We start from the raw sequence: 144,179 nt of genomic DNA, 5'->3' as shown, positions 1-144,179 counted from the left end.
TATGTCACCAGAACCCAGTTTCTCTGTCTTCATCTCTGAGCTCAGCTTCATCTCTGAGCTCAATTCAGGAAAAGAGAAGTCTGTTTCTCTGATATTTCACACAAACATCCTGGAAATCGAGTTTCTTTGGCTCTAATTGTCCTGACTTGGCTCTTGTGCCCATTCCTGAACAATTCGCTGTTGTCAAGGAAATGTTCTGTATGAACTGGCACAGACCTGAGTCACATATTCACCTCTGGACCTGGGGCAAGGTCAGCATCACCATAGGTCACAAATCTTCTGCAACAGATTAATTCAGCCCTATCCCTGGAGTTTTCACATGTGTGACTCAATAAATTTCCTCTTTGTTGGATTGGGTGGTTAGCTCAGTTGCTTAGAGTGCAGTGCTATTAACAACAAGGTTGCCAGTTTGATCCCCACATGGGCCTCTGTGAGCTGTGCCCTCCACAACTAGATTGAAACAACTACTTGACTTGGAGCTGATGGGTCTTGGAAAAACACACTTAAAATAAATAAAAGTTAAAAAAAAAATTTCTCTTTGTTTAAGTTAGTCTCGAGCTTCCTGTAACTTGAAACTAAAAGTCTCTATCAGATTGTATTTCCCAGAGATGGGTTCCAGAGATGGGTTTGGATCAATATATTTATCCCATTGCACATGTTCTTTTGCAATGTGACTGATACTTCTCCCACCAAGGAGTGAGGTTTACATCAGGAGTTTATATTTCTTACATCACAAAAAATCTGGAGTCATGTAGCTAGTTATGTACATCCAGCGATTCAATGATTCAGGGCTGGTAGACCTGTAATTCTCTTGATCTTTTTACTTTTTCTCACGATGGATGCCCCAGTTCTAGTCATCATGTCTATGCAGAATTTATGTCTTCTTTGTGCCATATATCACATTGTCACTGCTTGCTGCAAAGTGATTGGGAAAGTGGGTACAGGTGAAGCAAGCAATGGAGCAGAGGGCTGGGAATGTTGTTACCTAGAGTATGTTATCCAACTCACAATCTGCCACATCAACACCTGGACGTGGAAATGGCATCTGCTTCACCTGAACCACATAGCTGAAAATAAGAAGCGATGTCTCTTTCATAGCAAAATTAGAGTGCACTTATTATTATTATTTTAAATGTTGTATTCCTTATTTTTTTCTCTATTATAAAAGTGAGCTAACATTTTTATATTTCTCTTTTTTTATTAAAGTTTATTGGGGTGACAATTGTTAGGAAAGTTACATAGGTTTCAGGTGTACAATTCTGTATTACATCATCTATATATTGTATTGTATGTTCACCACCCAGAGTCAGTTCTCCTTCCATCACCATATATTTGATCCCTTTTACCCTCATCTACCACCCCCCTCCCTAGAGTACACTTATTATAAAAGGCTAAAGAGAAAGCCAGACAGCAAACATAAGAAATGACAACTACCTCAAAGTTCTTTATTTTAATTCTGCAAAAGTCTTTCCTTTCTGTGGGAAGCTCAAAAAAACCTCTAGTGACCTCTTACTGGTAATTGCCAAATTCTGTAGAAATTTAAGGAATTTTTGTATGGAGCCTCTGTTTTGCATTTGATGCTGTTGATTATTCCCTCCTTTCTGCAACTCATGACTTCATTAAAACTTTGTTTTCCCCATCTTTTGGTTGTCCTTGAACTTCTCTGGCTATATGATTTCGGTGTTTGAGAGGCCCTTCTTCCTCACCCTGTCCCACGCCTGTGGACCTGACTGCAGCCAAACAACTTTCTTATTCGGTCTGCTCCCTTCTCTTTGCTGTGTTTCTTTATTTCACTGTCCAGTTCAGGCATTTTCATTCTTTTTTTTTTTTTAAAGATTTTATTGGGGAAGGAGAACAGGACTTTATTGGGGAACAGTGTGTACTTCCAGGACTTTTTTCCAAGTCAAGTTGTTGTCCTTTCAGTCTTAGTTGTGGAGGGCGCAGCTCAGCTCCAGGTCCAGTTGCCGTTGCTAGTTACAGGGGGTGCAGCCCACCATTCCTTGCAGGACTCGAGGAATTGAACCGGCAACCTTGTGGTTGAGAGGACGCGCTCCAACCAACTGAGCCATCCAGGAGCTCAGCGGCAGCTCAGCTCAAGGTGCCGTGTTCAATCTTAGTTGCAGGGGGCAGAGCCCACCATCCCTTGTGGGAGTCGAGGAATCTAACGGACAACCTTGTGGCTGAGAGCCCACTGGCCCATGTGGGAATCAAACCGGCAGCCTTCGGAGTTAGGAGCACGCAGCTCCAACCGCCTGAGCCACCAGGTGGGCCCCTCATCCTTATTTTTATAACAAGGAAATTTAAGGTTGTTAATCTTCTTGTAAGTAGAGATTTGGCCTATTCCCATAAGCTTTATTATGTAGTGCTCTCCCTTTGGTAAATAGCTAAATAGATTTTGCTTTCCTTGAATTTATTTTATGATATGAATAATACATATTCTCCTTTCTTTTTGTTTGCACTTGCCTGTTGTCTTTTCCTAAAGGTTGTGTTCAATGTTGCTATCATTCATATGTTGCACACAATTGATTTAAATACACACACTTGACTTCTATCAACTACACATATGGACCCTCTTTGCTCATCATGTTTATTAGTTTAAATGCCAGTGGCTGCACACCCAGGGAAGCTTCTGGACTGCAGAATTCTGCTGAAGGTCATTTGGGCACCTCCCTCCTCCCAGAAGCCAGCGAGGGATGACTGCTCTGAGCCTGAAATTCCCACTCGTTTTTGCTGAGCTCATTACAATTGTTGGGGAGTGATGTATTGGGGAGGCAGAGTGGTGGAAGGGGGAAAGGCATTATCTGGATTTCACTGATTTACATCCATTTGTGTCCCAATCTCTATATTCCTAATGTACTTTATACATTCCTTTATTAAGTCTTAACCCACCCTAGTCTAAATTATAAGAACTCTTTTCTGGGATATTTGACAATGAATGAAAATTTCTATAATTTCTCAGGAATCATCCTGTAAAAACTAATAATTGAGATAAGGATAAAAGAAAAGAACATTAAATATAAGTATTTACAATCACTTCTGGCTACTCTTTTTACCCTCTCACAGGAGAATAACAGAAGCTGAGAGTCAGCCAGACTACTTTTCAAGAGAAAGACTGGAATTAGGAAAGGAAGGGAGAGGAGAGAAATCGGCAGGGGTTGGAGATGGGAAAAGAGGCAGGAAATGAAATGTGCTGTCACCTGAAGAGTGTTAACCTGAAGAATCAACCTGAAGGGTACTCTGGGGACAGAGCTTTGTAATGAGGATTTTCATTAGATAAGGATGTGTTTTGTGATATAATTCCCCTTTTGTTTTCAAGGGCATTCGGTTAAGATTTATGTTGCTTTTCAGTGCTTTTTAAGAATCCCATTTGTGTTTCTCTTGAATGCATCACTGACCTAATTTTGTCCTCAAAATGACAAGACATATCCCAGTTAAGTAATAATAATTTTAATACTAGTACTACGAATAGCAACTACTCTTTATTGAGTGCCTATAATAGGCCAGGTCCAGACACTTTTGTAATCTCATTCACGGCGTTCAAATGTTTTCTGACTGCAAATAATTTTGTTTGATTGCTGATGCACAGACAATGGCATTTAAAATCTATTCCTGAAATTATAAACTCATTTGTCTATGAGGATCAGGCTCTAGTGAGGTGGACGGGGATTCACAGTATAAAACTGAGGCTGAGCATGGCGGGGTCAGGTGATACAAGGGAGGCATAGAGATGGGTCAACTGGAGAGTCCATGCCCCAAAGAGGCAGTTGCTACTTAGCCCCAGCCAATTTTTGCCCTGAGGAAATGTGGTCTCATTGTTACTGGACCTTCTGTAATTTTTCCCAGAGAAGTCAGACACGTCTTTCCACATATGTCTAATTTTTACTTTATATTCTCTTGGAAAAAAAATAAATATAAATCTTTAGGGTAACTAGCTTGTGGCCTCTTTCTATTAAAATGGGCAAATGGGCCAAAGAAAATAAAATGAATGTCATTTGGTCAGAACAGCTTAAGCCATTTGGTTCTTGGGGGGGGGGGGAAGAGAGTGGGGAAGGGACAAGAACAAGGTCAGGGTTTGTTTCAGGATTTTTGTAGGAACTCGATTTCTTTATTACCCAGTTTGCACACCTTGAGGTCTGTATTTCTGTAACTCAACTACTGGCTTTCCCTAAAGGAAGTTGGGTACTGCATGGGAATGACACAATGAAATCGAATTTAAAAGACAGGCTGTGCTCCAGCTACGGTGAGGCAACCAGATCTCCTCTGGGCTTCTTCCCTACATTTCCAGCTGTAGTGATTTTGGGGCTGGCTTCTACTGGGGGTTCCGAGGAGAAGTCTATTTCTTACAATCCTCCCACCTATATGGTGCACTCTTGCTGAGTTCTGCGTTCTAAGGCCAGAGAGAGGGTAGGGATGGAGGAAGGAACGGGAGTGGGGAAAAGAGAAGAAGGTTTAGACTCTCAGGCTCAAACAATGTAAGAACAGGGAGGGGCCTTAGAGAGCCTTCTAGTCCATTTTTAAAAAATCCTTTATTTCTTGACATTACAAAATTAAGATATACTTGTGGTACAGATTGCTATAAATAGAAAATAGACATTCCTTCCTCTCCTGCCTTCGTTTACAGATGGGGAAACATTCTCATAGAAGGAAGTGACTGTGCAATGTGATCTAGTTAGAATGCAGGGCAAGTTTTCACGGAGACAGACACTGGGATTGGACAGAATTGTTTCCCATAGAAAGGGAAGAGGCTGGAATGTTGAGGAGACGCTTTATTCAATTATCTCTTTTTATATCTGAGAAGACACTGGGAAGAAAAACAAAAAGGCTAGAGCTGTCTTTTTAAAAAATCTATTGAGGGCTTATGGTAGTACTGTGCTCAGTTTCATATGCTTTTTTACTTAAGCCTTACTACCCTCCTGAGAGGGAGGTATAGTTATTCTCACATTAGAAAAGAGGAAACTGGGGATTAGAGGGCTAATTAATTTACCCACTGTCACACTGCTAGGAAAGTGGCATACCCGGAACCCAGGTCTTTGACCCTCAAGTTTCAATCCCATATGTCACCTGCATAAATCAAAAACAGCTGCCTCTGCCTCTGGACCCATGAAGCCCTGCACCAGGACTCATGGACATGGGGGTACATTCTGCTCCCAGCTTACGTCCCTTAAACACTATGCAATGTGGTTTATCAAAAGAATGATGATATTTTCATTATGATAAGTCTACTAACTCTGCATATTCTCTTTTTCAATTTTTATTCTGAAATGAGAGAATGGGGAATGGAGATACAGTACCTGCTGGGATATTATAAGACTCAGGTAAAAGAAAAGGGAAGCGAGTCATATTGCTCGGACACAATGGCACCATATCTTGGGCAGCAGTGGAGAACCCTGGAGATCTGGGTTCTAGGGCTCTCTTTCACCATTATCTAGCTGCTTGGCTTGGGTTTTGGTTTTCTCATTTGTAGAGTAGTACGACAAAGTGATTGGACCAAACGAATTCTGGGGTTCCTTTCAGCTCTGAAGTCTATGGTTCCAGGAATGGATAGAGGTGCCCAGTGGGGAGATGTTTTAAAATCAGTCAGAAACCTAACAAGAAAATGAGGAGGAACTCATATGAAGAGTAGAAGCCAGGCAGGCCACAGAGATCATCTAATCCAGTATCTGAAACTTTGAAAAGTGGTATCCAGTCTCTGTTGAAATGAGCCCTTGCCCCCTTGAGATAGGGCATGGCATTATTAGGCAGTTACGATGGTTAGAATCCCTTATAGTGAGTCAAGACTTGCTTTCTTAGTCCTGGCTGTGCCACGGGGACCATATAGACCTTTCCAAATACACTTCACCAAGACAGTTCTTCAAATATTAGAAAACAGCCAGTATATCCCGCCAGGGTTATCTCTTCTCCAGCCTAAATATCCTCTGAACTGCCATTCATCCCTCAAAGGACAGGCTTCAGGTCCCTTGAGCCAAGTTTATTCATTCAACAAACAAATTAAACATATGACCTGTGCTAGATTCTGTGGGAGTAACTGGGAATACAGAAGGTGAAGAAGGCACAGTCTCAACACTCAAGGGGTTTATTATCTAATGGGAATGACAAACAGAAGCTCCTAAACCATTACACCAACCCTAGCAGAAGGTGTGTAAGTACGAGGGAGTCCAAGGCAGTCAATTTCACCCAGGAGGTCAGTAAGGCTTCTTAAAGAGGGCGAGAATTTTTTCTCCATAGGTCCATGCATAAATCAATTTATCTTCCTTTTTATCCAAGGACTTTACCTCTTTCTGCCTTCTTTTCTTGGCATTTAACACATCCTGTTGGAGTGTTATGTTTCAGAAAAGTTTTTAAAAATATATTCATCTGCCACCTTAGAAATGTTTTTATAAGAAGAAAATCTAGCAGCTTGTGACAAGAATGACTATTTCAGCACATAAAGTCGGAGATAATTTCACCAACTCCCGTTCTTACAGTCCCTCCAACCTGGCTTCCTCTCTTTCATCATCCTTCTCTTCTTCCTCCTCTCTCTTGCAGTCTTTCTCTCATTCTCCCTTTCAAAGCATTTTTACATTCTCGTAGTTATTCCTCACAACACAGCTTTCTGATACACTCAAAGGAGTTAAATGACCTGGCAGAGGGCATAAGCTGGAAAGTGTCAGAGTCAGAATTTGAATCTAGCTCTTCTGATAAATATTCACATTCGATTACAGGAAAAGAGGTTACAGGGTTTCTTTTAGCTACCCTTTACTTATCCGAGAGCACATATTTGAAAGTATAATAATTTCCATGACTTGTCAGGCCTAACTCTTCCACCTAGTTGCCCTCTATCCTTCCTGAATAAAATGTCCTCTCCTAACAACTTTCAACCTGTGTCTGCTAAATGTACATATATCCAACTATTCCATCATCACTTTCACATTAAACAAGTATCTTCTCATAATGCCCTGAGTAGCTAAATCTGTCAAAGTCCTTTAGCTTATCTTGGAGGGATGCAGCAAGATACAATAAACTTCAGTAATTTACATACCACTTATAAGATTTTTACTACGTTCTTGTACTAGTTATACTACGTTCTAAAAATATTTTTTTAATTAAAGTTTATTAGGGTGACAATGGTTAGTAAAGTTACATAGGTTTCAGGTGTACAATTCTGTAATACTTCATCTATATATCACATTGTGTGTTTACCACCCAAAGTCAGTTCTCTTTCTATCACCATATATTTGATCCCGTTTACCCTCGACTTTCTAAAAATATTTTAATTTTAATTCATTCATCTTTTTTAACTTAAATTTTAAAGTAAACTTTTGATCACTATGTGATATCCCTATCCATAAAAATCAAAGTTTGATGTGCTTTTTATATGTTTTCCTAAACATTAAAATAAATGCATAATTACTACTATCTTTTTTTTATTGGGGAACATTGGGGAACAGTGTGTTTTCCCAGGGCCCATCAGCTCCAAGTTGTTGTCCTTCAGCTCCAAGTCCAGTCACCGTTTTCAATCTTAGTTGTAGTGGGGGGGCACAGAATCGAACTAGCAACCTTGTTGTTAAGAGCTCACGCTCTAACCAACTGAGCCATCCGGCCGCTCCAATTACTAGTGTCTTTAAAGTTTGTCTTGCACTACTTGTAAGAATCTCAGGAGCACATTGGTGAAACCAGAGTGACTGCATGCAAAACGCTAAGGGCACCATTTGCATCAAGCTCACGTCAGAGTTGTTCAGGGCAGAGCCTGTGTTTGTATACATTAGCACTGAGCAAGCCCTGGGAACTTTAAGAAATAGTGGAAAATACAAAGAATACTTAGTGGGAGGTTGTAAACCTGTGTCTGGGCCCTGGCACTGCCACTGACTTGCTGTGACCATAGACAGGTCCTTCTACCTCTCTGGACCCTAACTTCCAGACCTGAAAAATGAGGGGGTTAGACTGGAAAATCTATACAGGCGCTTTCCATTGTTATAATCCTTCTTTTGAGGAGCTCTAGTCATTTTGGATATCATTCTGAGGCTTTCTCTAGCTTCTAATCTCAGAGGAAAGCCTTGTGTTATTGTAGTCCAGCCAGATACAACGGGTACTTACAGACTGAGAAAAAGAATTTTCTTTGCTCCTGTGCTCTGTCAGGAGATAAGGTCAGCCAAGTCGTCCAAGATGGGGTTCATGTGGGACAAGAGGGCAGCTCTGGGCAAAACTGTGGCTTGGATGTTATTGTACAAAGTTAGATGTTATCACTATGATTATAGATCTTGCTATTTGTGCACTTTTTTTGTCTTGACTAGAGAGTAAACTCTTTGAAGGCAGGGGCTGAAATCCTCATTGTATATTAATACAGTAGGATATCCGTAAATGGGAACAGAAGGGGAAAGAGAAGAAGGAGAAGGGAGAAAAGGGAAGAAAGGGAAGGAAGGGAAAGAGATGGGCCTGGAGGGCTTACCCTTCTATTCCTTAGAATAAGCGAAATCATTTTGATTCGTTACAGGAGTGACACCTAGGTGTGAAGGGGGGTTATTTCACTATTTCTGTCTTATTTTTCAAGAGTGCATTGTTTCACAAAGTAGAAATGGCATGTAGAATGGTTTTCTAATCCTTTCACCACAGTTAAGACTATTTTGAGATTTCCTTTGATCTATTATTCATAAATGTACCTATTTAAATGATATAAATGAAATACTAATTATTATACATTTCCATTAATTAATTTATTTATTCTAAAAATACTTTTGAGCCCCTACTATGTGTCAGGAACCATGCTAGGTATTGTTGAAAATATAATAATAAATAGATAAAGTTCATGACTTCAAAGTTTTCATGGGCTATTTTGGGAGACTGACAGGTAAATTAGAATAGACTCTTGACATTTGTGAATTACTATTCATTGTTTCAGCTATTCAATTAACAGACTCAAAGATCCATGACATGAATTTAATTGTAATGAGAATAATTTTACTGATATTGTTGAGAGGATTAACTGAGATGATGCATTTTTAAACATCTAGCATGAATTTGAATCAAGAGCACAGGAGAGATTCACTCGGCTAGCCAAGCCAAACGTAGAGTGAGCACCTGGGATGGGTCGCAAGGAGGAGAGATATATGGATAGAATGTCCCATTCTCCAAATTTGGGGAAGGGAAAACATTTTCTGTAACCAATAAAAATATGGTAGACCATGAACAAAAGACATGAAATTAGCTGTACGAATTGAAAAACATAAGTCACAATCCAAGTTCTTGTGTGGCACTATTTCTTTGAAAAATCACAAAATATTTATTAAGATTGAAAAGAAGAAGTGTGAGCAAATTGGTGTAAATCCAGTGACAATCACTCCTCCTGCCATCACTACCTGGATGACATTCTGGTTCTCTGCCTGCATAAATATAGTTGTTCCTATCAATACTTGCACAGATGTGCATCACTTAGAACACAAATTTATGACTCGTCTTTAGCTGTCAATCGTTGTTAGCCGAGAACATTATTTGAAATTGTCAAAACTTTTTGTGTTCTTTTTTCATTTTTACTCCCGGGCCTCCTTTCAGTGGCGATGCTCTGAGCAGCCTCTGGTCTCTGTTAGTTTGTCTCTCTTGTCAGCTCTTACTGTTTTCTCCTGCCATGGTCTCTTCCTTGCCTCAACAGAATTGTTTGGTGAGGTTGGTCAGGTGGAATTAGTGGCTCAGAAACTGAAGAAAACAACCGTGTCTCGGCGTTTGGAGGTTCAGAACCTTGGACAGCAACAAGGGTGCCCTCCCCATCTAAACACGCTCATTAGGCTACGTGTATGCAGCCAGGAGTGAACTGTAATCATAATGTGCTTGTTGGGGACCTGCCATGAGACTCAATTTGATGCGTTATCCTAGCAGAATAAACAAAGTTCTGTAGGAGATCCAAGGAGAAGAGATTGAATCTTCCCAAAGAATCTGGGGAAGTTTCATATAGAAGGGGACACCATGCTAGGACCTCAGGGAATAATAGTCATGGTATTCAGCTGTTTGAGTTAACAAGGACTTCAGTTGTCATTTTACACAATTTAAGTTTGAAGAATGGTTTGCTTAGTGTGTCAGGGTTAGGATTGGCTACATATAACAGAAAACCTAAATAAATAACTTAAAAAACAAGGTAAAGGTTTGTTTCATGTAAAAGAAGCCCAGAGACATCAATATAGAGCTGATATGGTGACTTTCCAGTCATTAAAAACCCCAGATCCTTATGTCTTTATCTTCCACTATCCTTAGGGGGTTCCATTCCAAAGGGCAGCTCATGGCCCAAAATGGCACCTCAAATTTTAGTCATTACATCTATATTCTAGGCAGAAATTTTTTAAAAAGGGTCACTACTAGTACCTCAATTATCTAAGTCAGCCTCTTTTAAGGAGATGTCCTGGAAGTCCCACCCTGTAGTTTCCATTCACATCTCACTGGGCATCCCTTGCTACAAGAGAGATTGAGCAACATAATATGTTAGCTGGATACATTACAGTCACATTACAAAATCAGGATTTTGTCAGTAAGAAAGAGGAGGAGAATAAATATTAGATAGGCAGCCTGTGGTCTCTGCTACACTTAATAAGCTCTGTAAGGGAACTTTTGGGTCTCTGTATGTATCACATTCTCTGCATTTCAGAGCCTAGCTGGGCAAATGAAAGCATGCATGAATAAACTACATTTTGGGAAAATTGCAGTGTCTCTGATTCCTTATGAAAGAGTCTCTTCATTGCACCTCTGTTTCCTACAACTTCCACTCACTGGTCCTTGTTCCTCTCTGAAATCACCCTGAGCAAGTCTAGCTTTTTCTTACATGGCAAACCTTAAGATCTCTGGAGACATATATTGTGTGCTATCCTCTTCCTCTTCCCCTAAATCTTTGCTTCTCTAGGGCCATGACCTCCATCCTCTTAGCCATTTCTCAAAAGACATGACTCCTGGATTCTGCCTTTCAATTGGGTTTTATGACAGAAGTTTTGTCCTAGCCTGAAGCCAAGAATGAATGAATCCATTTGATCATGAGTAGAGCCTAATTTCAGGTGCTGTCTGGGCTCCCAACTGACTAAAATAAGGCCTTACAAATTATTTTGTTAAATTCCCCTGCAGTTAAACTTCTTACAGAATAGAGGAGGAAAAAAGAGAGACATGGGAAAAATAAAATGCCATTCCAAATGTTGATATTCACAAAATATTATCTGTTTTGTGTTTTATATTAATAGCCCCTGGCATAGTGAGGTTTGTCTTTTAGTTGCAGCCCTATGCTCTGCTTTTGTGCTTCCCTTGGGAGTTGAAAATTCAGGTCCTGTATCCCTATTTCTCTTCTCAAAGCCTTTGATCTCTCTGGTTGAAACACTATTCACACACCGTATCATGAGGTTCTTACTCTCTATCCTAGAGTCAGTCGGAGCTTTTCTAGAAGACACAGCCGGCAGCCCAAGGCCTCAAATTTACCTGATCTCCCATTTAGTAAGTAACCCACCCAAACTTGGGTCCAGCCTATATTTCTGGATTCTCTGATTAACTCTGCCTTCACATATTTTATGAATATATATGCCACCCATGTAACCACCACACAGATCCAGGTATACAATATTTATAGCTCCCTACAAGACTCCTTTGTACCTCCTTCCAGTCAAAACCCACCCTTCAACAATAGTCATCATTCTAGTTAGCTTTGCCTCTTTGTGAACTTCAGATAAGTGAAGTTATCCTGTATGTACTCTTTTGTGAATGGCTTCTTTCCTTCTCCATTATGTCAGAGAGATTCATCCATGTTGTGTGTAGCAGTGTTTTTTCTTTTCCATTTCTATGTCCATTGTGGCAAGTGATTCTAATATCATTTCAGTTTGAGTCCAATGTGTGGCAAAGATTGAGAACCATGGCTCTAGAGTCAGAAAACAGCAGAGTTGGAATCCTATCTTTAAAATTACTTGACCTGGATTTGTTCCTAAAATGTCCACCAGCAGGTGGTCTTTGGGCTCAACTAGACATTTAGCCTCACTCAACGTCCAAAGGCCTCACTTGGCATCAGATTAACTCACAAGGGTCCAAAATAAGAAACAGCATGCCGGCAGGACAGCATCTGGTACTTCTTGTCAGCAGGAGTTCCTGCAGTAATCCAGTGATTAGTTTTCTTTGGCCCTTCAGGTGACAGCTCAGGTACAAAGAGACAAGATCACAACAGTGAATGTGGTGACAATCTTAGTTTAGAAATGCCCCATCCCAGACAGGAATCAATACCTTGTGTCCCCTAGGCATGGCTTTCATGTTCCCTAAGGGAGATGAGCCGAGTTACAAGAGTCACTGCACTTACAGAGGCCCAAAGCCATGGCTTCCCACCAAATATTTATATATCCTGGCCCAGGTGAACTTTACAAATCAGGGGTTATTTTTACTATAAGCAATGCTGCCTAATACCATAGCTGACTTTGCAACTTTAGTAGACTTCCAGGGGCACAGAGCTATAAAGTAACCCAAATTTGTCCTAAGAGAAGGAGAAAAGAAAACTATTCATACCTCCTTCAGCTGACACGCTGACCTTTATAAAGTCGTTAACCAACAAAATTAGGTTTGAAAATGTCCCTGTTCCTTGAGTCAAAAACAGTATTTGGCACATGAAGATGCTTAAAAAATGTTTGTCAGTGAGCAAATTAATAATAAATAACAACATTAAAGGGATGCATTCAACTAAAACAAAACAAAACACAGGTGTTAAAAAAACTGTGTTACCTTGGGCAAGTCTTAATTTCTCTAAATCACTGCTAGCGTTTTTGTGAAATGGGAATAATAAGTGTCCATCTCATGGGGATTGTTTTAAGGATAAATGACGTAATGTATGTAAAAGATATTACCCTGTTTCCCCAAAAATAAGACCTAGCCGGACAATCAGCTCTAATGCGTCTTTCGGAGCAAAAATTAATAGAAGACCCGGTATAATATTTTATTATATTATATTACATTATATTATATTACATTATATTATATTATATTATACTATATTATATTATATAAGATCAGGTCTTATATGATAGTAAAATAAGACTGGGTCTTGTATACATTTTTGCTCCAAAACTGCATTAGAGCTGATTGTCCGGCTAGGTCTTATTTTTGGGGAAACACGGTACAAACAGCTACACTTAAATTTTATTATTATAGATGGAAAGAGGAAGCTTAGAGAGGAAGAGATTTGTACCAGGTCATATGTGGTGGCAGAGCTGCCCAGGTCTTCTGACACCAGCCCAGTTCCTGTCCTTAATACCATATGGCTCTTTCATACAAGTTATCTTACCCAGTTAATGTTTAGGAAATCAGAAACCTCAAACCAATGAACGTTTTTGTCCAGGAAAGAAAACTTCTGTGAAGGTCCACTTTGAAAAGTAGACTCCTCACCCATCCTTCACAGGACAGAGCTCATTAAGGCACACTTCTCTTAGTGTTAAGGGTGAAATCAAGATTTTTCTCAAGGGCACAGGAAAAAGAGAAAATTATGTTCTCAGCTTGCTGCTGATTAGCAGAGGAAGGGCAAACAGCACCTCTATGCATTCGTTCTTGAAGGTTCTGTTTCCTTTTTCTTTTCCAATAGCCACTGCTCGGAGGGGGGATGTGAAAAGCAATATGATCAGAATGTAACGAGAGAACAAATCTCGCTGGAAGTCAAATACCATTGTTAAAAAACAGGCACCATGGGCAGAAGCCCAACAATCAGAGGCTTTCCCCAGTGTTCTTTGAATCCATTTTTTTTTAAAGGTGTTAAAAAAAACACCCTTAAAATAAACCTGCCATCTTGTGAGGACAGGAGGAAGGTTACCCATCTTTGCACCGCCATCTGCAGGGCTAGCTCAGATTTAGGCTTCCTTGAGCCACACTCCCCCGCCTCCAGCCTGTTCTTTACAACATATCAGGGTGGGGTTGATTATAGTCTCTTAACTTAGCAAAATTCAGTTACACTTAAAATTTGAAGTGACCTGAGGAGAGATAGTAGTTTGCTTCACTATGCATTTTATTCTTTCAATTTCACATTCTCTAATAATTTCTAACATTGTGGTTGGCCCAGTTTTATTTATTGGTCTGAGTTACAATCAGGTCAGTTTATGAGTAGGGTCAGGATTCAGCCTATACTAGGATTAGAGCTCAGTTTACTACTGGAGTCATGGCTCAGACAGTGGTTGGGATCACGGTTCACACTGTAGTTGTGATTGGGGCTGTGATTTACATTCAATTTTACATTATTTTTTTAAAATATTGCATGTGTAGATACACAAAGCAATGGTTACCATTTGATGATTGGAGTTTCACAATGATCCTGTAATTTTTTAAACTATGTAAATCACAAGCATCATAATAACATTTGAGATCAAAATCAAGATTTGAAAGCATATCAGTTTGTGTTGGGCTATGAGAATAGTCTGTGATTATGGAAGAGATCCATCTGTGATTAGCATTAGGGCTCAGTCTGTGCTGGAATCAGGTCTCAGCCTACAGCAGAGATCAGATTTGTTTGGGGGGAGCACTAGGATTCAATCTGGGGCTGAGGTCAGAGAGCAGGATAGCGTTCTATTCCAGGAAAGAAATGAAGGAAGCATTGGTCAAGAGTCCGAAGAGTCCATCGAGGGGCTGTTAGACCAGAGGACTGAACAGATGGGGAACAAGAGAACCAAGGAGGGGTCAAAACAGAGTTGGTGACCCCCGTCAAAATGGCATACATTAAAAGGATTGACAATATCAAGTGTAGGTAAGGATGTGGAGCACCTGGAACTTTCTTATATTGCTGGTAGGAGGATAAATTGTATAACTACATTAGACAACTTTTTGGCAGTATATTTAAAGGTAAGAATATATACACCCTGTGGTTTAGTACTTCCACTCCAAGGAATGAACTGCTATACACGGTATGGATAAATCATGAAACAGTGTTAAGCAAAAGAAGCCAGACACCAAAGAGTAGATACTTTATGATTCCATTAATATGAAGTTCAAAAACAGGCAAACTTTATGATAATAGGAGTCAGAATAGGAGTTATATTTAGGGGGTGGTATGGACTGGAGGGGCCATGAAGGAGCCTTCCAGAAAGATGGTATGGTCTATAATTTGAACTGGATGGTGGTTACACAGGTGAATATATGCAAAAATTCACTGAGATGAACATTTCATATTTGTGCACTTTACCACAGGTAACTTGTATCTCAATGAGAAAAACAAAGAAAGTAGGTGAAACAATATAGAAGAGTGGGTGGCTAAAGATTGGTTAGGGAGTTTATTCCACAGTCATGACTTTTCTGCCATGACAGTTGTGATGTTATTGCCATGGCTTATTGAGCCTGGGGAATGGGCCTGAGGGGTGTTGAGGGTGGGTGGGTGCAGCCATTGAAGCAACCACACTGGGCAATGATGTAGTATCAAAAGCCACAGACGTGGAGTCAGAAGTCCTGAGTTTGGATCTCAGCACTGTGCTTAGTGTTTATCCAGTGGGAAGCACTGGTATGTTGTGATTGGTCATGAGGTAAATTACAAATTATTCATTGATAATTATAAATCACGGAAGCTTTTAATAATTTTCTCTTAATTCGTTTGAATTCATAACACATGTGTTTGGTTAAAAACAAATCAAATCGTATAAAAGTGTATACAGTGAAAAGTTCCTTTTCCTCCCATCCTTGACTCCAAACCCCAGTGCCCCAGTCTCTCTTGAGAGGCAACAACTGTCATCAGCTTCTTAAATACACTTCCAGGGATAGCCTATGCATATTCATGAATGATTTTCTTGTAGAAAATCAGAGCAGATTCAAGGTATGCCTATAATAATTGCTTGCATACTAAATGCTCTATTTCAAAAATAGAATTAAGTTTTCATTATCAAAATAATACATGCTTATTTAAAAATTGTATACGTAAAAGTGAAATCTCTTTCCACCCACTCAACCACCTCTCACTGCTCAGTTCCAGAGTTAACCACTGGTAACAGTTTCCTATGTGGCCTTTCTGACAACTTTACCCCTGTGTTAACATATTATACATAGAGTATTACTACAAATAGTAAATTTGCAATCTGATTTTTTTCATCAATAATGTATCAGAGATATCTTTTCACATCATTTACATATAGCCCTGTTACCCTTCTTAATGACTACATAGCATCAAGTACTTTTCAGTGGGAGAGAAAGGGATGAAGCTATGGCAGGAATTACACACGGGAGTGTGTCCACCTGAAGGCATCTTGTGTCATATGTGTCCTAGGAGAAAACAATGTTGAAAGCAGCTGATTTAACCCATCTGGGTCTCTGTTTCTCATCTATAAACTGGAGACAATAATGAAAGCCCTGACACCTCACAAGATAATTGTGATGATTACATAGAGAGAAGGAAAATGGGTAACAGAATACTTTGAAAACTGGAAAGTGCCGTGCAAATGTGAGAGACTTATTCCTGGAGAGAAGGGAGGGGCACTACTTCCAGGGTCTAAAGTCTAACAATCAACACTAATAATAATTGTTTTTCATGTGTTTCTTAGCCAAATGAACTATGCATCTTTGCACAATAATTGTGAACATTTGTTTTTACTTGGGCAGATAGTCTTCTAAAATATATATATGTATAATCTTCATTTAATCCCTCCACCAGCTCTATGAGATAGGTACTCTGATTATTTTCATTTGACATAAGGCAACTGAGACTGACACAATTGGCAAGTACAGGTCTTACTTCTAAACTGCACCAAACTCTATGCTATTTATTTTGGAGGTTTTTGCCATGCTGGAGCTATGTGGCTGGCCTGTGACTTAAACAGTCAGCTAGAGAGTAAGCATTGGAGAAAGAAGCAGCTCATTCCACTGGTACTGAAAAATAAAAAGCAACCAATGACAAAAAACACTTAGTCTCACAGGTAATCACAGGTACTCACTGCTGCCTGCTCCACGGCCCTGCATGACTCCCCTCTGCTTAATCAAAGCCCAGGACTAAGGCTTTCCTTAGTCCTGTCCAATAACTTTTCCAGACCTTTAAACTACGGGAATTTCTAAAACCATCTTCCCCATCATTTCATATCTATCTGGGAGCCTGTCCTAGGTTAAGTTACGTCCCCTAAAAAAAGATATGCTGACTGTTACCTGCTTGGAAATAGGGTCATTGCAGATGTAATTAGTTATGATGAAGCCATACTGGAGTGGGGTGGACCCCTAATCCAATATGACCTGTTTCCTTATAAGATGGCCACATGAAGAGACAAACGGGGAGAACGCCATGTGATCACTAAGACGGAGATTGGATTTATGCAGCTGCAAGCCAAGGAAGGCCAAAGAGTGCCAGCAAACCACCAGGGGCTATCAGGAGGTAAAGAAGGATTTCCCTACAGGTATTGGAGAGAGGGGGGCCCTGCTGACACCTTAATTTGGGACTTCTAGTCTCCAGAACTGTGAGACAATAAATTTCTGTTATTTTAAGCCACCTAGTTGGTAATACTTTGTCACTACAGTCCCAGGAAACTGACACAGAGCCTCAGCTATTTAACTAGTCACTACAGATCTTAGCCCAAGAGGCATCAGGCCTTCTTTCTCCTGTCCCATTCCTGTTCTCTGAGCTGGCCCTATTATCCTCACTGGTTTGCTGTTACAACATTCAGACAATCATACCCATGACATTCCCTCTCTTCTGCCAGGCAGCACACCAGTGGTCTGTTTACTTCCCTATATACCCTGCACTGGGTGGGTCAGATCTCCTGCCCCCTGCCTTTTCCTGGCTCAGGGCCAGCACAGCCCCTCTGGGGAGACAGTAGATTGAAGCCCCCTTCTGGGTTGCCAAGGCAACAGTGCTGTCTGAGTGCCCTGGAGCCAGGCAGCTGTGGCTGCAGGGAAGGGAGGAACCAAGGGAAGGGGGGAGGCTGCCGGGGAGACTAGGAGAAAGACCCTAGGAGAGTCCTTAAAAGTGCAAACCCAGAAGGTGAAATTAAAACCGCAGCCTCACCACGACCACTATTACAAAGCAACATGCAAGACTTGAGATCGAGAGGAAAGACTTTACTCAGGATTCTATATGGAACTCAGCACTGTGTGTCTTTGAGTCCGAATCCCATTCAAACCTGCTTTGAGGTCTTTTGACAGCAGGAGAGATCAAAAGATAACAAAATTCAGGCAAATGGGGACTGGCATTTTGCACACCAAGGGCAAGTCTCTTATAAACTGCCTTAAAATGCACAGTAAATGAAGAGAAAGAAGCTCACGAATTTTAGTTCACAATTAGCAATGCCTCCTGTGTGCAGGGAAACTTACAGGATACTGGGGTACTGGGGGGGGGGACGCTGAGAGTACAGGGAGGAACAAGATGTTATAGTTGCCCTCAAGCCTCTCAGAGTCTTTCTTTCAATCATTACCGCAGGACTGGACTTATGTAATAGCATGCTGGAATAGTCTTAGACAATTCTTCTCAGTCCATGGGGTTAGGGCTTCAGGGGGGCTTCAGGGGGGCATGGGACTCAGTCCTAATCAATCAGGTCACCATATAGCCCTGGCCTCAGAGGTGGGCACATCCTCAATCTTAGCCAATGAAAGTAGTGAGTCTTTTGCTAGGATTGCTGACAGGGATACATGTTTTCTCTTCTGTGCTAGGAGCTGCCATTACCATCTTGCCACCACATGGAATGTCATATGAAGTCAGCACAGCTGAGAGATGAAGGAAGATCAGGAGCCAAAGATATCATTTGAGCCCCTGAATCAAGCCATGCTGGATCCACCCTAGACTTTAGGTTGCAGGTGCCAATAAATTGTGTCTTAAAGTGGCTTATGTTACTTCCAATTCAAAAGATTCAATAAAAGATATATTAGAAACTCTTTTAACTGATTAACCAAAGCTTTCCATTTCCTATGTAAAATACACCTATTTATACCTTCATATACTGAACACTCACAGCCAATAGGCTGTTTTCTGGTGCTTTGTCCCTAACTTGTTTATGTTTGTTGTATTTATTACTACAATCATGTTATTTAATTAAATATTAAGTAAACTGCAGAAACACAAGTGCAAAAGGGAAGTAGATCCTGGTTCTATGAAAACTAAGTTAAATGCTTTCAAAAGACTTGATAAAAAGCGAGTATTTCAAATTGCTTTTGGGTTAGATATGGATATACACATAGTTAAAAATGAAGCAATAAAAAGATGGATGGGATTTACACTTAGCTTTGGAAGGGTCTTTAGGTTCTTTTTCCCCTTGAAAGAAAAGAATGCTAGAAAGAGTGGATGATGCATATTGGGTGAGAAAGAAACCATTAATTGTCTCATAAGAAGCCTTATAGCTTCTACCTGGGACACCTGGAACATTTGCTCTGGGGGATACCTGGCACTATGTAAGAAGTCTATTTATCCTGAGACTACCAGGCTGTTAGGAAGCTCAAGATGGCCACATTGAGAGAAGGAGAGATGTACTCCTAATACCCAGCTATTCCAGCCATCTCAGCTTAAATACCAGACAAGTGAGTGAGGAAGCCACCTTGGATATCCAGCCCAGTTGAGCTTTCACAGGACTCCAGCCACCACCTGACTGTAGTCTTACAAGAGATTCTGTGTGAGAACCACCCAACTGAGCCCAGTCTACCCACAGAACTATGAGAAATAATAATAAATTATTGATTTAAGCCACTTAATATTAGCCTGGTTTATTATACAGAAATATACAACAGAAAATCAGTCTTTTGTAGACAAAAAGAGAGTTCAAGGAAAGGGAGGTGGTTGCTAATGTCAAATCCTATAAAGAGATCATGGAGGATGAGAAAAAGCCATTGTATTTTGCAACTGAGAAGTCACCATTGTCCCCTAAGCATTGCAGTTTCAATAGAATGGTGGAAGCAGAAGGCAAATTGGAAGTGTTCATAGGGCAAGTGAGTGGTAGGGAATAGATACAATGGTAGATTGGTCCTTTTTTCTTCCTTTTTAAATAATTTAACATTCAGTGATAATCCTTGCCTGAATCAATTATCTCATTGGAGATTGTAAAATGGTGATTTTCTATCAGTCCTACAGTTACTAGCTGACATTCTTCCGTAAAGAAAAGTTTCCCCTTATCAATTGGGGATGGACCTAATTTCTTCCTAAAATGGCAGGTTAAATGCTTCATTCTTTGTCTTTAATAACCAATTTCCTGACAAAGGAGTTAGTGTCATAATATTTCCATTGGTGGCAAATGAGATTTTTTTTTTTTCTCCTTTTTTCTTTGAATATCATTATGGACTGGTGTGTGGACTCATGTATCACCTTTATTCAATGTGTTACAATCAATAATAGGCTAAATTAGTCTTTAAAGACGCAATGGAGGACAGGCTAAGGATGTGATCAGATAATTCCTGGAAGAATACAATGGTTAAAGAAATACACACACGCACACACTTATCCTTATCAGTAATCAAAAAATGAAAATCAAAACTATATAAAAGAGAAAATAACTACAAAACATCTAATTCTGCTACTGGATATATAACCCAAATTTGTCTCGCTCAGGTCCCATAAGGGACGTGTTTGAAGACATTCACAGCAGTGTTGTTTTTGGTTGTGGGAGTTGGAGATAATTTGGGTGTCCATAATTGAAGACATCCTTAGGCAAAATGTGGTGAATGAAGTACTACACAGTAGTTAGAAACAATAGACCAAATCTTTAAAATATGTTGTTGTAAACAAGAAAAAAAAATTATACACCTTACAATACTATTTACATAAGAAAAAAATACATGCATCTAAAACAATAACACACATTTTAAATGGATACCTACAAACGAAATGATATACACTAAACACACCAAAATGATTTCCTGTGGTGAGAAAGGGGAATGAGATTGGAGAATGTGAATAAGAGAGAATAATAAGTAAACAAACAAATAAATAAATAAAACCAATGCAAGAGGCTTTGTAAGTGGGGAATAGGATCAAGTCAATCCGATATATTTAAGTAAAAATAAATACATAATTAAATAAATAAATTGCTACAATCTTTCTGAAAGTAAAACCTTTACAAACATTGACCTAGCACTCCTACTTTTAGGAATCTAGCCTAAGGAAATAGAAACTCATGTTTATTAGCATTATAACAGTGAGAAAAATGGTCAGCATGTGTTCTTTTGCCCTCGCTCACACCCTGTAATATACACCCCAGTTGTTTCAGGGAAACCTCAGAGGGGTTTCACAGGAATTTACGATGTGCTTGTGAGCAAGTGTAGTCATGTGACATTGGTGGTTAAATTCATCATCTGCTGCTCCAGCCCCTTCCATTTGGCATTGCTATTTCCATGGCCTTTGCTGGGCATGGTTACAGCTGTCGTTGAGTTCCACCTCATCTGGAGCCCTTCAGTTGCTAAGGCTGCCGTTGTTAATCTGTGGCATAGCCAAGACTACCTGCTCTTTTTTTTGGTTTTATATACTATTAGAAGACTATCTTTGTGTTAAAATTTTTCAGGAAATAGCTGTTTCAGCATTTTTTTAATAATCTCTCTCCTCTACTCTCCATCACTCCCCACCCCCCCCCCCAAAAAAGTTGCAAACCAAACTGGAAGACAAAAACAAGTAATAGATATGCTGTCCCCCAATAAAGTCCTGTTCCCCTTCCCCAATAAAATCTTAAAAAAAAAAAAATCTTTGTACCTATTAAATAATAACTCTCCCATTATTTCCACCCTTCCTCCCCTAGTACTTGTATTCTACTTTCTGTCTCTACGAATTTCCCTATTATAGGTACCTCATACAAATGGAATCATACAATGTTTGTTGTTTGTCCTTTTGTGTCTGGCTTATCTCACTCAGCATAATGTTTTCAAGGTTTAACCATGTTGTAGCATGTATCCGAATTTCATTCCTTTTTAAAGCTGACTAACACTCCATTGCATGTGTATACCACATTTTGGTTGCCCATCCATCTGTCAATGGATTTTTATGTCACTCTCACCTTTTGGCTATTACGTATAACACTGCTGTGAACAGTGACGTGCAAGTGGCTGAGTCCCTGCTTTCAATTCTTTTGAATTCCACCTACGAGTGGAATTGCTGCATCATATGGTAATTCTGTGCTTAACTTTTACAGGAACCACCAAACAGTTTTCCATAGTGGCTGCACCATTTTACATTCCCACTAGCAAAGCACAAGATTTCCAATATCTCCACATCCTCATCAACTTATTTTCTTTTTCTTTTTCTTTTTTTAATGTTAGCCATCCTGATAGGTGTGAATAGTATTGCATTGCGGTTTTTTATTTGCATTTCCCATTTCACTTTCAAGCCTTTTTTTTTTCCAAGTCAAGTTTTTGTCCTTCCAATCTTAGTTATGGAGGGTGCCGTTCAGCTTCAAGTTGTTGTCCTTTCAGTATTAGTTGTGGAGGGCGCAGCTCAGCTTCAGGTCCAGTTGCCATTTTCTAGTTGCAGGGAGCACAGCCCACCATCCCTTGCGGGACTCGAGGAGTTGAACTGGCAACCTTGTGGTTGAGAGCCCACTGGGCCATGTGGGAATCAAACTGGCAGCCTTCGGAGTTAGGAGCATGGAGCTCTAACCGCCTGAGCCACCGGGCTGGCCCCCAGGTACAGAGTTTTTGTTTGGGATGATGAAAAAGTTCTGGAAATAAATGGTGGTGATGATTGAATAACACTGTAAATGTAGTTGTATTGAATTGCACCCCCCCCCCCAATTCATAGGTTGATGTCATAACCCCCAATGTAATAATATTTGGAGACGGAGCCTTTGGGGGATAATTAGGTTTTGAGGTCATGAAGGTAAGGTCCTCAAGATGAGATTAGTGCCCTTATAAGAAGAGACACAAGAAAGTTTGCTCTGTCTCTCTCCCTACGCAGTGAGAAATCAGCCTTCTATAAGCCAGAAAGCGAGCTCGCACCAGAAACAAACTATGTTGGCACCTTGATCTTGGACTTTTTAGCCTCCAGAACCGTGAGAAAATAAATTTTTAAGCCACCGCCCTATGGTATTTTGTTATGGCAGCCTGAGCTAAGACAGTAGTTAATGTCACTGAACTATATGGTTGCAAATGGTAAAAATGATAAGATTATGTATATTTTACCATGACAAAAAAAAAAAAAGGAAACAAAATGTGAAATTGGAAATTCTGCTACCTTGTCCCCCCTTTGCAAATCTCTGGATGCCAGTCTCAGAAGGACATTAGTAACTGTATAGTACTGATTCTACTCCAACTCCCTCTGCCTTTCTGCCTTATATGGATAAGGAGAGTGATGATCAGAACTGAACCGATTTAACCAGGGTCATAGTTCTCTGCTCTTCATCCTGGATTCCCTATCTTCAGGAATGGCACCACTATCACCCAGCTGCCCTAGCCGAAAACGTTTGTCATCCTTGATTCTCTCTCATCTTGCTCAACAGCTATATGCCTTGGTGGGAAAGGGGAATGAAATTGGCATTAGATATTTTGGGTTAGATATGGATAGAGAGTTAAAAATTAAGCACTAAAAACATGGGTCTCTCTCTGTTCCTACCATCTCTGCCTGTTTGGGTCACTTTCATCCTTTGTATTATAGCTTTTTAGCCGGTTTTATTTCTTTTCTCCTTGTTCCCACTCAATCCATTTTGATTGAAATGGGGAACACAACAGCCGGAGTCTTTCCAAAATCCAATCTGATCATGTCATTCTCTCACTAAAACCTTCAATATCTCCCTTTAGTGACTCCGGTTAAGTTTAAATGCCTCAACATGGTATTCAAGACTCTTCAAGGTCTTCTGGTCTCCTTTCAGCTCTCCCATTTTATCTCTTCTTTCCACTCATCACAAAGGCTGCACTCCAGCTCCAGTAAACTTGTGGTTTCCTAAACACATCCTGGTCATCTCTTTTCCTGATGATTGTTGGAAGATGGAAATTTTCAGAGATAAAGGTCACAGAATACACGGATGTGGTCTTTCTTTAGTACCCCTTAACTGGAGGCCCAGGGCTTGGCCTCTTGTTTCTTCCTGGCCTGCAAGGCAGCCTCAGTGGGCTTCTTTGGTCACTGGATTAAACTGAATGTCTGCCCCTTTTCTTCTAGGGCTGGTGAGCAAGGCATCCCACCAAAATTGGAGTAAGAGCTGAAACTGGTGGTTGGGCTTTGGGGTAGAAATAGAACCAATTTTGTTCAAGGCTGCTGAGATCTATCAAAGGAGAGAAAAATGCCATAGTTTATGGGCATTCTACAGTGGGCACTGGGATCAAAACCCCAGCTAGTACTATGATGTTACCTTCTTCCTTTGTGACCAGAAAGTCAAGGCTGGCTGTTGGGAAATACTAGGTACCTTGGCCAATCATAATCTTAATGTCTTATCAATCCACTTTCCCCCAACCTGTTCTACCTGGTAAAGTCTTACTCATCCTTAAGTTCTTAACTTCTAAGAATGTAGCTCACCATCCTCCAAGGAGATTGTAAATTCTTTTAAGGACTGGACTATATGTTCATCATTGTATTCCCAGTGCCTAGCATTGCTGATGTCTATGTGAGTGAAAGATCATGCACTTAAGAAGTGTCAGGGTGGAATTTGAAATGTCTGTTGCCAAAGATTCATCCACACTTCTCTCTCATGGGGCCAGCCTACCATGTAGCACTGTGCCTTATCAACTTGTAGCTTCTCTCTCCCTGCTCAGTCCCCAGCTGGTGGCTGCATGTAGGGAAAGGCTGAGGATAATACTTTATTGAAATGATCTAGTCAGCAGTTTAGCTGCACCCTCACACACGTGGCTGTACTTAGGGGCACTCCTAACACATGGTTGAGTTGTTTTTTTTCTCTCCTCTAGGGCTTTGATATGAGAGTCAGAGAAACATGAAAAGGAAACGGGTTCAGTGACCAACATCACATCCAAGGAGAGGAGGGCGGCCAAGGGCGTCATGAATCTGCATAATTCTTTCATAGGAAAACTGTCAGCACAGCTCAAGAGCCTTTCCTCACCCCACAGCCTCTCCCTCATTTGAGACTAGGCCCAGCTGAGCTGCATGGTTTCCTGTAAGTCTTTTAACAAGGGCGTTTAAAGTAAGAAAGAGGAAGAGAAAGTTAGAGAAAGGGGCAAGCGGCCAGGGTTGAGCTAGGTTGGCCTCTGTCATAATTCAGGAGGGGTCTCTAGACTCAGAGAAAGCAGGGCATTTCCATCCGTTGCATTCTGCCTCTGCTATCCTCTCTGGGTCCGCAGGGACTGATTTACCACTGAGACACAGCCTAAGAGGGAAGAGAGTTTCTCTTCTAAGAGTCTGAAAGGGAAAAACTTTTAAGGAAACAGCTAAGAGACAGAGAGGAGACTGTAGCTATAGTGTCGGGGAGAGGAGGAGGAGGAGGAGGAGGAGGAGGCCGAGGCGGCGCAATCCATGGAATGGGAGGCCCGCGGGCGGGCGCGCGGCGAGCATCAACTACCCGGGCCGAGCCCCTGGCAAATCGCAGCGCGATCACTGGTGTTGGGACAGCCGCTCAACGGAGTCCTAGGCTCAGCCGGGCCTGGGTCGCGTGATGCGTGGCTGGGGAGGCCTGCGGCCACGACCCGGGGGATGGACCGGGGGCGGAGCAGCCCTGGGAGCCGGGCTCTCCCAGCTGGGGGCCTTCAGCCTCCCCGCCTCCGCGAGCGGTCGCAGCAAGGATGCCCCACGGCGCCGCCCGCCGGGCCTGGGAGACACCGCCGAGCAGCCCGCCGCCTATTGGCGGCGGCGGCGCGGCGTCCCCGCCCCCTCCGTGTCCCCGCCCCCTCCGCCGCCGCCGCCGCTTCCCGGCTCCGCCTCCTCCTCCTCCGGGACCCGCCTCCGCCGCCGCCACCGTCGCTGCTGCCGCCGGCCCGGGCCCAGCCAGCGCCCGCCGCGCCGGAGTCGAGTCGCAGCCGGAGCCGCTGCCCGCGGCCCCGCCATGAGCGGAAGCGCCGCCGCCGCTGTCGCCGCCGCCGCTGCCTCAGCAGCCGCGGCCGCCGCGCACTTCCAGCCTCAGTCGTCGTCTCCCAGGCCGGGCCCCGCGGATCTCGGGCCCCCGCGCCGCCCGCGCCCCCCACCGCCGCCTCCCCGGCCCGAGCCCGCCGCCGCTGGCCGCCTCAGCCCTCCGGGCCACGGGCCTCTCCGGGCGGGCGCACACGGTGGCGGCGCCTGCGGCCGAGCACCGGGAGCAGGTATGGGGTCTAGGAGCGGGCCATGCGGGGAGGGGCGTGGGTTGGTCCCTGGGGTGAGGGGCTCAAAGGCGTGTGGTCCAGCCCGCCGGCTCTGCGGAGTGGGTGGAGCGTGGTCCGGGTCAGCTTTGTCCGGCCCCTGAGCCCCAGGGAGCCCTGCGTCCCTGCCGCACGGTGCAGCTCACAAAGCGTTTTCCCTCCCAGTGTGGGGCCCCCACCCCTGGGATGGCCAGGGCAGGACCTTTCTAGGTCTCCGCTTGGCGGAGGAGGAAACTGAGGCTCACAGAGGGAAGTGACTTGCCCAAGGTCACATAGCCGCTGAGAGTCGTAGCCTGGCTGAGACCCAGGGCGCGGGGCCCTGAGCAGTGGGGTGGGGGTTGGGGGGAGGAAGAGCCCCCAGCTTCCAAGAACCGAGAGAGATTGATCCGGGAGGAGGGGGCGCTAGGCCCTGGTCCCAGGCACGCCCACCCAACGCTTTTTGGGTTTCCTTAGGAGAAAGGATCTCTTGCTGGGTGGGACGGAGGAGCAGGGACCGTTTTGGGGGCTTGGTGGTGCCCTCCGGAGCCGCTTTGGGGAGCAGCAAGGGGAGAAACTTCATGGAGGGTGTGTGCTCTCGGAGAAGAGGGCTCCTTGAGTGAGTAGGTCAGAGCTTCGGAAACTTCTTATCGCGGGGACCGTTTGGTCTTTGCCAGGCCACCTTCTCCACCACAGCACGGACTAAACCAATCCAGCTGGAATTAATAGGAGGGAGGCCTGCCTACTTTTGTGGACATTCCCGTAAGGGGTCTTTTCCACGTAATGACCCGAGTTTCGCTCATGCCCCAAGCAGAAGTGCATATATGGCCCTAGTAAAGGCATTCGTGCTACCGAAGGCCGAATGAGTTTTTCCCCGGTGGTCTAGATCTGTCAAACTTGGAGAATCCCTTGAGAGAACAGCTATCCCAGGCCTGAAGGGGAGGAGAAAGCTGGGAGGATTGGGACAACTCACCCCCTTGCCTGGCAGGTAACGCAGGGCCGTGCACTACAGCGGGACTCCCGTTTTATTCTTTGGGGTGATTGAGTTGGTTGTTTTTACTGTGGATGCATCTTGGAAAGGGAAGGAGAGGACTTGGAGTTCTGGAGGAGAGGGAGAGAGAGCGCGCTACGTGTTATATATAGGCAATGAAGAGGGTCCTGTGGAGCTAGAAAATAGAAGCTGTGGAATGGGGCAAAAGAAAACGATAGTTAGACATTGTGGGGGAAGGGAGATGAAAGGGTTGCTGAGGGGAGGGGACAGTGTCTAGTCTAGAGAAAAAGATTGGGATGTTTCAAAGAGGGAGCCAAACGTGATGAATTTGAAAGGTGTTCTGTTCGAGGTGGATGATATCTACAAGGTCGAGTAATAGGTATTGGTCTGCAATCATTTCATTTTCTTTGAGTAAAGACAGTTGTAGTACTTTTTTATATAAATGTTTTGGCTATTGCACTCCCCACCCCCATTCTCTCTCCTGATTTAAGGCCGCTGGCCCATAGTGGTTAGTGTCTAGGAAGTAAGGCTTGACAAAAGAGGGAATGGAAGACTAATTAGCAAATGCATTAATTAGGGCCCTTTGTCCAAGATGATTCCTTGTTTAAGTCAGCTGTTTTCTTGCTGCCCTCCTGCACCTCAGCTTTCCAGCTGTGGTCGCTGTTGGCAGGGTGCTTTGGGAAGAACTGCCCCGATTTAGACAAGATGAATTAGATTTTTCTAAAAACCTGTGAGAAACACATATTTGACAGATACTTATGAAAGCATGAAAATTTACTTGTCAGAGACTTATAATCTGGGAAATGCAAATTGAAACAACAGTGAGATGCCATTTCCCAGCCATATCAGATTGGGAAAAATTAAATGCTGTGATAACTAAGTGTTAGTAAGGTTGTGGGGAAATCAACTTTTAATACTGCTAGTGGGGATGTGTTAAGTTGGTGCAAAAATAATCGCGGTTTAAAAGGTTAAAAATAATGGCAAAAACCGCAATTACTTTTGCACCAACAAATATATACAGCTACCTTGGAGCGTAGTAGTGTAGTGACGTCTAGTTGAAGGAGGGCAAACATACTTATTTACCCAAAATGTCCATTTCTAAAAAATCCTTGCACACTTGTCCAAGAAAATAAGTACGAAAGAAGTACATGAATGCCCATTGTAGCTTAAATATCCACCAACAGGGGAACACATACATTTTTAGATTGTCCCACACAGCTGAATATTAATGGCACTGAAAAATAAATTATAGCCACATGCATTAAAATGGTTGAATCTCATAAACATAATATGGGACGGGGGAGCAAGTAACAGAAGAATTTTTACAGAATGGTTCTACTTGCATATAGTCTGAAAACATGCAAAGTAATATTGTTTGTGGCTGTGTACAAATGTAGTAAAAGTATAAAAACATGCATGGTAACAACTAACACCAAATTCAGAGTAGTGCTTCTTTCTGGGAAGAGAAGATGAGGAATGGAATGGGACAGGGGTACACAGAGAGCTTTAGATCTATAATATTCTATTACTAAAAAAAAAAATCTGAATCAGATAATTGCAAATTAAGATTTGCTTATCTTGAGTGTAGGGTACAGAAATATTCATTGTATTATTTTAAATATTTTCAGATGTTTGAAATATTTCTCACATGCAAAAAATGTTCTTATTTATAGAGCACAGGGTTTTTATCATGTAATAAGGAAACTAGCTACAGGCTCCAGCCCTGCATGGCTTATTAGGATGCAGGCAGGTGATCCTTTTCTCGCCCTTTTTCGACCTGTAAAGCCTAGTTTTGCGATGGATGGCTTTTATTTTGGAACTACTGATAGGCGTGGAGGATTTCCCAATGTTTCTAAACTGTCTAGTGGACATAGGTCAAGCAGTTTGAGCTTTGTCAAAATATAAGTGCTCCAGGACATTTTGACTTATCAGATGTAGGGGGAGCTGGCAGAAATCTGATTCTAAAAAAGTTCCCCAGTAGATTCCGATGCCCGCTACAGTTTGAGAGCCACTGCCTTAGGCTCCTTTTGATTCTGGGTTGTAACTCCCTCTCAGCTTCGCCCCATCCTAGCCCCCAGGCTGCCTTCTGTTGCTCCTCCTGCAGGACGGACTAATTTGGACTCATGTGATACTCAGCTTTTTTTGTAGGGCATAAAAGAATGATATGGTTGGAAGCCATTGAATGTTAAACTCTGCATAATCCAGGTTGTCTGTTCCTCTTATTTTCACGCAGGTAGCCAAGGGGCCCACCACCCACCAGGGCTATTTAGTAGGTTTTACAAATTTTAATCACGTATGTCACAATAATGGGGTTTATAATTAGGATAGGAGCAAAAAAGGGTCTAACAGAGAAGGAAAACTAGCAGATCTGGCAAAATTAAATCCCCAAAGGTAAATGTACGTGATCATGACTTTCTTAGCAGATGACAGTGATGGTTTGAGTGTTTTAGTTTATGACATGCACTTGAAGTTTAGCTATTTGAACGTGTAGTCAAAGATTAGGGGCTTTAGGAAACAACTGATTATCCCTCAAGATGGAAGTTTCCTTTCTCCCAAATTTGCTAGATTTGCTTCTCTGCTAGATCTTTTTTGCTCGTGTCCTAATATGTTTAGAAATTAATTTCTTTAATGAATGTGAGTATTTCTGGTAATGAAATTTGTGAAATGCCTGTTTGTCTTTGGTGAGGTTCTTCTTTCTGGAAAGTTACTTTGGAGGTGCAGTGTTGCTCCTGGTCCTTTTGCAAGGCTGCTGTGCAGGGTTGTGCCGTCTGTGTCCAGCACGAGGGCACCTAGTTTAGGTGACAAGTGAGAGCGAAATTTATTCTGTGCTACAGTTACCAATATGAGCACCTTGTGTGGAGCTGTGTCCTCTCAGAGAGGGAGCACACGCACCCTTTTCTAAATCGCACAAAGGTGCCTTCTGATCTAGCATACCCCTGCCTTTCTGGAACTGTTGGTCCAGCTGTAACAATTGTGCCTTCCGTAGTCATCATGGGCTCTGTGAAGGGGGCTGGTTGGTGCTGGGCCTGAGGCTCCAAAAGAGTTTTCTCTACGTGAACTTTTCATGGGAAGGAACCCACTCCTGGCTTTTCATCACCGTGCTCAGTGGAACCAAAGAGTTCAGCTTAACTTTGTAAAATTTGTTTGGGGCTGGAAAAATATGTACAGAATAAACTATTTAGAAAATACCATCATTTTATAGATAGAATGAGAGAAATCATTAAAAAGACAAGCGTCGGGTAAGTGAAGGAAAGTAGCTAGCTATGGACCACATTTGCTCTTGCTTCTAACAGTGCTCACTTTGAGGGGGAAATACAATTTTATTTTTATTTTCCTATTTCCCCCTACACTAGCATTCCTGAATTTCTTAAGACCTGAGGCTTTTTAGCCAATTTTGAAAATATTTACCCATTAGTATTTTCCATTAAGTGGTTGTTTATGCTTCCTGCTGTTTCATTTTTTTCTTGGAGAGAGAGCAAGGGGGAGTGCTGAACCAAGGACAAGACTGGACTTCCTACTGCTTTTGCAAATAATGGCAGTGTGTTTTTTAGAATAGTTGTCATGGAAGAGTGCTGTTCTGCAGGCTTAAGGGAGAGGTACATTTGAAGTGGTTTCTGTTGTCTTTTTTATTATTTTTAAACATGGTTGAGGGTGATGGATCGAGAGTTCCATTGTGCTTTTTCTTCTGTCTTGACGGGATTTTTTTTTTTTTTAAAGAAAATATATGTAAACAAAAAAAAAGGTTTAACAAAAATAGTCTCATGCCTACACAAGGGAAATAAACAGTTCTCACCTGCAGGCCTTCCCTAAAGCAGTTTCAGTTTTCTTCTGTCTTGCTTAAATGGATATTAGCACAATTATAGGGACTGTTTAGAGTCGTTACTGGAGTGATGTGGGCAGGTGGTGGAGGAGGATGATGGGATTATACTAGGGTTTATCAGGAGTTCACTGCAGCCATGATATGGAAAGCTACCACTGCTTTGTCTGCTTTTGTGATAAAATATGTGTAGAAATAAGGGAGAGATTGTGAGTTTTGATAAATATTAATACATATAATCATTTGATTCTGTTGAAAGAAGAAAAAAAAGAGAGGGAAGAAGTAGTGAGAGGAAGAAAATATATAAGAGAGCAATTAAGTAGCAGATGTTTTGTAATGCTTTTGAGATCTTCCTTGAGTTGAAAGTTACCTGTCTGTATCCGTTCTGCTTCAGCACCTTTGATTTCAGTGTCCGCAGATGGTGCTCACTGGTCTTCAGTTGAACCCTGTTTCATTGTCACAGCTAGAAAGTGCGCAGTTTTGAAGACTAGACTAGAGTAGTAGTGTAGGCAAAGTAGAACAAGTATTTATTTCATAATTGCTTTTACAAATAGGAGTTGGGACTCATTAACAAAAAGGTGTGTTTTTTTCCATTTGGCTTTGAGGCTATCTTATTTAAAAATTTTTTAAATTGAATTATCTTCCTATATATAGATTTTTGTTGCTACCCGAACATATTTGAGCACCTACTGGGTGCCAGTGACACCTGTACAGACCACTGATTCACTGGGTTGATAGATTTCATTGTCAGGGACTTCATTACCCGAGGTACTGAGAACAGTACAGAGGTGTGAGCTTCAGCTGTTGCTTTCTCTCCCTTTTTTCATGCTTCCTTCTGCTCCCTGGCTTTCTGCGTTTGATGATGATCTAGCTACCCATCTGTCGGGACAGGCCCCATCCCCTTCTCCCCGCATGGGAGGAATACAGAGGTTTCAAAAAACCTTTTGACTGGGCAGCCACAAGTAAAATCCCTCAAACGATATTGAGCCAGACCTGAGGGCCACCATAAGTGGTTCCAGCTTCTCTTCCTTCGTTGCTGCCTGTGTTGCTACCACCCACCCTTTGCTGCGGAGCCTGGAAGGCGCCCCACTCACCCCCAATCATACAAAGAGGCTTTGTGTTCTGAGGATGTTCTAAAGGCGGGATCACTGTAATTATAATTCCCTAAGCACAACCAAGTAATAGGGGCAGGCAGGGTAAAGATGGTATCCAAGTACTCGTTGGTAGGGAGAAGTCAGGCGGGGATTAAAAATCATCTGGAGACAGTACCAAAATGGATAATGGAGCGTTGTTGGTAATGCTGATGGGAATGTGTTTAAGTGAATACATTTCAGGATTTTAAATTCTAATACTTCCAAGATACTTGAAGCTTTAAAAAGCACAAGACAACGCAAATGTTTTTCTTTTTTTTCAGTCTAAAATTGTACGGTTACTTCCAAAAGTACTTTAGAAGAAGGTATGTGGAAATCTGGGCCTACTTTGCTTTATGTTTGTGTTGCCAGAATGATTGATTACCTAAGAAAGCCACGTACAAAACTTGCTTATTATCCAGAGGTGCTCTTACTAATCCTTTTTTTTTTTTTTTTTTCTTCAAGTTTCTAAAAGTAAGCACTAACTGACACTTGGGGGAAGCTGATTTCCCCCTGCCACCACCAGAAAAAAAATCAATCGGAGATACGTTCTTAATAAACTCTTACATCAATCATCCTATGTCATAATGTGTTTCCAAGCTCTGATGGAAATCTTTTTTTAAGTTTTTTTTTTTTTTTTTTTATTGGGGAAGGGGAACAGGACTTTATTGGGGAACCGTGTGTACTTCCAGGATTTTTTCCAAGTCGTTGTCCTTTCAATCGTAGTTGTGGAGGGTGCTGTTCAGCTCCAGGTCCAGTTGCTGTTGTTAGTTGCAGGGGCGCTGCCCATCATCCCTTGCAGGAGTCGAACCGGCAACCTTATGGTTGAGAGCCCACTGGCCCATGTGGGAATCCAACCGGCAGCCTTCAGCGTTAGGAGCATGGAGCTCCAACCGCCTGAGCCACCCGGCCGGCCCTGATGGCAGTCTTTTAGTGAACACTTTTTGTCTTACTATGTTAAAGTTAACTATTAGTGTATTACTTTTACTAGTGTCTCAAACAAACTTTTTTTTTTTTTAAAGAATGCATCAAACAATTGACTGCAAAAGTTATCCTTATATGGTAGTAGACTTCAGTTGTCCTTAAGATGAGAGGGTAAAGAGGTCCTTTTTGTTGTAATTAGCACTGACGTCTGTGGTGAGTGAAGCAGCCAGGTAGATAGTATGTAACCTGGAAACCTGCAGCTACTGTGAGCTGGCCCTTCGTCTCATTACTTGTTGGAGTCACGTCAGGAGTTGGACTTTTATTTTTACTGTCCAGCATGATTTTGAGAAAATCTACCTTTTTATAGACAAATAAAATTGTATATATTTAAAGTGATGATTTGATACATGTATACATTGTGAAATGATTACCGCAATCTGGTTAATACATCCATTACCTCACAATTACCTTTGTTTTGGTGAGAATGTTTAAGATCTGTTCTGTTAGGAAACTTCAAGTATATGATGCAGTATTATTAACTGTAGTCACATGTTGTACATTATTAGATCTTCGAAACTTATTCATTTTACAGCCGAGGGCTTGTGTCCTTTGACCAACATCTCCCCGTTTCCTCCATTCCCCAACCCTTGTTGTATTCTCTGTGTCTGTAAGTTTGACTTTAAAAAGAAAAACATTTTTTTTTTTTAGATGCTACATATAAGTGAGATCATACAGTATTTATCTTTCTTTGTTTGGCTTATTTCAAGTAGCATTATATCCTCCAATTTCATCCATGTTGTCGCAAATGGCAGGATTTTCCTTCTCATGGCTGAATAATACTTCATTGTATGTATATAGTACCACACCTTCTTCATGCATTCATCTGTTAGACACTTAGGTTGTTTTCCTATATTACCTATTATGAATAATACTGCAATGAACATAAGAGTGCAGATATCTTGAGAAAATCTACCTTAAATTTATCTTCACATAAGACTACTGGGCAGTCCATTGCAAAGATACTACCCAAATAATCCTTTGAAAAGACTACCAATTTGACAGCTAATTTTTATGAGATTTCAAAATACACAAGGATCCATTTTATCTGCTTTTAATAAAAAGCAAGGTTGATCCCCACCCACCCCACTCAACCCCCCCTCACTGTTTTAGGCCAGTATATTGATCAGCAGTGACTTATATTTTAGCTCAATTATAAACTGTTATTTGGCTACTTCATTTGTTTCATTTATAATACATATTTCCTTTGGGGATTTACCTCTGACTGTTTACTTCACTGCTCTCTGGTGGCCATTAAAAGAAAAAACATTTATTGAGTGCCTACTATGTACCAGGCACAGTGAGGATTACAGATCGGATTCAGATATGCAACAGTTCTGGGATAGATTCTGACTGTGTTAGCAGAACAAATGCACCTTTGGGCCTGCTAACCCTTATATACAAGGGCAGAGGATGTCAAAATTGGCATTAATAGTAGTGATTAATAGTAGTAATTAATAGATATGATTTAACCTTGATACTTAACATTGGTAAAGCACAGATCTAATCAGATCAAAAATTTAAGTGGCTGCCTTCTAAATAAGAGAAATATTAATATTATTTGGTCTGGCATTTAAGGCCTGCACAATTGGGTCTTCATTATTCCAATCCCGACTCTTCTTCCTCTTGAATATTATTCTCCAGGGAAATAGAATGTCCCGTTCATCTGTGTATCACTTTTTCATCTCTGTTCCTTTGTTTGTTAATTCAGCTTAGAATGCCTATCCTTCAGTTTTTCCAAATCCTACTTATTTTTTTAATATCTCGATTCATAGTGGTCACTCGTGTGCAAGGTTCTGTTCTGTGTGCTTTACCTGGATTAATTCATTTAATTTTCACCGCAGTCATCTGAGGTTAATGCTATTATTATTCTTAATGTGCCTATGAGGAAACTGGAGCACAGAGAGGTAAAATAACTTGCTAGAGATGATGCAGCTATTAAGAGTGTTATCTGGGATATGAACCCAAGCCGTCTTGTTCCAGAATCTGTATTTTTAGCCATCCTGCTTTACTGCATCTCACTATAGATAGCCTAAGCAAACTTAGCAGTTAGTTTTGGTAACAAAAGACTGAACATAAACAAAGGTGATCACTGTTTTAGCAGCTAAGGAGAATATTCATTCTTTAGTTTTACCTTTGCTCCTCCTGAGAAATATGCTCCCCCTTTTTATTGTGTTAGGATTATTTGATTTTTTTTTTAAGTCATTCATTTTTCACAAAAGGTGTAGGTGTACCTATTTGAAGTGGGTTCACTTTAGATCAGGCATATTTAATTTGCTTCTTGGAAAATCTCCCATGTTCTGTGATTCTGAACATTAGGGTCTTAATTGAGTCCTTGTTTGGGCATTTAAATAGACAGAAAACTTTGGAAAAATTTGACCCTACTCAGAGGAACTTCTGAATCCCACCTTTTTGTGGATATGGGTATCCCTGCCAAAAAAAAAATATTTAAAAAATCTGCATAAGAATGGATGTTGGACTTCTTTTTAGCCTTAATTTCCATAGTAAACTCTGATTTGTCACAAGCTAAAGCATAAACATATCCCTTTATCCAGTGGTACAGAATATGAACAGGCACAGTTGGAGAGTTTCGTGTTGGGTTGATGCTGTCTGAGGCAGTGGATTATTTGAGGAAGATAATGTAGCATAGTGGTTCCCACATGAACTGCGTCAAAATTGGTTGGAATGCGTGTTAAAAATTCTCTATCTTTAGGTGGCCTAAAGTTGGAATCATGAGATTGAGTAAATTTTCCCAAAAGCAATTACACATGGTGTTTCTAATATTATTTCATCTATATTGTGGCTTTCATAGGCATTGGTGGGCCATCAATTTAGAAAATGTTTTATGGCAAAATGGGATTCTAAGGTCAAAACAGTATTTATTGACTTTTGGAACATGGCCTGTTTTTGACTTGAGCCTGCCAATTCACTCTTTTTCTCTTACTTTGCTTATGGATACCTAGAAAGGAAAAAAGAATTCGATGCCTTTCAAATTACTAAACAATATGGAATTAATTCATAGGAGGTAGATATTCTTTATATTCAGGCAAAGTAAAAGCTGATTAATTTAGATAATTGAGGAATTTTCTGCCCATTTACTGGTTTAAGTTTCTTTAAGAATCTTAGTCTCAGAACATATCTAGAGTTATAATATATTTTGGGGCTGTAATGAAAGACATTGTATGATATATATATATTGATATATATCATTGCTATATATCAAGAATATGAGTCATGAACTCCTTTGATCTAATTATTTAATGTTTCTATTGAAAAGTGGGCACATATTGTTGAAAACAAATTATTACCATTTCATGACATTTTTGAGCTTTAACTTTAAAAAAGAGCTACCATTGTGTGCTTAAAAAATTAACCCCAAAAACCAACAAAGGTAACAAATTAAAAGATTTGCCTTCTTAAAGTGAATTTGTGTGCAGCTCATAGAGTTAATGTCTATGTTAAGATCAAAACTAAATCAGAATTTGACTCTAGAAGGTTTAGATAATACCGTACATATTTCGAGTCTAACTTTTGGTAGAACAAAATCTTTAAAAAAAAAGAACTGTCTCAACTGACAAATGATTTTAACATAAACAATTCTGTGAAGGTGGGGATAGAAATCAAACGAGCTTTTACCATACCAAAATCTTTTTATAGCACATTTGAGATGCAGACATACTTCCTTTCAAAATAAACTTTTGATAGAATAGTTTTATTTTTCCTGATGCTATGTAATTAAAAACCCAGGACACAAATTTATTTTAAGACTTGATTAAAACTTTGTTTCTATGGAAGAAAAGTTATCAAATTGAAAAGGGGCTTTAGAAATTTTGATTCCAAGATTGCTTTAAGAAAGGAGAAGCAAGTGAAATTGGGTATGAGCCCCACAGACTTGACTGTGCTACTTCCTGGGTCTGAAAAGCTCAGAGAGGGGAGCTGAGTTGCATTGGGGCGGGGCATAAGCCTGGTAGGAACTAGAAGTGAAACTGGAAGTGCCTTTAAAAAAGCAGATCATTGTGTTAGGCTGAGTCAGACTGGATTGAGCAGTGAGACTATATGGTTCTCAGGCACAAATGTGTATATTGTTCCAGGGATAGATTTCCTGAGAAAGTCAACCAGTTTGCCGTTGACTCAGGACAGACCTGAGACTCACTGGAGGAACCTGAGAGAAAAGCAACAGGGAGAGGCGAGGCAGGTGCCTTAGGGTGCAGGTTTTAAACGAACATTTCTGAGCCTTTGAGGGGGGGAGCAGGAAGTTAAAGGTGAAATTCTGGGGTCCCCCACCCCCCCACACACAAGCTGTGTGGAGGTGGAGACTGCACAGCGTGCAAGTGGAGGGTAGATACACTTGTAGATGTTGGTAAAGGTATCTTTGTTAGAACAGAAAAGGTACATCCAGGTATATCCCTGTGGTTTGTTTTAAAATGATGGGTTCTCACTACAATATAAAGGTTAGCGATGTAAAGGTTAACTAGTCATTGGTAATTTTATTATCCCTGGGGTTATAATTGAAATTCACTATTTTAAAAGAAAAATGAGAACTTACGATATAACATTGACACCTAAAAGCAATACATTTCCAGGGTGGTTTCATGGTCTTTATGTGCAATCTGTCACGCACAAAAGATGATACTGTTAGCATACTCTGCCTAACCAGGGCGTGCAGTTTTTCCCACAGGAGTGATAGATTTAAAGTCAAAGAGATTAAAAACCACTGGTCTTTCTGCTGGCCTCCTCCCTTTGCAGCACCGGAAACCACTCAGTTACTGTGTGCTGAGGGGTGTGGGTAACATGGATTGAGGTTAAGTTTATGGCCCTGAGGTAGACCAGCCTGCTCACACTTTAATTTGCTTACGCATCCCCTGGAGAGCTTGTTAAAATGCAGATTTCTAGCCAGGGCCCTGGTGTCGGGGAGTGGCTCTCAGAACCCTCAGTCTTGAGGGCTGCCTTAAAGGAAGATTACTGGGCCCCACCTCCTGAGCTTTTGGTTCACCTCACTAGGGTGAGGCCTGATATTTTGTATTTTAAACAAATTCCTAGATGATGCTAATGCAGCTGAGGGTGGGGGTGGGGGGGGAATATTTTGAGAGTCACTGAAATGCGATGTAAATGACCCTGAGGAGAATCAAACTATCCGTCTTGGCTTCTTGAGCATTATTTTATAACTGAACTGAAAAGGTTGAAAGTTTGCAGAAAGTAATAGAGTAATTAATGCTGTTCATGTTAAGCAAATAGCATCTCATAGACCAATTCTAGGTATTTTATTATGAGTATGTGTGTCTCTGTCTAGAAAAAAATCAACAAACCCCACCAAAATGATGATTATGAGGGTGGGATTTTAGTTTTCTCTGTAAAGGTTTAATTTTTAATGAAGAGATTGTACTTCTATTTATGTAATCAATTTTATAGAAAGGTCAAAGAAATCTGGGTCAGATATCCTCCATTTACTTCTCCACATCTGTCCTCCAATCCTTTCCACCTGGCTCTTTGCTCCCTGGAAAGTGCTCCCAGGTCCTCTGGCTTAGTGTTGTGTTCAGCCTTAAAGAGGAGATTGAAGGGAAGGCTGAGAATGAGGTCAGAATGTTTATCCCCCCTCCTCTCAGGGGAGCCTACATTCTGGTAATCTGTCTCCTGTCTTTTTTTTGAGGGCTAGAGTGAGAATTGTTCTGCTATTGCTAGTTCTAGTTTCTTTTCCATCCCCTGTGGTATCCATAGACCTCACCTCCCAACTTCGTAATTATTTCTTTTATGAATAAACCTCCTTTAGATTATTCTAATTTGAGTTTACCATCTCTTCACTATTGGGACCCTGACTGATGGACTCCATTCTTATTCCTCTTTGTTATCCCAGAGGTAGTGACAGTTCTATTCTGGTATGGTACGTCCTTCCAGACATTTTTTTTAAAAAGATTTTATTGGAGAAGGGGAACAGGACTTTATTGGGGAACAGTGTGTACTTCCGGGACTTTTCCAAGTCAAGTTGTTGTCCCTTCAATCTTAGTTGTGGAGGGCGCAGCTCAGCTTGAGGTGCCGTGTTCAATTTTAGTTGCAGGGAGTGCTGCCCACCATCCCTTGCAGGACTCGAGGAATTAAACTGGCAACCTTGTGGTTGAGAGCCCACTGGCCCATGTGGGAATCGAACCAGCAGCCTTCGGAGTTAGGAGCATGGAGCTCTAACCGCCTGAGCCACCAGGCTGTCCTGACATTTTCTATACATAGAGTGGCTCTCAATTAAATGTATATATTTAACATACAAGGGATCATATTATACTTCCTATTCTATAATTTTTGTTTTACACAATACTATATTGTGACCACCTTCCTACATCAGTATAATTTACCTTATTCTTAATTGTTGTGCTTGATGAGAAGGGGATTGTAATGGTGGCACTAAATCTTCTATTTTGACATTTGGATCTCTGGTATATTTCAGATTAGTGCAGTATTCCATTGTATTTGATATGGATATACCACAATTGAACCAATTCCTTACATATTTAACATGGCATTTTAAATTATGTACCGAATTTCCATTAATACTTAGATCTGTTGCTGCACTCTTTTCTGTTCTATTGATCTGTCTCTATTCTGGCACCAACATTACACATTTTACTTATTGTAGTTTATTACAGGTAAATGCTTAGTAGGGCAAATCCTTGTATTTATTCTTATTTTGAAAAATACTTTTGGCTTTTATTACATACTTTTTTCCCTTCTAGATATATTTTTTAAAAGTTTTTGTCAGGGTTGCCAAAAAAAAGATCGTATTGATACACTGATTGGAAATGCATTGTTTGTTAAGTTGGAAATAATTGATCGCTTCACACTGAGTCTTTTCAGGTACTAACATGATTTTTTTCTCCTTAATTCTCTTTTCACGTGCCGTAGTATGTGCCTTTGTGAAGTTTTTGTGGTTTAAATCATGTTTGTCGATTCCATAGCACTTTACGTTCTCTTAATTTTGATAATGGCGTGTGTTTTTTGTTTTTTTAAATTATACTAAGTTTTGCGGATGTTAGACAAAGCTGTTGACTTATATATTTATTTACAAACCTGCCTATTTCCTAAGCTCTTTTAGTCAATTTAATAATTTTTCATAGATTTCTTGGGTATTCTAATTGGACAATTTTATTATTGGCAAATTTTGCTGATTTAGACTCCTTTTCAGTATTTTCCTCTGTTATTTTTCTTTTTATTTCATTGGCTAGACTATCACATCTAGAAAAATGTCACACACTCGGCTTTAGTCTAGTGAGGCTGCCTCAGGTATGCTTCACTGTTCATTGCAGGGTTGACAGTGGGTCTGAAACCTAACAAGTTAAAGTATTTTATTAAGCGTTTTCTTAGAAAGAATAGGTTTGTCAAATGCCTTCCAACCTGGTTATCTATCTTTAGAGATTATGTTTCTTTTGACCTATTAGTGTGCCGAATTATATTAATCAATTTTCAGTATGGAATTATCCCTAAATTTCTGGAACAAACCTCAGAGCACTGTATTGATTTGTTAGTATTTAGGGCTTTGGTACATATTCACAAGAGAGAAAGCCTGTAGGTTTACTTCTTTTTGTCATCCTTGATATCAGGAATTTGGTAGTATGGAAAAACAATCTTTTGGGGAGGAGGCGCAGTAACCATTTCTATTTTGTTTTTTAGTTTATTCCATTTGGTTTTCTTTTTTCTTTTTTTGTGGGAAGGGGCGAGTAGTCAATTTTGGTGAATTAGATTTTTTTTAAAAATTATGTGTCTACTACCTTGTTTCTCCGAAAATAAGACCTAACCGGAAAATAAGCCCTAAGCATGGTTTTTCAGGCAGACATCCCCTGAACATAAGCCCTAATGCGTCTTTTGGAGCAAAACTTAATATAAGACCCGGTCTTATTTTCGGGGAAACACGGTACTACATAGTAAGCAATCCAATGATAGTTACTGTAATTTTTTTTAAATGATTGTCTTTTATTCTTGGATTAATTATTTCTCTATTTTTGTATACTAATTCAGGAATTTCTTTTCTCATCTTTATTCTTTCTTATGACCTCAAAGTTTTTTAAAAATGTGTACAATTATTGTATTCTCGTTGCAAAAATACACATTGCAAAAAATTCAAACATTACAGAAATATATACCAGAGAAAATAAAAGTCCCTTTATTTGAATTCGTAAGAGATCAGTGAGAACAAGTTGTTCTGTATACGCATATGTGTTTCTTTTTTACTATGCACATACATATATGTGTATATAAATTTCATAAATTTATGCACATACTATATATTGTTTTGAAACTTGCTTTTTTTCCACTTTATATCTTGGATCTCTTTCCAATCAGTATTTACAGATCTAGTTATTCTTTTTTAAACCTTCCTTTGGCATATGATATATGTATAGAAGCGTGCACATCTTGTAAGCTTGCAGCTCAGTGAATCATCACAATGTGAACATACTTGTGTAACCAACAGTCAAGTCAGGAAATAGAATATTACAAGTGCCCCAAAGCTGCCCATGGTGACCCTACCTCATTCTTTTAAAAAATTTAACAGCTTTGTTGAGAAATAACTCAAATCTCATACACATTTCACGCGTACAGAGTATACAGTTCAAAGGCTTTTAGTATTTTCGTATATTCACAGTTGTGCAGCCATCACAACTATCTATTTCCAGAATCTTTAACCCCCCCAAAAGAAACCCTGTACCCACTGGTAGTCACTCTTCATTTCCTTCCACCCAACCGTAGGCAACAATGATTTACTTTATGTCACTATTGATTTGCCTATTCTGGACCATTTATGTAAGTAGAATCATATAATATACAGTCTTTTACAGCTGGTTCCTTTCACTTAGCCTAATGTTTCCAGGTTCATCCATGTTGTAATACACATTAGTACTTCATTCCTGTTTATGGTCAAATAATACTCATTGTATGGATATACTACATTTTATTTATCCATCCTTCAATTAATGGACATTTGTGTTGCATCCACTTTTGGGCTATTATGAATAATGCTGCTATGAACATTTGTGTACTAGATTTTGCATGGACATATATTTATATTTCTTTTAGACACATACACACACACACGTGGAATTATTGAGGAACTGCCAAACTGTTTTCTAAGGTGGTTGCACCATTTCATTTTACATTTCCATCAATGTAGGAGAATCCTGATTTACATTTTCACTGATATTTGTTATCCGTCTTTTTTTTCCCTCTTTATTATTATCTGTCTTTTCTATTATAACCATCCTACTGGGAGTGCATTGGTAATTTTTTTTTTTAATTGAAGTTTATTGGGGTGACAGTTGTTAGTAAAGTTACATAGATTTCAGGTGTACAATTCTGTAATACATCATCTATAAATCCCATTGTGTGTTCACCACCCAGAGTCAGTTCTCCTTCCATCACCGTATATTGGATCCTGCATTGGTAATTCATTGTGGTTTTAATGTGCATTTCCCTAGTGGCTAATGATATTGAGCATCTTTTCATGTGTTATCATTGATCCATGTAGATATTTATTTATTTATTTATTTATTTATTTATTTGATGTCTGATATTATTTATTTGTTACTCTTAGAAAATCTCATTTTTGACTGGACTCCGGTAGAAGCTCGCAGAGAGAAACTTTTGGCAGTCTGTTCCTGGCGTTTTGCTTTGGCCTCCCTTCATTTTCTTGGCCAAAAGTTGACCATATTCCGTGGCCTCTTCATTGTTTTTCTTAATATGCCATTTCTTCAGAGCAATACAGTGACGTTTGTATTGCAAGATGCGTGGAGTAAAAAGATGCTGAATCTTGGGTGCTTTGGTCTTATTAGGTTTCTTACCTTCTTTGTTTCGGGGATTTCTCACAACATACTGGTGCACATCATCATCTTTAGAGAGATTGAAAAGTTAGTTTGTGGGGCCGGCCTGGTGGCTCAGGCGGTTGGAGCTCTGTGCTCCTAATGCCGAAAGCTGCCTGCCGGTTCGATTCCCACATGGGCCAGTGGGCTCTCAACCACAAGGTTGCCAGTTCAACTCCTCGAGTTCCGCAAGGGATGGTGGGCTGCGCCCCCTGCAACTAACAATGGCAACTGGACCTGGAGCTGAGCTGTGCCCTCCACAACTAAGATTGAAGGGACAACAACTTGACTTGGAAAAGTCCCGGAAATACACACTGTTCCCCAATAAAGTCCTGTTCCCCTTCCCCAATAAAATCTTTAAAAAAAAAAAAAGAGAGAAAAGTTAGTTTGTGGATATAACAGGCATGCCCCTTACTCAGTAACAGGTGGACATAGCCATGGGTCAAGCCACTCTGCATCATGGGGAAACCTTTTTTGTCGTTCCCACCACCAACTGGAACCACATAACATTTCCATTCTTCATGCAGCGCGTCAGCAGGAACTTCTGTGGTCATACGCTTCTCATAAAAGGTACAAAGTTTGCATTCATCGTCCACTTCAGTGAGTTTCTGGCAGCTAGTGGCTGGGAAAGAGATATTCAGCTTTATCCTAAAGCAGCCGACCACTTCCAAGGCACCACGAAAAAGAGCAGTCCATGTAGATTTTAAAAGGACTTTTATTAAAGATTTTCTAATCGTCAGAGGCGGAGCTAAGTAGTATCTTTTGTGTCATTATAATTTTTAGACAAGCATTTGAGTACACCTATACTTCTCCATTTTCCTTACTTTTTTCTTCGTAAGTATAATCTGGAGTTTTATTTATGTTATTTTTATATATTACATATTTTAAAAATGATTTTTTAAAATGTCATGCAGTTATGCAGCCAGATTTACAACAGTTATGTAGATTTATTTTTATTTTAAATTGTTTTGCTGTTGTCTTCCATTCTTAGCTATATAGTAAATGTAAATCAATGCATTGGGTGAGTACTGCAGTTCCCAGGATCCATGTTTTCACAGGTTCTGTGTAGGAACACATGAGTAGATGATCTATATGACTGATAAACCTGACTCAGACGTTTCAAAGGTATGATTAAGGTTTGCGTTTCATTGACATAATCAGGAGCTCTGTTTGCTCTTAACTCATCAGGCGTTTCAAGGTAATATTTTTCAGTCAGTTACCCTTCCAGGGAGAACAGCCTGAGGTAGGGAGTTTGCAGAGAAAAATGATGTAGTCTGTTTCTTGGTGATCAGAGAGATGAATAGAAGAACCAGATGGACAGACTGGAGAGCATGATTCCATTGTTTGTAAGAATCACTTAACCCTAGAGCATTGTACCTGCTTGCCTTTGTTCACATACTATAGGTACATGTCTTCATGTTTGCGTGAGTCATCAGTACCACTGTTCCCTCCATGACTCCTCCTCTTGAGTTATTACTAATAATTTTTGTCCAGTGTACTTTGCTTTACCTAAAGGATAAGCAGTTCATGAATGGAAATACTCTCTGGGAGTCTACAGCGGATGGCCCACAGGATATTATTGTGAGTTTTCCAAGCCTAGCACTTAATTTCATGGAGCCCGGAAACAACTTTTCTTGCGTGTCTACAGGTGATCAGACTAACACTGTCTAAAAAACAGAAGACTTGTATGCAAACTGAAAGTACCAGTTTAGTAATTTATAATGTGAAAGGGCCATTTTAATGACTTAAATGCAACAAATAAATATGAGTGTCTTCTGTGTACCAGGCCTGCTTACTGGACATACAATAGTAACAATAACAGGTAGAACCTCTGCCCTTAGGAAGTTTCCATTCTGGTGATGTGAGACAGACAAGATGACATAGACTATGTCATAAAGATGGTAAGTGCTAAGAAGATAAATAGAGTAGGTTAAGGAAAGAGAAGCAAAGAATGAAAGAAGTGGGTGCTATTTAAGTCCATTGGCCAAAGAAGACCTTTTTGGTGTGACATTTAAGCTGTGAGACCTGAAAGGGCGTGCAAGTACAGAAAGCCCCAAAGCTGAAGTGTGCTGTACTCAAGGAGCAGGAGAACATCTGCAGTGGCCAGCGAGGCGGAGTAGAGGCAGGAAGTAGGATGGTGACCTTCTAGGCCATTAGAAAGACTTTCTATTTGACTGTTGCTCTGAGATGAGATCACGGAGCAGAGGAGTGGTGATATGATGTGGCTTCCCTTCCCACAGCAGAATCACTGTGGCTGGTGCTGAGAATGGGCCGTAGGAGGGTAGGGGGTGATGTAGGCAAAGCAGTTAGGAGGCTCTTCTGGTAGAGCAGGAGATGAGGTGAGAAGAAAAGGTCAGAAGCTAAGTCAGAAACGGGCTGCTTGGTGCACAGTCACCCATCAGCCCTGGTCAACTCGACCCTTCTACTTCCTGAGACTGCTCTTGTCAAGGTCATCAGTGCTGGTGAGTTGCCAAACTAGTGGACGCTCAGGTCACATTTTACTGCATGTCTCACCAGAATTCTCCATAGAAATCACCCTTTATTGAATCTTTGTCTCTTGGCTTCTGGAATGTCATAATCCTGGTTGTCTTCTCACCTTTGTGTGTATGTTTCGTTTGTTAGCCCTTTCCTCCTCATCACTACAGGTTTCCGTGGCTCAGGGTGTGGCCCTGTACCCATGTCTCTTCTGTGTTCTCTGTCTTGACTATATCATTTGTTCCCAAGGATTTTAAATATCAGATGCTGAGAATTCCCAAATTTATATCTTACAATAAGCTCATATTTTACATATCAAAAACTAAAATTATTATCCAGCCAAAACTGGATAATGTCCAGTTTTTGGAAAAATGTCCCCCATTTTCCCCATCAGATAATGATACCCAATTGCTTAATCTGGGAACCTGGAAGTCACCTTTGGCACCATTGTTTTTACTCATTGCGCCCCCCCGCCCCAAATCCTTCACCCCGTCCTTTCCAACTTAGCTCCAAAATTTATCTTGTATTCTCCCATTCCATTTCTTTCAATTGAAGTCATCTCATCTCTTCCCCAGGACTATCACTATAACCTTTCAGCTGGTCCTCACACTTCTCTGGCTTCCCACCCATTTTCTCTGTGTAGCATAGCAGCAAGCAAGTTTTTAAAAGAATGGGTCACATGGCTGCTTAAAACCATTCATTGGCTTCCTGTGGCTCTTGAACTTAGCTCATTTTTCCTTTTCCTCTTGAAAGCTGTTTTCTCTGCACAGACGACTCGTTCTGCCCTTGTGTGCTCAACCCTACTCACTCATTAGCTTTCAGCTTTCCTCTGAGGCGTCCTTGGCTACCCGTCTAAAGGAGTTTCTGACTCCGCTCTCTCATTGCACCCTGTTTTTTCCTTTGTAGCGCTTACCACAATTTACAGTTACTCATTCATGGATTTACATATGTGGCCCAGACACTTGTCCCTCTAGGTCTGGAAGGACATGAGTCTATCCTTTGCCAGAAAAGTTTGGTCTGATTGTAACTGATCACAAAGAAAGTGCATTCAGACGAGGCTGCAAATAATTTTTCACTTTGTCTTGGGTGAGTTCCCAGAAGCCCATTCTCTTTTGATCTTCCTTCTTCCTTTTCTTTATCCCTTCCCTTTCTATTTTGATAACCTTACTTTTGCCCAAGACTCGAAAGATCTTTGACAGCATGTCTTCAAGCCTGGGTTGACTTGTTCCTGGCTTCATCCAGTAAGGCAGTTTTAGATATTCTTCAAAACAACATTTACAAGACATACCAAAACCTCTCTCTTATTTGGACATCTTTCCTGATATAACTGATACTATTCTCATGTACTTCCATTTGACCAAGAGTTTGGCATTGGGAAGAACAGAGGGAATGAAGGGGGTTAGCGTCCCCCTGTCCCGCCCCCCGCTTCCTTTTAAATTGTCTTCTCTACTAGACTCCAAGCATCATGAGGCAATAATCTGTTTCCTGTTCACCATCAGGATTTACCCAGTGCTTATATAGTGCCTGGCACTTAGTAGCTGCTTAGCACATATGCACAGAATGGAATTGGAGCAAAAGCAGGTAGCACACCTGAGAATTTCACCTACGCGATGGTGGGGGCGGGGCTTGATGAAAAGTCTTTCTTTCAGCAGTAAATGCCTCTGGTATCCAGCATATTTGTGTGTCTAACCTCCCACCCTCACTGCACTGCCTCTCCTCTGGGCAGAGCTAGACATGACCAGAGTTCGGCTTCAGCACCTGTTCCTCATTGCTGATCGCCTCCTTCACGTGCCGCTTTGTTTCTTTATATGTGCTCATGTCACTGAAGAGCTATTCCTTCTCCCAGTCCAGTGAGTGTTCCTGGGCCGAGGAAAAGCCCGTTTCCTACCACTGTGTTTAGATTCACTGCACCCTCTGGGTCAACCCTGTTCTTGGGGTGGGAGGCGCCGGCGTGGGGCAGGCATTTGCACACACACATTGTTGTCACTCCATTTACTCCAATATGTATGTGTGTATAATAACGTCGCTGGCCAATATAGGTAACAGGTGTTTTTTTCACCTGTTTGGTTGCTTAAATTTTGGAATTTGTTAATTTTTTCCTTTTTACGGTCACCTACAAACTGAAAACAACCTATTTTTAATACTCTACTACCTTTTTTTGTTTGCTAGACACCTGTGTGGAGTTGTGAAGAAGGTGTGTGGGTCATTAACTCTGTGTGCTTATATCAGACAATTATTCTGTGCCTATAAATGGGAGAATTGGAATGTCTTGTATATTTCTTGGTTGTCACTGTTTTTAATCTTCAGCATCATCTTGCAGGCATTTGATAATGATTTTGAGAAACCACAAGAAAAATGTTTTTTTAATTATATTTGTGGTCTTTAATTGGAAGCACTGATTTTGGCCCTGACTATAGTTTTCAGATATTAAGAGGCATGCTTTTAGTGAATGGATTTAATTCTCTGCCTTTTAAGAGAAAGTCAAATTTTTTTTTCATTAGGTTCGGAATATTCCCCTGAAGTGTTGGATAGCAGTAGCCTAAATGTACACAGGTGTAAAGCAGAACATTAGTACCGACCGATGTTACCGGCCACTGTGGAGAATCTGTGTCCACAGATTTCCTGACTAAATAATCCTTTCCGTTTTCTTCTGGAAAACGCTAAAATCAGTTAAAATTCATTCTTAGTATTGTACATGGTAGTAGAAGATGAATATGAATAAATATTTCTAAAACGCAAAAACCTCTGAAGTAAACAGTTAATAGTATTTAGTGCTGGTGGAAGGAAAGAGGAATTTCTGTGTAAGCAACATACAGTATCTAATGTTTTATGTGATCTGTATGTGAAGGGGTACACACACACACACTCACGCTCACTCACTCACATTCTTTTTCTCGCTGTCGTGCATCCAGGGTGTTTAATATAAAACTATTCTTTTTTCTCAGAAAACACTAAGGGGATTTGTGATCAGAGTTTATAAAGTCAAGATAACGGACTTATTCTCAAAATACTAAATACTTAAAGTACCAAAAGGAGAGCAATACCAAATCCCTGATGTTTGACAGAGAGGTTTTCTTTTGGGGCAAATAAAAGAAGTTAATACCTTAACACAGGTTAGTAAATTTAACCTTAAGAAGCGGTAGTACTATCTGAGTTAAAGAAATTTCAGGGAGGATTTTTGCTAGTTCATGGATGCTGGAAGGCGCTTGACCTTGGGGACTACTGCCCCATCATCCCCCACGCCCCATCTTTTCAGTGTGTGGCCATGGAGAGCCGTCTTACTTTCTTATAAAAAATCTTGATGCTCTATGGTTAGGAGACCAAAGTGGAGAAACGTTGGTTGGAAGGTATAGTGGACTTAGTATATATTGTGGACTTGTCTCCCAGTCTTACGATCGGGGAACTTCTGGTGTTTCAGGATTTTACTACTATATTGAGGTTTTGCATTCCAGAGAGTTGGTGTGTGTGTGTGGAGAGAACACACGCATGACCTTTGTTGTTAAGCATGCTGCAGCCAGCAATGAGCTTCCTTGCCTCCACAGCTTGAAAACTGTTTTCCTGAAAGCAGAGATTCTGATCTCCTCTCTGACACATGCATGTATGCATATACATGCAGAAGTTTGCGTAGTTTTAGTGAATTCACAGACTTCCTAAAGTTCCCTGATAAACTTTCTTAGGGTGTGTGGACTTCAGTTTGAGAACCTGTGCCTTACAGATTGACATCAACAAGGCTTATCATGAAATTTGTGCCTAAGGATTTTAAAGTTATTCTGAACAAAGACTTTTAAAAAAACTATTGAGATAAATATTAATGTCTGTGCCCACTTGCAGGCTTTCAAAATCTCATGGTGTGAGCAGGGCTCTTCTGAAAGGACAGATGCATGCCATTCTCTTAAGACTCAGTAGAAAAGAGTTAAAAATTACTAATCAATTGCCAATTTAAATGGTTTAAGTTCAGTCAGAGAGAGTCTGTTTAAAGCAGGGGTGTCCAAACTGCGGCCCGCAATCCATTTTTAATTGGCCCGCAGCAAATTCCAAAAATATGTTTAGTTTACTTAAATAAACCAGGAGAGACAATACATACTTCACCTCGAGTGAGTGGCCCGGCTGTTTGTGTATTTTACCACGTATGGCCCTTGGTGAAAAACGTTGACAAAAGTTTGGACCCCCCTGGTTTAAAGCATGTCCTCCTCTAACCTGTTACCTGTATGCTATGTGTGGTTCTGCAGGATAATTTTATCTTATGTTTGGTATAAGCGCGATTGATTCCTATGAGTTTAGTGCCCCCATGTTCTGGAAGAAAGCAAGCAAAGCACCAGTGATAAGGCTAGTCCTACCTTCACACAAATTCATATAGCAGGAATCAGATTTGAGGGTTTCATTGTCTTATTCCTGGAAGGACTAGTGTCCATGAATTTAAAGAATTTGGGTGAAATTTAGCTCCCTTAATGGTTTTATGAGCTTGTACCTTACTGTATGATAAACTGGCAGGATGTGAGTGTTGATGTGAGTAGTGCAAAAAACATTTGGACTAGAACCCAGCCGTTCTGACTATTATATCTTTTCTGCCACTAAATAACCCTGTGATCCCGAATGGGTCACTTAATCTTCCTGGGCTACTCATCTATAAAACAGGGAAGTTGAACTCGCACTAGGGTTCTCATATCTTATAATTCTACAACACCCACCATTAAATGGATCAGCCCAGTGCTGGAACACCCAGGAGGTGGGGCATATGAGCTAGCTAGACGCTGTGGGCATTCATTAAAATCAAAGTCCAGGAGGCTGAGAGCTGAATTGCAGGAACGGGCCAAGAGAAACCCTCAGCCCGGGAGGGGAGGCAATTTCACTTGCAAAGTCAGAGCCTAGGGTAGATCATTGAAGACAAAAACCAAGGACCTGGCAGTCAGGAAAACAAATGTCTGTCTCTCCCTTGATTCTGTAACAGCAAGCATCAGAGTTGGATATGGGGTGTTAATGATGATTATCCTGAAAAATTTTAAATTATTTTGGGTTTCATGTTTCATAAAGCAGAGGAATGCATATTATATTGTGGAATAATATCAGTAGCGATAGTTGAAATAAAAATCATTTGTTGGATCAGCTGTTATCAAGAAACTTCATCCATGTGGAGCTCCTACTCCTTACTGATTCTAGGAAAATAAAAATTACTGTGCTGACTTTTCTGTAATCTGGTCAAATGGCGATTTATGAGAGAAAAAAATGGGTTGAGGAAAACGAGGGCTATTTTAAACCTCCTTATTTGCTCCTTACCTTCCTTCTATTGGAGATGCTTGGGAGTTGAGTCCTTTGTATAGTTGTGCTTACTATTAAAGAAACAAAACCTTAATTGAGGTAAAGTACAATACTACATTTGCAGTTACTGTATGAATTCATTTCTGCATACATGTGGGAGTTGAGTGCTGATAAATTTGATTTTTCATATGTGTAGCTAATGAGGTTTTGTTGGATACAGCACAACATTTTGTTAACTAGCATAAATATGTAATGTTGAAAATATAGTTACAGGATTTAAAATCAATATACAGAGGATGCCAGAAAAATGTACGACTATACACATTTAAGAAAGGAAAAACTGTATTAAAATTGTAATATATATCGATAACAAAAGATGGATACAAGTCATGTGTATACATTTTTTGGCACCCCCGGTATGATACTTTTATTAGGCTTAAAATATTTTCTCAGATTCTAAAAAATACCCGAAGAAATACAATATTTGCACAGTATTGATATATGGACTATAACATGTATATTTTGTTTTCTAGGGTTTAAAAATATATGAAATCTATATTACAGTATTTTTAACTAAAAGCATGGGAGGGGGTGATATTGAAACCTACATACAGGTCTACAGCTCTGGATGGCAGTGCTGAAAGGAACATGTAAAGCCCAGCAAATCTACCTGTCAGTTTACACGAACGTGAAACTGAGGTCCACAGACAGGAAGTGACTTGCCCCAGGGCATACAGACAGTTAATGGCAGAACCTGGGCCGAACTGGTCTTAAGGCCAAGGCCAGTGATCTAGATTTGTAGGCACACTTTTCATATTTGTTATGGAAAATTTCAAACATGTACAGATTTCAGAGAGAGTAATATAGTCAACTCCTGTGTCACATCACCTAGGTACACCAGTTACCAGACTGTGGCAATTTTTATTTCCCCCATACCGACCTTGGATTATTTTGAAACAATTCCCAGTCTTGGGTAGTCATGACACTCTCTTGCCACCTGGTGGCAGCATACCATAGTTTGAAAGTTATTAAGACCTTTGGAGAATTATGAAAAAATGAAGGATGGGGATGAATGGGGAGTTATTGCTTAATGGTTACAGGGTTTCTGTTTGGGATAATGAAAATGCTTTAGAAAGTAGTCGTGATGGTTGCACAACATTGTGAATATAATTAATGCTACTGAATTATACACCTAAAATAGTTAAAATGGTAGGTTTTATGTCGTCTATATTTTACTAAAATAGTAAAATACACACAAAATAAAGGACAACCTCATGACAGTACAGGAGGAGATTTAGTAGTATGGTTCTTGGGGAAAGAACTAATATGTGTTTGTCATAACTGTCTTTTTTGGGGAGTGGGGGTGGGAAGAAAGACCTAGACCAGCCTTTATATCAGTGAGCTTCTAAAATTATTTTGAACAACAAAACCATGATAAATAAAATGTTAAATTGGAACTCCTTGGATGTAGCGAGGGGTCTAGAAAGCTTCTTCCATCTAGTCGACCCTCCCCTACCTCCACCCCTTTGTAGGGCCCCTAAATGTTTTAAACCATGACAAATCTCTGAGCAATTACTTGATAAGCCAAAAGGCCGTTATTCATCAGCATTTACAAGTAATTTTAGAGGAGATCCATGTATCAGTTGGGTGTTATAACTGGTTTATCATTCAGTTCTGTTTCAACCTGAGATAACCATATACTGAGAATTTTTTGAGGGGTAATGTCAGCACTTTCTGGAGAACATTGCAAATTAATAAGTAAACATGCTTAATGTTCTAGATGCTCTGAGTTTCAGCGCTGGAAGAGCTCTTACATTGTTTAGTTCAACATCTTTTCAAAAATGTGAAAACTGAGGTCCAGAGAGATTGGCTTGAATGATGCCACGTAGCTAGTCAGTCGGTGGTAGGGCTGGGCTCACTGTATGATACCACCGCTACTTTGTGGCAAAGATCTGTCAAAAAGAAAATGGCTCTCTGCGAATGTCTACGGACAGGACGAGTCCTCATTCTTTTCCCTCTCTCGTGTCCTTTTACCTGGTAATTAATTGTGAGGTTCAGTTATCAAAACCAATTTTTGGTAATAAGAAAATTAAGTCAAGTAGAGTACGCAGTTCTGAGAAATGTGCTTTAGGAAGGTTTTGCTATATTTCATGTTTTCAATTTGCATTTGTACTTGCATAGTACGTAGTTTGATACAGTTTATCACAATGAACACAAATCTAGTCGCTGCCGGAGATGGTCTGGGGTAGCAGGTCACTGACCTTGGCCTTAAGACCGGTTCAGCCCAGGTTCTGCCCTTAACTTTCTGTATGCCTGGGGCAAGTCACTTCCTGTCTGTGGACCTCAGTTTTATGCTCGTGTGAACTGACGGAGGTAGATTTGCTGGGCTTTAGATGTTCCTTTCAGCACTGCCATCCAGACCTGTAGACCTGTATGTAGGCTTCCATATCACCCACTCCTGTGCTTACAGTGAAAAAGAATTCGCTGGGTAGAAGCTGCTGCTCTTGGTTGCCCGTGACAACAGTTATGCACATAAGAGAAAACAAACCCAATTGTGAAGTTCACGTGAGTGAATTTTTATTTAGGTCTCTTAATATAGTTAATAAATTTTTTGAATGTTGAAATCTCAAGCTTCCTCTTGGCCTGGGTCCTAAGGTCATTAGATTTGAAAAGAAAATAGAAGAGAAAAGCAAATGGTAGTTGGCAAGACCATTTCCTTTCTGTGTTTGTTACTTATTCAATAGTTTTTTTGAATACTAACTGTGCTAAGAGGGCTCAAGAATTCAGAGTCTATAAAATAACCTGTATTTCCTTTGCTTCTTTGGGGGCTTATTCCTTTCCAATCTTTCCATCGTTACCTCTTGTAGCAGGTCATTTGTTACTAATCATTTACTAACATCATATTATCAAATGTCCAGACGTCTAGGGCTTGAGGAGCATAGCTGTTCAGTTAATATGGAATCCTTCATTGCTATCAGGGTTTTACTTAGAAATTTGTCTCCTGACTCCATCATGAGCCTCCTGCCTTTCCATTCAGAGCTATTTATTTAACAGCTTCTATGTGCCCAGTGCTGTGCTGGGCTTAGGAAACATGTTAAGTCATGGCTTCTACTCTCCAGCAGCACTTGGTCTAGAAGGAGAAGCAAAGCATTGTGTGTGTGACATGTTACCCAGAGGGCTGGGAGCACTGAGGAGGTGTGCGTAAATCGTGCTGTTCAGTCACAATTTCTAGCCACACTTGATCACAAGAGCTTAATCAGTCTAACTAACTTCATGTGTATGGAAACTAAATAAACATTTCGTTTTTAGATTTCATTTTTAACACAAAGAAAGAAACAGTTGTTTCCACACCATTTCCTTATCCCAAGTTTTCTTTCCACAAAGCACAGGGGAGAAAAAAAGCATTTCATGTAAAACTGTTGTATTGAATTCATATTGTCCTCAACTCTTAGAGATTGTCAGGGAAAGCATCACTGTGTATATGAGCCCTTTATATTAACTCCTTGCCCTTGACCTCCAGGGACAGAAAATACCTTCCATGTGATAAAAATCAGTGTAACATTGCCAGAGTCTGTACGTGAAGGGCCAGAAGTCCTGCCTGGAGGGCTGTTAGTTAGGATTTTGGCAGGGCTGTCCCTCAAACTCCCTGACGTGAGCAGAGCTCCAGTGGTGCATGTGGGCCACGCAGGGCAGCAGGAGAGTTTGTAGTGCACCTCAAAGCTGGTAGGCTTTCCCGTACAAGAGCCAAAACTTTGGGGGAACAGGAAGAAGGAAGACGAGGACTAGACTAGAGCAGAATTCAAGTCCTAAATGTTGTCCTGTGTGGGCTGGTTCTCATGTTCCACTTCAAGGTGAAGTGTTTCAAGCCTGGATCAGAGTTGAAAGGGGGAAGAATTTCAATACATCTTTTTCTAAGCTGTCATTTCAGGTGACATGTTGAAGCTGTGAATTGTTTTTGTAAAGGAAAATGTTCTCTGGTGTTTTGTTGTTTTTGACACTCCCTGAGATCGGCTGACACTCTGAAGTACTAAACTGGATTAAGGAGTTGTAGGCTGGCTTTCAGAGAGCCACGCTGGTTCAGGAGAGCCTTTCACCAGCTAGCTCTCTCTCCCTCTCCCTCTCTCTCTCCCGGTCCTTCTGGGCCATGGTTTGACTCCCTTGTTTTAGCATCGACTGTCTGCTTACACTGCTTCTCATCCCAACTCCATAATTTACTTGTAAGCATTTCTATACCAGTGTTGGAGGTTCCATTGTTTTGATACAAATGGCAACCAGTTGTCCAATCTCTAAGTGTCTTCAAGACCTGACAAAGGATTTTTTATTTTTTTTTTAAAGATTTTATTGGGGAAGGGGAACAGGACTTTATTGGGGAACAGTGTGTACTTCCAGGCCTTTTTTCCTAGTTAAGTGGTTGTCCTTTCAGTCTTAGTTGTGGAGGGTGCCGTTCAGCTTCAAGTTGTTGTCCTTTCAGTCTTAGTTGTGGAGGACGCAGCTCAGCTCCAGGTCCAGTTGCTGTTTTCTAGTTGCAGGGGGCACAGCCCACCATCCCTTGCGGGAGTCGAACCGGCAACCTTGTGGTTGAGAGGACGTGCTCCAACCAACTGAGCCATCCGGGAGGCAGCTCAGCTCAAGGTGCCATGTTCAATCTTAGTTGCAGGGGGTGCTGCCCACCATCCCTTGTGGGACTCGAGGAATTGAACTGGCAACTTTGTAGTTGAGAGCCCACTGGCCCATGTGGGAATCGAACCGGCAGCCTTCGCAGTCAGGAGCACGGAGCTCTAACCGCCTAAGCCACCGGGCCGGCCCAGGATTTTTTTAAAACTATTAATATGAAAAAGAATGGAGCAAATGATAATTAAGTGTGTTTAATTATACAATTAACAAATAACCATTATTAAAAAGAAAAAAATTACACGAAAACCTACTGTCTCAAAACTGGAGACACCCGGCCATTAAATCTGCTTTGAATGTCTATTATCTATTTCCCTAACCATGTTCAGTTTCTCTACCATGCTCAGATTTTCTCAGAAAGCATTTCATGATTAACTTCTTCCCACCAGCATTTTTTTCTGTTCTTTCTTTCTACGCAGTACTTGATGTTTCTTGTTGATAAGTTGTCTTAAGTGTTCATTAAGTCATATCATTTGTGTGTACACTCTTTGTCATTCTAGGGTGGAAGCATGTCATGACATGCTGTCCATGGTAAGAAAGAAGGAGGTGGTCCACTCTTGTGGATGCTGAATCCTAGTGGGGCACCATGTGTCCTGGGTCGGCTAGTGGATGCAGGATTTCCTGGGGCCTCTGATAATGGATTAACCAGAGTGTATCATAAATGATCTCCAGAGATGGCTGTGAAGAGAAAGGAGAATGGTTCTAAAGCTGCAGTGTGAAGTTATGCTAAGTTTTAAGTTTTCAAGTTCATAAAGAGCACTAACAGCATTGGTGGGGGAGTATTCCTTTGTTTATTCAGATTTTACTCTTTTTTTTGTCTTCTGAAAAGCTCAACTATAGTTGTAGTATTTGTAAAGCCAGGGTCTGTTTGATTTTAACCAGGGGTATATAGATAATTTTGTTAGTTTTGCAAGATTTTCTACGGATTCCCTGAGTTCTCAGAAATGGCAGTGTACCTACGCATTTTACTACAAAGAAGTTGTCTGCTTACTGTCCCTTCTAGGCCTTTATTCCATCAATGAATTTCTAGTGAATCAAATTCTTTGGGCACTTTTCAGTCTTGATTTTTAGTTAAACTTCCTGTTTATCACTGTTCTTGAAATTCTTCGCCCTTGGCTTCAGTAAACTGTCCTGCCTCGATCATTCACTATTCTTTTTTGTATTCCTTTTCAGGAATTGCTTTGTTCATGTCTCAAATCAGCAATGGCAAACTGGCAATCTGTGTGTCAAATCTGGTTTGCTGACATGTTTTCATTGGCCCTCAAAGTGTTTTGAAAATGTTTACAGTAGCTGCCAATAAAAAAAACACCCCAAAACCATGTTGAGAGTCTGAATGTATGGCTCTGGGGGCATTCAGGAAATGACCTGGCTGCACTGGGTGGCTGTCCCCCTGTGGCAGGGCCCCTCAGAACTGAACCTCTGGGACACACGTGCCGGCTGCCGTTGGCCTGGTGCCACCCGGTGCACTTCACTCAGTTGTTCATCACCCAGGCTCTGTAGGTTTGGGTCTGTAATCCGCGCCTCCTCCAGCTTCCCTGGGATCTCTTCTTTTCTCTGCACATGCTCCCTCGTTGCACCTCTGCCCCCATCAGTCGTGGACGCCAGATGGATGAGTCTGTTTGCCGTCTGAAGGGATTCTTTTGCAGTTCAATAGTCATGCCTGCCTTTCAGTGTTTGAGTTCATTTCTTGTTTGCATTTTAATCACATTCTTTTTGTTGCTTTCTGGTCTGTAAGGTTTGATAGCTTGAAATAATTTTCCAGCAATGTATGTTAATTAAGACTTTTAATCTGCTTGTAGTGATTCCTAATTGTTATTTGAGCCTTCTGTGTCTCAACAACTGAATGGTTGTTGTATTGTGTGTTTAAGTGATAGAAAGATTGAATTGCGTTGTTTTTACTTTTTAATGTAAATATGTAATAGCACTGGCCGTTTTCTCACTTTTGTACCTTTGCTTTATCACCTTTGTGTAAAAACTTGTCTTTGAGGTTTATGAGTAAACTATACTACCCTTTCCCCTCTGTTTGTAGTCATCTAAAACTTACGGCGCAGACATTTCTCTCATCCTGCTCCCCTTCATTTATGAGAGATTTTGTCATCTGCTTCATAGTGTTGCTATCCTCACTCTTAAGTCCGGCCATCACAGTGGACAAGCCACTTAATGTGCCACCCTCTAGGAGCTGGAAATGTACTTGGAGATAACAAGCATAGTAAGTGAAAACCGTAAAAGACATCAATGGAAGGAACATTTTACGGCATCTATAGAAGTGGCCTTGGCCTATGTTTGATACATTGCTAATCAAATTACATAAGTAGCTATTGAAGGGTGGTAACCTCTTTTAGCCTAGATTCGTGTTTCCATGTAGAGGCACATCACTCTGTGTAATTCATTCCCTTGGCCTCTCTTTGTCCCAGGAGAGGATTGACTGATCTTATTAAAGAATTTGGGCAAGGAAGTTGTCAGGGCCTAGCTCTCAGTCCCTTTCCTCTTTCCGTGTCCTGGGGGAGCCAGCCACCTCTAGCCTGGTTCTCCAAGCTGCAGGTTTTCCAAAAACAGACCTCCATGTGGGGAGACCTGTGGTGTTTCGGCTGTGACTGATTGGGTGGGTGAATTGGCTCAGCTCTGGGGTGCAGTTTTAGGAAGCCCATTGTTGCTATGCTTTTAAGTTACACTTTAAAAATGTGGGCTTTATCTGTAATAAAGCCAACAGTTTGATCTCTGTTTGACTTTTTTGGCTTATTTCTGAATTATCCCAGAAGTTGGGCGAGTAGGTAGATGGAAGGCTGGGATTTCATATAATGATCCCCTAAACCCCAGTAGTAATCACTGCTGAAAAAATTCATAGGGAAGGTGATTCTTTCTAGCTTTATTGAGGTTTGAGTTGAGGTGGCAGAACTCAGCTAGGATATTAAAGGTGTGTTGACTTGAGAAAACCTAGGCAGATAAGGTGAGTTCACAGAACAGGAAGTTGATAGCTGGCCTAGGCTTTGGGAGGATGTTGAGTCTAGGAAGGCTGACCAGGGCATGTTACGTAGGTCTGTGAATAGCTGGTTGACAAATCTGACTTGTTTATCTTGCAAGTAGTAGAAAGCAATGACGGTTCCTGTGTAGGAGCATGACAATGTTAAAATGATGTATTAGGAAAGAGTTTTATGAATTGATGTTTTAATATAATAAATACATAAAAGAATATGTTGTCATTAGTGTCTAAGAACAGACTAATATTTAGTGGTAACAGCCAATAGGCTACAATCTAATGTTCACTGTAAGTCAGTTTGCAAGTACGATTGATTTAATATACTGGGAAATAATTTGTTTTTTCTAATGGTATTGGCCTCCCAGTTGATTCTTTTTTTTTTTATTGGGGAATATTGGGGAACAGTGTGTTTCTCCAGGGCCCATCAGCTCCACCTTGTCCTTCAATCTACTTGTGGAGGGCGCAGCTCAGCACCAAGTTCCAGTCGCCGTTTGCAATCTTAGTTGCAGGGGGCGCAGCCCACTTGAACCAACAGCCTTGTTGCGAGCTTGTGCTCTAACTGACTGAGCCATCCGGCCACCCCCGGAAATAATCTTTCTTCTTTTTTTTTTTTTTGTGATCCTTGTATTCTTTTTTAATTTATTTTTTTATTCATTTAAATTTATTGGGGTGGCAATTGTTAGTAAAATTACATAGATTTCAGGTGTACAATTCTGTATTACATCATCTATAAATCCCATGGAAATAATCTTTCTTGAAGGCACTCATTCCTTACTTAAGTAGCCGTGATGTCTTTGAAAAGAAGTCTGCTTCTCGGGCTAATTTACAGGGACTTGAAGTCATCCTTGAGCATGAGTATTAACTTCCCAAAGCAAGTGTTTTTGAAGGAGATGTACAAGGTTTTTAATCGAAGAATGTGTTTATAAATGTATGTTAGACATTTTGTAGTATCTGATAAAATGAAATGAGAAGCGAAAAACAGTTTTGGAATCCATCCTAGGTGATATAATTCAATATTAAGAAAGATTTGGCAGAGTAATTTAGTAACCCTGAACAGGTAAAAAGCCTGCAAAATGAAATTACATAAATTATATTTTTACTTATCAGCTTACATTCATGGAGAGGTTGGCTGTATCGCATGCAGATGGCTGAGGCACAGTAGGCGCCCATCAGAAGGGGCAAAGACTATTTTGTAACCCCAGCGATACAGTACAAAATGGAGAAGGGTGCTCGTCCTACATTGAGCTTTTTCTTTCTCGTCTTTTCTTCTACCACCTTCTCCCCTCCTCACGCCAGCACTCTGCTCCCCCACCCCCCAGCCACTATCTTGGTGAAAGGAGCCATGCCCAGCTTTGCCTTGGCTGTGTTAGATTGGCTGGCAGATGGAACCAAAAATAAGTCTGCTCGTGGGTTTTCAAGACTGTCAGGCCATGAGCTACTTCAGAAAAACACACACACAAAACTGGATATGAAGGTTAAATCGGTATCTGATATCTAAGTGCTTTCTGTGAGTAATTTTCATTTTAATTGTACCAGTAATTCCTTTTTACTTGTGTTATTAGTTTTTAATCATACACATAATGCTTGTAATTATGGAAGATGCAAACAATACAAAATACATAAACATACCCCCAGTGCCATTGTCCTTCTCAAAGATAATTACTGTTAACAGTATATTTCCAGATAAACTGGACCTTACTATATTTATTTATTGTTGAGCGGCTTGCTTTTTTTCACTTAACTATGTGCGTTAGTAGCCTTCCCATGTCGGTAATTTACAGTAGGGCTGTATAATAAGTAGATCATAGGAAGGAGTAACAATAGTTTATTCAGCCACTTTCCTATTGAGGGATACTGATAAGATTGTCCCAGTTATAGACTTTGCCAGACAATTTTTGGAGGTCTGGAGAAAGGAGGTTGGTACTGGTAACTTTTGCTTTTTAAAAACATTTTTCAATTTTCAGTTGACATTCAATATTAGTTTCAAGTGTACAGCATAGTGATTAGATATTCATATAACTTACAAAGTGATCCCTGCAATAAGTCTGGTACCCACCTGATACCTTGCATAGATATTACAGTATTATTGACTGTACTCCCTATGCTGTACTGTTAATTTTTTCTATTGTCACATAAGAATAAGCACTAATTAGCCCCTTTTGTGCTAGCCAGTGCTAAATTCTTTGCATACTTCTTTACATAACTTGGCAACAACCTGTGGCATAGGTGTTATACCCCTTCCCAGGGAAGGAAGAAACTGAGGCTCAATTACCTGGTCCCACAGCTCACTAATGGAAGAACAAGGATTAAAACCCATGCCTGCATCATTGCAAAATCTTGTTTCTTTTCCACTTCTTATTTCTAGGTCTATGTTATTAGCAGGTAATTTATTTTTTCTGCCAGTGATGTTGTTAGAGTTAGCTTGAATATAATTTCCGTGTTCTGTTTAAAATGCATTCCTTGTTGAATTGTAGTCTGTAGTTGTTGGTCCCCGGCCACTCCCCTCTTTTCATACATAGTTCTTTTCTGCACAGATTTGAAATACGGCAATATAAAGTGGCCCCTGTGGCTCATTTTACCTATTTCTTCTAGTTTGTGGGTTAGGGAATATTTGATATAAATGTCTGTGTAGCTGTATCGAAGGCTGAGAGAAATGTCCACTAATGATCCTTAAGCTTCTAACGGCGGTGTTGTAAAACTTTGTACCCCAGGTATTGCTTTGCCTTCCCCCCAGGCCTATGGCACTCTAAGGTAGTGAGAGCAGGAGAGAGGGCATCTCTACCAAGCAGGGGAAGATGCCAGGCTTCTTACCTAGCCAGCTGGGTGAGAGGGAGATGTTTTGTTTTCTTCCACTCGAGAGTGGCATTGGCAACATGAGTTGCTTTCCTGCCTCTAGGCCTGTTGCTCAGCTCAGTGAAAGCTCTCCTCTGCACTGAACCTCTTCCTGAATGTCCCGAAAATCTCCCTGCTTGTAAGTGTGTATTGGCATGAGGTGTGGAGGGAGGGCTCTTGAACACTTTGTTTTAGAGTAGTGAATTTTAACTTTTGGGGATTCCTGGACTACTTTGAGGATCTGTTAAAAACCATTCCCCTGGAGTGCCTTTGCACTTAAGAGTCTGAAGTAAACCATCTTGACAAGATGTTTTAGGATTGTTCGCCCATATTTAGGCTTTGTTTCCTTCCTAGGTAGAAAGCTGCCTGAAGGTAGGGACCACGTTTTTGCTGCTTTTGTCCTCCTTCCAGCACCTAGCTCAATCTGTCAGCTAGTAGTAGTTGATTGGCTGGTCATTCATCAGGTGAGAAGTGAACACCATTTTTTTTTGAGTGTGGCCCTTAGAAAGATTTGACCTCAGGTGAAAGGATTACTTACCTAGATGGAGGATAAACATTTTACTGTCAAGGCTGTGTGAATTTTAGGCAAGATACCATCACAGTAACTGACCAAGCTTAGGTAGATTTTCCTGAGTTGATTTTACTTACAGGTATTTATATGGGGGTTCATTTGCATCATCATAGATAACCAAGAGTTGATAAAAGAAGGTATTTTAATGGTAAGACTTGTTGGAAACAAAGCATATAGGATAAATATATATATATATGATCCATCTGATGCTGGGTGAGGAGTGGCACATACAGTCTCACTATTCTTGCCCTGCTCAGCTGAAGTGCCAGGAGAGGGACGGAAGGGTGGCCACCTGCCGCTGCCCCCGGAGTGGCCTTGCTATGCAGCCACTCCTATCCTATTTGCTTCCTCAAATGTTTATCTGCTTAGGGGCAGCAGTAAGAGGAAAAGGGAAGGGCCTGACCTTTTGCTTCTCTGGTGGTAGAAAACTGCTTTCTCAGAACTAACAAGTCAGGAAACAAACTTCAAAGATTATTGGCCCAGGTTGCCATGGCAAGGCTAAGAGATGGATAATTATCCATATTATATTATTCTTATGTTCCCATTCTTTAGTGCTAATCTTATTATGACTGTTTCCTGCTATTGATATGCTTCTGTAAATTAGAATATTTTCCACACATAATAGAAGGAAAAAATGGATGTAAATGAATCTAATACAATACAGAATTTATTATATGTGTACCGTTGCTAGTTTAATAATGGGCAGTCATCTTTCAGAAAAGGAGCTGAGTGTTTTAGCTCTTTCCAAACTGTATTGCGATCTCTTTTCTTTTGGATTATCTGTTTAATGTCAGCTTTCCCTGTGAGATCATTTGGCTTTCGCAGGTGCTGGACAGTGCACTTTCCCAATATTTTACTTTTCTACTCTTTACATTTTTGGGACCTCCCTCTTAAAAACAAAACAAAACACCCTGCTACCACTGAGGAGTGATAAAAGCCTAATTTCAGTGGAAGACTCAGCTACAAAACTTGATTACACAAGTATGAATATACGCGCGGAGGCTATCCTTAGCATTAGGAGCTGACAGCATCATGTGGGAAGCTTAACATTTAAGTGAATTGTTTTGCCATTTTAAAACAGGTGGTAGTTTTTAGGAGATAAAAATCTATGATTCTCGGTAATTAAGAAAACACAGAAAAAAAAAAAGAAAGAAAACACAGAATTGCAAAGAACTAGATTATATTTGCTGCCTCGAAAACCCTATTCAATAAAGCCACGGCATCACCAGTTGTCCTCGAACATTTAAGAACCAGAACTGAGCATTAACTGTTGTTTATTTTTCAAATTCAATTTCTCCTAAATGATAGTCTGTTATCCAGGCAGCAACTATATGGACGTCACAGAATATTATAAATTATTAGAGAAATTTTATTCCACTTACTTTTTACTTTTGTTTTGGAAAGCAAATAATTCTTAGGTGCAAGTCACGTCTCACTTAAAAATTACAACTTTGGTGTTTGCCTTGCATTGTCAACTTGCTAACCTCAAGTATGTTTAAGAATCTGCCTCATTTTACAACCACTGTTTTTTAGAGCATTACTGATCTCTTTCTAAAATTTATTTTTTTGAATAGGTAATATATTCATATTGTTTAAAATTCAAAAACTATAAAAAAGCATATAGTGAGAAGACTTTCTTTGACACCTGGCCTTCAGCCCCCGGTTCCCCCTATACCTAGAGACCGTGTAATCAGTTTCTACACACCTGTACCACCAGCCCCATCATTTTTATACAGTGGTCACCCACTGTGCTGTTTCAAACATTGAGTTCTTCCCTGAGCAGTATACAGTGGAGTTCATTCTTTATCAGTACACAAAGAACTTCCTCTTTTCTTCCCCTTACAGTTGCAGAATGTTCCCTTATTGATGGACATTTAAACTCTTAAATGAAATGTTGGCTATTAACCAACTATTTATCGAACACCTGCTGTATGCCAAGCACTATTCTTTGCACTTGGGATAACAATGTATAAAGCTGGGAGAATTTCCTACCTTTATGGAGCCAATTCTAATCTTGGGGGATATGTAATAAACTATGATGCATAATTTGTCCATATATCAATTTGCCTGAGTACCAGTATGCTTGTAAAATGAACTCATATTGGAATATCTGGATTAAAGGGTATGTGATTTTTCACTGGGGTAGTTAACTGCCAAATTGCTCTTCTTAGATCTCCTAGTTTACATATCTACTACTAAGTGTTTGAATGCCTGTTTTTTTCATACCTTTTCCAACACAATGTGTTACCAAATTTTTTTATTTTTACCAATCTGATAGGAAAAGATTACTATTTGTGTGTTTTGTTTTGTAGTTAACTTTTTTTTGTAGCAGTAACTTAACCATTTATCATTTACGGAAGATGTTAGAGATTTTAAGTGCTTTAGCCCAAAGATTTGAATTTATAAGAACTAAAGTGTAAAATAAGTGTGTTGTGTTGCTATGTTTGGTTATTATAAATAGTAGTTAGGTGGTCACTCATGCCTAGCATATATGTGTACCTGACATTTTCAATTGTGTGGCTGAAATAGTATTTGTCAGATTTTATCTTTATTCTTTGTAAAACGGGAAGTAATTAATGAACAAGAAAGTCAAAGCTTAGATTAATTTAAAGCTGAGGGGGAGAACACCTAGAAATCACCAATTAGGGTCCTTATTTTATAACACAAGGAATGGGTCACGTTCAGATCCTATTTCTGTTTGGATATACAATTTCTGCATTCTCTTTATCTCCCCTCACAAAGAATAAGGAGATGCTCTGGAAATTGACCCCCATCTGACGTCCTCATATTTCCACTCAAAAAAAGAAAAGTAAAAATTGGAGCTATTCTCTTTACTACTATCCTCTAGCCTCTTATTAACACTCAGGAAAATCGATCAGATCAGTCACTTCCTTCTTGCTCCTCCCATAGTCCCCAAACATATTACCTTGTCTTTATATTTTCTTATGTCTCCTCCTCTTCCTTTATCTCCTTTATTAACTACTTCCCTCCATCCCCTAAAACTAAAATTCAAAACATTTTAGTTCGTGGCCATCGCTTTTCTCTGGCTATAACTTCTCCTTAGGAGATCTTATTTGTTTCTGAAATTTCGATGACCGTCACTTTGATACAAACACAAAATGTGACATAATTATGTTGGAGGACTAGATGAGAGGGAAAGTAGAATAGGAGGGATGGGAGAGGTTAGTCCTCTGATAAGTAGCATGGCAGAAATCCAGTAAATCATAAAATTTGATACCCAAGGAATAGTTATTATATATAAGCATATTACTTAGAAAAAATGAGGTCTATACTGGAGGAAATGCCTGGAAGATTTGAGGATACTTGCCTCTGGGAAGGTAGACTGGGGACTAGGGAGGGGGGTAGTCAAATTCTTTTTTCATCATAAACCAGTTCACGCTTTCTTACTTTTTAAATGTGTATACATGTGTTACTAGTATATTTTGGTATTTTACAGAATTGTTGACTGGGAAATGCATCTTTATAGAGTTGATTAAAATAGAAGATAAATGAAGGGCAGAGAACTTGTCTGATTTATTTATTCCCATGTCCCCAGTGCTTAGGATAGACCTGATAGTGGGGATTTGTTAAGTATTTAATGAATGGAGCAATTGCGGAGGTCAAATTTATGGAGTAGGAATGAGATTAGAACCTTCGGGATAGAAGTCAAATTGTTCTTTACTGAGCTGTAAGCTCCATAGAGCAAGGAGCCATGCTTGCATTTTGCTGTGTCTTGTACAGAGGTGTCTGGTACAGATTAGGTATCCAGTAAATGCTCAGGGCTCTCTTTAGATTGGACCATTCAAGAATTACATCCCTGAGTGTGAGAAGAGAGGATACGTCCTCCAGCTTGTGTCTTGTTGCATCTATCCAGTTGTAGTACGTTCCTTGCCTCACTTCGTTGATTTCTTTGTCAGGCATAAACTCAGTTACTCAATTGCACAAAGTCTATATATTCGGTACACTTTTTTAGTAGGGTCTTCTGTGAACGAAACTTAGCATTCGGCTCTATAGGGGTTATAAAGATGAAGAAGGCTCAGTCTCTGACTCCAAAGAAAATGTCCAGCGGGGTAAGTGGAATCTGTCTGTTTTTATTATACGCAAGACATTGAGGCGTAAGCAGCTTGTGTGGGAGAAAGGAGGATGTGTAATTAAATCTAACAGGGTGGGAGGGTGGAAGGACTGCTTGAAGTGCAGAGCAGAGAAGAAAGGGCAGGAATCAGGAAGTCTTTCCCCCTTCCTCTCTTTCACTCTTACTTCCTTTCTGCCTTCCTTTGTTTCTGCATTTACTTAGTGCCTGCCATGAGCCAAGAAATGTGTTCCATGCTAGAATATGAAAAGATAAATGAAGGAGCTGTGGTCTGGTTGGAGAGCGCTGCTGGTGGGGAGTTAAGGAGTTAGGCGTGTCTCACAGGCAAATCAGCAGCCTTGGTCTGAATACAAGTGTTAATTATAATACCATTTCTTGCATTGCTATGTGCCAGTCACGGTGCTGTGAGCATTTTCATACATTTAATCTTAATAATAACACTCAGAACGACTATGAAGTGATGTAAGTAGATACTATATTCCCATTTTACAGATGAGGAAGGCATATGATTTGTTACATGACTTGCCTAAGATCACATATTCAGTAAATGAACTGTATCTAGGTCTGATGCCGAGGTCCATTCTACTCAAAAAACTACCAGAGAAATCCTTATATACTGCCGGTAGAATTGTGAAATGATGCAGCCACTTTGGAAAACACTTTGGCAGTTCCTTAAAAGGATGAATAGAGGTACCACATGACCCAGTAATTCCACCTCAAGAGAAATGAAAACAAATATTCACACGAAACTTATATTTGAATGTCATAACAGTGTTATTCAGAATAGTTCTAAAGTGAAAATAACCCAAATCACCATCATTTGATGAATGCCTAAATAAAAGGTGGTTATCCATACACTGGAATCTTAGTCATAAAAAGGCATGAATTGATACATGCTGAAACATGGATGAACCTTGCAAACATCATACTAGGTGAAAGAAGTTAGTTACAAAGGCCACATATTTTGATTACATTTATCTGAAGTATCCAGAATAGGCATATACACAAATTAGATTAGAGCCTGTCAGGGGCTTGTAGAAGGGGAAAATGCGGTAATATCTTTGGGGTTTCTTTTTAGGGTGATGAAAGTGTTCTAAAATTAATTGTGATGATGGTTACACAACTTTGAGGATATACTTTTTAAAAATTTAATTTTACACTTTAAATGGATGAATGGTATATGGTATGTGAATTGTATTTCACTAAAGTTGTTTAAAACAAAACAAAACAACCCAAGACTCAAATTGAATTTTCTGCTCTACTCAGATCATTAAGAGCTATTTAACAGTAAATAAGCAGCTGATCCTCGCTTGTAGAGTAAGATTGCTTTTTTGTCACATGTTATTTATCAACATTTACCTAATATTAATAATGTCTCCAAGTGTATTACCTAATAAAGCCTGTAGCTTATCTTGTAAATTTTAAGTAAAATTTCTAAAAGTAGTGCAGTCTATTTTGTTATAAATTCATTTGGAGAAAGCATAAAACATGGAGATTAGGTGGGTAAATAAAGTTGGGTTTTACCAGTTAAGTGGTGCTTGAATCTTTGGAGCAGAAATATGGAAACTGTTAGTTGGTTTTTAAGACTCAGAACCATCTCAGCACATTGCCGTGCAGCCATGCCGTAGGCTCTGGTGTCCGGGTAGCAGATGTGAAGGCTACTTCTGCGAGTGATGTGTTAAAACCCAGAGAGATCATGTTGGAGAATTTAGCAACCTCTAGGTCAAGTATTGGGAAAGGCTCTCAATATGTTTTCATGTCCTGCTATAAAGTCAGGTACTTCAAAAAGACTTCATGCTAGAGTGAAAGGAGTAGAGTTCTGAAATACCAGTAATGGGAGCAGAACCAAAAAATTAGATTTAAATGCTGAGTATCTGTCTTAGATAATAATTGCAGTGACTGTTACTTAAAAAGTACAGGGCAAGTTTCCTGGGGCTGGATTAAAAAAAAAGAGATCCTACCTGTTGCTGTTAGTGTAGAATGAACAAAAATGTATCTGTTTAGGTTTGTTTTTTTTTTTTAAATATCGTTGATTTAGTTCAAATGCTTTTTAGTGTTTACATCAATTATTCTTTTATACCTGCTTTTTTAAGTTAACATTTCATTTTAGTAAATTTTCATCTCATATAATTTTACCACATTCAAATTTCTCTAATTCTCTCCCAAATATCCTTTTCAACTGGCTTATTTAAACTAATATACAACCTGGTATGCACATTGTATTTGATTTATTTTAATTAAATTTGTTGGAGTAAATTGGTTAATAACATTATATAAGATGTATCTAATTATTTTCCTTAAGTCTCTTTTAATCTAGCATAGTTTCTATCTTTTCTCTTTCCATTTAAAATACTAACACCACTGACTTAGTGAGAACCCGAGCCAGTTATTCTGCAGAACAACATTTGGACGAGGTGATTGCTTCCCTATGATGTCATTTGTTCATCTATCTCCTGTATTTCCTGTAAACTGGAAATCATATCCAGTAATTTGATAGATTCAAGTGAAGTATTTTTTGCTTGAATGCCAAACAGGTTATGTCTGAATTTCATAGTGTATCACATCAGAAATCATATCTGGACCATTGGTAATAATGCTAAGATTGTCCATTGGATTAAGATGACGGGAGTATAGATTGTATGGTTAGGTTTTCCCTGCAATGTACAAATAACCTGCGTAGTGTTACTTTGGCACTTTACAAATCACCGTCAGCCATTCGCCTAATGGTTTTAACCTAATTGATAACCGTGCCTGAATCAACAGTTTTACGGGGTTTGCAGAATGATGTTTTCTAACTCTACATGTATTAGCATTCTTCTGTCATGAAGAACTTAGGTAGGACTAGGGCTATTTGGTTACTCTAAAAGGTAGGATAAATGCATAATATTTCAGTTTTATTTACACATTTTTTGAAGAAGCTGTTTTAATAGATACCTCAAGAGGTGATAGTTTGAGGTTTTATGTCCCTCCCCCCTTTTTTGAGTACTATTCGGGGCTCAGGGATTTTCATTGATAGCCTGTGTTTTGGTCAGCTACAGTGTTTTTGTTGTTTTTAATGCTTAAATTGGTAAAACTTTGACCAGTGGGAACTGCTTCTTCTGTCTTATAGAAGAGGTCTTAGAGAGCATGTGTTGCTTAGGTTGTGTTCCTGCTCTCCCCATTGTCACATTTTGTAGTTAAAACCCTTCACTTTTAAACCCTCAAATCTTTGTTTCTGAGTTGACAGGCAGCTGGCTATTGAGTCCAGGAAATTCTTAAGAGGGACCCACTTCATATTTCTAGATTAACATATTATGACAGTGCAGACTCCCATCTCAGATGTGCACACTGAGGAATAATTCTAACAGCGCTCAAAATACCACACTTTTATGACAATTAAAGAGCGAACCACCTTTAAAGATATGTGCACACTGCCCACCTCTCTGCAGTTCAGTTTCATGGTTTAATGCCTCTTGTTTTTATACTCAGAGGGAATATGCATATGTCTCAACAATGTTTTTCTGCTGATGTTTGTATAAGAAGATTGTATGCTATGTTTCACAAACTCAATACGACATTTTTCTTTTTTTAAAAAGTAGTGTGTGGAAGAGTCTCAGTTACATTTCAACTATCCTTGATAGAACATGTCATTTGGAAAGTCACGCTGCGTGTCAGCAAAGGGGAATGTGAGTTCTGGATGGGCCTGGCACTAAGAGGCCATGTTATTGCATACAAAGGGTATTGTTTGGCATTGTTTTAAATACATTACATACTAACTAGCATGATAATTTGCTATGAGTGTGTTTACTGTGTTTTCGTTTCTTTTAGGAAAGGAGAAGTGGCAGGAGATATTGGTCAGAAAGGTCTGGGATAGATAGCCAGGTCATGTGAGACCTTGTGAGACCAAGGTCTAAGGACTTCGGATTTTATTTTGAGTGAGAGAAGGAACCAAGGTTTTCAGAGAAGTGACATCCATCTGAATCTTTAAAAAGGTCATTGATGCTACAATGTGGAGAACAGACTAGGGAGGAGATAGGGAAAATGTACAGGGAAACAGTGGAACTAAAAAGACCAGTTAGGAAACAGCTGCATTAGTTCAGGCTTTGATTTAGGCAGTAGTGGTGAAGATGATGCTACAAAGTTAAATTTCAGGCATATTTTCAAAGTGGGGCAACAGCAGTTTGCCAACTCATCAAATGTAGGATGTGAGTGAAAGAGAGGAGTTAAGGATGATGCCAGGGGTTTCGGCGAGAGCAGCTGCTGAATGGTTCTGCCATTTACTGAAACTGGAGGAGGTGTATTTGGAGGGGAAGATCAAGAGCTCAGGTGTGGACATGTTAGGTTTGAGATGCTGGTTAGATATCTGTGTGCTGTTCAGTATGTAGAGGACATAGAAATACAGATTTCCGTAGGGTGGGAGGTGAGGAGTCCCGGCTGGGAGATGCACATTTTGGAGTCATCAGCCATGGGACTAGTTGGGGTCACAAAAGCAGTGGGTGTAGAGAAGAGAGGTATGAGGATTGCTCCTTGGGACATTACAACCTTTAGACATTGGGGAGATGAGGAGTATCCAGCCAAGGGGCCGGAGAAGTTTGCAGTCAGTGATGTAGGAAGTTTCCCTGAGGCCAAGTAAAGGGTTTCAAGGAGAGAGGAGTCAGCTGGGGCAAATGCTGCCAATTGATGAAGAAAGAGGCGGATTCAGTATTGACTATTGGGTTTTGCAGTGCAGTGGGTCTCTCAGAACATGACAAATAGTGTCTCTGCTTTACATCACTACCTGCCCCTGTGGACCAAAAACACTAGCTGATATTCCTGGCAGTTGCTCTGCAACTTCTCCCACATCCCACCACTGTTCAGCCACGGCCTCTTTGTATTCCCTCGTTAGTTTTAAACCTTGGGCTCCGTATCCTGATTTGTCCTCACTTCTGTTCTCTTCCCTCAATTTCTCACGTTTTTCTGACTCTTCCCAGGATGTTGTGCATCTCTTTCCCCTTACAATGCTTCCGATCTAGTTTGTTCCCCTGGTCCCAGCATCTTCTGCCAGCTAAAAAGTGGGTTTGTAACCAGTTTTGGAATGTATCATGGACTCTATTGGTACTCAGATGATAGTATAGGCCCCTTTCCTGGAAGAAGAATATTTTTAATTGCATAAAATAAAATACATGAGATTACAAAGGAAACCAGTTATACGGGAATGTAGTTATCAAAACATTAAAAACTAATTTGGGTGGCCGGATGGCTCAATGGTTAGAGCGTGAGCTCTGAACAAGAGGGTTGCCGTTTCGATTCCCGCATGCACCAGTGAGCTGTGCCCTCCACAACTAGATTGAAGGACAATGACTTGGAGCTGATGGGCCCTGGAGAAACACACTGTTCCCCAATATTCCCCAATAAAATAAAAAATACCCACTAATTTATGATTGGCATATATTTGCATCTTTATTAATGTATTAAATGACACATTCTAGCAGTGGACCTGATAGCTATTGTAAATTCATAGTAGTGATAAGTGTAAATGGTATTTCAGTATTCCTACAGCAGCTGTATTATGTGAAAATATATGGTTTTAATTAGTGACAAAGTCACAGGTACTATCAATACTAATATGGTTTGTTGCTTTATTCATAATAGAGTGAATTTTTACATTTCAGTTTCAAGTTAATGGAAATAAACATAGTTTTATTCCCATGGAAGTCTTGGGTCCCAGGTAAAGAGCCTAGAGTGAGAACTGTAATGCTGGTGTGAACAGACCACTGAACAGGTCACCAGGTGGACGATCAGGCCTCGTCTGCATGGACACGTACTGCCACTTTGGCCCCTGGTACCTGCCAGGCCACACTCATCGTGGGGAGAGGATTCAGACATGAACTTTATGCCTTCAATAGAGCACCGGTTTACTGATTCTTGAACAGTAATAGTAACTTTATAAAATGTATTTGGGGCAAAAAAAAATCAGAGAACTCATGGTAAACACTGTCATTTAATGTAATATGTTTGGCTGTTCTCTATGATAGTATAGGCCCCTTTCCCGGAAGAAGAATATTTTTAATTGCATAAAATAAAATATATGAGATTACAAAGGAAACCAGTTATACAGGAATGTAGTTATCAAAACATTAAAAACTAATTTGGGTGGCCGGATGGCTCAATGGTTAGAGCGCGAGCGCTGAACAAGAGGGTTGCCGTTTCGATTCCTGCATGCACCAGTGAAAAATCTACTAGATTTTTTTCAAGTTTCAAAAATTAGCCCCGTAGTCTAGTATAGACAGTTTCTTCTTTTGCTGCTGGGTACTTCATTCTCTGAATAGCTTCTCCCCAAAGCTGCCTTTAGACCTGTGTTTCATTCTTCAGCAGTTCAGTGTGAGCCATCTGTCTGCATCCTTTGTTTTCTGGGGCGGGGACCGCTGGAGAGGGAGGCTGGTGCTGCTGTGCGTTTATTCACCTCTAGGATGTTTTGCGTTGTTTTCTAGCAAAGGGCCCTTCCCTTAGCAGTAACGGACTGAGTTCTGATACTCAGGGCAGAAGGTCAAAGAGAAACCCTGCCCATTTTTAAATTGGATTGTATGTTTTCTTTCTGTTGAGTTTTAAGAGTTCTTTGAATACTTTTGGATAACAGTCCTTTATCAAATACGCATTTTGCAGGTATTTTCTACCAGTCTGTAACTTTGTCTTTTCATTCTCTTAACAGTGTCTTTCACAGAGCAGAAGCTTTAAATTTTAATGAAGTCCATCTTTCCCATTTTTTTCTTGTATGGATTACCATGTTTCCCCGCAAATAAGACCTAGCCGGACCATCAGCTCTAATGTGTCTTTTGGAGCAAAAATTAATATAAGACCCATTAGAGCTGATGGTCCGGCTAGGCCTTATTTTGGGGAAACATAGCATGCTTTTGGTGTTGCATAATCTATTGTCAAACCCAAGGTCACTTAGATTTCTTCTATGTTATCTAAGTTTTGTAGGTTTGCATTTTACATTGAGGTCTATGATCCATTTTGAGTAAATTTTTGTGAAAACTGTAAGGGCAGTGTCTAGGTTCAGTTTTTGTACGTGGATGTCTTTTCATTTAATTTTAATACTCTCTTTCAGAAGAGGTTTTTAAGTTACTAAATAATGTATCTCAACCTTCATCTTTCTAGCTCTATGGAGTCTTAAATTTTGGCGGTGATCCCAAGTAATGTTCCCCCACCACAGTCATTAGATGGTATGATGTGAACTGTTAGCAGCACAGTTTCATGTTTCTTAAACTGTGTCCAATAGGAACACAAAAGACATGATACGTTAAATATGTGGGTTTTGCATAAGAATGAAATGTCTGTTTTGCTACCTCTTTAAAGATACCTAATGTATACTTATAATCGTCTGTTCTTAGGATTCTTTTCACCAGTATAACTTGAGTATTACATGATACTAGGTTAATAGGAGAACAAAGTATAAGTTTTACTAACTCCTCCTTGGATCACATTTACCATATATTTGACACAATAGTTTATGTTGTGATTTGATTTGTCATTCTTGTGTCCTAGAAGATTTTAATATTTGGGGACATTGTTATATATTCTTTTTTCCAAATCATGGCTTTGGAATAATATGTTAAATGTTAACTGAAATCAGTAACAGAAGGAACTCTCTGATTTATATTATTATTATTCATAACTGCATGTACCTTTTTGGCAATTGTACCTCCCCCCACCACATCCTTCCCAGAATTGTCATCCAGTGGCAAAAACTTGTTAAACTTCTTAATAAGGTTGTTTCTGAAAAATAGAAATTGATAATAAATGTTAAATGTTTTTTCAACGTCTTTTGATGGGGTCAAACTTTAAAACATCGTTTTGTACCTTAATTCTTTGTTGATAAATTTTCTTTTATTGAATCAGGCTTTCCTTAGGTAAACATGAGTAGATTATGGTGACACATTATATTGTATATGTTGTCACTATGCTACATATACATTGTATGCTGCAATTTTATTTAGTATTTTTATTCCTGTGTTTGAGATTAATTTGTTTTCTTATTGTAATCCTTTTTGTATTTTATAATCGATGTCAGTATAAAATGAGTTGTGGGACAACTTATACTGAGTAAGTTAGGAATAGTCACTGTCACTCGGGATTATTGAATCTGTACTTTTTAAAGAAATTAACTGGTAAATCTATCTAATAAGGAATTTTTTTATCTTTTTTAGTTCCTAAATAATTTTCTCTGCTATTGCCAGTGTACTTTTCTCATTTTCTTTTATGAATGTATAAAAATGATATATGATAAAAATCAACCTTTACAGAAGTTCTAACAGTTATTAAAGTAAGTGTGAAATAAAAATTTTTAGTATTAAGACAGGTGTCAAATTTAGTTGGTAGCGTTCTTTGTCAATGGCATATGAATGGACATCAGAATTGATGGTATCGTAAATTTACAAAATAAGGTATTTGTCAGTGTGATGTCCACAGAGCTGGTGATGGAATGTTCTTAGGTTCATATAAACATTTACCCATTCAGACTGCTAAAGCCATCATAGGTTTCACTCGTCACCACTTTATTCAGAGGTGTATGGCGCAGAAACTATAACTTGTCAGTATTACAGTGGGAGTCCTTGCAGCAGACCATGTAGCAGTTCATACTTTCTGGAACACTCTTCCCATAGCTCAGATTGAAAGAAATGATACCCACGTTGGGTGGTGGCTAGAACTTCATCGGCATAGTTTCTAGGATCCTCTGCAAGGGATGTGCCTAATTAGCACGTAACCATGCTCAAAAACATGGTTTTCTACCAAGTGTCTATTGTACTTCCAGTCCAGATGCAGTTGACTAATTTGGTAATTTCTATCATAAGCAGTATTGCCAAGTAGCATAGTGGCGTGCTGTCTTAATCAGGTTAACGGATTAATCCAAATTCTCATACATAAGGAGAAAGGGTTTTACTCATCTTTCGGTCCACAGTCATGGGTGCTGACTTTTCATTTATGGCCTCTTGTTTTAGTATCTTCTTTCATGTTGTTCTTACTCCAAGATTATTTTTAAAAGTCAACATTAAAAACAACAACACTGGTTTCATTTTTTACATTTGCATAGAACTTTGAGCCACAATTTTTCTGTATGATGTGAAATAGGAATGGAAACTTTTTTCAAATGACTAGTCAATTCCAATCATTTGTTTTCCTATTAATTAAAAATATTGTTATAGAGCAGTGGTTATTAAGAGATAGTTCTTCAAATTAACAAATGGTTGGGTGTGTTAAAAATGTTTACACTTAAAGTAATAAAACCTTTTTATAATCTTATTATTTTGTATTGTGTTATTTCTATGGTGAGAATTTATAGGGTCAATTGTTTTCTCAAAGAAAGCATGTGTAGTCTGAAAAGTAGTATACCTTTTCTTCTAAAAAGAAGTTTGCCTTATTGGGGGCTGTTGTGCTTATTTAGGTGGCCTTACTTTGAAAGCGAACCACTCAATATAGTGGTAAGAGGTGGATTAGGGGTTTGAATAACAGGGTTCTAGATTTAGACCCGCTATTTCACTGACTGCTACTTTACGCAAGTCAGCTTCTCAGTGTTTTGTTTTGCACATTAAACTGCAAGAATAATAATCCCTATCCTGTCTACTTCCGAGTATTGTTGAAGATTAGATGGGATAGTGGATTTAAAAGCACTTTTAATTGGAAAAGTAGTATAAATGTAAGGAATTATTGCATCTTAACTTTTCCTCCCTTTCTCTTGTAGGTAGTATTGGTGCTTCTTTTCAGTGCCAGTCCATCCATCACGACCACATTTGTCATGATGACACTGACAAGGTGAGGTCCGTGTTGCTGTTTGCCCTGGTGAAATGCATGCTGCCCTTATGTGACTGGACTCACTCGTATACCTCTGGGCGTAGGGCCAGGAGAGTGGGACTTGCGGGCCACAATGTTGAGACGCAAAGCCTTGCTGGTTTCTGTGTCAGATTATTAGACTCTTCCAGAAAACGAGGGCCAATTCCCAGGAGGTGGGCTAGACTCTTAGTAAACCCTCCATGTCCTTACCCCCATCCCTGTCCCCCTCACCATGCTTCCTCTTTTCTTGCACAGCCTGAATAGATTATCTTATTATATTAACAAGAGCTCCCAAAGCTGATAACTGTCTAATCAATTTGTATGTTTCCAATTTGAAATATCTTAGACATTCCAGTTTGGTTAATTTTTATAGTTGATCGTGTTTGATTATGGTTTCTTTTCATACTTAGTTTTTTGCGGACTCTGTTTCCAAAGCCCAATTTACATGTTGAAAAATGAGAATGGAACCTGTCCAATTCATGCAAAAGAAACCTGCTTTGGGCCTGGTTTTGTTTCTTTGTTTTAAATCAGGTCCAAACTCTTGGTGGTTTTGTTTCATTTTGGTGCTTTGCTTCTGTTCTTTTTATCTCTAAAGAAAGTCGGTCTTTGGGGGTTTTCCAGTGCTTATCAGCACCCTTGATGGCCGAGCCCTTGCCGTAGATACTAATGTGGGCTTGGTGTTTGGAACATCTGGCCACTGATGTTGGGTGGGCTTAGCTTTAGTATTTTCTACCATTAGTTTCTGGCGGCTTCCTTCCCATTTCCTGTGTCTTGTGTGCAGGAATGTATCACTCCCATGGTAGTTTCCGCAGGCAGACCAATCCAAGCGATCTTTTTCTCTGCTGTTTTAATCAAGATCCTCCTCCCCTCATCCTGTTGGACCTAGATCAAGAAGTTGGTGGATCGTTGGGATTTTCCAAATGGTTTTCTTTGTTCTGTGTTGCTCTCTGTCTCTGTGAGCTTTGCTCTGACAGATTTCATTCTGTTGACAGTGAGAGTGGTATGCTGTTAGCATTCCAGAGTCTCTTTTATTATTATAGTAATCCAGAGCGTGGGTTTAACTTTTAACTTCTTTTAGAAGCAAGCCACTGAATGAGCCTTTTGGACAATATGTGGTTTTCTCCATAAACTTGACTATATCACAGATTTTAGAAATGAGCATTTGAAAATAAGAATGATGGTAGAGAGGAAAGACAAAATTACTGTAGGTCAGTAATACTGTAACAGTTGTGTTTCCTAATTGTGAAGATATTTTGAGGTTAAATTTTCTTTCCCCTGCTTTGTATAATATGCCTCTCTGCATTTGTTCATTTACAGTGGAAAAGGCAGACTGTGCCCTGTTCTGTCTCCTGGTTTACAGCCTGGAGATGAGATTTCTGTCTGTCTCTGCCAGATACTTTCCATCTATTTTAAAATGGTTTTCCTCTTAATTTCTGAATCTTTGTATGATTGATTTTGTGCTTTTAGGAGATGGGATTGTTCCTGAAATACATGGGGAGGGGGTAGAGAAGTTGAAGGGATTTTGTAACCTAGTTAGTATATCAAAGAACTTTCAGAAACTGCTCTTTTCTCTCTCCCGCCTACCACGTGTATATTTATGATGGTTTCCCAGGGGGAAATGGAGCAAATTGATTAAGATCTCTTGACTATATTTATAATTTATTCATCTGATTCAGTCAGTAAATAATATTTATTGATTGGCAGTTATGTGTCTAGGCACTTAGCGAATGCATCAAGATCCAAAACAAATGAAGATTGCTGTTTTTTTCATGAGTGTACAGTCTAACTGGGGGAGGCAGACAATAAAAATAAACATAATACATAAATTATATAGTATGTTAGAATAAGCACAGTGGATTAAAGAAAAGGTAGAGCAGAAAAAGTGGGACAAGGACCACTGAGTTGGATGGTACAGGTTGCTTTGAATAGGATCATCAGGCATTGTTCTGGGGAAGAGAGTGGTGGGTGGAATGTTTAACAATCACATCTCTATATTTGCAACAGCTTCCGACTTACTTCTTTCTGTAACAAATGTGTATTGGTTTTGCAAAAACAAAATGAACTTGCTGCCTAATACATATTGCTTGGATGTGTTCGTTCTCTCTCTCTCTCTCTCTCTCTCAATGGAAGGGATTATAGAGCACACCTAATCCAACCCTCTTTTAAAAATAAAATTGGAAGCTGTGACCCAAGTGGGAGAAACGAGTTGTTCAGGAGTCACCCTACAGTGCTACGGCTAAGTGCAGATCTACCTCTGATGCAAATCCTGTAAAATAATTCCTGCGCTCTTCTGCATACATTGTCAGAACACACTGATGCTTTGCTTAGTATCCTCACTTCATTTTCAGGCATAGTCCATTTCTCAGATGTGGGACTGAAAGATGATTTTTCTTAAAAGTTAAACTAATCCATGTGTGACCAGGAGTGGAACCAGGGGTCAGGAAGGAGAAAGTGGGCCAGTCCATTTGTTGGGCCTCCTTTGTATAGCCTTGGAAGTGGTGGCAAGTCCCCAAATTTTATTGGCTTGGCCTGTTTTCCAACTTAAGTTTCTCTGCTGACATACATCGGCTTGTATCCTATAGTACTGGAAGGAACTGATTCCAGCTCTGAGGTTTACTATTAAATACTGCAAACTCCCATATTCATCAGTTTATATTGGGCACAGCAGTTCACACAACAGCAAAAAATTAAACACACAGTACATTGTTTTACAGGCAGTTTCTTAGGAACACAAGTATGTACTTAAGTCCCTCCGTTATTCTATGGTAGAGAAAAGGGGGTAGAGAAAGATCCTCTAGCTTAAGATAGGAATTAGAATTTTTAACAAATGAGCATTATTTATCCACTTAAAAAGTAGTAGGAGTGGGACTAATTCATAAAATTGTTTTATTCTTGGTATTTATGTTTAGTAGTAGTGGAAAACAACTAAGGTGTATAATTTTAAAAGAAGAAAAATAAAGGAGTATAAAACTTGATTTATTAATGAAAAAGAAAGGTTTTAAAGGAAATGAGTAAGGCTAAACAACAAAATAATATGACAAAATTAATCAGTTATAATAAATGTGAATTTCTGTTTGGCTATTAAATGATAGACTGGGTGAAAAAGCAAAATGTCACCTATATATACTTTATATAAGAGACATACCTAAAAACAAAATGATATAGAAAAGTGAAAGTAAAAGATAAGCAAAGATAGTATCAAGCATATGCAAATAGGAAGAAAGCAGGAGTGACGTTTTAAATAGAATTCAAAGCAAAGGTTATTAATCTGGTAGAACAGTCATGAACCATCACACTATAAATGTTTAAGCCAAAGCTCATAGAAGTACAATAAAAAATTGACAAAATCACAACCGTGGAGTGTACAGATGCCATGGAAGTAGGAATACCAGGTAAGAGGTTAGTGTGTTGACAGTAGATGTATTGATTTTCTATTGCTATGTAACAAATTACCATAAATGTAGCAGCTTACAACACACATTTATTATCCATAGCTTTCGCGAGTCACCAGTTGAGGCAAGGCTGAGCTGGGTTCTCTGCTCAGGGTCTCACAAGACTGCAATCAAGGTGTCTCCTGGGCCTTACTCTTTCTTATCTGGAGTTCTCAACTAGGAAAGGATCTGCTCCCTCCAAGTTCATTCAGGTTGTTGGCAGAATTCATTTCTGTGAGGCTGTATGACTGAGGACCAGCTTCTTACTGTCTATTGACTGGAAGTCAACCACAGGTCCTAGAGGCTGTCCACAGTTCCCTGCCATGTGGTCCTGTCCATGTACACTTAACAGCAGGTCTGTTTGCTTCTTCTAGACGAGATAGAGAATCTTTCCAGTTGGCTGAAATGATGTCTTACATAATGAAACAATCACAGGTGACATCCCATCACCTTTGCCATATTCTTTAGTTTAGAAGCAAGTCTCAGGTTTTGACTCCATCAGTGGGAGGGGGTTATACAAGGGCATGACTAACGGTCACCTTAAGATTTGTCCATCACAGTAGGCAAAACAATAAGGATAATTTGAATAACATAATTAGCAAGCTGATTTAATAGTTCCTATAACATCAGAAAACATGCTTTAAAGTTTTTGCTCGTAAAAAAATTTAAATAACAGCTTTATTGAGCTATAAGTCACATATCATAAAATTCACTGCTTTAAAGTGGTTTATTTCAGTGGTTTTAATATATTCAGAGTTGAACAACTATCCCTACCATCTAATTTTAGAACATTTTTATCCCCTCAAAAACCACTACCAATTAGCAGGCACTCCCCATTATTCTCCTCCTCCACCTCAAGCTCCTGGCCATCACGAATCTGTCTCTATAGATTTGCCTATTCTGCACATTTCTTATAAGTGGAGTCATACAATATGTGGCCTTTTGTGTCTGGCTTTTCTCACTTAGCATGATTTCAAGGCTCATCAGTGTTGTAGCATGAATCAGTACGTCGTTCCTTTTTATGGGTGAATAGTATTCCATTGTATGGATGTAACACATTTTGTTTATTTATTCACTAGTAGATAGATATTTGTTTACATATTTTGATTATTATGAACAATGCTGCTGTGAACTTTTGCGTGAAAGTATGTTTTTGTTTAGTTGGTCACAGGACAGATTTTTGTTTAACATTTTGAGGAACTGTTCAACTTTTTTTCCAAAAGTGGCTGCACCATTTTGCATTCCAGCAAATACCTGAGGGTTCCAGTTTCTTCAGATCCTTGCCGACACTTTTTGACTCTCTTTTAAATGATAGCCATTGTAGTGAGTGTGAAGTGGCATCTCATTGTGGTTTTATTTGCATTTCTCTAATGATTAATGATGCTGAGCATCTTTTTATATGCTTTTTGTATATTCCTAAATCTTCCATGGTTAGTTAAATAAAAGTCAGTTATGGATCTTTTATTCTTGCCACTTTGTCCTTAAAAAAAACAAACCAAAAAAACCCCATTAAATCTCCCCATTCTCCCAATTTTGTAGTTCTTAGGTTGGTGCAAAGGTAATTGCGGTTTTTGCAATTATTTTTAACCTTTTAAACCGCAATTACTTTTGCACCAACCTAATACTTGTGTCCATTATGGAAATCTAGGGAAATACATAGAAATAGACTATGTCATAAGCCAACTCACCATTTTTCTTTTTTTTAAAATTTATTTTTTAAATTTATTGGGGTGACAATTGTTAGCAAAATTACATAGATTTCAGGTGTACAATTCTGTATTACATCATCTATAAATCCCATTGACCATTTTTCAATAAATTACTCTTAACATAGCATTTTTCCTTCAAGTATTTCTCTGCATGGTTAAAATAAAGCTAAAGTGTTCTAAGTATCTGTGACAGTGATTACCCTAAAACTCAGTGGTGCAAAACATATTTTTAGTATCTTTCATGGTTTTGGGGTTTCCTATGCTTAGCTAGGTGGCTCTTGTGTGGAGTTTCTCATGCAGTTGTAGTCAAATGGTGGCTCAGGCTGGAGTCATCTTGAAGTCCTTACTTACGTGTCTGAAGGTTGATGCTGGGGCTTCAACTGGGGTTAGCGACCTGAGCACCTATATCTATCCTGGGCTTCTTCACAGCATGGCGGCTTGATTCCAAGAGTGACTATCCCAAGGGGACCAGGCAGATGCTGTATGACCTTTTATGACCTAACTTTGCAGGTCGCAAAGCATTATTTCCACTTCGGTCACAGGCCTGCCCAAATTCAAGAGGAGGAAACATCAACCCCACCGCTGAGGAGGAATGTCAACATAATGTTATCAGAAGAGCATGAAAGGCAGGAGAACTTACGATGGCCATCTTGGAAAATATAATCTGCACACTATATATACTTGAAACATCAGTTAAAATGGCTGTATAAGGTTCTATCCTAAGGCTCCATGGGAATTCACTTAATGTGTCTTTAATTATGGAGTGTTAGGTCATTTAAAAAGAAAACTGTTATACATTATTCATTCAGCACATATTTATTAAGTGCCTACTATGTGCCGGGCACTGTTGAGTCACCAGGATACATTGGTGAAAAAACTGACAAGGAAGATCCTGGTTTTTCTGGTGCTTATATTTTTGTGGAAGGGGCAGAAAGTGAACTGTATATATAAACCAGTAAATGATCAGATACTCGCAAGTGCTGTGCAAGTAATTGAGCAGCTGGCTCCTTTAGATTAGGTGCTAGGGAAGGCCCTTAAGAAGGTGACACTTAGGCTAAGAGCTGAATGATAAGAAGGAACAAGTTCCAGGGCGGGGAAACAGCTGTGAAAAGGCCCTAAGGCTAGAAAGGTTGTGTAAACAGAAGGAAGGCTGCTGTGCACCAGCGAGGTGGATGAGGGTGGCAGTGGTAGGAGATGAAGTTCAAGAGGTAAGCACAGGCCAGCTCATGTAGATCTTGGTAAGTCAGGGAAAGAACTTCAAGATTTTATTCTGCTGGTTATGGAAACCCTTGGAAGGTTTTAAGCAAAGGAGGGACATGATCTGGCTTATATTTTATAAACACCCCTTTTGCTGCTGTGATGAGATTTTCTTGTTGTGGTAATAAAATACGCCTAACATAAGATTTATCATCTTAACCATTTTTAAGTGTACAGTTCAGTAGTGGTAAGTACATTCACATTGTTGTGCAATGAATCTCCAGAACTCTCTTCATCTTTTAAAACGGAAACTCCATGTCCATTAAACAATAACTCCTCATCCTCCTCTCCTCCCAGCCCCTGGCAACCACCATTCTACTTTCTGTCTCTCTGAATTTGAGTGCTCCGTGTACCTCACATAAGTGGAATCATGCAGTATTTGTCTTCTTGTGACTGGCTTATTCCACTTAGCATCATGTTGTGAAGATGCATCTACGTTGTAGCATTCCTTCTTTTTCAAGGCTGAAGAATATTCCATTGTATGTATACAGCATTTTATTTACTCATTCATCCATGAATGGACACTTGGGTTGTTTCCACATTTTGGCTATTGTGAATAATGCTGCTAGGAACATGGGTGTACGAATATCTCAGTGAGACCCTGCTTTCAATTCTTTTGAGTATATACTCAGAAGTGGAATGGCTGGATCATTTTTATTTTTAATGTTTTGAAAAACTGCTATGCTGTTTTCCATAGCAGGTGCATCATTTTACATTCCCACAAGCAAATGCATAGGGATTCCAGTTTTTCCACATCCTTGTCAACACTTATTTTCCGTTTTTGGTGGGTTTTTTTTGGGAGGGAGAGGGGAACAGGACTTTATTGGGGAACAGTGTGTACTTCCAGGCCTTTTTTCCAAGTCAAGTTGTTGTCCTTTCAGTCTTAGTTGTGGAGGGTGCAGCTCAGCTCCAGGTCCAATTGTTGTTGCCAGTTGCAGGGGCGCAGCCCACCATCCCTTGTGGGAGTCGAACCAGCAACCTTGTGGTTGAGAGGATGCGCTCTAACCAACTGAGCCATCGGGGAGCTCAGTGGCAGCACACAGCTTAGCTCAGTGGCAGCCTTCGGAGTTAGGAGCATGGAGCTCTAACTGCCTGAGTCACCGGGCCGGCCCCAAATAGGATCTCTTTTTGCCTTATTGTGAAATAGTTGAGGTGATTAGACATACCATGAAATGATAGGTGTTTTGAGATTATTGTTAATTTGGCATTCTTTTTTTTTTTGGCCTTTGAAATATCATTACCTGCTAAGTTTATTTTGTTTTTATTTATAAGACACTGTTATAACAGGAACAGGCAAACAAAGGCAGGGGGGATAGATTGGCTTCCTGTGGGAGCTTAAATTTTATATTTGCTTTACAAAGAGTTGTCTTGCTTTAGGGTTTTTATTTAAGGTTGTCATTCTGTTTTGTGGTGTAAATTGGAATTCTGCCTACGTTACACACTTCCTTCTTTAACGTAGGTAAAGTCTGGAAAGGCCTGTTGAATGTGGCATCAGCAGGAGGATACAGGGTTTGTTGGGATGTGCCCATGTGTCACAGTGTCTGTGCAAAACCGCTCAGGCAGGGTTCTAAAAGTGTGTCATCAGTGGAAGCCACCAGGAGAACACTGGCCGTTTCAGTGAGCTGGTCACATTTCAAGAATGCTAGATGTTAGATTTCTATAGCAGGGGGAACATCCAGAGCAAGTTATCAGCTATGAGGTTATATAAGATCCACCAGGATTCCCTAGAGGAAAGCCTGTTCCTCATCAAACATGGTGGAAGTTATAAGATGTTCATGTGGTCTGATCCACTTAGAGAATATTCTCGTGTTTCTTGCATCTCAGATATTTTAAGATCCCCTCTCATTCCCATGTCCCTTTTCAACACTGCTTTTTCATTTTTTTCCCCAAAGTGAAGGAGCTAGTTGTCTGTGCTTCTGTTTCTTAATCAGTGCTTATACCATCAATTATTCATTTTCTTGAAGTCCTTATATAAGTATAGCCCATTTCACTGGCTTTTCAAGTCATAGTTTCCATTAGTGCCTAATTCTTAATGATTAGAGTCACTCTCCTCTTAACTGTACTTGACCAGTGTAGCTGGCTTTCCTCCCCAACTGTTTCTGGGACTCCCTGACAGAGTGCTTTTTAAGTGCTGCTGTTTTCACTGGTGTCATTTTGGCTCCAGTTTGGGCCAGGTTCCCTAGGCTATTGCATTTAATAAGACCATAGTAAAGGCCCAGTGATTTAACAGGATGGAATTATAAGAAAGAACTTAAAGCTGCATATGAAATATGGCTGCACTCAGTACCTTGGCCCAAGTTTTGTTTTTAGGGCTTCTCTCTCCCTAGTCCTTGACCTACTGCTATAGATGATGGGGTCAGCCTATCTCCCCTCAGGAAATGCCCTTAAATGCTGCTGTTTCCTCTCCAGAGTCGACCCCCGACTATTTGCATTCACTATTGGATGGAGTAAAAATTGGTGCAACTTTTTAGGAGGCAACTTAGCAATATTTCTCAAAATTTAAAAAGGCGCATACCCTTTGAACCAGCAATTGCATTGTTAGAAAGTTACCTTTTATGAATATATTTTCCAATGCAGGCCAACCTATATGTATGCTCAAGAATATTCATTATATCTTTATAATATCAAAACACTGAAGAAACCTATGTAAGACATGATTTTAAAAATAATAAATGGTTTATCCCAAATAATGAAATAATAGGCTTTGTTGAAAAGAATAACCTAGGTCTGTATGTGGTTAACTCTTTTCTTTGCCTCTGGCTGTCTAGTGGACTTGGTAAAACTATAGTATCAGAGTGTGATTTGTCCTGAGATTAATCTGTTGGAGCAATTTCGAGTGAGAGTCATAACAACTAGAATTGTTCCTAAGATGTGCCCTGTTCACCAGAACAGAACAGGGAACCTTTTAAATTTCTGCTTCAAGGGTACCGTTAAGGCAGATCATGCCTCAGAAGTCAGCTCTTTCCCACTTACCCTGCTCCAGAGATGGAATATGATGTACAGCGCATGCTTTATTTGCACTCGTGCCTCTCCATTTCTGGTTTGGTGTAAGTCTCTTTATTTTTCTGTCTTCTGACTCTGCTTATCCAAGGCCCTCAGGTTTATTCACTCGTCTCTCTTGAACTCCTTCCTGGCTGATGACTTTTCACCCTGGGTCTGCCTAGCTTCTTCCCACCTTCACTGCCCTAAGTGCTTTCCTTTTGTCTTCTCCTCTGCCCACAGTTCAGTGTCTGGCAAGTCTCACCTGCACTGTGGGAACAGATATTTGACCACTCACCCATCCCAAAGCCTATGTGGCTATTTTATGGGAGGCTTTTGGTGGATTTGGATTTGGGTGCACCTTTGCTGCCCCTTTCTGGTCTTTAGCTATAGCTGGCAGCTGCTGGTAATTAACCTTTCCATTCTGTCAGGGGGTAACATGGGTGAAAGTGCTTATACTGCTTGTTTTGTATTAGATCAGGTCTTGTCTTGCGTGTAGATACTGCACAGCCTGAATAGTGCTAGGCTCCCCCGTGCACCTTCATCTTATTAGGTCCTTTAGCTGGTTTTTGTGGAAGGAGGGCACCTTTTAGGAAGGAGGGTGAACAGAGCTAGCTTCAGGAAATTTTGAAATTTATTTTTTGTGTCCTTGTTCCTCTCTTTCACTACTCTTCTGTTTCTGTGCCCCATTTCTCCCTGGGAATTTACCTATTGAGAAAAACATTAGAAATACCATTGCCGTGAAATATTTACATATTATTAATTGAACTGTTTATTAAGCGCTTGCCATGTGCTAGACCAGAATCAGTGAGACTTAGTCCATAACTTCAAGGAGTTGACTGGCTGATGAGCAAAAGAGTAAAGTTAAGTATATATTTGCAAGGCAGGATGCTATGTTAGAGCACAGAGCAGAGGCCACCAACTCAGCAGTAGTGGGTGGCATTGGACTGAGGGTATAGACAGGAGACTTGGCAGTGGCTCTGATGGCAGCACAGCCCTACTTCTGATAGTGTTAACAGTGGGAAACTGTCTCCTCATTATAGAGATCACAGATTTCTAGCAGGAAGGCCATTCTTTACCCCAGCACCTTCTTTGGTGGGGCTTAAAAGTGTGTAGTTTTTTCCCCCCCTGATACTTACCCTCCATGTGCATGGTTCTTTGGCATCTGGACAAGTAATTCTTTATCTGTAGCTCTTCAATCTTGCCTTTCAATATATTAAAATAGGAGATGCCCCTTCTTCCTTTTTGTGTATTCTCAATCAGCCAACATTCTTCCAATATGGACGTCAGTAATACACAGACAAAGGAGAAATGGGACCTGCCCCAGAGGGGGCTTATTACTGTTTAATAGGGGGAAACAGATATTTAATAAATACCGTAAGATTTGTGATAGAAGAGTGTAGAAAGACAACAAAGCCTATAACCTCATAGTCACCTCTCTTGTATTAAGACCCTTCAGATAACCATTATTTAGATAGTCTTTGATGTCTAGAAATGCAAAATTGAGCACAAAACCAAATTTTATATTTACTGTCTAGCAGACTATTAGCTATCACTTATGTAAAATTTGTTTATGCTTATTTATACAGTGTACTTGAAAATATATTTCCAGCAATAATACTCTTCAAATTCACAAGATTGTGAGTTAGTTTTCTAGGAGATTGTGAGTTTCAGAGTGAGATCTTCCTTATATATGTTCACAGATTATAGTTGGTTTTCCTTTGTTAGAAATAAGGAAAAGAAAGAAAATCTAACAAATCTGTAACTACTAAAGAAATTTAATTCCAAATTCAGTTGGCTAACCAGCAAATACTACCAAACATTTAAAGAAAGCCTAACACCAATCTTACAGAAACTCTTCTAAAGATTAGAAAAAGTGTGTGTGTTTTTTTCTATTTTCACTGATTTCATTTTCTGAGGCTGGCGTAATCTTTGAAACAAAACTTGACAAGGATGTTACAAAATGTAAAATAGCAGTTAATCTTACTCCAGAACACAGATGTAAAAATCCTAAACAAAACACTAGCAAACCATATCCAACAATACAAAAAAGAGGTAATACGTAAGACATGGTTTTATTAGGTATGTCAGTTTACTTTAACATCTAAAAACAAAAACCAATAATGTAATTCACACATGAACAGAAAAAAATCATACGAGTATCTCATAGATGCAAAAACATTTGATAAAATTAAACATCCGTTAATGATAATCTTTAAACAAGGTAGAAATAAAACGCCCTTAATTTGCTAAAGGGATCTACAAAAAAAACCGTACTGCAAACACCATACTTACTGGTGAAATGTTGCAAGTTTTCCAGGTTTAAAATAAGACAGAAATGTGTACTCTCACCATATCTGTTTAGCACTATACTAGAGGTCCTAGCCAGTGCAGTAAGACAAGACATAGAAAAGGAAAATGTGTTGGAAAGAAAGAAAGAAATTGAACAGTTATTATTTAATGCCAACAGGATTGTATGTATAGAAAACTCAAAAGAATTAATATAAACTATTAGAATTAATAGTTATATATAAAACCTAGAATAAACCTAAGCACAAAATGTACAATACCTCTACAGAAAACTGTTAAGCATACTGAAAAAATTAACAACTCAAGCAATATAAGGATACATTTGCTCATAGATTAGAGTCAATATTGTAAAGATATCAGCACCCCTTAATTTATCAAGATGCAATGCAGCCCAATCAAAATCTCAGCTGTTATTCCCACATTTTAGAATGGTAGACATTCCCAATGACCAGAGGACACACTTGAAGGAACTACAATATTGTCCTATTTGGTAAGCAGTATATTGGTATACAGGTTTCCCCTGGTATCCAAAAGTAGAGCATTCCTTCGAAACCTTCCGTAAGCCAAAATGGCGTAAAGTGAAGAAGCAACTACCTAAGGGCACATCTTGCTAATGGATGCACAAGACAAACTGAGTTAAAGCACAGATGCTCACAACGTTCAGAGCTCTGGCAGCTTGATGCTGAGATGCTGAGTGTAGTTCTGGGGAAGGAGCTTGGCGGCCAGTCCCGCTGCTAGGGGTATGCACTGTCCCTATAAGGCTGCTACAAAACAAATGCTGAATGCCATTTTTGCTTTTCTCTGTTTTTTTCCTAAAAGTGAAAATCACCTTTGGATTTCTTTCAGTTAGCGAAAACAGGTACTACATAATGTAGGTCTTTCATAAAAGTGAAGTACTTGTAAAGCAGACTTTTGAAAAGCAGAGGATACCAGTATTTTTATTTTAAAAGTGAGGGGACTTAAATGACATGGCTATCTCAGAAAGAAGTTTTTAGTAGTCATTGACGGATTATTTCACTTCTGCTGTGAAAACCAATTTGAAAGGGCAGGCAGTCTTTGAGTCAGAATTCTGGAGAAGTTCTTGTCACAAGCAACTACTCCTGCAAGTTCTGTGCTGTCCCCTAGCCACATATGACTATTTAAACTGATCCTGGTCAATTCATTAGTTGCACTAGACCGATTCCACATACTCAGTAGCCACAGGTAGCTTGTGGCTACCTTTTGGATGGTGCAAATGTCAAACATTTCCATCATTGCCGGAAGGAAGTTTATTGGACGCCTCTCCAACAAGGCTTCCCATTTTTTTGAACGGACACCAAATAAAATTAGAAGTGGACTGGAGTTGAGCAACTGCTCTGGTATAATTGGCCCCCCTTAAAGCTTATCCTTGGGTGTTTATTAGCAAGGCACCAGATTTTCTGGTTAAGAAAATCAATTAGAAAAGAGATTACAGGACAAATTTCAAACTATCCAACCCAAAGGTGTGGGAACATTGTTTACATCTTAACCATTTGAGAAGGGTTCTGAAGGAGTTTGCCTCACAAAGGATTGGCTGAAGCCCTGGGGCATTCACGTAAACTTAAGAGTTAGGAACCCTAGAGGACTGTAGATTTTTGCTGCTGAGATTTAGCACTTGAGGAATCTAACTCTTATGACTGGACAACTCCCCAAATGGTAATTTCCCTTCCCTTTCTCTGTCCTCCCCACCCCTACCACCCTACCCCACCCCACCCCTTTTTACCCTTTGATCATATAGATATCCTAGTATACAGGAAAAGCAGCTTCAGGGTAGTCTGTATTACCCTGTTTCCCTGAAAATAAGACCTAGTCGGACAATCAGCTCTAATGAGTCTTTTGGAGCAAAAATTAATATAAGACCTGGTCTTATATTATAGTAAAATAAGATCGGGTCTTATTAATTTTTGCTCCAAAAGACTCATTAGAGCTGATCGTCGGGTGTGGCTGAGATTCTGCTGGAAGATCTGTAATGCTAAGCCAGTCCATAGCAGTAGAGAGAGTTGTGAGGGATTCAGAGGTTAGAAAGGGATAATGTATATTGTATGCATCTAAAGGTGTGACTCTACCATGAAATGGAAAATTAAAAAAAGTAAGTATTTGGAGACTGGCAGAGCGGGCTTTGGGGGAAGAGTCAGCTATATAACTGGGCTACATAACGGGGGTGTGGGGCTGGGGAAGGGGTTGTGTTCATAGGAGCCTGTTATGTCACTTTAGATTTTCTTTGTCTGAGAATTGTAAAAGCCTGTGATGTTTTTGCTGGAACTTTGATTCAGCAGTTGCTAAGCACCTGCTGTTGTGTTTCAGTCTGTAGGTTTGAACTTTGGGATTAGAGTCAAAACAGTTCCAGTGTTCAGTCTGAAAAAAGGGAGACAAATAATCACCATATAATATTCTTCATACATAGAGGTTCAGAGGGTCCTAAAACATCATTTTAGTCTGATTCCCTAATTTTCTACTGGAAGCAGCTGAGGCCTAGAGTGGAAAGGAGACTAGTTTAAGTAATGCCAAAGGAACCTGGGTTTTTTGCTGATTGGACCATTGTAAAATCTCATCACCATCCTTGAAGACAATCTAATTCTTATCTGCTTAAAGCCCACTTCTTCCATAATGTACCCCTCACTGACCTCCTTTCCTCCGATACCACTTAACTATCTTTTCCTTGTATTTATTGTGCTTTTACGGAAGGTCTTACTTCCTCTTCTAGACCTTGAACGTGATCAGGCCACCAAGCAGGTTTCGGTCTTCGTTCCTATCTCATTCTCTTCCTCAGTATGGTCTGAATAACTGTCACTTTTAATTTAGCCTTACAGTCAGACAAGATGGGTTCGAACCAGCTTGCTGGGACTAATCACCTCCCTCTACCTCAATAAAAATTCCTCGGTCCACATGAATACATATTGTGAATTTGAGTGAGGTCAGTTACTGTTTGAGTGCGGAGTTTTGGAGGTGGGAGGCACAGACCAACAGCAACAATTTTGGGAGAGAAGCGCAGAAACTGGGAAACGCGGCCCTTCCCACTGTCCGGTGGTGTCTGGGCGCCAGACGTGGTCTGGGGCGGGGCTGCGTAGCGGCTCCGCGTGACGGGTTGTGTTGCCGGAACTAGTCTGTCTGAGTCGCGCTGGGACTCGCGCAGCCCCGCCCCGCCCCCTGTCCGGCGGGGTGGAAACAAAGGGGGCTCGGCTAGGAGCCGAACCTAGTGGGAAAGAGGTGGAGCATCTGGCGGTCTCTCGCGTTGTGTTCTTTAGGTTTGTTCGGGCGAGGGGGCGGAGCGAGCGCAACCCCGAACCAAGAAGTGGGAGGGCCGCGTGTTCGTGCATCTTGCGGCCTAGTGGGGAGGGGCGTCGCCTGCGCGCGCAGCAGAGGATAGTGCGCCGGCGCGTGGTCCGCGGGCACCGAGGTGGGGTGCAACGGGGCGGGGTCCCGCGTGCAGCGGTGCAGGGCAGGGTAGCGACCTGGCGGTTAGAGCACGGGGGCAGAGAGGATGGAGCCCCCGAGGCGTTAGCCGACTGTGTCAGCTCTGGGCTTGCAGCGGTCATTTCCTGGCGCGGCCCGTGTGATGGTGCCGGAAAGAAGGAAGCGCCGTGACAGCGCCTCGGTCGGAGCCCGGGTTCTGGGGGTGAGGAGGCCCGGGTACAAGGGATCTGGCGAGCTGGCCGTTGGCTGGGAGAGCGGTGGTCACAATAGGAGGCGGCGGCCCAGCGAGGAGCTGCGGGAGCAGCCCCGCTGGGCGGAACCTTCCCTTGCAGGTACTGGTAGCTGGGCCGTTGGTTCCCGCGCGAGGGCGGGATGGGCCGAGCTGCAGGCCGTTGGGAGCCTCCCAGGCCGCTCCCGGCGACCGAGCAGAGGTGTAGTTGTCCGGTGCTCGGTGGGGTGCGGCCCAGTCGCCCCGCCGCTCTTTGTTCCCGGGACTGCAGTGAGGAGGTGAGGGCGCAGCCAGCAGGAGCGTCGACCCGCTGCTCCTAGCAGATGGCCTTGCTCTCTGGCTCCCTCCCTTTTTGCGAGGCGCAGGTGAAGTGATGTCACCCAGGAGAACGCGGAACCAGGTCGGGAGGGTCCTGACTTATATCCGCGCGTTTCTAGACAGGCTGCATTTTGTTCTCAGGGCATGGACGCTCTTCCTTTCGGGGCTGAAGAAGGAGCGAGGATGGTTTTGAGACGGGAGTTTTTCAAATTATTGAGGGCCAAAGAATAAAGTTTTCATTTTCATGTGTAGGACTTGTAAGGGACCTCGCCTTTTCTTTGTGCTGCAAAAATGATTCATGTTACTCAGTAAAAGTTGGGTATGCTGGGGTCCGCCGGTTCGCCCAGTTTGTTAGAGTGCAGTGCTGGTAACAACAAGGTTGCGGGTTTGATCCCCCACATGGGCCACTGTGAGCTGCGCCCTCCACAACTAGATTGAAACAACTATTTGACTTGGAGCTGATGGGTCCTGGAAAATACACTTAAATAAACAAAAGTTAAAAAAAAAGTTGGGTATGCTAATTCTTCCATCATAAATAGAGACACGAATACTTACATGTCATTGTTGGCATCATATGAGAATTGCTTTTTCATTTTTCTTAAAGAGGTGCACTTAACCTATGAAAATTTAAGTGTATGTAACTAATACACACTCGTTTGTTACCTTAGAAGTGTAGGCATTTTTAGGTCCTATTTGACCTTGATTGCAGTGACTATTAACCCATGTACCATAAAATTCCTCTAAATAACAAGCAGCCTTGGTAACTAGGCTTTAAAAAAAATCTATTCATACCGTTTTTATGAAATCAAAACAGTAAGGATCTAGGGACAGTTGGAATCAAACTGAAATTGTTCCTGTCTTTGGAGAACATGGTCTAATGGAAGAAATTGGACTTCTATAGAAGTAACAATACAAGACTAATTATAGGTATCAGATCAGTTGCAGTGAAGCTGGGATGTACTTGAAATCAAAAGATGAAATTATTAACTGGATTTTCAAGTGAGCATTGTATCATTTCATGTACTCCTTTCTCTAGTTCTTGCTGGCTTATAAATTTATTGGCATAATATATTTCACTTTTTGAAAACCTATTAAGTTATACAGGGGTTCGATTTTAAGTTTATTTCTATAATTTTCTGTAAGACTAACTTGTAAGAGAATTGGTAGCCTTTTAGAGGCCATACTTGAATAAGTTGTGCCATAAACTAGCCATGTGGGCTTCAGGTCCTCATCTGTAAAATATGAGAGTTGGGTTTAAATGATCGCTCTGGTGTCTCCACCTCTGATACTTGCTGTGATTCCAGAACGTAGTTTGTGTTTCTGTACTTGTTGAGGTTTGTATACCCATCCTGCTTTTATAGCTAAACTTTAAGTTGGCAAGTATTAACCTGAGTAAATATTGGGAATTTACTGGAGCAGCCTGATTTTGTTATGAAAGGTGGGCAGAGGATGGTATTGTCAGACATAACTGAATCTGTTAGCATCATAATGTAGAGTGTAGATCTATTGTCTATGCCAACAGCTTTGGATGAGGCTTTTAGTTACGCCACCAGACTTGTTTTTATTTGTGCTCATTTTTCACTTTTTTTCAAGGCTGTGGGTGAGAAAACATTGGTGAGAAGTCCTTAGATAAAAATCTCTGAAATGATTGATTAGTATAGAAAGATTATTGGTCAAAATTATCTTTGTCTTCTACTTCCAGTTCGTTCCATCTATTTCTCGGCTTGTGCTGCCCCAGTTTTGTTTAGGCCACCACCATTTTGTAATTCATTTTGCTGGAAAGGTAGTTATTGATTAGTCCTGTGATTGTTCTGTAGTGTCTGGGTCTACTTACTAGTTTTCTGGTTGTTTTCCTGTTAATCACATATGTGAGACATTCGTTTTCACTTCCACTTGGGTTATCTCATGGCTTGCTCTATTTTTCTCTGGAGAGAACATACAGATTGTAAACACATTTGAACCCTATGATTCTAGTCTAGTTCATTCATTCAGTAAATGTTAAATTTAAATTCCTAATGTGACATTGTCTATCTGGAGGAGATCAAGCAAATATTTGAACTCGCTAGTAAATTAATGAGTGAGAAATTTGAGCATATAGATCAAGAGGGGCCATGCACACAGTATCATTCCCCCCACACACACACACACACTCTTATCTTTTCATGTTCCTTTTTTAGGACTTGAACATTTTCTCCCTTCTGAACACCTTACCTCCAATCTCTTCTGTGGCGGTAGTGTCTTCATTTAGTTCTTGTTGAATTGCCCGTCACTAGACTGAATCTCTTTGAGGGCAAGGACTATTTTTTTCCCATTGTATTCACAACATCTAGCACATGGTAAACATGCAATAAATATTTGAATCAATTATGCTTTTTACCTAATAAGAATTATAAAGAGTTCAGTCACACTATCTTTTCAAACACACACACACACACACACACACACACACACACACTTTTTGTATTGACTTGGACTGGTCATGGTCTTGATAGTTTCCAAATCCATGTAGTTCTTAGAGATAAGTCTTGAAGAGATGCTTTAGAGCAATGTACTAAGAGGTTCCCAGGCTAAGTAAATGATTTTAGATATACTTCCTTGAGAGAATAATCCTTGAATAGGCAAATCTGGATTGGGGAAGGGAAGGGAAGAAACAATTTACTAAAAGAATGTGTAACTCTTATTTTTCCTAACCTTTATGCCCACCTTCTCAATACGTGTAATGGTTACATGTGTGCCTCTCTTCCCCCTTATAATTTATGGGACTGTGAGGTGGGGAACGTGTGGAGCCTTTCAGCAATTTACACCAACCCTGGCTTTGTGCTGCTCCTAGGAAGATATGGGCCCTTAACTCAAGAATGAGAATAATAGTTTGTTTTAAAAAATGATTGCCCCAGTGCTGGACAGTAATGATCTTCCCCCAGTAGGTAGTACCAGTCCTTGAATGGTGTAGCAACTGCATGGATACCAAGCATGGATACCATAATCTTACTTAGCAAATACTTAACTTGTTCAACATTTAGGTTACTTCTAGTTCCCTTTTAAATTGTTGCTATTAATGTGTTGTGATGAACATACCAGGGATGCCAAAAAAAATGTATACACATGGCTTGTATTCATCTTTTGTTATCGGTATATATTATAATTTTAATGCAGTTTTTCCTTTCTTAAAATGTGTATACATTTTTTTTGGTACCCTCTGTATTTGTACATGTGACTTTTCCTATTATTTTGGAGTATAACCTGAGAATTTATCAGAAGAAAGATTACTGATTCACACTTTTTAATTGTTAATAAAATCTACCTGATTACTTTGCAAGTGATTAATGTTTGCCGTCATGGAAGCAGTGAGTCTTTGGATTTTTAGATAATTTGGATTTAACCTTTTCATTTTTAGGTACCTAGACGTGGACCTAGAGGAGTAAGGGACTTGTTGGAGTCAACAAACATTAAGCATCTGACCCATCTTTTGTTTTATTTTGTTTTTCCCTTCTGTTAGGCTGTTGACCAATTGGTATTGCTAGCAAGTAATAGTGAACAATTTTTTTTCTGGAGAATAATGTTGCTATTTTGGGGAAGGCTGTTTGGGCCTTTCAATAACTTATTTTGTAGAAAGTACATTATTTAATACTGGCCTTGATGTCATACACCTGCACATACTCTGCCTCACCTTTATGAAAAAAATGTAAATGAATGAAGAAGGAAGCTGATCAGAAACGATTTGAGAGGAAGCAAGTTCTGGCACAATATCTGGACCTAAGTCCTATGTTATTTTTAGCACAATAACTGATAATTACTACACTCTCCAAGACAAAGGTTAAATTCTTGGTTATGTTATCGTTACCAGGGCAGGAAAAGGCCACATTAAACAAAAGATGTCCTAAAATAGTAACGTGTTGGTGCTTAAAAGGTTAAAACTGTTTTCTGTAACTTTAGTTTTGTGAAACAGTGCTATTCTCAGTTATACTGGGTGGATTAGTCATACAGTTATATGTAAATAAACATTAAAAATGAGAAATGTGTGAGTTGCAGATTTAATTCCGTCTCAGGGATGTTTTCTTGGCATGACTTTAAATATAAGTTGCATTTTGAGAGAAGGCTGAAGTTACCACGTGTAATGCTCAACAGTTTGCCAGGTTAGAGAAAAATAGAATTGTGTCAGTTTCCACATACAGTATAACCTCAGTAATTTTCACTGAGGGAGAATTAGGGAAGTAGTGGAAATTTATGTCAGAAACAATTTAAAAGGAAACAAATTTATTTTAAAATATTTAAAATAGCTTTAAATAGGCCTTGTGGAATAGTTGTTAGTTACTAATCCAACTAAATTATAAAGGAGAATGTTACTTTTTAAATTCTTAAACTACAAGGTCGTTTAGTGGGCTGAGTATGAACCTTACAGCCAGATAGACTGGGCTTGAAATTATGGTTCTGGTATTTACAAGATGTGTGAATTTAAGTTTACCCTGACTTGCAGTGTAAAGATTAGAGAGCCCAGTTCATTTCCTGGCATGAAGTTAGCTATTATCAGATGGAGGTTTTTAAAAACTGCTGTATTGCTTAGATTAAAATCTCTTAATTTCTTTCATCATCAAATTAATATAGCTAAAATTCTGGAGGAAAAAACTTTTCCTTTGAGTGTGGTACAACAACTTTTTATTCTATTACATACATATACATTGTGTTAGTTTTCTGTTGTGTATAACAAATTACCACAAATTTGATAGTTTAAAACACAAATCTGTTATCTTACAGCTTCCACGGATCAGGATGCTGGTATGGGTGAGCTGTAGGGTTCTCTGTTCAAGGCCTTTCTTCCCTGATGGAAGCTGTGATTTCATCAGAGACTTGACCTTTTCCACGTTCGCTGGATGTTGGTATAACATGGTTCTTGTGATTGTAAGACTGAGGGTCCCCCATTTTCTTGTTAGCTGTCAACTGGTGAGCACTCTCAGCTCCTAGAGAATGCCATCAGTCTCCCACATAGTCCCTTCGTATGCCTTCTCACATAGCTTCCTCTGCAGTTGACAGGAGAGGCTCTTCCGGAAGGGCTCAGCGTTCCTCTTGAGAGCTTTCTGTGCTTAAGTCAGGCTCACCCTGGATAACCCCCTTTGATTAACTTAAAACCAACTGACTTGGAATTTTAACTACATCTGAAAATCCCTCCAATATAATTTAACCTAATCTTGGGAGTAAAATTCACTGTATTTACTATAGTCCTCCCCACACACCAGGGAGGGAGGGATTATAGAGGAGATGTACAGGAGATTCCCGAGGTGAGAATCTTGGAGGCATCTTAGAATTCACCCGTACACACACAATGATTGCATATGATTTTATCTTATCCACGGGGGCATCTGGTTTGATCAAACCCATTTATCATTTTGTCCCAGATCTGTATTAACTACAGGGTTTAAATATAGCTTTTCTCCATTGTCTTGTTTGTCCTCCCTTTTTATAGGCAAATGGAGCGTCTGACCCAAGGAAATTTGGGGTAGGAGAGGAATATGCTTCAAAATTATTAACTTGAGGCCACAGGGGCCAGAGTTTACCAGTTTTTTACTTATATATTACTGAAATCTTAACTTTTCAAAGGAACAAAGAATTAAGGAGAGGAAACCTAACCCTCTGGTTCTGTTTTCCCATCTTGCTACTTGTACTAGTAGTTTGTAAGCGTGCTACTAATGCAGACTGCTTCAGGTATGATAGTTGAAGGCAGGTGGCCTTATTAAAACTCTTCAGAGGTATTTACTGTGCAAATTATAAGCTTAAGATTGCAAAAGGAATATGAAACCTACGGAAAGGAACAGACCGTTTTGAGAGAGAATTGCTTAAGTGGTAAAAGCACTCTAGATTGAGTGAGAAGTCAGAAATATATGAAATACACTTTTTCCTATGAAATTTTTTTGTAAAACTCTTACCATCAGATAAATCCAAGGTTCCTACGGCTACTTTAATTTATACCTGTATTATGGCATTTAAAACGTTATCCTATAGTTGGCTACTTGACTTTCTTTTTTTAATTAGACTAAGCTTTTTGAGGGCAGGATCCATGTTTTCTCTTCTTTCCTAACATAACTCTTTGCTTATAGGAGGCAGTCAGCAAGTATTCCTTAATTCAGCAATTCATACTTTATCATAGTGGTAAAAAGGATATTAGCATGTTCATATTTATGTTTGTAGTAGAGATACAAGCTTTAGTTCATATCCAGAACATTTTGTATAGCAGTACTAATGAATTGTAAAGTTACTGCCCTCAAGTGTTTTGCTTTTACTCCTAGGAAGGTCTTTTTGGAAGTAATTTTAATCTTAGCAGCAAACATGGTTATCTGTTTACCAGGCTCATTAACGAACCAGAAGCAAAAATTTATTAAAGGGGCTAAAGAAGTTTATTATAGCAGGATTATTAATATAAACAACATGCCACTTCATGATTTGTTTCTGCCTTTCTCTCTGGCTACTTCCTTACTGACCAGCCACATTGAATGTTGTGCACATTGAACTGACTAGTCAGACCGCTGTCTCTTGCCAGTTACCTATCCATAGCACCCAGTACCTACCATTATCGTAGAAAGATGATGCCCTTTATATTGTACAGTGATTTGCTTTTGCTTCTTTTTTTTTCATATAGCATACACTTCTTGAAGGTAGGAAACCATGCTTATCTTTTTGGTTTAGTGTTCGTTACAGAATAGATGAGATTGAATGAGGCAGTGAAACTCTAAAAACAGCCTGAAAGCACGAGGTCTTCAGTTATAGGGACAAGCAGATTCACAAACCTTAACCCCCAAGGGCAGTTCACTTCACAGCACTGTGGAGCAGGGGATGTTTGTCATTTAAAATGCCACAGATTAAGTATTAATATATTTACATGTGTGTTTAAAGGGATTAAACCACAATCAAGTCATGCATTTAAAATTTGCAGTCATTTACTTTGGTCTTGTGATCTTGTCTTGTATTCCTTAGGAAGGTTGCTAGGTTTTTGTTGAATAGAGCTGAGATTTTCAGTCTTGTTTTTTATACCTGTGATCTCTATAGAAGTTTTACACAAATGTTCTGAAACCTCTCATCTTCCTTTGCACAATCGCTTGGAAGGTTAACTAAAAAAATAGAAGAAAAAGATACTAATTTTAATCCAGGCAGACACTTATCTTTCAGTACTTGAGATAATGTATTTCTACCTCAGGTTTTCTTAGCCTGAAGTCTTGTCTATATCCTTTAGGATTTCAGAATTAATAACAGAAAAAGATATCAGTAGATACTATATGAGAAACACAGGAAAGCGTTTGCATTCTTGAATAGTGATGTTTTGCCTTTTGTAAGAGAGATCCATTGCCAGAGGCAACTTTTGCCATCCTTACATTTGTTTTATGTTTAAGATTAATTTTTAATTTCTTTCCAGTTTCTGCTAACAAAATCAAATACCTAGAAAATCCGGACTGTCCTTCATAGGCATGATTCTCCACATTGGTGCGGCTAGCCATGAACTATCCTTTTCTTCTCCCTCTTTTTCCCAGATATCTCCCGGGGCCAATTCAGCACCTCTGCCTGGCCATCCTAACAAGGTGATTTGTGAAAGGGTGAGACTTCAGAGCCTGTTCCCTCTCCTCCCAAGTGATCAGAACACTACCGTTCAAGAGGATGCTCACTTCAAAGCTTTCTTCCAGGTTCTTATATATTTACCCTTTCCCTACATAGGCCTGAGAGTCACAGATACAGTCGAGGTTGTTTCTAGGGAGGCTTGAAACAAAATTCTCTCAGTATCATCATCTTCTTTTCTGTTGTATGTGGGAATAAGTATTCTTCTTAGAGGACTTCTTTAATATAACTTTCTCAGCCAGCTTTTCTAAAGAATGTTTGTCTTCTCTTGAGGCTGCTGTTTATTATTTGACCACTTAATATTTTTGTTTTTTGATCTGTACGCTAAAAGGGTGGATTTTACTGTATGTTAATTATTATATACCTTAATATTAAATTTTTTAAAAAATTACAGGAGGCACTTTGATTCTCATTTTAAATATGGCTTTTTTTTGTTTTTATAGAGATACAAATACTCCACTTTTGTAAGAAACCACTGGACAATAAATTCACAAAGCCATCACTTTTACATGAAGCATTAAAATACCAACTAAATGTACATCAGGAAACATACAAGAATATTCATGGCAGAACTGCTTGAAATGCCAGTGAAAAACTGGAAACTACCCAAATGTCCATCAAAAAGAGGGGATAAACTACAGTATATTCATATAATGGAATACTAAAAGAAGGAAAATGAATCATCTACACAGCCACATATATCAGTAAAGATAAATCTCAAAATGATAAAAATACACTGAGTCTGATACCATTTATATTAAATTCAGGAACTAGACAGTGTAGTATTGAGAGATACTGTATGTGGTAAGACCATATAGAAAAGCAAAGGGATACTAAACGCAAAATTCAGTCACGTTTTAACCAAGGCACAGGTATGGGACAGCAGGTAGGTGTGACATAAGGCCATGTGGGGCTTCAGAAATACTGGTAGTACTTGATTCCTATGCTGCGTGGTGGGTTTTTAAAAATTATACATGTGTCTGCCTGATAGTTTATAACTTGCATATATGAAATATTTCATAATTTAAAAAATGAAAAGCTTGCAAGATTTTGGCTAGGAGTAATACGATGTAAAACAAGTAAAAAAAAAGCAAAGTGCAAAAGTTTAATAAACAAGGGCAGTGACAAAATTGATAAATAGTGGAGATGAATGACAAAAAGAGATCAAAAACAGGATGAACTTTTTATTCAAAGAAGACTGGTGTTTGGAAACATGGATCTAGAAGAATATCAACACTTCTCTGACCATCCACTTATTTCTAGATGTTTATATTAGGATTTTCACATTCAGTCCATGATTTTGTCACAATACAAATCTTTAGTTACTTCATATCAGAGTTTACAATACTCGTTCTGTTCTGTAACTGCAGTAGTGATCTTTCATGCCTTGTCGATTTTAATTAAAAAACAATTCCTCATAGTGTTAGGAATACCTGTATAGTCGTTGTAAAACCAAGTAGCGTGTTTAGCCTATGGAATAGTAGCTGTAATCTTCTCACTACCTTATTCAACTCAAACAATGTTTAGGTGACAAAATGATGTGTATTTGTTATTGTCTTGGTTTTTCCTGGACTCTGTGATTGCCTTTTATATTTCTTAAGAGAGTTATGTGCTTAAATTTTACTAAGAACTTCCAAGTTGTCAGTCATGGTCTTCAATGCACATTATTTAGGGTATTTTTCTCAGAGACCTCTGACTTCTTGTTCTAATTTGGAATGCTTACATTTCAGACCTGCTGTGCTGCCATCATCTTGGCATTTCTTTACATTGCATTTCTGGGATTTCTTCTACTCTTTATTGAATCCTGTATTTATACACAGAGGGTACCAAAAAAATGTATACACATTTTAAGAAAGGAAAAAAACCGTATTAAAATTATAATACTCAATATATACTGCTAACAAAAGATGAGTACAAGTCATGTGTATACTTTTTTTTTGGCACCCCCGTATAACTCCTCAAGTGAAAGAGAAAAAGAGCACGCTCACACAGTATAAAATCTACCAAGTAACTTCCTCTGAATAGATATGTGAGAAGCAGCTTTGACTCTTCATACATCTCTAGCAAAGTCTTTGTTTTTGCCCTCACACTAGATTAATAGTTTGGTTGGAGTATAAACTCTAGGTTCAGTATTATTTTCCCTCAGAGCACTTTTAGCTTCTTTTGTTTTCTGTGAGAAGTCTAATAGCTCATCTAATTCTTGTTTCTTTATAAATCACTCCCTCTTCCTTTCGTTGGAAACTGAGGATTTTTTTGGAGTTCAGTTAGGGTGCTAAAATTGATGAGAAATGTATGAAACTAGGTTGCATATAGTAAAACTAACTTGAATACTTACCTCTTTAAGTGTCCATTGTAGTTTCCCTATTACTTTGAGTAAAAAAGTAAGACTTATTACTATGCCATAGTATTAATGAAGAGTTCACTTTCCTTCACCTATTGTCTCTCCTTTTATTCACTAATGTGAACCTATAACAGCACATAGAGACGAGATGGGGAACTTAACCGTATTTCCTCAAAAATAAGACCTAACCGGAAAATAAGCCCTAGCATGATTTTTCAGGATGATATCCCCTGAACATAAGCCCTAATGCATCTTTTGGAGCAAAAATTAATATAAGACCCGGTCTTATTTTCGGGGAAACACGGTATTTGGTCACCTTTCCTTATCTCTTAAATGCATTTGTTGTAAAAATAATAGTGTTAACCCACAATTTGAACATCACTGAAAATATGTAGAGAATTATAGCCTAAGTGTTTTTTCAGGTCTTTTTTTGTGGCTTTATAGCATTCCTCCTCCATTTTGGGCAGTGAATTTTTAGAATTCAAAGTTCCATATTTTAGCTTGCATCAAGCTTTGTAGTATAGTACATGCATATGAAAGCTAATGATCACATTTGGGTTACTAGCATTTTATACTTTAAAAAAAAGTCCTTAGTAAAAATCTGTTTTATGAACTGTGGAGATCACTTCTAGTGCTTCTGTGTAGTTTCACGTATGAGTTTGTCAGATCTTGGTCATTAAGCCATTTTGTATTTTAAATCAGAATATCTAAATATGAGATAGTATCAGGTTATTTTCCATTTTTAAGTTTTAGGATTATCAGAACATAACTGATTTTCTTATTAAAATCAAGGTAAAAATTATACTTATAATAGCACCATTAAATCTAGGGAGAAATTAAGAGTGTGGTAAAGAGAGTTTGCAAAAGCATTTGTATATGGTTCTGAAAACTATTTTCTATTTTAGTTGTAATGACGAATTTGAATTATAATAATATGCTTAAATATAGAAAGAAAATAACATGGTTTTTGTAATACCTCTTAAATAGGAATGATCAAAAGTCACCTTTTAGCAGTTTGCTTCTTTCCTATCCATTTAGTCAGTTCTGTTCTATGTTATCTCTTAAAATCAAATGTTGTAGTATGTAGCCCCATATACTCTTCAGCTTATATTATAACATGGTTTTTGTGCTAGTAGCAGGTACCAATTATTTTGCAAGCAGAAGTGCTGTAATACCTGAATAATTAGAACTTGCCAGGGGTAGATTGGAGATAGGAGAGATTCTCTTAGAAAACACATAGCCCTTGTCAGACTGAGTTTGTAATTTTGACACTTTTGGTGAGACTCCATTGTGGAATTGGGTTGTGTAGGGACTCCTGGAGGGCTAATAATTCAATTAAATGGTTCATACCAGTTTTATAGCTGGTAAGCAATGCTGTGACCCTTGAAAATTTGAGACTATGCCTCAGCATGTAACAGGCACAAGTTTTGATTTATCCACCATTACCATCATCTACGTGCAACTCAATGTCTTTCCCCAAATGCTGTGACTTTCTAGTTAAGAAATGATCTAGATCAGTTGACTATTTCTTTTTATCTTTTTCATGTAAATTTTATTTTATCCAGGTAACTTTCATTAAAAAAAAATTAATGTAATAAATAGCCTTAAACAACTGGAATAAGAATGCAGAGGAGTGTGATTTAGAATCAAATCAAGGACTACTTAAATTTTACCATCTCCTAAATTGATTTCAGCTGTGAATCGATGCTTAAAAGAGTTAACTGATGGGAAAGCACAGTGGATTTCTCAGTTGAGTTGGGATTTTAAAGCGATTTGGTCAAATGTCATAAAATTGCTTCTTTCCCTGTTGTGTACTGTGTATGTTGTTGTTACCTGATAAATTTTTTGATGATTTTTCAGAAACAGAGTTCGCTTTTCATTTGATAGTATTTGCTGTGCATCTCCCTTCTACCTGTGCCCCCAGCACCGTTTTCTTTGAAGGTGTTTAATTTGGGTTGGTAGCATTTTTTTCCCTCCTTTACACTTTAGGGTAAATATATCTAAACACCTATGCATAAATAGTAATGTAAATGATTTTTGTTGCATTGGCAGAGTGAAGATAGTCCAAGTCCCAAGAGACAGCGCCTCTCTCATTCAGTCTTTGATTACACATCAGCATCACCAGCTCCCTCACCACCAATGCGACCATGGGAGATGACATCAAATAGGCAGCCCCCTTCAGTGCGACCAAGCCAACACCACTTCTCAGGGGAACGATGCAACACACCCGCACGCAACAGAAGAAGGTTAGTTGATTACAGTTTATTTCTTCAGTTTTCTTCCATTGGTAGATTTGTGAGTTTTGTTTTTTAACATCAGTATTTTTTCTGTAGGCATTTTATAAACACCAACACATATGTATTCAGATACTCACACACAAAAAACATTACAAGTTGTTTAGATTCCTACACTTGATCATGACTGTTCATTTAGCTTGTGATTGACAGATGAAGAAATTGAAAGAGGCTAAAGTGATTTACCTAAAACCAATCCATACCATTATATATGAATTCAACTTCCTTATGGTTTATGACTTTGTGGGCTAGCCTACAATTCTGATTATGGAAAAATGCATTTTATAGTTCACAACAATAAGGAAATAAGGAGATCCTGGAAATGAGCTACCTATTCTCCACTCTATTTCTGTTCTTTCTGTGTCCTGTAAGTTAATTGGGAGCTTACTTGGGTTTCTTATAAAACTGTCGAGTCTGCGGTATGAAGAGTGATTGAGGTTTAGTTCAACGCTCAGTCTTCTCTTCCATGGGACTTGGTCTTTGCCTTCCCTTCCCAAGGGAATACATTTCTTCCTGAGCTGCTTCGCCTTTGGTTATCTGAGGTTATAGATTTCTTCCGGGGAAATAGTGCATCTTTGAGCTGAGACAACTGTTTGCATGTGCAGGTTGTTGATAATCTAAGAAATACTGATAATCTTTAGTTAGGAGGGTTTTGTAGACTGAGTGTTTGTGTCTCCTTAAAATCCCTATCTTGAAGCCCTAGCCTCCAACGTGGCTGTATTTGGAAATGAGGCCTCTAAGGAAGTAATAAAGGTTGAAAGAAGTCGTGGGAATGGGTCTCTGATCCAAGAGGATTGGTATTTTTATAAGAAGAGACACCAGAGGGCTCCCTCTCTCTGCCATGTGGGGGCACAGCGAGAAAGTAGCCATTTGCAAGCCAGAAAGAGAGACCTCTTGCCACAAACCAACCATGCTGGCACCTTAACCTTGGACTTTTAGTCTTTAGAACTGTGAGACAATACATTTCTGTTGTTTAAGCCTGTGGTATTTTGTTATGGTAACCCTGGGAAACTTAATACTGAAGGGATCTTAAAGCCACCTTTCCTTGTTCCAAACGAGACAAAATAAACCTGTTTCTGAGCTATGTTCTGTTGAGACGCTAAGATTTTTACATTACCTGGTGTGTTATTTACCCAGTTGTGTTTAAGTAAAACAATGTTAAGTCAACCAGGTGAAACATTTTATAGCTTTTAAATATAAGTGTGAGGAAATATGGTTGGTTGTTTCAAGGTTATAGCTTGAGTACCTGCTGTAATCTTTCCTTTTGTTCTTTAGTGAAACATGTCATATAATTAAGAAGAACATGTAAAACAAGTATACACTTAAAAGGACCACACACAAGTGTACCCAACACCTAGGTTAAAATAGAACATTGTTAGTACCTTAAAAAGCCCCCCTTCTTTTTTTCTAGAGAATAAACCCTGTCCTGTGATTTGTCGTCATGCCCTTGTTACACTTTTTAATACGTTTAAATGTATTCTTCAGCTTTGTTTAGTAGATATTCTGTTTTTAATGTGGATAGCAGTAGTTCATTTGTTTTACTGTGATACAATCTTTTATATTAATGTACTATAATTTTGTACCCATCTACTGTTGGGGACAAGCCTCAGGCTCTACATTCATGGTAACACAAAGGAGGGATGGGGGAGCACTCACCTAGAAAACTAGCTACAGTCTTATTCTGCCTGGCACTGTGTGTTATTCTCCTTACTCCATTCTCCCTTTCATATTTTATTATAGCCTAACTATAAGCTTAGCTGCCCGATTTTCTTACAGAAGCAGCTGTACAAACAGATGCAACATTAAAAAACAGTCTAGCATAATTTCAAATATAAAGATGAGCACACAACCAGGAAATTACCAGACATTTGAGGAAGACCAACAAAGTGAAAAAAGGGCACTAAACTCAATAAAACAAAGAACTTGAAGAAATAGAAGAAAACAAAATAGAATTTTAGAATAAGTGTAACATGAGAGAGATGCAAGAGGAGATTGATTATATCAATAAAAATCAACTAGAAATCTTAGCTGGTAAAATTAAAAACTCAATACATGGGCAGAAAAAGGGCCTCCATTTCTGGAAGATCAAGTAGAGGAATTTTCCCAGAATGTAGTATAAAAGGATAAAATGGAAAGTGTGGAAAAGAAAGTTTTAATATAGACACAGATCCAGCAGTTCTAAATATGTCTAGTATTATCAGATGGAGACAGAAGGAAGAAATTTTTTTTTAAATCATCTTCCAGAATTGAAGAAAGACTGTGTGTTGAGCAAGATCTTGGTGAAATTTCAGAACATACACCAATGATAAACAAAAATTCACAAATATCCTAAGACAGAGAACTTTGATTTCTACCAGTTGATTAATCATTTAAGTGTAAAGCCAAAATATAAAAGCATTTCAAACAGAGACAAAATTGACCAGTAAGATCCTCCGTGAAAGAATTATTAAATGCTGTATTCTATCCAGGAAGCAGAAGAATAAATGCAAGAAATAGAATTCAAGACCATTGTTTAAAAAAGGGAAAGAAAAGTGGAAAAGATCTGAACAGGAGATGGGGACAGAGCAGAGAAGTAAAAGTGTATTGTTTCATTTTCCCCCCTACTAATGCTGAGAAAACCTAGATATTTTTAGAAAAGTGCAAGTATGTGTTTAAGGGTAATCACTAGAAGAATAGAACTAGACTATGTAACTTCCATGTAATGAAACAGATAAACTACATGTAGCAACCTTAATCCAACAAAAGGCAGCTGAGGCCAGGAGGGAATACCTTTGTGCTATTTACAAGTGGTAACAACTAAAACAAAATAACAAAGTACATGTCTATCACTGGTGTAAAATCAACTGAAATAAATATTTGTATATCTGTTACTACTATTTCTTATTTCTAAATGTTCTACCACAGAGGCACACGTAGCAGAGATTTAATGAGAGGCAATACAGGAAAGATAGTGACCAAAATTGTAAGGGGACATACATGTCAGCGCGAGGACTTGGATGTTAATTTGTGTTTAGTTCGAAAGCTATTTAAATTATTTTTGAGTAGGAAAGGGAGAGCAATTGACAACAACAGAACAAAACAAGTTTAAAAGGGTCCCTTAAACTTTGTGGAAACAGTCCTTTAAAATAATGGTACAGGGAGTGTCCCCTTCTAGTGGCTACATGGGATGCTGCCAGATACATGAATTGCTTAATTAAAGCCAATTAGGTACTTAAAAAGAAATAAACTAAAATAAAATACTTGCACAGATACAAAGATATGTTAACATGAGTTAGTATATATAGATAAATTTTCTTGTTCCATTCTCTCAGAGACTAGAAACAGTGACTCCCATGTAACAACAGTGAGCACACCTGACTTCTAAATAACATTCTACAGTTAAAGGATCCAGGGCTCTTTGTAGAACTTATTAATCCCAGAATTGGTGTAGGGAAAATACAAGATGAGCCTACAGCATATTGTGGTGTCAGATATTAAGGAAGTGCTCAAAAGGAGAGGGACAGGGTGGAGGGCACAGGAGTCAAACACAGTGCTCCTATTGGACACAGTTGGAATAACTTGAACAACACTGTAGGTTATAACCCAAGGAATAAAGTAAATATCCATCAGCGCAGCCTGGTTATAAATAACTGAGGAAACAAATGGGCGAGGAGCGACCGTTCTTCCTCATAGAATTCCAACTAATATATGGCAGAAGAAATCAGGGGAATAGGAAATCACCATTAGCATACTATAATAGTGATTGCTGAAGATCCATTCATGCATGCTGAAATTTTTGGCAAAACTTTCAATAGAAGCAGAATATTTGCATGGTCTCAAAGTATCTACCCCAGATATTTGGTAATTACAAAGGGAAGTATGGTGGTTTTGTAGTACAGGGTGTTGGCAGATAGCAGTTAGTCAAGTGATCAATGATACATAAGTAACGTACCCGTGATGCATATCAGTGTCCTGTACCCCTTGGTGGATGCATTGAAAGGGCATATTACCTCTGTATCCTTTCCATTAATGCATAACCTCAGGCAGATCATGAGAAAACATTAGACAAACCCAGGTTGAAGGACATTCTGCAGAGTAATTGTCTATGTCTTCAGAGGTATCATCAAAGTCATGGAAAACAAGGAGGGACTGGGGAACTCACATATCGGAGAAGATTAAGGAGACATGACAATTTGCAGTCATGGGATCTTGCATTGGATTCTGAGACAGGGAGGGGACATTGGTGGAAAAACTGGTGAAGTCTTAATGCTTTCTGTTTAATTGATAGTATGATACGAAGGTTTGTTTATTAATTTTGATAATTTTTCTATGCTAATAGATGATAGTAGCGTGAAGGAAAGCTGGGTGTGAGGGGTATGCAAAAAGCACACTGAAATTTTCTCAAAAGGTTAAAAAAGTGAGTTCAAGGTGGATAGCCTCTTAAATTCAATGAATATGTAGATTTTTTAAGCAAAAATGCAAAAAGATACACTAAAAATAAAGATGGAGGAAGCAGTTAATGAAGGAAGAATTTGGGAGATGGTATCAAGTTCACGGTGAAGAGTTAATTCACAAAGGAATGTCCCTTGTTCTCTTTAAGATTGAGCAGTTGGTAGTGAGAAGAAACAGATTTAGAGGTGCAAAGTGGGACCATTGAAAGAAAGGTGACCCGACCTCAGTAAAGATTGCTAAGGTGGCTGTGTGCAACTGTGGTCTGGAAGGGAGCTGTTTAGCCTCTTTTGCCCAACGTAGAGTGCATTTTAATAAGGCCTGCTGCTTTTCGAATTGCATTGGTGCTGAGCCACGGCAAAAAGCAGTGGAAATGAATTGTGGAATAGTAGGAAAGTAGAAAATGGAAGTCTACTTAAAATAACAACTTACTGAAATTTTTGTTAAACTACATAGATGATTAGTGCACGGGGAGTAAAAGTTTCCATCAATTATCAGATTCTAACTGAAAATTCTGTGTATTAATGGAATATTTATGCTGACATTACCTCTCAATCATTTCTATTCTCAGCATTTTCTTAGTTACTGTTATGTTTGCAGTTGTCAATAAATCAAATGTTTAGTTACTTCATGTATTTTCTACTCATTTTTAAAAATTGTCATTTTGGGCATATAGAAAGTTTGTCTTTATGTTTTAGCTAAATAGACAAACACATAATTAATACCCATTAGGCATATGTGAAATACTGGTAATATATATGCAGATTAAATTTTGTTTTATATTATTTATAAAATAAAAGGAGAAAAACAATATGTTAAACCATATGAAATTGCTGACATTTGACTATTTTTTGCCTGTAAAAAGGGCAATTTCATACAATTAAACCAAAAAAGACTGGTTGACTACTGATTTCTAAATTCTTTCAGAGCTGAATACCAATTTTGTTTTCTTTTGTTTTTTAAAAAACATATACATTCTAATGTATTTGTGATGTAATACAACAAACTGATGGTTGCCAGAGGGGAAGGGAGTAGGATGAAGAGTGAAAAAGGTGAAGGGGGGAGTAAGAGGTACAGATTTCCAGTTATAAAATCATCAAGTCATGGGGGCATAATGTCCTCGTTCAGCAATAGGGAGTAGTATCGTAAGAACCTTATATGGTGTCGGATGGTTACTAGACTTAATCCTGGTAATCACTTCATTGGGTATTTAAATGTTGAGTAACTGTTGTACACCTGAATCTAGTATAGTATTATACATTAACTATATTTTAATTAAAAAACATATTCTATTTAAATATGTAAGCTTTTAGAGCTGATGGGGGACTAGACAGTTAATACTCAAGCTTACCTTAGCATAAACTACTGATGGATTGCAAAGAGAGACAATACAGAATTCTGATGCATCACAACAGTAAATGTTATGACCTTTTTGACATTTGCTATGTTACAGTCCTCCTGTCAGGCGCCAGAGAGGAAGAAGGGATCGTCTGTCTCGACATAATTCCATTAGTCAAGATGAAAACTATCACCATCTCCCTTATGCACAGCAGCAAGCAATAGAGGAACCTCGAGCCTTCCACCCTCCGAATGTATCTCCCCGTCTGTTACACCCTGCTGCTCACCCAACCCAGCAGAATGCAGTAATGGTTGACATACACGATCAGGTATAGTAACAATGTCCAAGAAAAACAGATGCTAAAAGTTGGTGACAGTTTATTCAGGTTGTTTTTCGTTGTAAATTACTTTTAATTTTACCTAAAAGGAAACCATTTTACCTAATATGAAGCAATTTTAGGTAAGTTCATCATTCTTCATAAGGATTGAAATGTAAATTCTGCACAGAAGGTTGAACTTTGAAAAATTAGGATAATGTTATGAAAGCTCAGAATGACTTCATGTAGTAGTTGGTTTGAAATAACTGGTGTAGGATTAATAGGACATATTTAGCTGGTGGTTTGAATACATATCCTTGTTTCCCTCTTCCTTCCAGTTTCTTCTGGAATAATTCAGTAGGCAATTGTAAGCAAGGATACATCTTGGCTTACAAGTTTCCATAGGTCTCCAAGGAGGTGACAGGTATAAAGCTTCCTTTCTGCCTGGAACTGAAGGACTAGCTGAGGAGAGGGCCTGCCAGTCTTTAGAGCCTGAGGGGGAAGACCAAATTGTCTGATTTTTTTTTTTCCTGTGGAGTTTTCTGAGGTCAAAAGAGACACAAATGTAGACAATCTTACAAAGTTGGTGAATTTTAAGGACCAGGAAAAAAATCTTGCAAGTTTAGGGATAGGGAAAATTATAAAGGAAGACGACAGACCAGCATCCAATTTTTCATCTGCACTGGATGATAAAAACAATGAAACTGCTGTATACTGACAGTTGAAAGAAAATATGATCTCTCCCAGGCGCCATTTTTCTGTCAGACATGTTCTCCTATTATGTTCACAAACACTTTAAAAAATTGATTTTCTAGACCACATTCTTTATGGTCATAAGTTTTAAAAATTTATTGAAAAAAAATGACACTGAAATATTTGAAGCAAGAGTATAATTAAAGGGGAAAATCTTCATAGCAAAGTCAGTGGGACACACCTAAAGCTGTCCTCTGAGAAACTTTCGTGAACCTTTATTATTTATTTTAAAAACTAAAAAATGTAAATTTCAACTAATTGTTTGAGTAATTAGGGGAAAAAATAGCAGAATAAGCAAAAATAAAGAATGAATTACTAGGAAAAACAACTAAAGTTAATGATAAGGAAATCTATTTTTAAGAGAAGTAGTTCAAAGAAACCCCAGTGCTTTGAAAAATTGATAAGAATGGCACACCTCTTGTGACCTTGATTAAGGAGAAAAGGACAAATATAAAGAAGAGTAGAAATGATGAAAAAAAAAAACCACACCATATCCACTCATAGGGGAAACATTCAAAAAATTGTCTTCAGTTGTAAAATGAAAATAGCACTTGTTAGGGATGTTGGGAGAATTGAGAGTTAATCCATTTTGAGCACTTAAACTAGTACAAACGGTAACTGCTCAAGTAAATTATTTCATTATTAACTATTATAATGAAATTCTATATATAACCCTAGGGAGACAAAAAGAAAATTTAAAGGAAGTTCAAAAATTGACCCAAGAATAATAGAAAATTATGAATTACCACATAAGTGTGAAAGCTAATTAGAGATTTACCATTGAAAGGGCACAATGACCAGATGGCCTCACAGCTGTTTTTTCTAACCTTCAAGAAATATTCATTTTAATAATATACAAAAGATTCCAGACTTTTTTTTCTTGGCAAATTTTCTAGTTATTTTATGAAGCCAGCATAATTTTAATACCTATAAACAAATAAAGATGGTAATCTCCAAAAAACTGTAGGAAAAAAACTCTCAAAAACGTAGAATTTCTAAATAGATGTTTTGAAGATACAATCTAGCAATGTATCAAAAGAATAACCTATGACCACATAAGATTTATTCTAAATAAGAGGATAGTTTAATATGGAAGTACTCATTTCATAAATAATAGAAGGAAAAACATATTATATCAAAGGATGTTAAAAAGTCAGTTAAAATTAAATAAAATACAACAAGAAGGAAATTAACTTACAATAAGTAAAACCAACAACAAGTATCCTAATTGGTGAGAGAGAAATTAGCAACTAGAGAGATGCTTAACTTACTCTGTGCAATATTATGTTAGCAGTTCTACCAAATGCAATAAGATAATGTAGTAATGGATATAAAAAATTGAAGGAAATAATTGTATTTTCTCCCCCTCCTTATATAGTAAAAGAAAACAGATTGTGGTTTAAAAGAGCTTGATATGGTGCCTAAATGCAAATTAAATGTATAGAAAACAATAACTTAGGTCAGTTAACTGATGGATAGCTACAATAAGGTATATGCATGCAATAGAATATTACCCAAAAAATAATGAAGTACTGATTCTTGCTGCATCATGGATTAATCTTGAAAACATACTAAGTAAAAGAAGCCAATCAGTGAAGGCCACGATTGTATGATTCCATGTATATGAAATGTATAGAATAAGCAAATTTATAGAAACGGAAAGTAGGAATAAATAGTGATTGCTTATCATCAGTAGAATAAATTATACCTTTATATCCTGGGATGTTACTGTTACAAAGAATTAGAATTATGTCAGGAATGTGAGCAATATCTGCAAGATGTTGTTGAGCAAGAAAAGCAAAATTGAAAGTGTATGTCCCATTTTGTAAAGCATGACAAATATATGTATATACATTGAACTATATGAACACAAGAGAAAAATGCGGAGAAACATACACTAGGCTTGGGAGTTGTACGCTAAAGTGAAGGGAAGGAGACGGTGCTTAAGGATGGAACCAAAGAAAGAAAAGAGACTACATTTCAGAAAAGGTGAGATCTCATTTAAATAAAATTATGTGTTGGGTCTACATATTGAGAAATGAAATAATTACGTATGTAAATTCAGGACAATCCAAGACATAGAAAACCTGAACAGACCAATAGCCATGGCAGAAATTGAAGGCATAATAAAAAACCTGTGTTTAGAAATTACATCTGAATTGTCTCATCTCTAAAGAACTGATAATTCCAATTTAAAGTATTCCAGAGTATAGTAAAAGAAAGCCTCCAAGCATATTTTATGAAGCTTGCATAACCATAATAATGAAATCTCAGACAGTTAAACAAAATTATCAACTAGTTTCCCTTTTGAATACAGATGCAGATGTTTTAAATAATAAATCATAGGTAGTGATGCAGTGAAAGGATCTGTTGTTGAAAAAATTACTGTTAAGAGTTTATTCTGGAAATGCAGGATAAATTCAAAATTAGGAACTCTCTCAAGATGATTAATTCCAGTATAGAGCAGGGGGAAGCAAACTTCTGCTGGCTGTTTTTTGTAGAGGTTTTTAAATTTATTTTTTTTAATTATATTGGGGAACTGTGTGTTTTCCAGGGCCCATCAGCTCTAAGTCATTGTCCTTCAGTCTAGTTGTGGAGGGCGCAGCTCAGCTCCAAGTCCAGTCACCGTTTTCAGTCTTTAGTTGCAGGGGGCGCAGCTCACCATCCCCTGCGGGAATTGAACCTGCAACCTTGTTGAGAGCTTGCGCTCTAACCAGCTGAGCCATCCGGCGGCAGCTCGTTGTCTTCAGACTAGTTGTGGAGGGCGCAGCTCACTGGCCCATGTGGGAATCAAACTGGCAACCCTGTTGTTCAGAGCTCGGGCTCTAACCAACTGAGCAACCTGGCCGCTTCTGTAGAGGGTTTTTTGGAATACAACTATGTTTTTCTTATCTATAGTCGATGGCTGCTTTGTGCAGAGACTAGAATGGCCTAGAAGCCTAAAATAATTACTTGATGTTCCTTTGTGAAATAGTTGGCCAAGTGACATTCACTCTGGTCTAGAGTCTCTAAGACCAAGTGGTTCTCAGAGTATGTCCTGATCAGCAGCAGCAGCACCTAGAATTTTGTTAGAAATGCAGATTCTCACACTATACACTAGACTTACTGAATCAGAAACTCGGGGTGTTTTAACTCGGGTGATTCTGATGCACGCTGCAATTGAGAGGATCACTGGTCTACAATCCTGAAGAACAACAAGGTGGGCAAGAGTGGCTCTTCCAATTATTAGGACTTCTTATAAAGCTATAGATGAAGGCATTTATGCCAGAATAATTAAATAATAAATGAAATAAAACCCCAGAAATAAGCCAACGCATTTATGAAAACTTTATATATGATATGTGACTGTAGATGAGTTGGGAGAAGACAGCATTTCTTTCTAATAAAATGACTGTGGGACAATTGGGTATCCAAATGAAAACATGCAACTGGATCCTTTATCTCATTCTATTAACAAAGGTCAATCCAGGTGGATCAAAGATGAAAATATTGTTGGCAAAACTATAAGTTTTTAAGGAAGTGACATGGGAAGAGCTTCAAGACCGTAAGTAGGGAAGGCTTTCTTAAATATGACAGGAAAAGCACTAACTATACAGAGAACTGTTGATAAACTTAAAGAGCTGCGTTTCAGGATACCAGTGAGTTTTGAAACTGGATAAAATTATTTTAGTTTTTTCCAGACAATTTTTGGTTTTTACATGTATTTTTAATTTTTCACTTACAGTTGACATTCAATATTATATTAGTTTCAGGTTACGGTATAGTTAGACATTTATATAATTTACAAAGTGATCCCTCAGTAAGTCTAGCTCCCATGTGACACCATACAGTTATTACAATATTATTGACTATATTCTCTGTGCTGTACTTTACATCCCAGTGACTGTTTTGTAACTGCCAGTTTGTACTTCTTAATCCCTTCACCTTTTTCACCCAGCTCCCAACCCCCCTCCCATTTAGCAGTCATCAGTTCTCTGTATTATGAGTTTATTTACATAAGAATAAATGTGTGAAGACGGCAAAAAATAAAATGATAAGAAAGTAGGATAATAAGAAGACTTTGTCTACTAAAGATTAACTTTTCTAGTAAAACACTGTACATTAATTGAAATAGCATGAATTTGGCACGAAATAGATACAGGTGTATGTGGGATGTTATTGAATGGAAAAAAGATGATATTTCAGTTTAGAGGAAAAAGGATGGTTTAATAGATGGAGCAAGTATAATCTCAAGAAAAAATTAGAGCCCTACTTCATACTGTAAACAAACAAACCAACAAAAAAACCCAGGTTTTAGTTGGAGTATAAATTAAATACAAAAATTAAAAAGTATTAAGAAAGTTTAGGAGCATATTTGTGTAACTTCATAAAAGAAACTACAAAAGCTCCACTTTTGACTACATTCAAGAAATACAAGATAGTGAAAGAAATTTTTCCATTAAAGCATTTATCAAAAGATAAAACGTAGACTAGGAAAATATTTTTGTTAAACATGACAAGCAATATGTGCTTTTTTCTAATTAAAAAACAAAGCTATACATAAACATGACAGACAGCTTATTAGAAAATGGGCAGTGAGCAAAGGATATGGATTATTTGCAGAATAATCTAAATGGTCAATAAACATATTAAAAAATGTTCGACCTCGCTAATTAGAAAGATGCAAATTTAAAGCAAGCCTGTTGATACGGTTGTTTTCATCCTTTAGGTGGGTAAGCATGCTTATAACCCAAGCATATCTACCTTGAGTGGGGGTGCTGGGAAATGAGCCCTGTTGTTACTGTTGGAATTGTGACTTACTCCACTCAACCTTTTGCAGAAGTGAAAAATACATTTATCCTTTTACCCAGTAATACCTCTGAAATAAATAAAACTACTAATAAATGAGGATATATGTTCAATGAAATTTTTTTCAGTTGTGTATGAATTGGCAAAAGGCTGACAACTTGAATGTCCATTAGTATATGAATGATAGTGAGTGTGTTAAGTGAGTGTATTGAAATATCTGGGTAGGATCAAAAAGAATAATTACCTTTAACTCACTTGAAGAGATATCTATAATGTTTACATTAATTGGAAAAAGTAAGTTGCAAGGTAATATCTCGTTTCTGTTAGGAAAACAAAAACAAACAAACATGATAATGTGAGGGTAACCATGCTTACATATGTTTGTATACTCAGGAAAAAGATGTGGAAGGATAAGTCATCAACATTGTTTGTCTCAGGATATGGAGGATAGGAATAAGACTCTCCAAAAGAGCAGGAAATTATTTACCTTTTTAAAATACCGCTTTACATTGTTTCACTAGTGGCAAAGAATTTTTTTCCTGTTGGATGTAGCCAGGTAGTAGAAGGTACAAGCTGTCCTTTTCCCAAGTTTTCACTTTAGAAAAGTTTTATGCTTTATAAAGCAGGCTAGAAGACTTAATAGAGCAATTCATTATTTTCCTAGACTTTACAAGAAGTCTTTTTGGGGAACGAGTTTAGTCCTGCTTCTGTGGGCATCATATATTACTTTGAAAAAGTCAGCTTTCCTTTACAATGATAAAGTATTCTGATTGAAACTATTGGAGAAGTACATTGTGAAAATCTGTGTAGCTGAGAGGAGAATCAACAAATGCCCAGATTTTCATTTTTAATAGTTGATGTTTCATCCAGAGTTCTAATGTTTTGTTCTTCTTTCCTAATAGCTTCATCAGGGCACCGTCCCAGTTTCTTACACAGTAACAACAGTGGCACCGCATGGGATTCCACTCTGCACAGGCCAGCACATCCCTGCGTGCAGTACACAGCAGGTCCCGGGATGCTCTGTGGTTTTCAGTGGACAGCACCTCCCTGTCTGTAGTGTGCCTCCTCCGGTAAGTCTGTGCACCCCCTCTTCAGAATGACTCAGTGCAGTATGTAAGCAAACCAAAGTTAAGAGACTGCCTTCTGTAGCTTTGCACTTACTTCCAAGTAAAAAAGTCAGTTTTATTGCAGTGGAAATCTCAACAGCTTCCTTATAGCAATAGTTTAATAAAACTTTGCTTTTAAACTTGATAGATTTTAACATTAATTAAATTATACATGCACTTTATGATTAAATTTTGATAAAGGTTGGCCTTGGAGTGTTAATAAGAATATTGCACTAGTTAGTAGTAAAGTCTTACAAAGTTCAGTGATCAACAGTAATAGTCTCGTGCCCGCCCGGAGGCTCAGGCGATTGGAGCTCCATGCTCCTAACTCCGAAGGCTGCCAGTTCGATTCCCACATGGGCCAGTGGGCTCTCAACTACAAGGATGCTCGTTCGACTCCTTGAATCCCACAAAGGATGCTGGGCTCCGCCCCCTGCAACAAAGATTGAACATGGCACCTTGAGCTGAGCTGCCTCCCTGATGGCTCAGTTGGTTGGAGCGCGGGCTCTCAGCCACAAGGTTGCCGGTTCGATTCCTCAAGTCCTACAAGGGATGGTAGGCTCCGCCCCCTGCAACAAAGATTGAACATGGCACCTTGAGCTGAGCTGCCTCCTGGATGACTCGGTTGGAGCACAGGCTGTCAACCACAAGGTTGCCAGTTCCACTCCCACAAGGGATGGTGGGCTGCGCCCCGTGCAACTAGCAATAGCAACTGGACTTGGAGTTGGGCTGCGCCCTCCACAACTATGACTGAAAGGACAACAACTTGACTTGGAAAAAAACCAAACAAACCAGTAATAGTCTCAGCACTTACTGAGTTTTAACAGGTACTTTGAGTGTTTGGTCTATTTATTCTTCACTATAGAAAGCCTGTGATGAAAATGGTATACCATTTCTAGATGATGAAATGAAAATTACTTGCTTAATGTCATAGAGACGATTAGGATGAGAGAGCAGCATTCACAACCTCTTTTTTCTGCCTCTTAAACTTAGGCTTTATCCTTTAATCTACCAATCCCCAGTCCAGCCTCCTTATTTCACAAATAAGGTTGCTGAAATTCAGAGGATTTAAATGACTTGTCTAAGGTCAATAATGTCTCCAAAGTTAAATACTTCACTAAATCTAAATATAGTCTGAATGTGACATTAAAAGGAGCACACGTGCAAATTCCAACTCATTTTAATAGATGAATTTACCTAAGCTTGGTTTCTCTGTAATAGATTATAGAACCAGCGTGCTAAGTCAGTGGACTTAAAATATTGAGACCATTAGGCACTTAGTTGTGAGCAGGACATTTAATATAAAAATCATTTAATATAAAAATTCTAGAAATAAAATTTTTTAACAAGATTGAAAAAGAGCTTTGGCAAGCAGTATACCTGCTACATCTGAAACCAAGTAAAGAGAGATTCCTCTTCTGTGCAGCACTTTCCTCCCATTTCATAGGTGTTCAACAGTCTTAAAGTAAGAGGAGGGTTTTGACTGATTTGTAAGAACTATATAAACTGCGGAATAATTACTAGTTACTGGTACAACATTTTGGTATGACTTTCAGGATAAGGCATTGACATTTCAGTCTCACTGTGTAGTTTTTTAAATTAATTATGTATTCTCATACTTTTAACAAAAAATAAATTTCTCTTACAGATGCTGCAAGCATGTTCAGTTCAGCACTTACCAGTACCATATGCTGCATTCCCGCCTCTTATTTCTAGTGATCCATTCCTTTTACATCCACCTCACCTCTCTCCGCATCATCCTCCTCATTTGCCACCACCAGGCCAGTTTGTCCCTTTCCAAACACAGCAGTCACGATCGGTAGGTATCTCTACTCTTACGTCTGATTTTCACAGAATATTTAGACCTAAAAGGCAGATTAATTTAGTAGGTATAAGTTGTTACCATTTAAAAACTATAACTTAGCCATTCTTCTTGTTCTTCAAAGATTTAAGGAATCCACAGACAGACAAATTAATATAGACAAATTTACCTAGAATTATCTTGGTTTATTAAATATTTTTAGTTATTTCATGTCACTTGTCTAATTTAAAATTTGTTCCTTCATATCTGCGATCCTTCAGGAAGTAAATGTGGAGAAAAATTTAGTTTTTCTGGTTTTTCTATGTATTTCTAAAATGGGAAATGAAAATATAAAATTTGTTTATACTTATTAGATTAATATTTATATTCATTTAGGCAAGTAAAGTAACCCGTTGGTCCGCCATTAGGGTGTTTTTGCTGTTTTTTGAAGGTCTGTTTTTCCACTATGTTCTCATGAAAAGTAGATGAGATTGTCCTGGGACTAGAATATAGCTGAGAGTCATATTATTTTGGGGGGCTAGAGGAGGTAAGTACTGTATATGTGGAAGGAAGGGCACAGGAAGAAGGTGCAGTTGTTTTTTGGACAGGCTCAGTTGAACATCTGAACATTAAGATGAGAAGACCATTAAGGCATTAAGAGAGAAGAACAGGAGAGAGAACATACGGAAATGGTCTGAGAGGAAGATTTCAGCACTGTCAGATGAACTTGACAGTCTATTCCAGCAGAGCTTAACCATCCTTTACTAAGGATTTATGCACCATGCTGGATCACAGGCAGAGGTGAGCTTACATGGCTGCTGTCCTGGAAGCCAATTATAACAGAAGTGTAGCTAATCCAAAAAATTCTAATTACTCCTACAAGAAAATGTTTTATTAGAGTCAGGACAGGATTCGTGCCAGGATGTTCCCTAGCTTCCAGTGCCTGGGAATTCAAAGTTAAAACAAAATTTGGCCATTACATAGATCCGAATTTGGAATTCTTTAAAAGGTCCGGTCATGTAGCCAAATCAGAACTTAGGTTCTCTTGTGTTGTGTTAGAGTCAGCACTTGTGCTTTCTCTCAAGCATACATAAGCTTCCAAATTAAAGTGTTAGTAATTAACTATATTTGAATAATGTGTTTTGCTATTCATAACTGCAGAAAGTAGTCACACTAACATTAAAGAATATGTTGAAAACGTCATCATAATGTCATTATTCCTAATAGCCAAAAAGTGGAAACAGTCCAAATGTCTATCAGCTGGTGAATGGATAAACTAAGTGTGGTATTATTATACAGTGGATTATTATTCAACCATAAAAAGGAGTAAAGTATTAATATACAAACTACAAGATGGATGAACCTTGAAAATATTATGCTAAGTGAAAGAAGCCAGATACAAAGATACAAAGACCACAATATTATGTGGTTCTCTATATATGTACATACATATATACATATACATGAAATGTCCAGAATAGGCAAATCTATAGAAACAGAAGGTAGGTTAGTGGTTGTCCAGGGCTTGGGGAGGACCGAGGGTAAATTGGTAGTGGACTACCAATGTCCACGGGGTTTGCAGGGGGAAAAGGAGGCGAAAATGTTTTGGAATTAGATGGTGGTAATGGTTGCACAGCTCTTGTGAATATACTAAAATCCACTTACTTAGGGTGAATTCTATAGTATGTGAATTACATCTCAATAAAGCTATTTTCAAAAAAAGCCCACATGCTATGTGCTTTGCATAGCACTGTGTACTGTTTGTACATTGTTTCAGTGTCCACAACACACATTTGAAATAGGCTATGAACATGGTAGTTTTATAGGTGACAATATTAGGGTTCAGATTAATTAATTTATATAAAAGTCATATAGCTGATTAGTGATAGCACTAAGAGCCTGTCTAATGCCAAAGCCCATAAGCTTTCCACTACAGCATATAATGCCTGTTGGATCTTACCCATTTAGCCTTGGTTCTGATTTATAAATAAATATTCACCATGTTTGATTTCATATGTTATGGGTTAAGTGTCTGAAAATTCTGAGTAGGTCAGTGTACCATGATTAGAAAGTAATTTTAGTTACATAATTGGCTTACTATTAAGTTGGTGCAAAAGTAATTGTGGTTTAAAAACTCAGACACAGACAATAGTTTAGTGGTTACCAGAGGGTAAGGGGGAGGGGGGTGGTAGAGGAGGAGGGTAAAGGGGATCAAATATATGGTGATGGAAAGAGAACTGACTCTGGGTGGTGAACACAGAATGTGATATATGTAGATGATGTATTACAGAATTGTACACCTGAAATCTACGTAACTTGAGTAACCATTGTCACCCCAATAAACTTTAAATTAAAAAAGTAATTGCAGTTTAAAAGGTTAAAAATAATTGCAAAACCCACAATTACTTTTGCACCAACCTAATGCATGACATTTTTGTCTTTTCCTTATCTTAAGAGAATGTTCAAATAGTAAAGGAAATATATCCTTTAATGGATAGTGGAAATGTGTAATAACATGTTTCAGAGACTTCCTTATTCAAATTCAGTTAAAGACAGGAAGATTTTACTATAGTCTATGTGTCCACAAGTAGGAATTTAAATTGATGTAAACATTAAGAAATGCATGACCTTAAAGATCGTGGCAGATAATTTTTGTTATTATAGCACAACCTATCGAAGCACTGGAAGTACCTTAATTTGCTTTTTCCCTCCCTTCAGCCTCTGCAAAGGATAGAAAATGAAGTGGAACTCTTAGGAGAACATCTTCCAGTGGGAGGTTTTACTTACCCTCCATCAGCGCATCCCCCAACATTACCTCCCTCAGCTCCTTTGCAGTTCTTAACACATGATCCTTTGCATCAGGAGGTGTCCTTTGGAGTAGTGAGTTTTCATTCATTGTTATTAATTTATTATTTGCTTTGAGATCTGTTTCAGTATAACTCTGCATCTTTAGAATTTTAAATGTATTGTTGAAATCATTTGGTCGAAAAACTTGTATTTAGAAATATACCTAAGTATGTTTTAAACTAGTTGTTGCATCTATGTTAACATTTAAGAAATATTAAATACTACCTGAACCGTAAAGAACTTTCTAGGTTTCTTTAAAAAAAAGAAGAGACTTTATTTGACAGATTAAAAAGTTGTAAAGGTAGAATGATCTTAAATCGTTTCAACATTTTCCCCTACAGCCTTATCCTCCATTTATGCCTCGGAGGCTCACAGGACGTAGCAGATACCGATCCCAGCAGCCAATACCACCTCCCCCTTATCACCCCAGCTTACTACCATATGTGTTGTAAGTTCTCTTCTTCCTTTAATAAGTCCTGAATTTTGACACTCTTGAGATTCCCTTTCCTTTATGAGTATCTTCTGTGTGGTATATAATTTATTGTATTAGATATTTGTTTTTATTTCATGTTAAGGGTGAAAGAAAGAGAAGAGGGAGAAGGGGGGGAAGAAATTTGTGGCTAGAAAATCAGTTTACCAAATCAAAAGGTAGAAAAATTCAAAATGTTTGCTACTTTTACAACTAGTAGTATTACTTGCTACCTTCTTGATTATCCAGCTTTTGATGCTGCTGTTTCTTTCAAAGGAAGAGGGGAAGAGAAGTTATTTCTGTGTCTTAGAAATACTGTTAGGATTAAATTTGTAATGAAACACCTATGGGTTAGACATGATAGTTCTTTATTTCTCTCTTGTACAATGAAATCCAGAAGTAGGCAATTCAAGGATGGTTTGTTAGCCCCATAACTGAGGAATGGTTTTACCATCCTCAAAATTTTATGACTTTCTCTACGTGATCTAAGATGGCTCCTCATGTACTAGCCATCACGTCCACATTCCATGTAGCAAATATGAAAATGGCTCTCTGTCTCCTACCTGCCTCCTCCTCTCAGGGATACTTTCTAGGAGTTGTGTGTATTGCTCCTGCCTACATTCCATTGGCCAGATTTTAATTTTGTGTCTATGTAACTACCTTCTAGGAAGGGTAGAAGGTAGGGTCATGTTGTCTTTATACCAGAGGGTCATGTGCCTGTATCACTATTTTGATTATTGTAGTTTTATTATAAGTTAAAATCAGTTAGGATAAGTCTCCCAATTTTGTTCTTAAAATGATTTTATTTAAAGTCTTTTTTGTGAGTCATAAATTTTTAAATGAGCCAATCAGTTTCTACTTAAGAAAAGCTTGTGAGATTTTTGTAGGTATTGCATGAAATCTGTAGATACATTTTGGAAAAGAATTGACATCTTAGTGTTGAGTCTTCTAGTCTATTTACACGGTATATTTCTCTATTCATCTTTTTAAGTTTATCCTGGCAGTATTTTTACAGTTTTTATTGTACATGTCTTGCATATGTTTTAAATTTATCCGTAATGTTTCATGTAATTTTATGCTATTGTGAATGGTATTTTTTTAATGCCAGTTTTTAATTGTTTATTGTCAGTGAAGGCAGTTTTTTTAAGGGTTGCCACTGTTAAACCCTGACCATTCTTTGTCCCTGTAACACTGGCCTTGTTTTCCCCGTCCTGTTCATTGAAGTAATGTAATAATGTATCAGTGCTGTGTTGGTTATTTTCACTACAGATCAATGCTTCCAGTGCCACCTGCAGTCGGCCCAACTTTCAGCTTTGAATTGGATGTGGAAGATGGAGAAGTAGAAAATTACGAGGTTAGTAGGTGAACTTTGAATTAATTTGGGGAGTATTGTGTGCACAAAAAGTATTGTTCTACTCAGTCATTCATCTCTTTAAACATTAGGTGACTCCATTGTACATTTCAAGATACAAATAGGTTAAAAAGTGTTCAGCATCCTTAAAGATATTTTGTCTTGTACCACACAGCTACAACAAGACAGGTTTTGGTGCTGTTAGAATTACAATTCTTTTGAGAGAAGGTAAATGAGAAAACAGTAAATTATCAATGGGTACTCTCAAAAGATTTGGGGGAAGCAAAAATGCTTGAGCCAGTTCTTGAAGGATGGGAAAAAGTTTTCGTGCCATAAAATTGATGCAGGGAAGTGCTGGATATTCTTGAGGAACTGCATACAGCCTGTGGCCAAAGTGAAAGGAAGAAAATTGAGGTTTGATTGAAAAGTTCAGCTGGAGAGTGGACATAATTTTGAAGATTGTGGTAAGAAAAAGCAGCTAAATTTTTTGGTGCTTATGGCATCAGATCTCTACCTTTAAGAGTCAAAACTCTGCTAATAGCATGAAGGAATAGTTGGAAGTCAAGACAATAAATTATAAAACCATGCAAGTTCTGAACTGTGGGAACTGCAAATAGAGAATACATCTTCATAGACATTTTAACCCTGGAATCAACAGTATTCAATCACTGAAGAATTGATGCTAATGTCAGGTGTGAGTGAGAGGGTTGCAAAAGAAGATGCTCTACAAAAGGGACTGCAGTAGCCCACAAAGAAGGCAGAAGATGACAGTGGGTCAAGTACATGATGTTCTCTAATTTAGGTGATACTGACATTATATTATTTGAGGTTAGGAATAGGAGATGCAGTTTTGGGGTTGGAAGGCAAGTTTGGATATGTTGAATGTGAGTGACTGTATGACTGTTTTGATACTGTCAGCTGTCTTTCTCACCCCAGCCTCACTCAGTCTCTGTTTACACAGTATGAATACAGATGCTCCATGACTTACGATGGGGTTACATCCCGATAAACCCATCGTAAGTTGAAAATATCGTTAAGTCGAAATGCATTTAACCTACTGAACATCATAGCTTAGCCTAGCTGGTTTCTACTTAATGCATATCGCTTTTGCATCATTGTAAAGTGGAAAAATCGTAAGTCAAACAATCATTAAGTCGGGATTTTTCTAAATGCATGTGGAAGAGATCAGGCCAAATGCAGTATATTCTTCTATAGTTTTCAACAGGCTGTTATGTCACTTTCTTTCTTCATGTATAATCACACTGCAGTGTCCTTTGGATTCCATTCCCAGATTTCTTGAGAGAGAAAGGGGCTTTAATAATTTCCTGGTTTTGTGTCTGTACTTTGTGTTAGTTTTGTACAGAGCAGTAAGAAAAGGATTGGGGTTGAATATATTTGATCTTCTGCAAAGCTGTACTTTAATCCAATCAAGAAAGTCTTGTTTGCTTTTCTGGTTTTATCTCACAGTGCGCACGCCTGCAGCGCTCCCTAGTGCAGGGTGCTCACCATTTTCTGAGTCTACCCTGTGCAATCTTGCCTCAGTGCTTCTCCCCACCCCCATCCTTCTGCCTAAGAACTTTCCCCCTTCCTTCATGTTTTGAAACATAGCCCTCAAACTGCCTCTGTGGAAGGCATTTCTAGTCCATCGCTCCCCTCCTTTTGTTCTTAGAAAACCGTACACACTAATCATGTCTTGCCCTCAGTTGTCTTGCCTGCTGTGTCATAAAAATGTGTTGAGCACTTGATTATTACATTCTCCATCCACTAAGTACTTAATAAACATATTTTATTGAATGTAATTGTCAAACTTGTGTTAGTTGACCTAAGTGTCACATAGTGTATACACTAGAGGTATAAAAATACATACCAGCTATATCATAAATTTTATATGCTAACTATAATCAGCACCAGTTAAATTTAAGAATTTACTATCCTAGCATTTAGAAGGACTTAGGGGGCATACATGTTCACTAAAGGGGAGCAATTTGTATAGGTGACCCAATTCTCCAACTAAATCTGTACCAGAAGCAGTGTTGTGGCATCACCATATTAAAATACACAGCTATCACAAAATTAGTTCTTGAGATTTTGAGAAATTAATTCTATACCTGTCATTGTCATCATTTCTTTGTTACCACGTCTCTTAACCCTGTGGCAGCCTATAAAGGGGGAAAGCAGCATAAAGAAAGCTAGCTGCCTGATTACAGGATAATTAGAGCCATTGGAAACTGGGAGAAAGGAGGTACTGGTGTAAACAGGAAGCAGAATAGCTGCAGTATAATACAAGAAAAAATAAACTCTTTGGTCTTATTTAACCTGCACTATATATGTGAATTATGCTTCTGAGTACACTTTGGTATGAGGAAGTTGCTCAATATAGAAGTATTTCATCTAATAAATGAAAGAATGATAGACTTAGAATATTACCATTTTGCCACCTTTAATGGGTCTAGGTCGTGTTCCATCAGTTGCTGCTAATATAACAACTAGACATGATGAGCCTTATGATGGAAATGGTCAAACCAATTTATAGGAAGAACGGGGGACTAAGAAACTCAGGTCAGGGTGGGGAGGTTCAGTCAACAAAATTCAGACTGGGAATTTCTATAGGCTATTGACCTGGTGTCTTCAACAAAGTAAGAGTAAAAAAAGATACTTAAGACATACCAAGCAGTGATAACGTATGGATTTATTTGGATCCTGATATAACAAACTATTTTAAAAAGTGTTTTGAAAATAATTGAAACAGACATGTTGACATTAAGGAATTATTAATTTTTTAGGTGTGATGATAATATGATTATATTCTTTTAAAAAATCTTTATTTAGAGTGGTAGTTCTCAACCTGGGAACAGTATTATCCCCCAGAGGATATTTAGCAACATCTGGAAGCATTTTTGCACAGGATGGGGGACAGTGCTGGCCAAGGATGCTGCGAAACACCCCCAGTGCACAGAACAGCCCCCCACAACCAAATTTTACCCAGCCCAAAATATCAAAAGTGCTGTAATTGACAGACTGTTTTAAATATACGCACAACTATTTTACCAATAAAATACCATGTTTTAGTTTTGTTTGAAAATAATTTGGGGTTTAGGAGTGGACAGCAACAGATGAAATAAAATTAGCCATGAATTGTTGAGCCCAGGTAATGAACCTATGGAAGTTCATATTCTTTATCTCTACTTTTGTATGTATTTAAAATTTTCCACGATAAAAAAGATATTGTAATAGAAAATTTAAAGAAAGATGAAAATATGTCTCCTTTTCCATCAACAGGCCCTTTTAAACCTGGCAGAACGACTGGGAGAGGCTAAGCCTCGAGGACTGACTAAGGCAGATATTGAACAACTTCCTTCTTATCGGTTCAATCCTAACAACCACCAGTCGGAACAGACTTTGTAAGTACATTTTTCTGACATCAGTCTGTGTTAAATTTCCTTTCCTACCATTATAATGAAATAAAAACTTCAGTCAAAGACAACTTGATAAAGAGAACTAACCTCTATCTCATGCTGTAGGCCTGTGCTGTCCAGGTAGGTCACTAGTCACATGGAGCTATTGAGTTTAAATTAAAAGGTAAATATCTTAGTTGTACTAGCTAGTGATGTAGAGTAGACCATGTCTGTCACTTCAGAAAGTTTTATTAGTGCTGTTCTGGGTTTTTAGGTTGCCTATAAATTTTGTGGTTTCTAATTCAAACTGTATAATATTTTATGTATGATTAAAAAGTCTCATACCTGTAAAATGTGGGATTTTTACCTCAAGATACTGCTTATTATAGTATCATTTTTAATAGCAACTCTACTAAGACTAATTCAAATTTATAATGTACAATTTTGGTGGGTTTTAGTATATTCAGAATTTTGCAGCCATCATCACAATCCAATTTATACCATTTTCATCACCCCAAAAAGAAACTCCTTACCCATTAGAAGCCACTCCCATTTCTCCCCAACCCTCCACCCCAGCACGACCCCACACTAATTTCCTTTTATCTCTATAGATTTGCCTATTCTGGACATTTCACATAAATGGGATCATACAGTATATGGTCTTTTGAGTCTGGCTTCTTTCACTTTAGCTTGTTTTCGAGGTTCATCATGTCATAATTTGTATCAGTACTTCATTCCTTTTTTATGGCCAAATAATGTTGGTTGTATAGATATTATTGTTTATCCTTTCCTCAGTTGATGGACATTTGGGTTGTGTCCATGTTTTGGCTAGTATTAAATATACTGCTGTGAACGTGTATAGATTTCCCTTGCTATTCAAAAGTAGAGTGTGCCTATGAAAGCTTTCATAAGCCAAAACGGCATAAAGTGAAAAAGCGATTACCATTAATTATAATGGAAAATTCCTTGAGTATTCCCACACCCCAAAAAATAACCCACCAAGTCATACCCAAGAACACATAAAACCTAAAATAGCACTAACACACAGTAAAAGCAAGAATGATATGATAAATACACAACCTGTATAAGTGGAAATAATGTATGCACAGTGTAGTTTAACTTACAGGAATTGGAAAGGCTGAGAGATGGTGATTATAGTGTCTTGGGCTGAGTCATCAGAGGGTGGGGAGGTGGGAGATGCAGGAGATGGGTGTAGTATAGGAGAGAGAAGAGGATCGTCTGTTGTCGTCATTGTTGTCTGATTCCATCAGGGCAGGCAGGTTACACCTTCTGTGTCTGCCTGCCTCAGCATCAACGTCGAGGTCCGTCATCTGCTGTGGCTGATGTGTGGAAAGCCTGAAATATAACAATATGTTTGACTGCTTATCCTCAGGGGTTTTTCTATCATATAGTTCTTTGTAGGCACTCAAAACATCCTGCAAACCTGCCCTAAACCTATCAAAATTAGGTGCCCTTTCAGCATTAAAGTCATACTTTTCTGCAGTCAGTGCAGCACTGTCAGTCGTATCGAAAATCACACACAAGTGCTTTATGTTCACTGCCTGGATGACTTCACATTTGGGCTCAGTTTCAGTTCGGATCCTTTCATCATGCAATTTCATCTCTTCAGAACCAATACTAACTCAGGCAACTTTCAGGATTCTTTCTGTCTGCATGTAAATAGCATGAATGGTGGCTGCAGGCAAGTGCAACACACACAATGTTAGTATTTTGTTCACTCTGATCAAAATGCTTAATTACATCCAATTTTAAACTAAGCATCCTTATGAGCTCTCTTAGGCTTCTCTGATACCTTAGGACACATCTTGCTAATGGTTGCACAAGATAAATTGAGATGTTCACAGACACAGTTCAAACCTATGACGGCTTGATGCTCAGATGCTGAGTGCAGTTCTCAGGGAAGGAGCTTCATTCACCGTGCTACGGTTGCTGCTTGGGAGGCTTGCTGCAAAACAGTCGCTGGACACTAGTTTTGCTTTTCCGCCTTTTTTCATACAAGCAAAAATCCTCTTCGGATTTCATTCAGTTAGTAAAACAGGTACTACTGTAGGTCTTTTGTAAAAGCAAAGTGGTGTAGTGCGAACTTTAGAAAAGGGGGATACCTGTGCAGTTTTTGCATGGATATGTTTTGATGTCTCTTGGGTACATAGATGTATTGGGTCCTGTGGTAACTCTGTGTTTAACCTTTTGAGAATGTCCTGTTTTTCTAAAGTGGCTGCACCATTTTACATTCCCACCAGAAGTTTACAAACTTAATATATCCACGTCCTCTCCAATGCTTCTTATTATTGTCTGTCCTTTGATTCTAGACAGCCTAGCGAGGGTGAACTTTTGATTTTCTTTCCCAGATGGCTAATGATTTTGAACTCTTTACTGTACTTGATTGTCTATTTTCATATCTTCTTTGGAGAAATGTCTATTCACATCCTTTTTCCATTTTTTAGTTTTTTTATTGTTGAGTTGTAGAAGTTTTTATATATTATAGATACAAGACCCTTATTGATTTAAAACAATTGATTGATTTTCAAAAATATCTCCTATTCTGTGAGTTGTCTTTTCACTTTCTTGATGGTACCTTTTGAACCACAATTTAAAAAAAATTTTTTTTTTTTATGAAATTCATTTTATCTATTTTTTTTGGTTTCTTGTGTTTTGGTATCATCTCTGAGAAACCGTTGCCTATTTTTAGATCACAAAGATTTACTCATATGTTTTCTTCTAAGAGTTTAATAGCTTTTAGCTCTCACATTTAGGTTTTTGCTCCATTTTTTAGTTAATTCTTGTATATTGTGTGAGGTAGGGGTCCAACTTCATTTTCTTGCATATGGATATCAGTCGTTCTAGCTCCATTTGTCAAATGTCATAGTATCTTCAGTATGAAAACTGGCTTGGATGTTAAACCAGAGATTTTATTGATCTTAGTAAAGAAAAGTACTTTCACTAAATGTATTAACTTCATGGTTTTTCATCATTTATTTTGTCTTAAACTTTAAATGACATTTTGATAAGTGAGATGGTATGTGGTTTTGTAGGACTCAGTAGTTGAAACAGAACAGAAGACCACTTGGTTTTATGGTTAAATTATCTTTTTGCTTTTTTTAGGTGTGTAGTATGCATGTGTGATTTTGAATCAAGGCAGCTACTTAGAGTTTTACCCTGTAACCACGAGTTCCATGCCAAGTGTGTCGACAAATGGCTTAAGGTAAAGTGATGGCATCTGTGAAGTGCATAACATTGAATTTTCTTTTTTACTGACCATAGTTTCATGTAGAGAAGTCCATGGTTGGTGGAGGGTGGGTAAGGAGGTAAAATTGAAACACAGCTTTTCAGTGTGATTTATGCAAATGAAGAGAAGAAAAGGCCAGTAAAAATTAACTATGGTCATCAACATGAAAGTGATTTTGCAAAGCCTGAAAATTGATTATCTGTCATTGATAATCAGTATGTCCTAACTTTCTCATGGTATACAGGGGCAAGGCCTGACCTTGTTAGGCCAGTTTCCTCTAAGAGTTTAGAAGGGGACCTCACTCTGGAGTTCCTTAGTCAGAGATTCGCCAGGGAAATAAACTTCTAGTGCTTTTATTTAATTCTGACCATTTTCCTTTTTTGTAGATGGGGGGAGGACACAAATTCTAATGGTTATTATACCAGGATGAAATTATTTTAGGGGCTTCTTATTTTCTATTTTTTATAATAAAATAAAAATGTGATGCAGTAATCTAAATAATCAACTTTATGTTGTGTGGGGGGTTTATTTTAGAGTATTCTGATGAGAAGCTAATACTGGGTTAGATAACTTCACAGTTTGGTAAGGCAGGTAGATAAGCCACGGTTAAGGGTACCCAGTTTAGCTCAAACTCAATCCTGAAGGCAAAGTCTTAACTTATTAGAAAAGGAAAGCATTATATATACACAGCGCTGCCATGTGAGAACAGAGAATAATCTGAAAGCCACAGGTTCTGTGTGGCTGATAGAGAGAGTGGCAAGAGAAGGGACGTTCAGAGGGGTTATGACCAGTGACCAGGTCACAGTGAAGTAACGGAAGTGTGACGGAATTCGGACTTGGTCCTGACAGCAGAGTGGAAGGATGTGACTGAGGTTGTGTTTCAGACAGAGCACTGGCTACTGTCTGGAGAGTGGACTAGAAGTGACCCTTGCAGAGACAGGGAGATGGAATAAGGATGTTCTGAGCCTGATGGAGAATGAATAGTGGCAATTAAATGAAAAGAAGAGGACTGATTTGAGAGCTGTCATAATAAAGAAATGAGAGTATTTGATGAATGGGTTGTAGAAAGTAAGAGCACGTGATGCCTGTGTTGGTGCCATTTATTGTTAAATTTGTCTGAACTGGTGATGGGTAATACTGTCTGTAGAGGTGAAACTGACCTATTACAAAATCATTCATAGGCTATTGAGTTTTTGAGGTTTACGGGGTATTTTTTAAAAGACAGATTAAATCGTTGCTTTGTACCTCCTTAGAGGAACAAAGAATGTAAAAACTATATGGGAGGTAAAAAGAGTTCCATTGCTTTTAATATGTTTCATTGTGTAAGTCACAATTCAGACAAGTTTTCTCTTTTGTGTTTTAGGCAAATCGCACTTGCCCAATTTGCCGAGCTGATGCTTCAGAAGTGCATCGGGATTCAGAATGACCAACCTAAGAGCACAAATTTAGTTTGGGTGTTCCTCATCACATGTATATACGGACTATCCATTGAACTTAATCTGTGTGGCTTCCAGCCCGCCCTTTACCAAAAGGGTCAATGGACCTTTCTTTGCACTGTGTGACTTAATCAACTATAAAAGCTTACAATTAGTCTTCATAATTATGGGATTGTTATACTAACCGTGTGATTGGAACTCCAAAGACTTTTTCTTTAGCTTAATTTCGTGTGTGCACTAACATTCCCTGGTTTTTGTGTGATCATTCCGAGTGTTGCTGCAAGATTACAGTGGACGTGATCTTTTAGCATGTGCTTTTATACAAAGTGGTAGCTCCAGGTGATATAGCAATCTACCTTATTAGAGCCTTCAGAAACTGTGAGTGGAAATGAATGCAGCGTATGACTGTTGGTGATAAATACCTGTGTGCGTGAGAGAGTGTGCGCAGCCACTTGTGTGAGGGCATGGTAGCTAATGTGTGTATGAGATCCTATATACCAGCATGTACCAAGAATGTGTGTGTAGTTTTAATTATGCTGCAATGTATAATCTGGTGTGTTATTTAAACAGCACTAGTACTGTACACTGGTTTTTTCCCCTTGTGTTTGCTGTTGCACACTGATTGCTAAGGGTGCATCAATTATAAGCATTGAATACTCCATCCCCTTCTCTCCCAATGAATGGAATGAGAAAAGCCTTCTTCCTTTGCTTCAGGCAGCTGTCACCTTCTCTTCGTTGGTGGTCCCAGGTGGGTCACTTTAGAAAAAAAGTGTAACAGATTCTCACTCCATGAACCTGATTTTTTTATTCTATTGTGAAAAAATTTTAAATCTCCAACTTGCTGTTTCCAAAAAGAAGGTGCAATATCATACATCATCAGTTAGCAATATTAGCATTTCAATCAATGATTTGAATGTTGATACTTTCTTGTTTTTTCCCTTTACATTTCCAGTACGCTTCTTACAGGAAGTACTTGTGATATATTTTTTTTTAATGTTTAGATTTGTAGTCTATTCTGAAGATATTTGAGTAATATATTTCTAAGAATACCACTGGTCCCATGAAGTCTCACCTCCTTGACTTCCAACCAGAACAAAAATCTGTTAACTAACTCAGCTTGAGAATGTGTTCTTTGTTCTGTCGGGCAACTAAATTGTTTTAAGAAAACTGTATTTCTGTTCGTTTTAATTCACCTGCCAAGCTCCAATTCTGAAAGTTGTCTAGTTTTTCTTCCCTCAGTAAATGTGCTTCTCATCAAAATCTGTATTTCCTGGATGGATCAAGTGCTGTGACAGCTCGAGTTGCTTAGACCTGGTGTGCTTTGATGTTTTATTGCCTTTCTTTTTATTTTGTTTGAATGAGAAAAATTAATATAATAGGTGTCCAGAATACTTGCAGTATAAATGAAAATTTGATTTTTGTATAAAAAATAATGCTGTAAAACAGAAATTGACCTTCATTTAGTTGATCTGAAATATTTCAATACATAGCTGTGTGGGTTTTTGTTTTATCGGTTCATTGAGCATAATTCAGATTGTTGAAAGTCAGTTTTCCAGCAGTCTTTAGAGTCCTCTCTCATTCTTTGTTTTTTCAACATTTTCTGCATTTTTCTGCAGTCGACGTCTTTGCTTTGTTTGCAGTAGCACAAGCTGCGTAATTCCAGTCAGTACTGTGATGACCAGCTGCCAGCCTCACTCAACTTTAGTTGGCTTTGTGTCAGTTTTCTACTCGACAGTGTTAACTACTTGTTACTGCCATGCTACTTGCCTTCCCTTTTGAAGTCTCTATAAGCTCATCACAGCTTAGAGTTCAGTAAAGTCAATTTACACAGAAGCACAATTTTGCCCTTTTCCAGACACTGTTGCCTCTATCTAGTGATACAGATAGGATTTTGCATACTTTGTTTGCCCCTGTATTTGTCAGTGCATCACAAATACATCTAAACAGTGGTAAAATGCACATGTTACTTTTAAATCATTAGGATATCACCCACCTATTTCTGATGAATAAAAAGTTTGTTAATGACCTAAATTATTGGCATAATAATCAGCTACATTACACAAATCACGTATAATCTTTATTTTTTTTAATTAAAAAATCATGTTTAAAAAGCCCATCTTATACATACATAGACTCTTTTATATAGCTGCAAAAAATTTATATCTGTACAGATCTAACATAACACTACTACACTCAGTATTCATTTTATTGAAGCATGCAAGTAAAGCACTTTCTAATTTATATAGATACCTAATTAACAAGGCACATTGTACTAATGACTAGGAAAAGTAGCTCTTTCTTCCCTCTGACAAATTCTTGTCATAATATCCCTTTTCCAATAAATTTTTGAGAGGCAGTTGGCAATTTAGGAGGCAGCAGGGTCTATTTTGGTAAAATCCTGAATTAATTGTTGCACTCTTGTGACTGATCTCTCTTTGGGAATGTCTTTTCTTTGCATGGGGCTCTTAGAGATGTGTGCAGACTTATTTATTAAGTGGTTAGTGCGATTAGGAGCATACATGCATGTGTTCTGAACCAGCTCGGACTAGCTACAGTGAGCAGCTTTGTGGCTAGCAAAAGAGAAAGAACTGTTGATTCGTGCCCAGCTGTTGTCACCTTGGTGATGCACCAGATAGCAGGCAGATTTTGGTTTGTTGCCTTCTTCCTCTTTCTTCCTCCTAAAACAATATTGGCTTTACCGCCTTAACTCTGCTGTGGGGTTTTGTTTTTTTTGCATGAATTAATCATTTTTAACTTTTTTTTTAGCCACCCCCACACCACCCCCCAAAGAGAACAAAATTAAAAATAGTCAAGGCTTCCAGGTATCGAGATCTCATTAGGATTTTCTGTCCTGAATTTTTTTGAGCAAAATCTGGAAAATGTGAAAGCGTATTTAGATTTTATACACTCTCTCAAATGTGATTTGTTAAGATTCTTAAATTTGGGCCTCCTAAATATTTTGAATGAGATCTGCAACTCATTTATGAGAATATTTTCCACAGGTATCTTTCATTAGGAAGCTCTTTTCCCCCTGTTGGTACATTGGGTTGCCTCATTTTGCTGTTTGTTTCAGATTATGAAAGCTTACAGGGGTATTTTTTGGAATCATTTGCTGAGTCATTTCCTCAAATCATATTCCATTATATCAGTTAACATATAGTTTTAAATGTACGTATTATAAATATCTGTAACCAAATCATTTGAAGGCTTGATAAATTTTTAACAAAGTTTGTACATTTTTTATGAAAGTTACTAGTAATGCTTTACTAAGTAGTGCAATGAATTTTTATTTTTAATCCCTGTGCCCAATTTTGGAGTTGAGAGGGTTGTTGGTAATAAATGTATGATGTACACTTAAAACATTTTGTTGTGTTTCATGTTACTGTGTTAGGGAAGGGTAGGGGTTGTGTGTGTTTGGAGGGAGGGGTGTTCGGGGATTCCAGCAGGAAGAGAGGGTTGTTGAGCTACGAAGCTTCCAGACTTAATTTTTAGACCATAATTCATATTTTGTTTCTGCATTTGTGTAAACATCTTAGAAACACAAAAGCAACTAGCATTATAATGTAGTATATATTTCTATCATTTAAAAGGCCAAAAAGATAGCTGAGAGCCACACATTGAGGCATAAGCTTATTGAACAGTAGAAATACATACAACTGATAGGTAACATGTTTCCCCGAAAATAAGACCTAGCCGGACCAATCAGCTCTAATGGGTCTTTTGGAGCAAAAATTAATGTAAGACATAAGACTGGGTATAATATAATATAATAAATTAATAATACCAGGTCTTATATTAATTTTTGCTCCAAAAGACGCATTAGAGCTGATTGTCCGGCTAGGTCTTACTTTCAGGAAAACACGGTAGAAGTCCTTAAATGAGAGATGAAAGGTGGACTCTTAGGACTTATCTTTGCCAACTTCCCCCTTTTACAGGTCTTCCATCTCATTCTTACTGTGCTTTCATTATACTAAACCTCAAGCCAACCAAATATGCCAATTAAACATCACTGGCTACATTATTTCTTCATAGATCACAAGACCTGATTTGTACCAGAGGATAAAATTCTTGTGAATGTTTGTGGTCAGGTCACTACCAAGTGTTTCAGATCTCTGAGTGTTGTAGACTAATGAACTGCATAGACAGTGCTGTCTAGTAGAAATATAATTAGCCACATATGTAATTTAAAAAATTTTAGTAATATTAAAAAGTAAAAGGAAACAGTTGAAATATTTTTAATATATTCAACCTAACATATATTTCAATATATGATCCGTTTAAGAAATTACTGAGATCTATTTTCTCATACCAAGTTTTTGAAATCCAGTGTGTGAATTAGATAGCACATTTCAGTTTGGACTGCTACACTTGTCAAAGCCTTGTGGTGGCCACCGTGTTGGATGGGACAGATCTAGACTGGGCCTCTGTCAGGTTATCTTGTTTCTGAAGAATTGACTGTTACTCTGGATACCCCAAGGCCGTTTTGTCATTGCATGCTTTAGTAAATTACAATATTATTAGAAGTATTTTACTCTTTGTATAGTTGACTATACCTTGTTGCTATATTCAATATGCAAATAATACATAAAAAGCAGACTTAATTGTTATGACCATCATATATAGCTGCCCTTGTTTGTTAGAAAATTCCCCTTAGCACCTTCAGGATTCTCACAGCTATTTCAATGATTAACTTGCCAATCAGAAAATTGGACATTCTGAAAAATTGAGAGCCGGAAACTAAATCTGCACTGAGATGACGGGGCACATTGCTGTTGAGTTGCACATGCTTTTAACCTTAGTCGTGTGGCTCTGCCCCCCAAGCTGGCAGGCAGGCAATGTAGGAATAAGAAAGACTGGATTTCAAATAGTGACAGCCGGCCTACTGAGGATCTCCTTACAGTCTGATGACGTGCTGCAGAATCAATACGGCTGTTTCCCACTATCGAGAGGAAGTGAATCGCTCAGAAAGAAGGAACTCACGTTCCCCTCCAAGCACTCGTCCTTGGTCTGTCTATACATGGAAACAAAGCATAGTGCCTGGTCAATAAAAGAATCCGTAATATTACCCAACTTTCTTGGTAGTTACATCTTCTAATAAGCTCTTCGAACATACCAAGATACGTTTCTGACAGTGCAAACGTAATCCTAGTAATATTTCTGTAGTCAGTGCAAGCAGTGTGGTATCCACATGTTGTAGTTGGTCCTTTTACTCCCCTTTAGACATGTTAATACTGACTTCAGCTAAATCAGAGGAAAATAACCTTGACTCTTAAACCAAAATAAGGCCAGCCTTGCCAAGAAAAAAATGCATCACTGTCTATGGCAATTCAAACTCAGTACCCAGTTTGGGTATCAGTAAGGAGGAAAATTGCATTTACTATTAATTCATGAATATCCAAAAGAAACTTGGACCAACTATCTAATCCAAGCAACTAGATTTTAGTTGGGAAAACAAGTCAGAAAGAAGTGAGTTCCAAGTCAGTTAATTGAAAAGGAGAGATTTGAGTCCTCAGGAGTGCTCACTGCCCAGACTGCTCCACAAGCGTTTCCTGAGCACCAGCTTGTGCCAGGCGGCTTCAGAATCAGCTCAGGTATTTAGTGTGTTACTTTCCCAGGGCTCCCAGAACTAACTACCACAAGTTTGGTGACTGAAATTTTCGTAATTCTGGAGGCCAGAAGTCCCAAGTCTGTGTTGGTTTTCTCTGGAGTCCCTGAGGGGGAATCTGTTCCATGCCTCTCTCTTGGGGTTCTTTGACTTGTAGATACATAACTCCAATCTCTCTGTCTACACATGGGTCTTATCTCCCCTTTGTCTATGTGTCTTCAACTGAATGGAATTGAATGACCTACATAGAGGTTAGTTAGGGGTACCTTAGGAAAAGCAAGTTTTGTCCCATCTCAGTAAATCATTTGAATCTGTTCCAACCAGTGAATTAAAAACTCCACAATATCTTACCATTATAGCATGACCAAACTAATTTTCACCTGAAAAATGTTAAAGGGACTCATTCCTTTATCTTTGGTTCATTCCTGCAGCCAAGGATAAACCTCAGGTGTGCTCTCACAAATTGACTCAGTAGCACAGCTTCAGTATACTTATAAAAGTAAGTTAACTACAAAAGTTAACTGAAATGTACCATCAGGTAAGTGAGCAATTAGCAATGCTTTTTAAAGGGTGAGTAAATAGGAACAAGCCTGCAACCTGTCTCAGATGTACAATTTGATCCATGATGATTCCTTTGTTGAATCAAAATCTGGTAAATCTTGAAGAAAAAAAAAAGGTAAGTGAAAGAAGCCAGACAAAAGTCCACATAGTGTATGAGTCCATGTATGCCAAATGCCAAGAGCAAATCTATAGAAACAAAGTAGATTAGTGGTTGACTAGGGCTGAGGGTATAGGATGGCAGGTGGTGACAGCTAAGGGGTATGGGGTTCCTGAAATTGTGATGGATACACAATTCTGTGAGTGTATTGAAAACCATTGAATATACACTGGCTTTGAATATAGTGGGTGAATTGTATGGTATGTGAATTACATCTTAAGGCAGTTTTTAAAAAACATGACGTATACCTACCAGAATGTCTAATTAAACAGATTAACAATACCATGTGTTCATGAGGACGTGAAGCAACTGGGATTCTCATACACTGCTCCTGGGAATATAAATTGGATCGACCAATTTAGAAAATGGCTTGACATTATCTACTAAAGCTAAGCGCACCCCATCACCCAGTGATTCCTCTCCTAGCTATTTACCCAACAGAAACACATGCACCAAAAGACATATAGAAGAATGTTCATAGCAAACTATCATAGCCCCAGATGGAAACAACCCAAATTTTTATCAACTCTTGAATTGATAAATAATGGATCAATTTTACAGTGGTATTTTATACAGTGAAGAGCAATGTGAACAAATCTCAACAGGTGTGCTGAATAAGACACAAAAGAGTACACACTGATTATTCCAATTACAGAAAATTCAAAAACAGCAAAACGGATCTATGCTGTGAGGTGGCATGAGTGGTGATCCTTGGCAGGGACTTAGTGCCTGAGAGGAGCAGAGGGCACGGGATACCCAAGCTCCTCACTTTCCCCACCGCAAAACTTTTGAATTTGCTTTTTTAAAGTGTGACAGCAGCAATAATTTTTCTTCTAGAATATTGCTTCTATGCTAATGAAAGGTAAGTATTTATGCATTATATCTACACCAGGGGGCACTGTTGTACAAAATCAAGTTCCAAATAAAAGCCTTTTAATGTACAGGTGGATCGATGTGGTTATAAATGTCCAAAATGTGTTTTAATGTTGCTTTTATTTACAGAAAACATACATAAGGAATCTTTCCCAGAATGCTACAAGATCATGCAACTCAGAGACACATTCCTTCCTAAGCAATGTTGTTTTTATTCCATACAGAGGAGGACTTCTACCAGTTTAAATGGTTCTTGAATATTAAACTGTTTTTCCTTCCTCTCTCCCTCCCCACCCTCCATTCTTTTAGTTGTATTCTGAAACACAACTTAGTATAGCTTAAAATCAGACTCCCTCTATATTGATCAAGACCAGTTCTTGCATATGAACTCCACTCCCATGCTCCTTCCACATCGCGAGACGGGGGCTACTATATCTGCCAAGACCTGCGCCTACCAATCCAGTTCACCAGTGGCTTCGTAAATGTCAAGTCGAATGAACACTTTCCGGTCCGTCTTGCGGGACATCTCTGTGGTGACACTGCTCATTTCTCTTCATTTCTGAAAGCTGTGTGCCTTCAGCTTTCAGGATACTCTTCTCCATCTTTCTTGCTCTCTCTGAGTTTCTTCTCCTATCTCTGTTCTGCCCCTTTAATATCAGAGCTCCCTAGGACACGCTCCTCAGCCTCTGGTTTTCCCGTTCTGCGTCCTCTTCCTGGAGTGATAGCATCCTCTCCTGATTCAACTTTTTGCTCAGTTCTCATGAGTCACAGATTCTGATCTCCAGTCTCAGCTTCCCAGAGCCTCTGCCTGTGTTTCCAGCTTCCTCCTGAACATCCCACAGGCACTCCAACTCAATATATCCAAATATGAACGCATCAAAATTCCCCCAAACCTGTTTCTCTTGTATTCTCTATTTCCATTACTGGCCCCACCACACACGCAAACTCCCCAGCCACAAACAGGAAGTCGTCCTTGACTCATCCATCTTCTGCCTCCTCTACATCTAATCAATTGTTCCTTTGTCTCCCCTTCCTCCGCAGCCCAAGTTCAGGTTCCATCATCTGCCTTTTCAGGATTATGCGTCCAGCTTTGTAACACCCCACACCCCATCCTCATATTCAAACGTCTCTACAGCCTCCAAAGTAAGTCATTCAAATCTGACTGGCTTTCTTCATTGCCCACCCCCACCCACATCCCCAAACCCTTAAATGGCTTTCCACTGCCTACAGGACAAAGTACAATCTTACTAGCACATTCTCTCTCCAACAAAAGCCCCCCTTAGCCTGCTCCTGACTGGTTCCAGCCTCAGGCTCAAGACTCCTTTGCCTTGTATTTTATCCTCTAGCAGCATCAACCTGCTTACAGTTCCCCAGATACTGTGCTCTTTCTTTTTCTATAGATTTTCTCCCCCAGACGCCTCTGCCCAGAAGGCTTCTTCCTCCATTCCTCTCCTCTCATGACTCAAATCAGGTATCAACTCTTCCAGGAAATCTGATCCCCACAAGTGGGTCAGACACGCCAGCCCTCCACCAGTGACAACCTGGGTTGATGAGCCATTTCCCTTCCCCAGTGTGTTATCAGCATGTGGTCCAGTGGGCTTTCCACTGGCTTGTGAGTTTCTGACCCGCACGGGCACATCTTTACCTTCAGGACCTAGCACGGGGTCTTGCCCATGGTAGGGAGTTCAAGACATGTTTCTCGAGTGAAGGAATGGAGAATGACTCCCTGGCTGGGATGGTTAGGTGGCTGGTGGGGACAGTCAGCCAAGGAATGAATCTTGCAGGAGGAGCAGATTTTGACGAGAATGAGGGAGGAGAATATGTGTGAGAGGAGGACCTGGCCTGTGAGGCGCACACAAAGGCGGCTGTCCAGCAGGCAATTCCACGACCAGATCTGGAGCTTTAGAGAGAAGCCGGGGCCACTGGGTGTGAGAAGCATTAATTGTGTCAGCTGAGACAGGCTGACTTCAGGAGGCCTCAGAAGGAAGTCTCTGCAGGGCTGGCTGGGGGCCCAACTCCACCTTCTACCAGGAAGTGCAGCGTGTTGACCTGGGCCAGGTTTCACATGGCTCTGAAGAGTGGAGAATAAACAGACACTCCTTTGCTCAAATGTACCAGAGAGAGGCTGCCACAGCTGCCCACTCCCGGTTACCAGTGAACTGCTCTTCCAGATTTGTGTATCGAATGAGTTAGGTTCAGGTCACCCTTAACCCAGGGTAGGAGCTGTGCCCCACATACCACACCCACAAGGAGACCACAGTCAGGAACAAGCCCTGGCCTGTCCACAGCACAAATACCATGAGCTTCTTGACCACCCAGGGACCAGCAGGGCCGATCGTCCGGAGAGGGCCTTGCTGGTCCTCCAGGAGTCAGCTCGTCATGATGCTTCTTAAGAATCCACCACCCAAACCCGACCTAGAACCAAAGACCATGCTGGAGGAAATGCCCCATAATGTCATCACACAACGATATGCCAGGAAACTGAGGTCCCACGCAACTATTTCAATAAGGGCGGTCAGTCCGCTTTGTGAATTGCACAATAAACAGCTGCAGGCTGCTGGGACAGAGGGCCCATGGAGAGACAACAACCAGGCAACAAGCAGAAGTCGGAGGCTCAAAGCTCCTTTCTCAGCACCCCACCTGCTGAAAGTCCTTGATTGACCACGCAGAGCTTTGCTCCCTGTTGCTGGTCTGCAAAGAAACACTGCTTCTGGGTTATCCCCTCAGCTCATATGGCCTTATTTAGCTGATGGACTCCAGACTAGGGCCAGGGAGCAGCCATTTTGTATAATGTCACTCTCTCCCTGTGCCAGTGGGTGTGACTTCTCCCGGATTTCGGAACAGAAGGAGAGAGAAAAGGACAGCGATCTAAGTGGCCGCTTTTTCTGCCTCAAGTTCTGGAGGAGTAGAGAAGGTCTGTTTGCAGGAAGAGAGGAGAATGAAGTAGAAATGCAGAGATGAGTGGCGATGAAAGAAAAGAATCTCGAGACTTCAGTCCCTGGTTCTTGTCCCACCTACACCTCAGCTGTCAGGCTCCATGAGACACTGTGGGTCCTTATGACAAATTTTTCAAGTTTCAACTCAGCTAACTCAACTCCAATTCATTGAGAATCCTAATTAATACCAGGAATGTGCCCTCGGGTAAGTTGCTTTTCCTCTTTGGGCATAATTCCCTCATCTGTCAACCGAGGATAATAAGATGCTTCACGGGTTCAAAGGAACGAAATTAAATAATTTTGTGCAAGTAAAAAGTGCTTACGATAGTGCCATCCACATGGCAGGCTCTTAGCTGATGCCTTTCCCATTTATTCCTTCCCTGAGAGACCAAAGGCACCTCCTAAAGGCCTGGAGAGAAGATTCTGGAATCATTCTTATATTGGTGATGGGTAGTTGAAACCCAGAATTGAATGAAAAATCAATTCTCTCATCCCCCAACAGAGGACTAGAGCATTCAGTGTCTTCCAAACACGAAGATTCAACATCTTTCTCTGGGCTAGGTAGGCTCTTGGGTTTGCAGACCCAGACATTTTATCTAGGTAAACATGTTTCGTTGCCTATAGCGTATCCGTCTCCTCATCCCTTCTTTCTAAAAGGCCCTAGCCACCCTTTACCCGTCTCCTACACGTTTGTAGGTGGGAGTCCACCTCAGTCCTAGCTTCAGTGTGGGCCCCAGGGGTTAAAGCCAGTGAGTGAGCGCATTCAGTCCTCTGGGCACAGTCAGGGCTCGGAGGCGCCGCGGCCTAAGTGGTGCAAGTCAAGGTGAAGCTCCAGATTCTCACTTGGAATGTTGGCTCAAACATACTCTCTGCTCTCCTGGATGTAAACATGGAAGGATGTACCTGTTCTGGCTACTGGCAGTTATCCTCCAGGCACAAGGGGAATTAGCCTCAGGATGAAGCCGACCGCCTGAAGGCAAAAGAGAATTGGAAAGAAATGGTCCCCAGTGTGGATCGCTGCACTGAGCAATTCCAGAGTCCACACTCCTCTGACTTCTGGCTTTGTGAGCCCAGCAAAGCCCCTGTTCAATTGGGCAAAATAGTGTCCTAACTGATAGAACCACGCAAATGTCTTCTGCGTTCGTGATTTCATACATAGAGCCATTTGTTTGAACACTGCCAGTGTTTAAACACAAGCAACAATAATATTTGAGAGGACAGACCATTTATTCAAATCTTGCCCTAAACACTGGAATTCTCAACCAACGTTTTCATCCCAAGGTAACTCCTCCAATGATCTGCTTTTAGCTGTTACCCTCTCGGGCACCTCAGAACTCAGCACGTCCAGACCTGCCCTTGTCCTCCTCCCCAAACTCCTGAGCCTCTGGGGTTCGCAGGTTTTGTCAATGGCTCCATCATCACCCAAACCCCCCAAGCTGACCATGTCAAACAAGTTCCCTGATAACCTTCGCTTCTTGGACCCACCATTAGTCACCACGTCACAGTCTTATCTCTTAAACATTTGTTTGCTCTGCCCCCTTTTCTCTGCCTGGGTTTTTCTCATTACCCTGGTTTATGCTCTCTTCCTTTGTCTCCTAATTACTAATCTATTGAATCATACTAATTGCTTTTTCTGATAGTTTTTTTTTTCTTTAGCAGAAAATTGAGATCTTGCTGCATACCCAGCATGTTAGATGAAAAGGAGGGGACAAAACTGTCCCACTCATCATGAAATAGTCTTTGCAAAAGTAATTTTTAATAGCAGCGTAATAATCCATTGTATGGGCTATCAAGATTCATTTAAACATTCCTTTACTACTGTGTTTTTTTACTACTGAGTTTTTGCTCCAAAAGACGCATTAGAGCTGATTGTCCGGCTAGGTCTTATTTTGGGGGAAACACGGTGTTGACCATTTAGATTGCTCCGTTCTGGGCTGTGAGAATCTTTGACGATCCAATTATTTTTCCCTTTGACTCCACCCTCCATAAGGCAAGTCTTGACATGTCCTTCCTTTGCTGGAGCCCCATTCATGGCTCCCCCTCAGCTAGATAGAGTCTAAGGCCCTTTGCACAGCCCCCAAGACCCTCTGGACCTCCCTGTGTTTCCAGCCTTATTTCTTGCTACTCTCAATTTTGCATTTTACACTTTGGAAATGGAAACCATTTGTGATTCCTTACAAACGCTCCATGCTGCTTCATGCTCCAAGGTTTTTCCTCGTGTATCCCTTCTCCCTGGACCATCCTTCCCATCCTTCTTTGCTTGGAAAACTGCTACTGAGACTCAGCGCAGGGATTGTTTCTCCCAGGAAGCCCTCCACTCTTACCTCCGATGTGGCATGTTCTACATAAAAATGTTACTACCTCTGATTGTGTATTTTCTTCACCACCGACTATAAGTTGATTTTTTTTTTGAAGGTCAAGGATGATAACTTACTCATCTTTGAGTCTCCAGCACTGAGCATATAGTATATATTTAATAGTTATTTTTTAAAAAGCAAACTGAATATGTATAGCAGCTTACAATAACAAACATCTGTTATATCACACAATTTCTCAGGGTCAGGAATCTGGGCGTGGCTTAGCTGTGTAGTTCTGGCTGACGGTCTCTTATGAGATTATGATCAAGCTGTCAGCTATGGCTCCAGTCTTTGCAGACTTGACTGGGGCTGAAGGATTTGCTTTGAAGCTCATTCATGTGGTTGTTGGCAGCCCTCAGTCTCCTTACCCATGGGCCTCTTCCATAGGCCTGCTTAGCATGGAAGCTTGCTTTTCCCAAAGCAAATGATCCAAGAAAGGAAGGGAAGGGGAAGGGGCAGGGGAAGGAAAAGGAAAGGGAAGGAAAAGGAAAGGAAAGAGCTCAAGTCTTTTATAACCTAGCAACCTTATAACTCATTGGTCCCATAGACCATTCCTGCCACAGTGGGGGAAGGGACTACTCAAGGGTGTGGATGCTGGGAGGCAGGGGTCATTGAGGGCCATCTTGGAGGAAATGGACCACTGGTGCATTTCAAGCCATCCCTAGGGGCAGAGGAGAATGACAGCACATCTCCTGGAGGTGTGGCACCAACGCCCTGAACAGGGAGCTCACTGCAAAGTCTTGATGTCTCTCAATTTGTCCCTCTTATTTTAAGTATTGAATAGTTACATTACATCAAACGTTTTCACCTCAAATTTTAGGTAAATATGGTGCACTCGCAGCCCCATGGCATACACTGGGTAGGTCCAGTGGCACGCTTCTCCCAGTTGGAGAAGCAGGGCAGGGGGCCCTAGTCCAGGCCTGGTTAGATGAGCTGTGGAGGCCGAAGCGCGCACACACACACACCGGAAATAGCCCAGTGTCCATCAATGAAAGCTGGTTAATTAAATGACAGTATAAGTGACTAGACATTAAGATGGGA

The 144,179-nt window shown here is 39.3% G+C and overlaps 1 protein-coding gene across 12 annotated transcripts; it reads left to right on the top strand.

Moving 5' to 3' along the window:
- Positions 1-25,689: 25,689 nt before the first annotated feature.
- RNF38 (ring finger protein 38) lies at positions 25,690-134,009 on the top strand. Of its 12 annotated transcripts, none has more exons than XM_074330710.1 (13): positions 25,703-26,055; positions 75,389-75,459; positions 98,657-98,704; positions 103,132-103,325; positions 109,255-109,468; positions 115,900-116,067; positions 117,752-117,922; positions 120,623-120,784; positions 121,093-121,199; positions 122,490-122,574; positions 125,851-125,972; positions 129,090-129,189; positions 130,577-134,009. In XM_074330710.1, exons 1-13 carry the CDS (start codon positions 25,803-25,805, stop codon positions 130,637-130,639), a joined length of 1,758 nt encoding a protein of 585 aa, XP_074186811.1. In that variant the 5' UTR covers positions 25,703-25,802; the 3' UTR covers positions 130,640-134,009. The 12 variants fall into 12 exon arrangements, with proteins under 12 accessions (XP_019584661.2, XP_074186811.1, XP_019584660.2 ...); XM_019729101.2 differs by having other exon boundaries at positions 98,657-98,806; XM_019729102.2 differs by lacking the exon at positions 98,657-98,704 and having other exon boundaries at positions 25,690-26,055.
- The last annotated feature ends 10,170 nt before the right edge of the window (positions 134,010-144,179 follow it).

The sequence above is a fragment of the Rhinolophus sinicus genome, linkage group LG04 (assembly GCF_036562045.2).
Source record: "Rhinolophus sinicus isolate RSC01 linkage group LG04, ASM3656204v1, whole genome shotgun sequence".
Taxonomy (NCBI): Eukaryota; Metazoa; Chordata; class Mammalia; order Chiroptera; family Rhinolophidae; genus Rhinolophus; species Rhinolophus sinicus.
Note: the sequence above shows the minus strand (reverse complement) of the source record. Positions and strands in the feature narration are given on the sequence as shown.

Bases quoted from the DNA above. Each gene is read 5' to 3' on its own strand.
- RNF38 (XM_019729101.2), top strand. From the start codon at position 25,803: ATGAGCGGAAGCGCCGCCGCCGCTGTCGCCGCCGCCGCTGCCTCAGCA. The intron at 26,056-75,388 runs GTATGGGGTCTA...TTTCTCTTGTAG, and splicing joins CGGCCGAGCACCGGGAGCAG to GTAGTATTGGTGCTTCTTTT. The intron at 103,326-109,254 runs GTTAGTTGATTA...GCTATGTTACAG, and splicing joins CCCGCACGCAACAGAAGAAG to TCCTCCTGTCAGGCGCCAGA.